This window comes from Panthera tigris, chromosome B2, assembly GCF_018350195.1.
Source record: "Panthera tigris isolate Pti1 chromosome B2, P.tigris_Pti1_mat1.1, whole genome shotgun sequence".
Lineage (NCBI taxonomy): Eukaryota > Metazoa > Chordata > Mammalia > Carnivora > Felidae > Panthera > Panthera tigris.
Window position 1 is genome coordinate 86,145,843 of NC_056664.1, and position 144,179 is coordinate 86,290,021.

Below are 144,179 nucleotides of genomic sequence, written 5' to 3' on the forward strand. Positions count from 1 at the left end.
GGCAAAAAATTCATATCTTTCAGTTTTTGTTCTAAATGTCAATGTCAATGGACTAAACCGTCCAATCAAAAGACATAGGGTAACAAAATGGATAAGAAAACAAGATCCATCTATATGCTGTTTGCAAGAAACCCATTTTAGACCTAAAGACAACTTCAGATTGAAAGTAAGGGGATGGAGAACCATCTATCATGCTAATGGTCAACAAAAGAAAGATGGAGTAGCCATACGTATATCAGACAATCTAGATTTTAAAGTAAAGACTGTAACAAGAGATGAAGAAGGGCATTATATCATAATTAAGGGGTATATCCACCAAGAAGATGTAACAATTGTAAACATTTATGCCCCCAACATGAAAGAACCTAAATATATAAATCAATTAATCACAAACATAAAGAATCTCACCTCCAGCAATGGACAGATAATCTAAACAGAATATCAACAAGGAAACAATGGCTTTAAATGACACACTGGACTGGAAGGACTTAACAGATACATTCAGGACATTGCATCCTAAAGCAGCAGACTGCACATTCTTCTCAAGTGTATGTGGAACATTCTCCAGAATAGATTACATACTGGGACACAAATCAGCCCTCAGCAAGTACAAAAAGATGGAGATCACACCATGCATATTTTCAGACCACAATGCTACGAAACTCAAAATCAACCACAAGAAAAATCTGGAAAGGCAACAAATACTTGGAGACTAAAGAACATCCTACTAAAGAATGGATAGGTTAACTAAGAAGTTAAAGAGGAAATTAAAAAGCACATGGACACCAATGAAAATGAGAAGATCACAGCCCCAAACCTCTGGGATGCAGTAAAGGTGGTCATAAGAGGGAAGTATATAGCAATCCAGGCCTTCCTATAGAAGGAAGAAAGGTCTCAGATATACAACCTAACATTACACCTTCAAGAACTGGTAAAAGAACAACAAATAAAACCCAAAACTAGCAGAAGACAGGAAATAATAAAGATTATAGTGGAAATCAATGCTACTGAAGGAAAAAAAATAGTAGAACAGATCAATGAAACCAAAAGCTGCTTCTTTGAAAGAATTAACAAAATCAATAAACCACTAGCCAGTTTGATCAAAAAGAAAAAGGAAAGGACCCAAATAAATAAAATCAAGAATGAAAGGGGAGAGATCACAACCAACACAGCAGAAATACAAACAATAATAAGGGAATATTATGAGCAATTGTATGCCAATAAATTGGGCAATCTGGAAGAAATGGACAAATTCCTAGAAACATATACACTATCAAAACTGAAACAGGAAGAAATAGAATATTTGAACAGATCCATAACAAGTAAAGAAATTGAATTAATAATAAAAAATCTCCCCAAAAAACAGGAGTCCAGGGCAGGATAGCTTTCCACAGGAATTCTATCAAACATCTAAAGAATAGTTAACACCTATTCTTTTGAAGCTATTTCAAAACATAGAAATGGAAGGAAAACTTCAAACTCATTCTATGAGGCCAGCGTTATCTTGATTCCAAAACCAAAGACCCCACTAAAAAGGAAAACTACAGACCAATTTCCCTTATAAACACGGATGCAAAAATCCTCAACAAGATATTAGCCAACCAGATCCAACAACACATTAAAAAAATTATTCACCATGACCAATTGGGATTTACACCTGGGATGTAGGGCTGGTTCAATATCCGCAAATCAATCAATGTGATACATCACATTAGTTAAAGGAAGGACAAGAACTATATGATCTTCTCAATGGATGCAGAGAAAGCATCCAACAAAATACAGCATCCTTTCTTGATAAAAACACTCAAGAAAGTAGGGATAGAAGGATCATACCTCAAGATCATAAAAGCCATATATGAGTAATCCACTGCTAATATCATCATCAATAGGGAAAATGAGTGCTTTCCCCCTAAGTTCAGGAACATGGCAGGGATATCTACTCTTGACACTAATATTCAAATGAATATTCACTGATATTCAATCCAATACTGATAGTATTGGAAGTCCTAGCCTTAGCACTCAGAAAACACAAAGTAATAAAAGGCATTCAAATCAGCAAGGAAGAAGTCAAACTTTCACTCTTTGTAGACAACATGATACTCTATATGGAAAACCCAAAATATTCCACCAAAATACTGCTAGAACTGATCCAGGAATTCAGCAAAGTCACAGCATATAAAATCAATGCACAGAAATCGGTTGCATTCCTATACACCAGTAATGAAGCAACAGAAAGAGAAATCAAGGAATCTATCCCATTTATAACTATATCAAAAACCATAAAATACCTAGGAATAAACCTAACCAAAGAGGTGAAAAATCTATACACTTAAAACTATAGAAAGCTTATGAAAGAAATTGAAGAAGACACCAAAAAATGGAAAAAGATTCCATGCTCATGGATTAGAAGAACAAACATTGTTAAAATGTCAATGCTACCCAAAGCAATCTACGTATTTAATTCAATCCCTATCAAGATAACACCAGCATTCTTCACAGAGCTAGAAGAAACTATCCTCTAACTTGTATGGAACCAGAAAATATCTCCAATAGTAAAAGCAATTCTGAAAAAGAAAACCAGGGGCGCCTGGGTGGCTCAGTTGGTTAAGTGTCCACCTTCAGCTCAGGTCATGATCTCACAGCTCAGCCTGGAGCCTGCTTTAGATTCTGTGTCTCCCTCTTTCTCTGCCCTTCCCCCACTCATGCTCTGTCTATCTCTGTCTCAAAAATAAATAAACATTAAAAAAATCTAAAAATAAATAAAGAAAAGCAAAGCTGAAGCCATGAAAATCCTGGGCTTCAAGATGTATTACAAAGCTGTAATCGTCACGACAGTATGGTACTGGCACAAGAACACACAGTCAGATCAATGTAACACCATAGAGAACACAGAAATGGACATACAAACGTATGGCCAACTAATCTTTGACAAAGCAAAAAAGAATATACAATGGGGGGGCACCTGGGTGGCTCAGTCAGTTAAGCATCCGACTTCGGCTCAGGTCATGATCTCACGGTCTGTGAGTTCGAGCCCCGCGTTGGGCTCTGTGCTGACAGCTCAGAGCCTGGAGACTGTTTCAGATTCTGCGTCTCCCTCTCTCTCTGACCCTCCCCTGTTCATGCTCTGTCTCTCTCTGTCTCAAAAATCAATAAACGTTAAAAAAATTTAAAAAAAAAAGAATATCCAATGGAATAAAAACAGTATCTTCAGCAAATGGTGTTGGGGAAACTGGACAGCGACATGCAGGAGAATGAACCTGGACCACTTTCTTACACCATACACAAAAATAAACTCAAAATGGATAGAGGGTGCCTGGGTGGCTCAGTAGGTTAAGCGCCCGACTTCAGCTTAGGTCATGATCTTATAGTCAATGAGTTCAAGCCCTGTGTCAGGTTCTGTACTGACAGCTCAGAGCCTGGAGCCTGCTTCAGATTCTCTGTCTCCCTCTCTCTCGTCCCCTCCCCCATTCACACTTCTGTCTCTGTCAAAAGTAAAAAACAAAAAAAATAAAATTAAAGTTAAAAAATGGATAAAAGACCTAAAATTAAGACAGGAAGCCATCAAAATCTGAGAGAAGAAAGTACACAAAAACCTCTTTGACCTCAGCCACAGCAACTTCTTACTCAATAGGTCTCCAGGGGCAAGGGAAACAAAAGCAAAAATTAACTATTGGGACATCAAGATAAAAAGCTTCTGCACAGTGAAGGAAACCATCAGCAAAACTAAAAGGCAACCAATGGAATGGGAGAAGATATTTTCAAGTGACATATCAGATAAAGGGTTAGTTTCCAAAATCTATAAAGAACTTATCAAACCCAAAACCCAAAAAGCAAATAATCCAGTGAAGAAATGGGCAAAAGCATGAATAGATGCTTTTGCAAAGAAGACATCCAGATGGCTAACAGACACATGAAAAAATGCTCAACATCACTCATCATCAGGGAAATACAAATCAAAACCACCATGAGATACCACCTCACACCAGTCAGAATGGCTAACATTAACAACTCAGGCATCAACAGATGTTGGCGAGGATGCAGAGAAAGGGGAACTCTTTTGCATTGCTGGTGGGAATGCAAACTGGTACAGCCACTCTGGAAAACAGTATGGAGGGTCCCCAAAAAATGAAAACTAGAATTACCCTAGGACCCAGCAATTGCACTACTAGGTATCTATCCAAAGGATACTGGTATGCTGTGACAAAGGGATACATTCACCCCAATGTTTATAGTAGCGATATCAACAATAGCCAAAGTATGGAAATAACCCAAATGTCCATTGACAGATAAATGGATAAAGAAGATGTGGTATGTATATATGTATGTGTATACACACATAAATACAATGGAGTATTACTTGGTAATCAAAAAGAATGAAATCTTGCCATTTGCAACAATGTGGATGAAACTAGAGGATATTATGCTAAGCGAAATAAGTCAGAGAAAGAAAAATATCATATGACTTCACTCATATGTGGAATTTAAGATACAAAACAGATGAACAGACACTTGTTGAAATGAGCACTGGGTGTTATACACAGGGATGAATCACTCAATTCTACTCCTGAAATTTTATTGCACTATATGCTAACTAACTTGGATGTAGATTTAAAAATAAAAATAAATAATAATGAAAAAAGAATCAAATGAAAATTCTAGATATGAAAAATGTAATGACTGAATATAAATAACTCAATATATGGGCTTATAGTAAATTAGTCACAGATAAAAAAAGAATAAGTCACCTGGAAAATATGTAGAAGAAAATGTACAGAATTAAGTAGAGAAACAAAAGGAAGGAAAATAAAGAAAATTACAAAGGAGATTCAAAGGGGATACAGCAAAAGTTTGAACAGATGTGTAACCGAAGTCTCAGAAAAAGAAGAGAGAAAAATGGGGCAGAAAAATAGTTGAAGAGAGTATGGCTATGGATTTTTAAAAACTTACAAAAGAGATCAAGCCATAGATTCAGGTAGCATTAGAAAACCCAAGTGATAAATGCAAAGAAAGCTACACATAAGCACATCATAGTAAAATCAATGAAAAACAAAGAAAAACAACAAAATCATAAAATTGGTTACAAGAAAGGCAAACAGACTAGGTTGATGGGATCCATAATAAAACTCATCATTGACTTCTCAATAAAAGCAATAGCAGCCAGAACACAATAAATTGTATTTTTTAAAGGGCCAAAAGAAACTAACTGTCATCCTAAAATTCTATAATGGAAATATTAAAAGAATGTAACCCTGATCAGGACAGGAGGCTTCTGGGTACTGACAAAACTTACTGACCTACGTGGTAGTTACAGGGTATGTTTGGTATGTTTATTTTGTAATGATTCATTGAGATTTAGCCTTACAATGTATGCACTTTACACAGATGAGTTAAACAGAAAGGATTCATCAAACTTGATATAGAATTAAGCAAACTACTCAGAGAACAGCATAAGGAAATAAAGAGATGGATACAATGAAGTTTAGAGACAGAGAGGATAGAACATCCAGTTGAAGTTACAAAGGAAAGAACTGAAAAATAAGGAGAAGCCAGAAGCCTCTTCAACATGCTGAAGGAAATAACGGTCAACCTACAATTATATACCATGATAATTTATCTATCAAAAAGAATGAAATAAAAAGATTTGCATTCATTCATTCACATATTTTTTTCCAACAATTGTTATTGGGCACTTACATTATCTAGACATGGCAACATAGTACTAATGAAAATAAGGTTCCTGCTCTCATACTTCAGAAGTCTGAAATGAAGTGCATGGGAAAAAATAAGGATGTCAGCAGGTCTAGTTCCTTCTGGAGTCTCAAGGGGAATTCTATGCCTTGCCCCTTTAGCTTTCAGAGGCTGCTGGCATTCATTGACTTATAACAGCATCACTCCACTCTTTGCTCTCTCTCTCCCTAAGTCCTCCTGCAACCCTTTTATAAGGACCCTTGCAATTACATCAGGCCTACTCAGGTAATCAAGGATAGTCTCTTCATCTCAATAGCCTTAACTTAATCACACCTACCTTTATCATACAAGGTAACACATGTTCTGAGGATTAAGATGTGGCCATCATTATGGGGGCACTATTCAGCTTATCACAATATATATTCATTTCTCCTGGATTTTACCTTGGAGTGAAATTGTTGGTGTATAAGCTATTAAGTATGATAAGGATTAGTAGATAAGCCAATCAGTTCCTCTAAATTGTTGTATCTACTTACACATCCACCAGCTGTGTTTCAATACTTGATACTGTCATTCTTCTTAGTTTTAGCTGTTCTGGGGGATGTATATTGTTATTTCATTATCTTAGCTTTCATTATATTTAGTTTTCATTTAATTTCCCTTCCAATTAATGAAGTTGCACATTTCAAATGTTTAATGGTAATTTAGATACTTTCTTTTGTGAGGCACCTATTAGGTCTTTTGCTCATTTTCCTGTTAGATTGTAGTATTTTTCTTACTCGTTTGTAGAAGTCCTTTATATTTCTTGCATATAAAGTCTGTGTCAGATATATATGTCAAAAAATATTTTCTACTACTCTGCATCTTTAATATCTATTGTGATCTTTTGGTGAAAGTTTTTAATTTTAATATATTTCATGTCACATTTTTCCTTTTTAGTTAGTATTTTTAGGGGTAATGTATAAAAAAATTTTGGCTACTCCAAAAATGCAAAACATTTCTTTATGTTTTCTCTTACAAACCAACATTTTCAAAATATTCCTCTAGCTGCTATGTGGGCAGTAGTCTTAAATTGTATCAATTAGGAGATTGCTAGTATAGACTCTATTCCTCAAAGATATCAGTACCAAAGTCTCAGTAATCCTCCTGGATTTACTTTAGACTCAGTGGCTGCTGAAATTCTTGCTACCACTTTCACATGACAGGCATTAAAATGCAGGAAGAGGCAATAGGAAATGAGTGTTCTTCCCAGATTTATCAGCTCCTTCAAAAGAGAGCTTTCCTCAAGGCTTTACCCAGAGACAATTCTGACATCCCCTCAACCATTTCATTTGCAAGAGAGGTGAGGAATTGTCATTTTTTAGCTCATTACTATGTCATTCTACTATAATAGGATACGATTTTTAACAAAAGAGAAGAGAATGGATCTTTGGGAGGTAATTAGCAATATTTACTGAGAGGACGAGCAGAAGCAGTGTGATCAGGTAGCAAGCTGTTCCCATCACCTGTTTGAAGAAGACTAGAATGATGGTGGTCGAAGTTGTAAAAGTGGTCAGATTCTGCAGCCATTTTGAAGATCTAATGGGATTTTCTGATGAACAAATAAAGACTATAACAGTTTTACTACCAATACCTATTTGCAGAAAGTATTACAAATGGATCTACTTCATAATGAAGGAATTTGAAACAAGAAAGAAGGAACATATGAAAGGTGAAACTCAGAAGAAAAAAAATGTTATACCTTTGACTAATGTGAAGAATAAAATAATGGAATAAAGTTTAAAAATTATATGTGGAAAAAAATTAAAGCTTTCTAAGGTACTTATATTATTCAAGAAGAGGGCAGATAAAGGATATTAGAGCAGAGAGGAAGGAGAAAATTACATTGCCAGGGATAAAGAGAGGAAAGGGTCTTTCAAAAAGACAAACTATTGGGTGCAAATATTCAGAGATCTGCAGTAATCCTGTGGGTTTTGAGAAGGACAACAATGTGGCATGTTGGTGGATCCCAGCCTTCATTAAGGGTGCTGAGGATATCAGGACACAGCTGGGACAGTAAGTTGGGACAGACTGTGTAGGGTTATTTCAGGAGATTTTTAGGAGTCTGTATGTACTTCATTACTTTGACGAAATCAGAGCCATTAAGTGTTTTTAAAAGCACGTGTGGCCTGAACTACACTTTTAATATAATTATGTTTTTAATATAAATATGTTGTAGAAATGTAAACTGAAATCAGCAAAACAGATAAGTGACTATTGTAATAATCAACATAGGACAATTTAGTATTTTACCTCAAGGCACCGTGCTATATACACATGTGGGTACAAAAATGAATGACATTGTCACTAAACCCAGGAAACTTATAAAACAGGTTGCTGTTGTTTGTAAAGAGAATTGAAACAGGTGAAGGATTAGAGTCAGAGATTAGAGGCGAAGAATCTTTAGAGTTCATTTATTTGTGGAATTTGAGAAACACAACAGATGAACATAGGGGAAGGGAAGGAAAAATAAGATAAAAACAGAGAGGGAGACAAACCATAAGAGACGCTTAAATACAGAGAGCAAATGGATGGTTGCTGGAGGGAAGGGGAGGTTTGGGTTAAATGGGTGATGGGCATTAAGAAGGGCACTTTTTGGGATGAGCACTGAGTGTCATATGTAAGAGATGAATTACCAGGTTCTACTCCTGAAGCCAAGACTGTACTCTATGTTAACTAACTTGAATTTAAATTTAAAAAAAGAAAGAAAGAAAACTTCAACTCAAAAAAAAATTTTGGGGGTTCAAGAAATGCTAGAAGATGCCCCCAGTGGTTGGGTTTTCTGCACCTTCTAGCCTCTCCCCAGCACGTGCGCACACACACACAGTGTCCCTTTCCATTGTTTCATTTGTGTGTTGTTGAACAAATGTCCTTAGGAAGAAAAAAACACTTGGGTTTAGAACATGACTTTATGCTGTATGCTTAGAGAATTTCATATTTGTTTAAGATAACATATCAAATTTCTGAAACAAGCTAAATAAATAATTAGTAATACTTTAAGGACTTCTAAACATGTTTCTTTTTCATGTTGTTTTCTCTACCAAATTACTCAAACAGAAGTAAAATGTGTGAAGCCTCCATATGGTTATTGTGGCTTTTCATGATACAGCTATAGGGTTGAATCTCAATTTTGCCTCTAATGTTGGAATCATGGTCTCAAATAGAACCACTTACTGAATCTTTTTGCTCATATCCTAATCTCTTCTGGCACGTATATTTGCTTGAAAGATGAATGTCTCATATTGCAAGGAGCACAGATGTGCCTCTCTTTCTCAGCCATAATGATAAAAAACTCCAGTAAGCAACTATTTTGTGAATGGGTTTTATGGGATGCCAACTCATAGGTGCAAAACTAATTCATCCTTCTGCTAACAACAAACATTCACCCAAATTTTCCCCCACCTGCCAGAATAAGTATGATAATACATACAAGATTTTAGATAATGTATTTACCAAGTTCTGAAGCAGTGTTCAATCATAGCAATTTTTATAGATTTTCATGAGGAAAATCCATTAGACTTTGCTATGTTGCAGTATATCACAATCTAGAACACTGTACTATTACAGAATTTCAAAGAAGCAATCTTGCTATGAATGTTGTTTTGACCTCAAGAAAAGCAATTGGAAATTTCTTACTTATGAAACATGCATATCTTGAGGAGGTGGGTATTTCATTACTGAACCTGTATTTACTGTCTGATTTTTTTAATCTATAAGTACTTCATGAAGCAAAATAAGCTTTACTGTTTGTTGGTAAAAGATTTTTAAAAATCTGAATGCTTTCTATTATATTTGGGGTTCAGTCTAAAGTCTGGGGTCTCTACCAAATAAAAACATCAGAAAATCTTGTGAGGCATTATTGCTTACAAAATGGACAGTCTTAGGACGCCTGCGTGGCTCAGTCGATTAAACATCTGACTCTTGATTTCAGCTTAGGTCATGATCCCTCAATTGGTGAGTTCAAGCTTCGTGTTGGGCTCTCGGCTGATGGTGCAGAGCCTGCTCAGGATTCTCCCTCTCTCCCTCTCTCTGCTCCTTCCCTGTTTGCATTCTCTCTCTCTCTCTCTCTCTCTCTCTCTCTCTCTCTCTCAAAATAAATAAATAAATAAACTTAAAAAATTTTTAAAAATGGATAGTCTTAATTACTTCACCACCTCCAAGATAATTAATGTATAAACATCCCTACTTTTATACTTCATGTCTAAAAGGAAGACATTTTCCTTAGCCCATCTTTATTAGTTTTCTCTCGCTGCTGTAAGAAATTACCACAAACTTGGTGGCTTAAAACATGAGAAATGTATTCTTTCCTCATCCAGCTTCTGGTGGCTAAGGCATTCTTCAGCTTGAGGTTATATCACATTACCTTCTCCCTTTCTGTGTATGTGTCTCAAAATTCTCTCTGCCTCTCTTATAAGGACACACATGATTATGGTTAGGACACACTCAGATAATTCAAGATAAACTGTTCCTCTCAAGAGACTTAACTTTAGAGGTGCCTGGGTGACTCAGTCAGTTAAGCATCTAACTCTTGATTTTGGCTCAATGATCCTAGGGTCATGGGAGCCCAGGGTCATGGGATCCCAGGGTCATGGTATCGAGCCCAGCATCGGGCTCCATACTCAATGAAGAGAATGTCCCTCTCCCCCCGATCTCTTTCTGTCCCTCCCCTGCCAATTAAAAAAGAAAAAGAGAGAGAGAGAGAGACTTCACTTTATCACATCTTTTGTCATATAAAGTAATATTCATAGTTTCCAGGAAATTGACATGGGTATCTTTGGTGCTATTTTTCAAATCACTACATACCATCTATCTGGATTTTACCACATAGTTTTCTGTCACTCTGGGGATTTTCTCCAGAAAATCCTTCTGCCTCCTTCTCCCTTACTCTCCTATCTTTAATTATGTCTCCTTCAATAGTTCTTCTCTTCATCATATACTCATACTGTTAGTTTTCTAGAGCTGCCATAACAAAGTACCACAGAATGGGTGGCTTCAACAACAGAAATTTACTTTCCCACAATTCCAGAAGCTAGAAATCTGAGATCAAAGTGTGGGCAGGCTTGGTTTCTATGGCTTCTCTCCTTGGCTTGTAGATGGTTGTCTTCTCTCTCTTCTCATATGATCTTCCCTCCATACATTTCTGTGTCCTAATTTTCTTCCTTATAAGGACTCCAGTCATATTGGATTAAGGCCCACCCTAATGACTTCACTGTACTGTAGTTACCTCTTTTAAAACTCTGTCTCCAAATACAGTCACATTCTGAGGTGCTGGGATTAGGACTTCCACATATAAATTGGTGGGGGGGTGGAATACAATTCACTCCATAACACAGGCCATTCTTTCCCATTCTAGAAAAAACAAAAACAAAAAACCTTCCATCTAAAGAAATACTCCCTCAGCTGTATAATACAGTTCCAGCTCTATCAGACATTTACTTCCCATCAAATAATCTGGGTTTCTCCACATTTCTTGGTCCCCTTGCTATAAGGTAGAACCTTGGGACTAATTTTTGGTAGGCAGCACTACAGGTCTAATGGACCAGTAGAGGCTGTACTATGAAAATATGGATCTAAAAAACAAAAGTAATTTTATTTTATTTTTTTAAAATTTTTTTTAACATTTATTTATTTTTGAGACAGAGAGAGACAGAACATGAGCAGGGGAGGGTCAAAGAGAGAGGGAGACACAGAATCCGAAACAGGCTCCAGGCTCTGAGCTGTCAGCCCAGAGCCCGATGCGGGGCTCAAAATCACAGACCGCGAGATAATGACCTGAGCCGAAGTAGGACGCCCAACCGACTGAGCCACCCAGGAGCCCCTAAAAGTAATTTCATTTTAGAGTCACCATCTTATAAGACTGACAACAAATGGATGATAATGCTTGTTTCAAAGAAAGCAGTTTCTGTGATACTCTGAGTTGCACGTTGTTCTCGTCCTCAGCTTTCGTCAATGGAGGCTATGAACAAACAGCTTTAAAAAGTCCATCGTGGCATTTACTGTAGGCAAACTATTTAGTACATCTCCAAAAATCTTTGCTTTCCCTGAGGGTCCCTCTTTACCTTTTGGTGATAATCCTGTAATTGACATATTTGTTTGTTTCATTTTTGGTTTTGTTTTGCTTAAAAGCCATATTTGGGGTGCAAGTTATACAACTAGACTATGAGCTCAGATGAAGGTAACAACTAGAGCTGTCTTAGCCATTTATGTATCCCCTCTGCCCAGAATAGGTGTTCAATAAATAAGCATTGAATAAATGAATGAGCCAACTTTACAGAGCTATGTAGCCTGAAAACCTCATTATTTTTCCCCAGATCTTAACTCTCTATTTTTGCTTGTATTTAGGGGTACACTTTCTCTAAATTATGAATGCAAATATTGTAAAAGTTGTGAAAATGTCTTTAATAAATATTTGGTTGAATGAATTATCTTGGCTGATTATAGTGTTTCCACAGGCCTGATTCTTTTAAATGATGCAATGCCAAGGACAGCCCTAGCAGGAGACTTGATACATTCATTCTACACCAAGTCAGCAGTCATCACAGAAAAGGTTGAAGCATCAGTTCTGAAAGTGTCAGTAAGGAACTTCCGGTGTCCCTAAAATCTTTCAGAGGTTATGATGTCAAACTATTGTCAAAGTGGTATTACATCATTATTTGTCTTTTTCACGCTTATTTTTTTTCATGGGCATACAGTGAAGTTTTCCAGCAATTACATGATGTGTGATATTGTAACAAACTGAAAAAGTTTCTATTGACCCTGTTAAAAAGAATCCAAAATGAAGGGCACAATCTGAATATACCCCTGGGACCAAACATTTATAGTCACATAACCAAAGTTTAAAACTGTCCTGATTTCCCTGAAATGCCAACTCTAACCTTAAATAAAACTTACATTTCCTTCAAATAAGCATGACTTTACAGCTTCCTAGCCAACCAAGTAAGAAGATATGCAAACAAATCAGCATATAGAGTGCTACTACCATAAAAAGAATGTAAGCTTCTAGTAACAAATCACAAAACAATGCACTTCCTCATTCATGCTTTATAAACTGAGCTGTAACTACTGAAAGCCATGCTTCCACCAGTTTTAGTTTTGAAGTCTCCCAGCTTATGAATAGTTTGTTTCTCTCTCAATAAAATATATCAAGTGAAATTCTCTGAAATTTCTTTTGACAAGCCAAATGTTAAAAAGACTTGGGAAAACCTAAAGCAAATCCACTCCTCTCACTAAATTTTTTGTTCTACAAGATTAATTTTACAAAAAACATATATTATTTACATTAACACTCATTTTACTGCAGTCATTGTTCATAACTATTTTAATTTATTTCCATTTTAACACAATAAATAGATATAACCCATATACATAAGCTCTTTGAGAGATCCTCAAAATGTTTAACACCACAAAAGTTTCCTGAAACCAAACAGTAAGAACCACTAGGGAAAGAATGAACTCCCACTTTTAAGAAGCTCCTTCCTGTATGTTGTGGAAAAACAAAACTAAAAACATATGTGTCCCCTTTCACTACCTCCTGGATCATTAGCTCCAGGAAACATGCATGACATCACAATTAAGCACCATTGTGCAATACAAAAAACTACTCAGTAGAATAAGGGGAATCTGAGTGGTAGCCACACAGATAGACAATTTAGAGATCTATAGATATACCCCCAAAGTATGTTTTCTCTTTTTGTTTCCATGCAACATTTACTCTAAGTCTAAAACAGAATTCTCTTCTGTCAATTCCTGGCTCCTGAGAAATTAGGATCTATATCTGATTCTCCTGGTACAATTCCTCATTCAGAGAAGTATCTGACATACTTCACTGGTGATCCTTATATTTCTGATGCTACTGCCCAGAGGTCTTTTTACATTAGGATATTTCTCAGAAGTATGGCCTTGCTCTGGAATGGGGAATATATTTCATAGTAAGTGCCAACTTTAATATATTGTTAGCAGTGGCTGGAACATTGTTTGAGAAGGATTCTGAGGCATTTCCAGGCTTAGCAAGACAAATGCTATAATTGATTAGTGGTCTACTCTAGGTCCTAAAAGGAAGAGTGTTAGCTTATGTGCTGTGTATTTGCTGACCAAATGAAATCAATTGGAATTGCTATGGTCAAACAGATATAAGGAAGACATTAAGTGTTTAATCCATGTAAAAATTACACAGGGATATAGTTACTATGATGATTAATAACAGATATCAGCAATAGTATTTGTCTTATAAACACAGTCAATCTGCTTAAAACATGAGCACAGATTTTAAGATTCAAAGAAACAAATCAATTTAAGAGAACACAAGAATTGCCGTAAAGATTTGTAATAACATACACTGTGCATCTATATATCTGAAGACATTTTTACCAACTACTCTTGATTGGAGTACCTTTAGGAGCTTGACCAGATCTTACTTTCTGAAACAATCTCAGAATGGAATTTAAAAGGGTGAATATTAGGTATACCAGCTGTGGCTCTTCACAACTTCCAGATGTTATCACTGCTGCTACTATAAAGTCTTCAATCTCTTTACAACATATATCTTGTTGGTGTAACTAATAATTAATACATGGAGGAAGAAGAGGAGGAGGAGAAAATTGAGAGAGGAGAAGGAGCAAGAGATAAAGAAGAAAGATATCAGACAGAGAAAGACACATCCTATGTTATTTCACATACATGTGGAATCTAAAATAAAACAAACTCATAGATATAGACAACACACTCGTCAGTTGCCAGAGGTTAGGTGTTAGACGTGGGTGAAGTAGGTGAAAGTGGTGAAAAGGTACCAAGAAGAAGAAGAAAGACACAAATCATTTCTGGAGATTTGAGCCAGTGTGACTTTTTGTTTGGAGGAAACACAGATACTATACATTTCTTTAGAATGTGTCCCTATGACTATTAACTCTACATACCATTCTACACACCAGTACCTTAGCAGTGATACAAACTGCCAATATAGTCCTTTACATCATATTTTGTTGATAAAATAGAAGAATTTTAGCTTCTTTGAGAACAATGTCCAAGCACTGACAAGAACACTAACTTGTTCCTTTCCGAATTGGACTTTTTGTCATTTTGCCTGGCAGTTATACTGTGGAGAAGTGTACTCAGCAAAGCAACTGATGCCTGGAGCTAATACGTCTGGCTCTAAATACAGCACTGTGAAGAAATGGCGGGACAGGGGGGGAACAAAACCAGAAAAGACTAATATAGAATTCGTTCCCTTGGAAACAAAAGACTACTTAGTGTTTTTGGGAATAAATATATATATTTGCAGAACAAGTTTCACAAAAATGTGGCTCTAAAATGAAATTCTGACAATATAGTCACAACACTAGTGAGGAGTAAGGGGAGCATAAATAGATAAGTAATTTTATAGTTTATAAAGTACATGCATTTGACTCCATAGGTCAGACTACAAAGGTTATGTACCAATGATAAAGTGATGTGAAGCAGAAGGGATGCCAGTTATTGCTTTACTGATAAAGATGAAGGGTCACAATGAACAAAAACTTGCTCCCCCATCCAACAAAACCTACAAATATCAAAAAAGAATTTTAAATCTCATTTTGGAAGGAGAATAAAAAGAAAAATATAGGAAAGCAAAAAAATATTCTAAAATAAGTTATTAAATAGCTTTGTAGGATTTTGATAAAGAAAATGGTGATTATTATGGAACAGCAAAAGTTCTTTAAGAGTAAGTCTTGAAAAGTTTTTTCCAAGACTGATAAATTTCAATTCTGGAATTCCATAAACAAGTTGGCATTCCACCATCTTCCCCTAAACAAAAGGGGAAATATGGTATGTAAGACAATCATATTCAAAGGTATGTGTTAACTCTATAAAACTAATGAATCAGACTTTCAGATGTCCCTAAAGTTCCCTCTAGCTCTAAAATTTTTTGAATCTAGAATCCTAACATACCAGTGTCACCAACTTATCACAGACTATATCCTTGTTTCTCTCTTAATCAATTTTGCTATTAACTAGAATAAAAAAACTTAATTATATTTTAAAAACTTATAGATGGCAGGTGATGGCAGAAATAACAATGTTGCAGGACATTTAATTTTGGAAATAATTTCAACTAGTTAGAACAGTTTGCTCTTCTTGGTACACCCATGGTAAAAGACTGGCATATAGTAGATCTCAAATACTATTTGTTGAAATAATAAATGAATGAATGGGTCAAAGCTAACAAGGTGAAATTTATCAAATTAAATTTAATTTTTTCAGATACAGAGTTGACTAAACCTAGTTTGATAGCAATTTAGATACAGTTCATTACCAGCTCAATTTAAGCCAAGAGTCCAATTAACAGAAGTATAATATCTAGGGAAATTAATCTGTCATCTGCTCTATTCAGACTGTGTGTAAAATACTAAATTCCTCTGGGCATCACTTTCAAAAGCTAATACTGGCGAACTAGAGTTCAATAAGAGAAGATGGCCAGGATATCTAGAGGTCTGGAAATTCTTTCAGGAGATCTAATGAAGGATCTTAGATGCTAAACTTAGAGAAAGAAAACAAGAGGGACATACTGAATATCTGGAGAGTGGTCATGGGAAAGATATATTAGAGTCATTCTGTTGACTCAAGGAAAGAATACGGAAGTTACAAAGAAATAGATCTTGCTTTAGTATAGGGAAGGAATTTCTGTTAAATCTGTCCCAAAATGAATTAACCTACTTTGCAAAGAAGGGAATACTTCATCACTTCAAGTGGTCACACAAAAAGTACATAATCTGCCAGGGCCTTGCAGAGAAATTATTACTGTGGGTGGATACTAGCATGAATGATCTGAAGAGGCTTTCCTGCCCTAATACGCTGTGATTCTATGGTCCCTGCGTAATTGCTGCCTACCTCTTGAACATTATTGTAATCTCTCTTTTCACTGACTTATCTTCTATTCATTTAATACTTGATCAGTTCTTTGTTCTTGCTCCTATTATTCACATTTGTTCCTGAGGTATCCTACAATCTAACTTCCGTTGCTATCATAGCAGGAAAAAAAAAATCCCCTCTTAAAAGTCATAACCTCTTTGCTCTAATAGTCAATGGGTTTGCATTTATTTTCATTCTCTTTGACCCCGTAGAGGTATTGTTAACTATTCCACCCTCTATACCTTCTTTGCTTCCCTTATTTCTAGTTCTTCAATTTCATCTTCTTTTTTCTGACCTTTTGGCTTTTCTTTCACCCATAAATCATAGTAGCTTCCAAGGGTATTGATGCTTTCTATGTATAAGATTGAACTGCCATCTTTGATGGTGGTATCAAGGTGCTTGTTAAATCCCTAACTACAATAAGGTAATATCAGTGACAATATTAACACAATATCTTTGTAATTTCTCTGCAATGACTTGGTTAAGAATACACATTTTGCAGTTGCTTGGGTTTATTTTCCTAGTTGAGTTGGAAAAAGTACTTCACATTTTATTGTTTTATTTTCTAGTAAACAAAGAAAAAGTCTTCAAATTTTATTAAAAGTATGGTTTACCTTGGAGGAATTTTACAGGATCACATCTCATATCATCAAAGAAACCATCAATCCACATTACAAATGTTAGAATATTTTATTAGCCTTTGAATTTAAAATGAATCTGAGGATGGTTTCTCAATCATGTACCTAGTGTAGCATCCGTACACAATCATGTACCTAGTGTAGTGAAGGACCATGAGTCCTTCCCACATAATATACGTGTCAAAAATTTGACGTTAAGTCTGTAGACACAAGCTGTTAGAAAGGTTTTTTTAGAGAAATGAAGCTTTATTTTCCAAGTCTACATACAGTTTGTTCTTAAGAGGAATCTCTCATCTCTTATTCAGTAGCCACTTGTACTGTTTACCATTATCCTTATTCATACATTAGATTACTTAAAGCTCCTCTACTCTTTATCATGATGTTAGCCAACATTGAAATAGTCCCCTTTCATTCTTATTCCCCACTCAAAATAACTGACACTGCAGTTAAGTTATAGTTGTTAGGTGCAGATAGTTGTTTTGAGTCTCATGATTTCAGAGTGAACAAATGTGTGCCTTTATCAAAGATTGAAACCAGGACTGTCCAATAGAGCTCTTGTTGAAGATGAAAATGGTTTTCTATACTGTTCCATAAGATAGCCATGAGCCACATATGGCTATTGCACATTTGAAAAGTGGCTATTGTGAATGAAGGACTAACTTTTATATTTTATTTAAAGTTTTAAACTGTTTTTTAAGGGCAGTTTTAGGTTCATAAGAAAATCATAAAGATGTCCCCTAGATTCTCTGCACCCACACATATGTAGCCTCTCCATTATCAAAATCCCCTCACCAAAGTGGAACATTTGTTATAAATGATGAACTTACATTAATACATCATAATAACTCAAAGTTAATTGTTTACATTAGGGCTCACTCTTGGTGTCCTACATCCTATTGGTGTGGACAAATGTATGATAACAACACACGTCCATCATTACAATATCATAGTGTTTTCCCTGCCCTAAAAATCCTCCAGGCTCTGCCTATTCATCCCTCCACCTTCCCCAACCCCTGACAATCAATGGTCTTTTTACTGTCTTTATAGTCTTGCCTTTTCATAATGTCATATAGTTGGAATCACACAGTATGTAGCCTTTTCAGATTGGCTTCTTTTATTTAGCAGTATGCACCTAAGGTTCCTCCATTTCTTTTCAGGACTTGATAGCCCATTTCATTTTAGTGCTGAATAATATTCCATTGCCTGGATGTATCATAGTTCATTTATCCATTCACCTACTGAAGGAAATCTTAGCTGCTTCCAAGTTTTGGCAATTATGAATAATGATGCCTTAAATACCTGTGTGTAGGTTTTTATGTGGACATAAGTTTTCAACTTCTTTGGATAAATACTAAGGAGTGCAAGTGTTCAATTGTAGAGTAAGAGTATTTTTATATTTCGTAAGAAAGCACCAAACTTTCAAAGTGGTTGTACCTTTTTGCATTCCCACTAGCAACAAATATGAGTTCCTATTGCTTCACATCCTCATCAGCATTTGGTATTGTCAATATTCCATATTTTGGTCATTCTGATAGTTGTGTAGTGATAACTTATTTCAATTTGTGTTTCTTTGATGACATGATACAGAGCATCCTTTTATAGGTGGCTCTGCCATCTATACATCTTCTTTGGTGAGATGCCTGTTAAGGTCTTTGGCCCATTTTTTAATTGGGCTCCTTGTTTTCTTACTTTTGAGTTTTAAGACTTCTTCGTATATTTTGATAGCAGTCCTTTATCAGAAATGTCTTTTGCAAAGATTTTCTCCCAGTTTATATCTTGTCTTCCATTCTCTTGACTTTGACTTTAGCAGAGCAGTTCTTAATTTTAATCAAGTCCAGCTTATCAGTTCTTGCTTTCATGCTTTGTGCCTTTGGTATTGTATCTGTAAAGTCAGTGATATATCCAAAGTCATCTAAATTTTCTCCTGTTATCTCTATGGGCTTTATAGTAGCATTTTACTTTTAGATCTATGATCCAAATGTAATTTTCTTTTTGAGAGAGAGAGTGCAAACACAAGCAGGGGAGAGGAGCAGAGGGAGAGAGATAGGATTTCAAGCAGGCTCTGTGCTCAGTGCAGAGCCTGACGCGGGGCTCAATCCCATGACCCTCAGATCATGACCTGAGCTGAAATCACAAGTTGGACAGTCAACCCACTGAGCCACGCAGGCACCCCACTCCAAATGTAATTTTTATGAAGGCTTTAAGTTTTGCATCTATAGTCATTTGTGTGTGTGTGTGTGTGTGTGTGTGACTATCCAATTATTCCAGTAACATTTGTCAAAAAGATTGTATTTTCTCCATTGTATTTCTTTTGTTCCTTTCTCAAAAATTAATTGACTATATTTATATTGGTCTATCTCTGGACTCTCTATTCTATTCCATTGATGTATTTGTCTATTCTTTGACAAATACCACATTATCTTGATTAGTGTAGTTTCATAGTAAGTCTTAAAGTCCAGTAGTGTCAGTCCTCCAAGTTTGTTCTTCCATATTGTGTTGGCTATTCTGGCTATTTTGCTTCTTTATATAAACTTCACAATAAGACTGTTAATATCCACCCAACAATTTGTTGGGAAATTGATTGGGATTGTATTGAATCATAGATCAAGTTAAAGAGAACTGACATCTTGAAAATATAAGATTTCCTGGAGTTTTCCTATCCATGAACATGGAATACCTTTCCATTTATTTAGTTCTTCTTTGATTTCACTCATCAAAGTTTGTCATTTTCTTCATATAGATCTTGTACATATTTTGCTAAATTTATGCCTAAGTATTTCATTTTTGGGGGTGCCAATGTAATTTTGGGCATGCTAGTTGTATTGTGTTTTCAATTTCAAATTCCACTTGTTCATTGTTGGTATAATTTTATTTAATTTTAATTAACTTTACTTTAAATAGCTTCATCTTGCTAGTGGCTACCATTTTAGTCTAGGATCTAAAAAATACAATCAGTAATTATTCCTTTTTTTAGGAATTATTGCTTTTTAGGAATAAATGTAAATGTTATTACTATACCAAAGTAAAATGCTGCACCAAAACAGTTACACTGACTTGTTCATTTAACCTATACGGAGTATACCAGGGTACTATGTACCCGATGTCATACTAATGCTAAGGAGCACCGAGGAGCTCAGACTTAGAGACGTAGTAAGTAAAAATTGCAATGTAGTTTTGCTTGCTATTAGAGACAATAATAGCATTTAGCTACTAGACACCATATATATAATTCCTACAATAATTGTAGGAATTTAAAAAAAGGCTTCATTGAAGAGTTTTATTTAATCTGGGACATCATGGAAAAATAAGTTACAAAATAAATGGGGGCATGGTGCAGTGAGGAATAGGACAGGCATTCCAGAAAACATACTGAAAGGGTTTGGTGTGTCTAGGCCACAATCCACATGTGGTGTGCAGCAGCTGATGCTGCCAAAAAGTAGACTCCAGGCTGACAGAGTCCTATATAGTAAGTAACAAGTTTGGATGCCAAGTGATCACATGGTATGCTATATTTTCCCTATTGTTCTACTTTTTATAGTTTATATTAAGTACTAAAAAAAATCTGCTTCATTAGATTTATAACTTGTTTATGGCAAGATCATATCTGCCTTACCAACCAATGTAATCCATGGTATCTGATAGAGAATGAGTACTTCAGAGTAAATTACTTCAGAGTAAATACCCACCTTTTACTGATTTCAATGCAGAGTAAAGCAAAATAAAGGTGCCCTTTGCTTCCTCCGTTTCATCGGTAGCTATATATGCATATTATCATATGTTCCTATTTCATTACTTGATAGAGCCAATATTCCCTATAGGAGAAACGGGAAAGAATGACATTCTAAATCTAGAATAACAGGAAAGCAATTCCCAATCTTTAACGGTACCCAAATTAGTCATCTTTGTGCAAAAAAATAGAGTACCTACCTTCAGTACTGTCTCCCATTTGTCACCCAAAAGGTACAATTGCTCTGTGTCCATATAAAAATTAACATAATTCACTACGGACTGCTCCTTAATAGCCAGCGAAGAAGACATACTAATCGCAGGCACAGGCACATCTCCTCCCCTTTCCTCCCCCAAAAACAAATGAAGGGCACAAGAAAAATAAAAGTAGTTAATTTGATCAACACTGCTCTTAAACACTATTGACAATACAAAAACCTAAAGTAACACTTTACTAACTTGAGCCCCCCTGCATCCCGCCTGCCATATTCCAGGAACCTAGCCACCTGGCTCCCAAACAAGGCCCTTCCGCCTCACAACAAGCAGGACGCTCCCCGCCACGTGAGGTGGGCGGGGCTGAGGCTGTTCCGGCCCGTCCCTGCCGGAGCGGGGCGCGCGCGTTCGGTATCTGCGTCGGGGGAGGAGTCTCTTGTCCCTCCGCGCGGCCCGTTCCGCCTCGGCTCCCGCTTCCTTTAGGCTGACGTGTCGGCAGTTCTTCGGAACCTCTGCGAGTAGGGCCGGGATGGCGGACGCCTGGGAGGAGATCAGGCGGTTGGCGGCTGACTTTCAGCGGGCGCAGTTCGCCGAGGCCACACAGAGGTGCCTGACCCTCCCTTTTCGTTGCAGAATCCAAAATAGCCCCTGGGTAGTCACGCCGAGATCTGAGGCCGCAGATCCCTGGCTCTGGACCCCGCACCTTCCCAGGCCGTGTCACCGATTTCGCCCTCACCTTCCTCCCCGAGCCTGGATTGCAGTTCCAAGTATAGTTCCCAGCTTTGAAACCCGAAAGCTACTACGCCCCGGACCATCCCCCGCCCCCAGCCATGCCCCAGCCAAGAGCTGCCGCGCCCCGCCCTCTTGATGGCTGAAGCTGTTGATTTCTCACTGTCTTAAGAGTGTCCCTCAGATCCTTATTTACCCAACCCCCTATGGCATCATTGATTATATGCACTTCCTGACTTAGAATAAGCTGGAAGGGAGAGGCAACAACAAAATGCAGTACTTTGTAAATGCCGTGTTGACCCTTTAAACATTTTGCCTTTTTTGTCCACCAGGAGAGTGTGCCAGGCCAGACCCATGGTCCCATCCGTCATTTTTAAGAACTCCCGGACACTGACATTTCTTGCAAACCCACCAACCTTGGCGGGATTGTGTCCTGGGCACCCTAACTCTGCTTTTTAATATTACAGAACACATAAACAATGTTGATAGAATCCTTTTTTATCCATTGACTATCTCTTACTTCGATGTTTTTGTTCCCAATGGGGCTTGAAGACCTTAATCCCTTAATACTGTATTTTGTAGTACTGAGGGCAAACTAGGGCACATACTTAAGAGCTTGGATAACAGTTGCAGTCATGGTTTTCCTAGGCCATATCCCCTGCCTACAGACCAATAGTAGTAGGCAATTATACACTTAAAGAAAATTCCGGTTTGTTTGGTTTTGGTTTTTTTACTGAACTTAAACTGGGAATTGAAGTAAAAGTAGGGCTACCTAATTTATATGTGCTACCTAAATTATATGTACTAACTTTTCTATTCAGATTTGAAGGGTACAAGCAGGCCTGTAGGAGAGAGCAGACTTGAAATTCTGTAATAGAATGGTTTGTACCAGTTAGGTACATGATTTAAGTTTATGTAAACCTGCTTACTCCCAAGAGGTGTGTGTGTGTGTGTGTGTGTGTGTGTGTGTGTGTGTGTGTGTGTGTGTTTTAACACATTGAATCAGTATGGTTATACTAATCAAAGGTACAGATTTTGTAATGTAAATCTTAGTGACTCTTTACCCAAACTTTTTTTAAAAGTTCATAAATTGTTAAGTTTGTTAAGCACCAAATGTATCAAGTGCATTTTAAAACTTCTTGTTTTCCTCAGGTTGTCAGAGCGGAACTGCATTGAGATTGTGAATAAATTGATTGCTCAGAAACAGCTAGATGTAGTTCACACACTTGATGGGAAGGAATATATTACTCCAGCCCAAATTAGTAAAGAAATGAGAGATGAGCTACATGTCCGAGGAGGTAAGTAATTCCTTAGTTTTTTTTCTTCTGGTTATTTGGAAGAGGGAAAAAACTTATAAAACATAACTAATAAATTATTTGAAGGATGTGGGACACTCTTCTCAATTGTTAATATGGAAATCAGCGTTAATGTTTTTAATAGCTTCAGGTAAAGATGATCATATAATTTAAATGAAGTCAAATATCGTCACTTTACAAAATAGCATCTTTTATTATTTTGAGTTATGTGTTCTGTGTGTGAATTAATCAACTGTTCCTATTCACAGTTCATGAATTTATTGCATGACGCAGGGGAGGGTACTTAGCTGTCTATTATCAGGTGGTAATTATGAAATGAGAACAGAGATTTTGAAGGATTATAAATTGTTGAAAATCAGAGCTATACTGCCATTTTTTTAAAAAACTTACCTTTAAGTATTTGCAGATTAGGAAACGATATGGTGCTATACCTGTATATCATGGGAAATGCAATTATAAGCATATAAAAAAGTTTTTTTTTCTTTTTTTTTAATTTGAACTACTGAGCAAATTTGAACACTTTGATTAAAATATAAGCAACTATGAAAACAGCTCTTCATTAGATGTTATCAGATATACCCTTGGTGTTGGTTCATCTTCCTCCATATTGCTAATAAAATATTAGCTATAATTTGGAATACTTGACAGACTTCGTTTGCCAATACATGGAAATCTACTCATTCCAAAAATTTTTTTAATGAGTTCATCTGAATTTAATTGTCAGTATCACTTTGGTACAATAGATAAATTCTGCCAGGGAAGTCCATCTTAAATCCATAGATCTGGCCAAATTGTGTATCAATCAATTGATGTTCGTTATTGGCCTAATGTGACAAATGGAACTTCAAAAATAAATTATTGCCTGTGCCTTCAGCCATGAGGATGTATTCAGCTAATGGTTTGCATTTGAAAACGGTAATTATTGTAGCTTTATGTGCTTTCAAGAAGGGGGCCTTCAACTGTCCAAGATGTAAATCTATTGAAATTTACAGTTTTTGTCTGGTGTATACTTACACATGAATTAAAGTCAATGAATGTCTTTTCTTTAAAGGTCGAGTAAACATTGTTGATCTACAACAGGTACATTTTTAATTTATAAATTTTTTTCCTTTCTCAATTTTTTGATACTATGACTTAAGAATTCACTAATACTGGTATCTTATTTTGTGTATCTGTGAAGAAATAGTTTTATATCCCACACTAATATATTTAATTAATTTAATAAGTTCTGACATATTGAATTGATTTAATAAGTTCTTCTTTCTTAGTTATTTGCTTATTCTTTACCGAGTAAACTCATAGTTATGATTTTTCATTGTAACAGGGTTTAAGTATTTAGGGAGAAAAATAATGTTCATATTTACTTTAGTATATGGAAGGAGTAAAGAAATATTTTAAAAAGAAGAAGATATTTTTATAAAATATAAGAGCACATGTCATCAACAAGTTACACTATATCCAAGAAGCTGGAAAATCTTGTGCAAATCCTGCCTATTGTATGACAGTACAGTTTCTTAATGCAAACTTTGCTAACAAGTGAAAATGTAGTTCAGAAATGAAAGTAAATAAGCAATAAACCTCTCATTTTTATTTGACTGAGACTTTTGACAGTATTTCAAATTAATTTGAAATTCATCTAAGAGAAAGTAAGTTTTTAAAAAGATAGGTTGGGGCACTTGGGTGGCTCTGTCGATTCTTGGTTTCAGCTCAGGTCATGACCTCACCAATCATGGGTTCGAGCCCCACGTCAGGCTCTGTGCAGACAGTGCAGAGCCTGCTTGGAATTCTCTCTCTCCCTCTCTTTGCCCCTATCCCCCTCACACTATCTCTTAAAATAAATAAACTAAAAAAATAAAAATAAAAGTCATAGAAAAAAATGTTCTAATATATAGTTTCAAACTTAAGAAACAATATGAACTTATCACTAATAGAATTTTATTTTTTTTCCAGGTAATTAATGTGGATCTGACTCATATTGAAAGTAGAATTGGTGACATTGTAAAATCAGAAAAGCATGTTCAGCTAGTTCTGGGACAACTGATAGATGAGTAAGTACAATATTTAGGAGCACTTTTTTGTGTTTCTTTTTTTTTTTTTTTTTTTCCATAGTGTTTAAATTTAGAACAATTGTGACCAGTTTGGCATTTTATTTAGAACTCAAGTGCTGATTTTCATTTTTAGGATCATTATATTTAAATTGTAAGTGCTTGGGGCACCAGGGTGGCTCAGTCGGTTAAGCGTCCCACTCTTCATTTTTGGCTCAGGTCACAATATCAAGGTCATGAATTTGAGCCTTGCCTCAGCTCCGTGCTGAGCATGGAACCTGCTTAAGATTCTCTCTCTGCCTCTCCCTCTATCCCTCTCCCACTCACTTTCTTTCTCTTTCTCAAAGAAAAAAAAGTAAGTGCTTAATTGTATGGAGTACTTGGGAATAATAAAAACTTTGATTTTTTTTCTATTAAAGCAGCATAAACATAATTCTTACAATCTTTACTCTATGATCTTAATTCCGAAAGCAGATTTGTTCCAAAAATATTAATGAAAAATGCAGAATTTACATAGTTAAAAAAATCCCAGCATTTATCATTTGGTTAACCTTACATTAATTACATTGATAAGAAAAATAATTTTCAGAATATGAATAATGACTTATGTTTACCTAAACATACCCTATTCATTATTTTGTGAGCATACCTTATTGCACATAAAAGAGGAAAATAATTGTAATTTTTTTTTCTTTAACTATTAGCAACTATTTGGATCGGTTAGCAGAAGAGGTAAATGATAAATTGCAAGAAAGTGGTCAGGTCACCATATCAGAACTATGTAAGACCTATGATCTTCCTGGAAACTTTCTGACACAGGTACTTTTTCTTAATAGCTTAGTGTCTTTTCAGGTAAATAAAGAATTTTAATTGGAAGAAAAAAACTAGACTTTTGTAGCATTAACTTTTTGCAAGTGTTTATTGATGTAGTTGTATATTTTGGGGATGCTTCCAATACATTGATGGCTCTGATGAGACAGACCATTTAGAAATGATTATTTCTTTGTTCTTAAAATAGTTTGCCATTTTAGAATTATAGACATTCATTTTGTATACTGGAAAGTGCATGTGCTTTGGAGTTAAACAGACTTTGATTTTATTCTGCTTATGCCACTGTTTAGTTATTCAATGTTAGGAAAATTATTTCACCTCTTTTGTACTTGAATTTCCATATCTTTAAAAGGGGAATAATTGTCTTTTTCATAGACTTCAATAAGGTTATATATATGGTGTATCAGTGAGATGTCTGGCACAATGGAGGTACTCAATAAATGATGGTTTTGTTTTGTATTTACTGGAATAAATAAGGGAAAAGCCAAATCTCTTTTTAGGTATATATCTCTTTAAGAAAATCCAACTTACAAAAATTTACCAAACCATAATTGCATGAGATTAATTTATAATACAAACAGATTTACTAACCTATTTTAAGAGAGTGACTTCCTATAATTGCATCTAAAATACAATTTGAATACAGATCTGTTTTACAGAGCATATCAGGAGCCTAAGTTCTCTTTTAAGTGAGCATATATATGTTGATCACAGAAAGTCAAAAAATAAATTTTTAGAACACTGTTTAAAGATATCAGAACAGCCCCAAATGATTTCATATAAAACTGTGCTGTTGACACATTTTGGAAATACATATGGTTTCTTAACATTTTTCAGTTCTAGTTTTTCTGAATATTACAGGCAGTATTCTAAAAAGTCATTAAGAAATGGTTTGAAATGCATTTTTTTATACCAGAAAACTATCAGCCAGGCTGCCTTGAGTAGTTTTAACTTATCTTGGGATGTGAAATATATCCAGACTTATTTCAGATGTACCTGACCCCAGTCATAATGTAGCTATGGAGAAATACTCTCTTGGGGTTACCAGGAAATCATGTCTGCTAGTATAGATCTCTGGGCACAAGTAACTTACTGATAATTGCGTCCAAGAAGGTAATTTTTTAGTTATTACGTTTCCCTAGGTTTCAGCATCTTGGAATAACATTTATTTTACTCAGTGTTTGAAGCTCCGGATACAGTCTTCAAGACCCATGTATATGTCTTACCTTCTATGTTTCAGGCTGCCTATATCTAGAAAAATTGGTTAATCATTCAATTTTATTTTACATTAGAAAAAGCCCTTCTTACCATGTAGCTAAGCCTTTTAACATATCTATTTGACTCATTCGGTTCTTTGCCCGGCTGTGAGATTTTGAAGTTTCCTAGATCCTAAATCTTCATTTTAGCTTATACATCCTATAAATTTGTGCTTGTTGAAATTTCTCAATCATGTGGTTAATACAACAACAGCATGCATTGTACCTTTAATAAGGCTATACAAATGTATATTTAGAATTTTGTTCTTTCAAATTAATAAAAATTCGCATTTTACCCTCAGGCACTAACACAGCGACTAGGTAAAATTATTAATGGACACATTGATCTTGATAACAGAGGAGTAATATTTACTGAAGCTTTTGTAGCTCGACATAAAGCACGCATCCGTGGACTGTTCAGTGCTATTACCCGGTAAGCCTGTTTTAAAATATGTGTATTTTGGGGCACCCGGGTGGCTTAGTTGGGTGGCTTAGTTGGTTTAAGCATCCAAGTTTTGACTTCAGCTCAGATCATGATCTCATGGTTCATGAGTTTGATCCCCACGGTGGGCTCTGTGCTGACAGCATGGAACCTGCTTCGGATTCTCTCTCTCTCTCTCTCTCTCTCTCTCTCTCTCTCTCTGCCCCTTCCCTGCTCGTGTTCTCTTTTTCAAAGTAAATAATAATAATAATAAATTATGTATATTTTTATATTTCATTGATCATGGTTTGCTTTTTCTGTTCTATCAGGTTTTTTTCTTTTCTTTTTTCTTTTCTTTTTTCTTTTTTTTTTTTTTTATTAAAATTTCATTCAGGACTCTAGGATTTTAGACATATAGAAGGGTAGGTAGCTTCTGGGAGTGAAGATTCCAGAGCCCCAGAATGTAGCCAAACTCTCTTCAACCCACATCTCCTCCCACTCCCTACCTTAATCATCCTCATGACCCCAGATGCAGGTCTGCAGAATACCCAAATCAGTATATAGAGTCATCCTGGGATAAGGAAAGAGCTTGCGGTTTAAAGTAAGAAGTCCTCATTCTATTGCATAATCATGTGAGCTGCAGCAGATAAGTCAGTCACATAAGTAAGTCCTTCGAGCCTCAGATGGGGCTAGATGATTTTAGAACCCTTTTTACTAAATATTTAACATTCTACAATTCAAATGAATAACAGTGTTAATTTCAAAATCACTTTAACTTTTCTAAAGTGAGAATTTCTGAAATGTTTGGAGCCTGAGTGACACTCTAATATAGAATTAAGAAAACCTACATTCTTAATTATCTCCTCTCTCCGGTGTCATTAACTTTACCTCAGTGGTTTTTGGATCCCATCAGTATTTAAGTATGTCCAGATTTCTCCCATTTTAAAACAGTCAAACCTCTCTCAACCCCATATTCTACTCCATCTACCATCTTGTTTTGTTTGTTTCCATAAAGTGAACCTTCTCAAGAGTTGATGTCTACATTTACTATCTCGATTTTCTTCTGTCACTTCTCAACTCGTCCATCTGGCTTCTACCAACTTACAAAGCAATAATGTCAATGTCATGAACTCTAGTGGATACTTTCTGCCCTTGTTTTACTTGACTTTGCAGCACCATTTAATTCCAGTTACCTCTTCCTTCTTGAAATGTTGTCATTCCTTTTGTTGTTGTTGTTTTAATACTGCACTTTACTGCTTTCTTCTTACTCCTTTGGTTGTGCCTTATATGGCACGTTTTTCTGTCTCTTTCTCCTTTCTCTACCCTTTAAAGTTTTGTTTCAGGCCATGTTTTCTTCTTAGTCCATTACTGTCTTCCTAGGTGACTTTACCTTTCTGTTTTTAAGTTATTTATTTTGAGAGAGAGAGAGAGAGAGAGAGAGAGAGAGAGTCTGTGTGTGGGAGGGGCAGAGAGAAAGGGAGAGACAGAATCCCAAGCAGGCTCTGCACTATCAGAGTAGCATTGGGCTTGAACTCACTAGCCATGAGATCATGACCTGAGTCAAAATCAAGAGTTGGATGCTTAACCTACTGAGCCACCCAGGTGCCCTACCTTTCTTTTAAATTTCAGACTTCTATTACCCACCCTACATCTGTATTGAAATATTTTAGAAGTCCCTCTAATTCAGCATATTTAAAATAACTCACTATCACTGAGCTACCCCACCCCACACCACCTGAATTTATTCTTCCACTTTTGTTTCCATTTTACTAGTAAATGTTATTATCAGTTGGTTTTCCCACAATCCTGGGAGTCCTCCTTTACATCATCCTTTTTTCATCGCCCCCTTTTTCAGAACACAAAGGTTTTTGAATTCTGTATTCTAAATATTTATATACTTTCCCTATTTATGACCATTCCCCCCACTTTAGTCCATTTTTTAACTGGACTATTTTAGTAGCTTTCTAATCAGTCTCCCTTCTTCTCTCATTACCTTCCAGCACATTTTTTTTTTACATGGCAGTCACAGTGATTTATTTTTGTCATTCAGCAAATCACAGCATTTTTTGAGTACTTAATACATTTAAGGCACTGGTATAAAAGACTAGGTTAGAGGACAGAGCTTGCAATTTAATGCAACCATTTTTTTTTTTTAAATCATCTCACAATTACAGAAAAGTTACAAGAGAACCTTTTTTTTCTGTCCTGTTTGACAGGAAGTTCCTGACAGAGTGTCCCAACACCACAAATACTCTAGTCTGTGTGTCCTAAAATAAGGGCATTGTCCTATACAATCGCATAACTGTAATACAAACATCAAAATATTGATATTGGTACATTACTACCATCCACTCCTTGGATCTCATTCATGTTTTACCAGTTTTCCAATAATAGCCTTTATAGTGAAGGATCCAGTTCAAAATCACACATTGCATTTGATTGTCATGTCTTCTTAGTCACCTTCAATCTGGAACACTTACTTGGTCTTTTTTTTTAACTTTGGTGACCTTGACAATTTGAAGACCACAGGCCACTTATTTTGTAAAATGTTCAGTTTTGTTTGCTATTTTTTCATTCTGATATTCAGGTTATGCATCTTTGACAGGAGTATAACTGAAGTAATTGTGTGTTCTTGTCATTGAATCCTATCAGGTGGTAAACAGTCTAGATTTTGTAGTTACTGATGATGTACATTATAACTTCTTAATAAGCAGATATCTGTTAGGCTTTTCATAAAAATACTTGTTTTTCCCTTATAATTAAGTATTTTTGGGGAGGGCAGTTTGAGATCATGTAAGTTATCCTCTTTTTTATCAAACTTTCAGTTTATTTCTATAAATCACTATGGACTCCTGGCTCCCTGTTTTATTCATTGGATTAAAATTTATAATTATCATTACTTAGATATTTTTTAATGGGCTCTGATTTAGCTATTGGCCCATGCTTCAGGCTGCACTCTGTGTCCTTTAATATGTCTCCATCATTCTTGGAGCATTTCTTTCTGGTACAACAAAAAGTTCTAGGCTCAGTTCATATTTTCCTTGTCCCATCCCTGGAATCAGCCATTTCCCCAAAGAACCCTAGGTCTTTTTAGTGTACTATTTACAGACCAAGATCTGGACACTAAATTGCTTATTGCTGTTTGTTTGTTACTACTCCCAAGCCCTCTCAGCAGACAAGTTAAGGGATGCACATGCACATGTGTATACACCCCTCTCTATATCTATATGTTTATCAAAAACCATGAGTTCACACTGATACTCCCAGTTCCCTTCCAAACCTCCATTAGTTTTGTTCTAGTTGTCTCCTTTTCCATATTTGCAACTCCCTTCTTTGACCATGAAAAATGTAGCTCCCATTATTCTTAATATACAGTCGATCCTTGAACAATGCAGACATTAGGGGCATCTACCCCCCACCCACATTGCAGTTGAAAATCTGCAAATAACTTTTGACCCCCCCCCAAAACTTAACTATTAACAGCCTACTGTTTACCAGAAACCGTACCAATGCAATGACAAATAGCTGAGTAATGCATCTTTTGTATGTTTTATGTATTATATACCATATTCTTATGGTGAAGTAAGCTAGAGAAAACAAAATATTAAGAAAATCATAAGAGAAAATACACTTATAGTACTGTCATATATATGTGTGTGTGTGTGTATATAAAATCACGTATAAGATGGACCCATGCAGATCAAATCCACATTGTTCAAGGGTCAGATATGTTTACTTATTTAATTAATTCCCCTTTATGTGATTGAGCTCCCACTGCTGCTACACCTCTCTTCCTTATGTGGATGCTCTCCTTTCTCCATACAGGCTATGACAGCTTGCACCAAATCACCCTCCTAACACAAGAAACTGGTAACAGTAGTTGTTTCTGGGAAAAGAACTGGGTAGCTGAGTGATAAAAATGGAGGGGGCTTCAGTTTTGTAACTTTTGTGCTCTTTATATATATTACTTGGTCAGAAAATTAAAAAATTAAAAATATAGGGACACCTGGGTAGCTCAGTTGGTTAAGTGTCTGACTCTTGATTTCAGCTCAGGGTCATGACCTTGTGATTTGTGAGATCAAGACCCACGCTGGGGGAGGGGGCTATGCTGACAACACAGAGCCTCCTTGGGATGCATTCTCTCTCTCTCTCTCCTCCTCCCTCTCTCCCTCTCTCCCTCTCTCCCTCTCTCCCCCCCTCTGCCCCTCCCCTGCTTGTGTGCATGTGCATGCTCTCTTTCTCTCTCAAATAAATAACTAAACATTTTTAAAAATACTAAAATTATATTTTCTTATTGACAAACATTTATCTTTTTTCTTTGGCTAAGTATTGTGGTGAGTGTAGTTATCATCAGGTTCAGCAAATAATATTTTTTCTGACTCGTACTAGCCCTGAGTTTCTCTGTGTAGAGGCATTATCAAACCATGAGAGAAAAATAAATTCTGAGCCTTAAAAGATGTTGCTAGGCTCTGTGGCTTCCAGATAGTTCCACTTAAGGTACCATATTGTCATATTTGTCTCCCAAATATAAGGAACTACCCCACTTTCCTGGTCTAACTTCAGAGAAAACATCTCCATCTCTGATTTAAAAAAGGTTTTTGTTGTTGTTATAGATAGCCAGAAAGAAGAGTAGGAAATAATTATAAGAGCGAGATATGTAGGTATACCAAACTACACTGTATTCCAAATTGAAATAGAAATTCAACAGCTAAGTTTTAGTGTACAAAAAAAAGCTAGCAATTATGTGAAATTTGATTAAACATTTACTGAACACCCACAATATGTTATGAGCCCAGAAATTTTAAGATAAAGTCCTTCCAGGAGCCCTCTACATTTTTGTAGGGATGTGTTCAGGTGGAAGGGAACAGAAGACACACAAAAAAACAAAACATGAGAAAGTTGTAATGATTATAAACAGAGGAGAGCAAACTTCACTGAGCACCTAAATGGACCTAATTGGTTTAGGGATTCTAGATAATTTAGCTGAAAAAGTAGGGTAAAGCAATTTAATGAAAAACAAATTAGCCTACATAAGAATTTGGTAAAAATAATGATTTAGTCAAAAATTCCCAAACATAGGGGTTTTAAATATCAATTCAATATTCAGACAAATGTTTTTGCTCTCCCAGTTTGTCATAGAGAAAATTTATAACATCTTGAATAATCAACAATAGATGATTGAGTTACTTGGAATAACTTAAAAGTCTCTTAATTATATGCATAAAAATAAAAACATAGACTAAACCCAAACCAGAACACAGGCATAATTGACTTAAACAGGGAAAATATATAAAGTCAGAAAAAGAAAGTCTAGGTCATTTTCTTTATATTTTCCCTTATTTAAAAGGTAATTACTATAAAAGAAAAGGACTCACAGGGACCTACCCAAAAGAAATGAACAGATATGTCCACACAAAGACATGAACACAAACGTTCATAGTGGCATTATTCATAATAGCCCCAAACTGGAAATAATCCAAATGTCCATCAACTGATGGATGGATAAACAAAATGTGGTATCTCCACACAGTGGAATGCTATTCATCATTAAAAAAGAATGAATACTGATTCATGCTCCATAATGTACAAACCTCAATACCATGCTCAGTGAAAGAAACCAGACATAAAAGACCACATATAGATTCCATCTATGTGAAATTTCTACAAAGGCAAATTTATAGAGGCCAAAAGCAGATCAGTTTCTCTAAGACTAGGGGTGAAAGCAGGAATTAACTACAGATATCTATAATGAAACTTTTTGGGTGATGGAAACATTTTAAGACTCGAGAACTATTAGTGATTGTTCCTCAATTTTATAAATTTCTTAAAATGATTTAATTGTGTAAAATTGATGGGATTTATGATACGTAAATTATACCTCATTAAATGTTTTTTTTTCTTTAAAAAGACATATGTAGTCATTATAGAAAATAGTGATAAGCAAAAAGGAACATTTTAAGTGGATCCCTCCTAGTCATCCACCTAATCTAGGAGTATTTCATTCCAAATTCCTTTCATTACATACAAGATTTCATTTTTCTTCAAAAGCAGAATCCTGTAACATTCACTTGACTATTCCCAGGTGGGGAAAGAGCCTCCCAGAGAGAAAGAATAGAATGAAGAAAACAAAGTAAAGGCAGATCAAGTATCACTAAATCAGAGGTGGAAAGTTGGTAAGAAAGTAAATTGATCCTGAATTATGGAGACAGATCAGTTCCCCCTGGAACTTCAGTAGTGTAATTCTGATTAAGGATGTAAAATGTGGTGTTATTTTTGTCTTTCACATTAATCGGTGTTTGGGGTGCCTGGGTGGCTCAGTTGGCTAAGCGTCTGACTTCAGCTTAGGTCATGATTTCATGGTTCATGAGTTCAAGCCCTGCGTCAGGCTCGGTGCTGACAGCTTGGAAACTGAAGCCTGCTTTGGATTCTGTGTCTCCCTCTCTCTCTGCCTCTCCCCTGCTCATCCTCTTGTCTCTCTCTCTCAAAAATAAATAAACATTAAAAAAAATTTATATTAATTGGTGTTATTCATAAACTCGTTATCCTAGTTATTTTTTTAATTCATAAATATGTGTAACTGTATAATGAGTAAGAAGTTCTTTTTCTTTCTTTTCTTAAAGGCCTACAGCAGTGAATTCTCTCATTTCAAAATATGGATTTCAAGAGCAGCTGCTTTACTGTGAGTTTACTTTAAATTATATGTCACTTAATTAGCTGCTTATTAGACTATTATTGTAAAACTTACTGATTTTTCATATTTTTACTTCCACTAATGTTAAAACTTACATAACTGAAATATTTCTAGTTGAAATATACCAATTTTCATGTACATATCTATCTGTTATATCCATCAAACATTTAGTGTTGGCTTACCTCCAGAGGAGTAGAATGAGAAAAAAAAAAGTGTGTGTGTGTGTAGAATACTGCTACACATATACATTCATAGAGATTTAAAATTGTAGGATTAAGAATAATTTTCACTTGTTTCTTACAGATTTTTACTATATTTTCTAACATGAAAGTAAATAATATTTGTCTAAAAAATTTTTATAGAGGTGCCAGGCTGCCTTAGTCATTAGAACATGTGACTCTTGATCTCAGGGTCATGAGTTCAAGCCCCACATTGGGCATAGAACTTACCAAAAAATGAATGAATGAATGAATTATTTTTAAAATAAAAAGTAAACAATTTTTACAAAGATAATAATACCAATAAAAATATATTTTTAGCATTCAGGCAGCATTGTAATATCTCCAAAATAGTCTTGGTTCATTACCTGTATTATTTGTGTGTTTGTGAAGCTCTTATCAGAAGGGGTGTTTTTAAACCTTTGCTGGAATAATTTTTAAAAACAATGACATAATCTTTCAGCTCAGATATCTGTGCAAATAGAAGAATTAAAATGAAGAATGGAAAAGAAATTCACGTATAAAACCAAAACACAATTTTCATTCACTATGTTTTTCAGCATATGGAGTTAAATATTTTAAGAGAAATTTAAAATGTAACATATATTGGAATCTACTAATTGGAGATTGGTGGGGTTTCATTATCATGTATAGTTCTTCAAATAATTGATAACTTGCTGACTTTGGTCTTTAACACACATTTGTGTTGTATAGTCACAGAATTTAAAATTATGTGTGCAGTCTGTTGAAAAATCTACTTTTCTAATGTACCCTAATTTACTCAGCATTGCAGTCCTGAACTTCATATGTAAACTAATTTTTATTTCTGGGAAAGGCTAATTTTCATAAACATTTCTTTGCCAGACATCTTTTGACTGTGCTTGCTGATTCACTTAGAAGTAACTCCTTATCTGCTTGTTTTTTTCAGGGGATTTTGATATTTTAACAACATGTTTAGTTAAATATTCTCGTTTAAATAAAAAGCATCTATTTTATGTTAATGGCAGTGCTATCCAGTTCTCAGACTGGCATCAGTCCTTTGATGATGATGATTTATGACAGTGGTGTTTGTGATGATACTTAGTTGACATTTACTGAGTAGTTATTATATGCCAGCTACTGTTCTAAACACTTAATTTGAATACAATAACTCCATGAGCCTGTTATTATATCCCTGTTTCATGGCTGAGAAAATTGAGGCATAACTAAATGACTTGCATGGTTTTTGTCAGTAAGTGACAGAGTTGAGGTTTAGACTTAGGGTGTTTAGATCCAGATTGATCCTCTTAACCATGGCATTATACTTGTACATGTGTTGCTTCAATTTAAACAGTCGAAATGTAATAATTTATAAAAATTGTCATGACTTTATTTCACACAGTTTATTCTAATGTGATCCATGTATCCTGAGTTTTCTAAATATGAGAAAATTAAAGTTAGTAACACCAGTGATTGCATATTAATTATTCTCAAAGCATTTAGTCATCCACTTTCAAACATATTATAAGATAAATAATAGCATGATTTTTCCCCAAAATTACTCTAACTAAAAAATTCAACGTTAGTATTAACTAGTTCAAGGTCAGCACCTTTAGCTAGCTGCCAGAATGTCCTGAATTTATGACCTCAGTATATTCTTGTAAATGGCAGGAAAGTTTTGTCTAAAATATAATGTCTTCATTTATGCAATTTAAACTTTAAGTTGCTTTTTTTTTAAGGTAAGAGTAACTAACTTGTGAAATAGTATTTTACTTTTTGACATTTATACCTGCTCTGATTTATTTCTATTTGTTTGGTTTTGTTAAGCTGTGCTTGAGGAACTTGTTAATAGTGGACGTTTACGAGGTACTGTGGTTGGTGGGAGACAGGATAAGGCGGTGTTTGTTCCTGACATTTACTCCAGAACACAGAGTACTTGGGTGGATTCCTTTTTCAGGCAGAATGGCTATCTAGGTAACTGTTTCTTTTTTCCTTTGAAACTAAAACTAATACTACACACATTCTTAGTATTGTATTAGTCCAGGGAGTACACACTTTACTGTTTCCAGCAAATTATAAAGTTTTTCTTTGAATATAAAAGTAGTCACACACAGGTTTTTGTTGATTTTGGAATTGAGTTTAATTTCATAGTTATTGAACAGTTATAACATAGAAAGGCCAAAAGCTTGTATTGATTGCTCCCAATGTTCCAGTGATATAATACTGTTACAACTTCAAATATATTTTATGAAGTTGCCCAGTTGTTTAATTACATAATCTTGGCTATCAGCTTGGCTTATTGGCTATCAACTTTACAGTGTTCATTTTTATTAGACATCCACTCCTTCAGAAAACCTGAAATTATTCTTAATTCTGTTTCTAGGGTTCTGTTATTTGGATAAAGTAGATTGAATTTAGTCATTAAAACAGTTAGCAAATATATATACACACACATATTACACTCATACACACACACACATACATAAATATGTAGCTCATTTATATATAGATAGATGTTGCTCAGTTTGATCAGTTTCATAGTCCAACTCAAATCATGTAAGAGTTCAGTTCCTTTCTCAGTGATAAACCTATAAGACATTAATGTTCAAGCGATTTAAATGTATGCTAGAATACTAGGCTGCACTTATGTTTTCTTGGCTTTCTGTAATATACTTTTGTTTCTTCAACCATGAACTTGGGTTAGAACTTCATTATAATTAATTTACTGAAATATGATTATTTGGGGATAAAGAGAACAGTAGCTATCTCCAATAACTTTAATGGCTATAAACTGAAGTCTTTTTTTTTTTTAACTTTTGTTTTATATGCTAAATCCCTTACTAGTTTAGAATAGAGAATTACTTTGTCCTAAATTGTCTGATGCCTTTAGTTACTGTAATAAGCAAAATAAATTGCTTTTTTGTTTCTTTACTTAAATTATTACATTTCTCTTAAGCCCCATTTCTACTTTATTGCTCTGTAGTTCTCATGTTTCCTTTTGACCCCTCAGTCGGAGAGGGAGTGACATAGCTGGGATGGAGGAAGTATTTGAACTAATTTTTCTACAGATATGTTTAGTAATAAAAATTTGGGAAGGTAGCCTAACCAGGGAATAGGCTGTGGTACATTTCTATGCTTTATTCTTTAAAAAAAGAAAAATAGAATATAGTGCATTCACAAAGAATAGGTGTTGGAAGAACTTAATTCGTTCTAAGATTTCTAAAAGGTGTGAATGACAGTTATATTCCAATGAATTCTTTTCTAATTCTATTTGTGATTTATATCTAGAATTTGATGCTTTGTCCAGACTTGGAATCCCAGATGCTGTGAGCTACATAAAGAAAAGATACAAGACTACACAACTCTTGTTTTTGAAAGCAGCTTGTGTTGGTCAAGGACTTGTAGATCAAGTGGAAGCATCAGTAGAGGAAGCCATCAGCTCTGGAACATGGGTTGATATTGCAGTACGTTTTATCATTTTCTTGTTAATTTTTCTTTAAACCAGGGACAACTGATATTCACTAGTATGTGGCCGTTTTAAGTATTAGGATACATAAAAGTAGTCTTGGCTTTATAGCCAAATTCTAGCAATCATTGTTATAGCAAAAACTACCTCAATCTTGCTTAAAGACTTTATAGCTTTTGAGGTAGAATGACCTTTTATATACGGATAGACAACATCCAGAATTCCATAAATCTCAAAACAAACAAGCAAACAATATGACACTCATATCAGTCTTGCCATACAGAAATTGTTGAGATTTCTCACAGTCTTATCTAAGCATTTACAGCTTTACTGGCACCAGGCATTAATGTAGCATTTGTTGTATCTTTTATCCATTCATTAACCTTTGCTCATGTATTAACATGAGCTGCTTTAGCCCTGATACTGTTTTACTTCAGTGTTTAGTATTGACCTGCCTTTATTATGCCGAAAAGATAAGAGTGGGTGAAGAGAAAGAAATGAGGCCAATCCATTATTTACTCGTCAGCGCCCAGATTCTCTTACAAAGCAGAAAATTCCTTGTTTTGAATATACAAGTTTCCAAAGATTCCAGATATAAGTGTTCGTTTATTCATTCAAAAGATTTTAGTAAGTACTATTTATGTACCAGAAACCATTTTACCTGCTGGGAATGTGGTGTCCAGAAAAGTTTCCTAGAGGGAGATAGTTAATGAAAATGATAATTTTAGACCATCAAAGAGCTAAGAAGAAACCTGTTTTGGAGGTAAAGGTATCAGGACTTGATGGTGAATTGTTTGTGGGTTTATGAGAGGAGCTGAGTGTGACATGAAAGTTTGGGGCCTGATCACCTGAGTGGAGAACAGTACCATTAATTGAGAGGGGGAGATGATGGAGAAAGGGGGATAGGAGCTGGGAGTCTAGGGGTGGCAGCTGCAATCAGTGTTGTTCTGGATATGTGACATTTGAGATGCCTATTAGACCTATGAGCGGAGAGGTTAGGGAAGTTGTAGGACATAGACCTCCAGAGCTCAGAGGGATGATGAAAGCAGAAATATAATTTGGGAGGTTATCAGCATAGAGATGGTTCTGAAGGCCACTGGACTTGAAGTCACCTAGGGAGAGCATATATGTAACAAATGGTTTATATGTATGATATTATATTTATATTTGTTTTCATTCTTTTTCTTACTCTAGCCTCTGTTACCCAGTTCTTTATCAGTTGAAGATGCTGCAATGTTGCTTCAACAGGTGATGAGAGCATTCAGCAAGCAGGCTTCAGCTGTAGTCTTTAGCGACACTGTTGTAGTCAGCGAAAAATTCATAAATAGCTGCGCAGAACTGTTCAGTGAACTGATGCACCAAAAAGCTGAAAAGGTATGCCAGATTTCCTTTCCCCTGCTAATCTTAATGGTACTTTCACATTAGACTCATCTGACATCTTCTGAAAAATGGGGTAAGCAGTATATACCAGGAATGAACACTGTTCATTTCCCTTTAATGTATTACTCCTTTGTATCTCTTCTCCTCGATTTGTTTTCCCCTTCTTCATTCCCATCAGGACATGTATGTTGGAACTTAGGGAGCTGATTTTATAAATTGAAATCATCTAAATCATACACTTCACAATTAAGTCACCTAAGGGTATTGATTCAACGTTACAATCCACAAAAATGTTATCTGTGGATTAAATGCGCAAGTATACAGTGTATCCATCAATCACTACACTATATATTTACTAAATCTAGCAGAGCTTTATTAATTTTACCTATTCAGGATGCACAAATGGGGTAACTTACTGAGGAAAGAAATTGTTGCTATCAAAATTGATTAGTTCTTCAGAGCAAGTGCTGTCAAGAAGCAGAGGTCCTGCCAAGTCTGCTTTAACGAATATTCAGGTCGTGTTTCTAGTTAGCAATACCATCAACTTATAAAGCCTGCTCACGGACAAGTAGAACAAGCCCATTTATCTTAGACTGTTAATAAATTCATGAGAGCTTATTAAATATATAAATAATTTGTATTCATCTGTATTCCTTTTAAGCTCTTTAATAGTTTTAATTTTTTTAAATATTTATTTATTTTTGCGAGAGAGAGAGAGAGAGAGAGAATGAGTGGGGGAGGGCAGAGAGAGAGGGAGACACAGAATCCAAAGCAGGCTGCAGGCTCTGCGCTGTCAGCACAGAGCCCAACGTGGGGCTCGAACTCACAAACCGTGAGATCATAACCTGAGCCGAAGTCAGACACTTAACCAACTGAGCCACCCAGGCACCCCAGTAGTTGTAAAAAACGATAATTTTCTATGACTTGCCCGCTACTAAAGCAGCATTGAAGAGTAAAAGTACATAGGATTGACAACAGTAAACCTGAATTCCAATCTCAACTTGTTTACTCTCTGTTTGACTTTGGACAAATAGACCTTCTGCTTCCATATCTTCAAAAAAAAGGATGATGGTGGTTCATTTCTTAAAGATAAATGTAAATAAAGGAGGGATGTATACAAAATTTCTGGTATATATTAGCTACCGGTTGCTAGATGGCTACATTATTATTTATGATCTTTTATTAAAATAAAAACAGGGTCATCAGTTTTTCTTTCTTCCTGCTCCTCCCTCCAACTACAAAAATAACTTCAGGAAAAGAAGGTGATTCTGTTGTTTGAACTGTAACATCCTAAACATTTTTCTTCAGGAAACCAAAAGGGAAATACCATTTTTCACATGAAAATAAATGTACTTTTGTCGCTACAAATTTAGAGCCCTGTCCCATAATGAAAAACAGTTTCTGAACTTGGAAATAAATAGTTCATTATTCTGAACATATTTTTTAAAAAAGCAGAGGTAAAGAATGAGTCCAGAGGAAAAAACAGTTTAAATGACTAAATGTGCAACTCATACATGGTCATTATGTTAGGGTTGGGAGTGTAGATTTTGTTAATCTTTGTAGTAAACTTAGGTATCCAAGTGGCATTGGAGTTGGGAAACTCAAAAAGAAAAAGAGCAAGGGCCACCTATGAAGCATTGGTTAAAAAAAATAAAAAAGCGGGGCGCCTGGGTAGCTCAGTCAGTTGAGTGTCTGACTTCGGCTCAGGTCATGATCTCACAGTTTGTGGGTTTGAGCCCCGCATCAGGCTCTGTGCTGATAGCCTGGACTGCTTCGGATTCTGTGTCTCCTTCTCTCTCTGCCCCTCCCCCACTCACGCTTTGTCTCACTCTGTTTCTCAAAAATAAATAAATGTAAAAAAAAAATTTTTTTAAATAAATAAAAATAAAAAAGCCAAATCGGCTGAACAAGCCAAATTGCATCTGATGTTACGAGATCAATTCTTCAGTGACCAGATAGGATTTCTCATTAGCTGATGACACATTCAAAGAGCCAGGAACTGCAAGGGAAGAGACTGATCTTTGGCAAGGAGGGACCACCTCAGAGTGTCAGCTGTTGGACAGAGCTCTATAGTTCTTAGCAATGAAATCAAACAAGAATAATCAGGATGAGTAATAATGATTGACTATATAAATAACTTTTATGTTTTTGGTAATACCATATATTTTTGCTTACCAAGAAAAGCATGTTTTATTTCAGGAAATGAAAAATAATCCTGTTCATTTAATCACTGAAGAAGATCTGAAACAAGTCTCCATTTTAGAAAGCATTAACACAAGTAAAAAGGATAAAAAAGATGAACGAAGGAGAAAAGCAACAGGTAATAAATTATTATTAATCAAGAAGATTCAAAGATGAGTTTTTTACAAGTTGGAGTGAACTCTGCATTTATTAGACCCTTTGAAAGCTCTTTCATTTGGTTGATTTACCTTTAACTGCTAAATTAACCAAATCTTTTGCTAATGAATTAAATTTTGATGATGAAAATGGAAATATTAGTGATTACTTACTCTTTCTTATTTTGTCAGAACTAAATGAATTTCATGACCTGGCCATCTTCCATTGTTCACTCCCTCACCCTTTATGTTCTACCCTGGTAGCCTTTTTTCTTGAATCTCAAAATTTGGCAAGTTTGTGGTTACCACTAGCTCTTCCTTCCACCTGAATGTTCTCTCCCTAATCAGGGAACTGATTTCTCATCATTCAGAACTCCACTTCAAATGTCAGTTCCTCAGAGAGGCCTCCCTAACCACCTGGAATAGTAGACATGGTCACTCTCCATCATATTATCTCCTGTTTTTTTTTCATCACTTTCATCACTGTAATGCGTTTTGTTGTTTGGAAGCCTTGTCCATCTCATATATTGTTATTTCCCTAGTCTTTAGAACACTTGTTGGTTTATTTTAGGTGCTCATAAAATATTGAATGAATAAATTTCCCAAGGAGATACTATTTCTTTCATTTTTTTAATTAAAAGCCAATGGAAATTATTCTAGGTGCACATGTATTTTCTATACTTTATATAGTAGGAATAATTTTACTAGCACTGTATCAAGGTTAATGAAATTAGATATTCAACATGTTTCATTAATAAATACCAACTATAATGAAGATGTGTTATAAAAACTTCAATTTTTATTTGTGAGAACTCACTTCTATTTCTTTGAGATTGTTTCTTTTCAAAAACCTTTTACTATAAAATCTTTCAATTTGATACTTTGAAATTTATCTGTATTCTTCTGGGGGAAATAGACAAGTAAATTACTCCAATAAATCATAGTAGTATCACAGCCATGCATATTTTATCATATTATTTGAAGATATACTTATAAATTTACCTTAATCAGTTAATTGTACTTATGTCAGAATAGCTAGTCTGTTTTATTTCCTTCTAAAAATTCAGAGTTATCTGATCTTCATCTCAGTGATAGTACTATCCTGTTGTAATAGTTTAGGTATAGTGCATGGAACAATGTCAAATATATAAGTCTTCCCTAATAAGAAATTTATTACCAAATGTAAAAATTACATTCACCTTAGACTTGTGTTTTGAAAATTATATTTTTCTATCCCAAAAGCAAGGGAAAATAATAGAACTTACAATTAGAGGACTTGATGAAATTTAAATGAATTCTACTTAGGATTTAGAAAAAGATCTGTAGTTTATATGTCATTTTACTTTATTGAAAAATCAATCTTTTATGAAGAAACATATTTTCAATATTTTTCAGTATTTCAATCCCATTATTAGAAAGTATTCTATTTTTTTGAATAAATACTTTAAATGTAAATATGTAATGGTAGAGAAATACCTCACTAAGATTACTTTTATTTACAGTGTTTTGGTTTGTCTCATAATTTGTATTTTTTAGTCTTTATTTGGCCAATGGGTGATGGATAACTCTGTTTTTCCACTTACCCAATTTAATATTCATGGTCAAAATTTATCAAGCACCTGTTAATGTGTCAAGCATTGCTTTAACCCCAAGGATACAAACATTAGTGAGACATGCTTCCTATCTGAAGGAGTTCATTGTCTCGTTCAGTGGTGGAAGACTCAGGATGTCTCCTATAAACATGAGTAATAATCTTTCGACCAAGAAGACAAAACCAAGGGTAATTAAATTTGTGAAATACTGTAATGGAGATATTAATGAGGCTGTGGTAACAGAAATGAGCAAATGAGGGCACATTTCTTTTGGGGAAGGTAGAAGACGAGGTAAAGGAATGGGTTTGGTCAAGAAAAAGCCAGACAAAGCTACAGAAAAGAGATGTCTTTGGAGAAGGAAGGAGAGACTGTATTTAGAGCAGGTAAGCTCTCTGAATTGCTCAAGTTCAACAGATTTCGTACTTTATTAATTTTTTATTGACTGAATTACAAAACTTCGTAATAAAGAAACTCTAACCTTAAGTAGCACCTAAAAGTTAATTACTTGGCTTTTCTTGTTCTGCTGTAAAGTTAAATATGACAATGTAGTGTCATCATTCTAAAAATGGTAATTCAGTTAGGGAAGACTAATGAGTATCCTCTTCCACCAGAGGGCAGTGGAAGTGTGAGAGGAGGTGGTGGTGGCAATGCCAGAGAGTACAAAATTAAAAAAATCAAGAAGAAAGGAAGAAAAGAAGAGGATAGTGATGATGAGTCATCTCATACTGGTATGTAGCTTTATTACTCTTCCTTTGTGCATGATTTTAAACATTTTCTTACAATGCGTACTGTTACGTGTATACGCTTATACAAGAAGTCCTCGCTTTGCATAGTTTCTGTGGACACAGATTTCAGTTACACAGTTTAGTTGATGACACCAGCCCCCCAACAACATGGTTCATGTTTTGAGTTACCAGCGTGTATCAGCTGTGAGTAATCGCATAAAGTACAAATTTGCTGCTGGCTCCTCAGTCCACAGATGAGCACATAAATAACCCAGGTACATCATGAGCTGTGATAGTCACATCACTGATTTCAGAGTTTGTCAGTGATGGATCCCTGTGCCTCTCTTCCTCACTTTATGCTCAGACAACACCCCACGTAGTTGTGTTGCTTCCTTGTCTCCCAGTGATGAATCCATACATTTTAAAAAATGGATAATCGGGCGCCTGGGTGGCTCAGTCGGTTGAGCGTCCGATTTCGGCTCAGGTCATGATCTCACAGCTCGTGAGTTCGAGCCCCACGTCGGGCTCTGTGCTGACAGCTCAGAGCCTGGAGCCTGCTTCTGCTTCTGTGTCTCCTTCTCTCTCTGCCCTAAGCCACTCACAGTCTGTCTCTGTCAAAAATAAATAAACATTAAAAAAAAATTTAAAAAAAAATGGATAATCAAAAGGGAACCGGCCAACACAGACAAAAATGCAGCAAAGAAATAAAAAGTGATAACATTGGAAATAAAATATGAATCAGGAATAAATGGAGTTAAGGAAGAAGTAGCTGACTGTGGGAACGTTGGTATTGCCCTGTTCAAGAGACCAAGTATGCAGCCTGAGGAGCTTGGTAGAAGCGCACTTAACTGACGTAAATGGGGAAAGTGATCATGACAGAAAGGATGAAAATGTTTTAGAGGGGGTGAGGTTGGCAGAAAACCTCCAATAAAGGAATTCTCACGAGATGTTTCACAACATTGAAAGGGCAAAGGATAAAATGCAGTAAGCTGATCTGGAGTTAAAAAAGGAGTATGACAACTTGCCAAGCCACAGAAAAATGCTTGCTCTGGAATATAAGTCACAGGATGAGAAGAAGCAAGCACCACTGAGATTATTTTTGATAAGTTTTTTACAAAGAAATCAAACACTTTCATGCTCAGGGTTTCTAATGAGCTAAATTATAGTATGCTAAATTATTAGTTTTCTTTTTCATTTCCCTTTATATTCATAACCAGCAGAACTTCTAATGTTTTCACAAACATTTTTTAAAGGGTCACAGAACAATCAAATTTTCCCATTGTTTATTAAGAACACCTTGCACAGTTGCAGCTTGCATAGTCGCTTTTATGGTTTCCCGCTGCCATGCAAAACAAATTATAATATTTTACAAAGGTGGATTTCTGCATATTCAAGTAGGAAACACTAATATTATGCATGTTTAAGTTTTATGGTAATACTTAAGTGATTGGTTGCTTCTATTTAAGGAAGAGAATTAGTATATGCATCTTCCTTTTCCAAGACTTGTTATTATTCAGTATTGTTAAGTTAGCAAGAGACATGTTAGTTTTTCTAAGTAAAGTTATGATTCTTCTATGTTTGTGTTGTAAATAAATTTACTTAATGCAACTGTGATACCTCCCTCTTCCTTTTCGCCAGTAAACACAGAAAAAACATTGAAATGATAATAATCTGAAATTTTTATTTTACTTCTTCCACAGAGCTCATTTTGTATGGGCTAGAGCCAGGAGGCGTAGAAATCAGTTGACATGGGCTTCAGTTATTAGTGTGCCACTACTAGTGATAATGTATTTGCCTAAGATCTGTCTTTAAAGTATTCTAAGATAGATAAAAATAGCTACTGTTCTCAGCATGCATAAAACAATATTAATTAAAACTGTCTTCATAAAGGAGCGCCTGGGTGGCTCGGTCGGTTAAGCATCCGACTTCAGCTCAGGTCATGATCTCATGGCTCGTGGGTTCGAGCCCTGCATCATGCTCTGTGCTCACAGCTCAGAGCCTGGAGCCTGCTTCAGATTCTGTCTCCGTCTCTCTCTCTGCCCTTGCCCAACTTGTGTTCGTTCTCTCTCTCTCTCTCTCTCTCTAACATTTAAAAAACTTTTTAAAAAACCTATCTTCATAGAAACTAGTAGCCCTGTTCCTATTTTAACTAGTATTAAGACTGACCTATGTGGGTTTTAATTTTTCATTAGTAAATGAATTTCTCTATTCCCCAGATGTACTAGGGGTGGGAGAGAAAGGATATTTATTTAATAAAATATTTTTCTATTATCTGTAGCCTTAAGTAATTATTAAATGAGGCATGTGTTACTTCTTTTGTGCACAGGTTATAGAGAGGGGCTATAAAGGTAGCAAAACCATTCTACCTAAAAAAATATAATTTCAGTGCTTTTGAAAAGGGGTTGTGTTATAATCTCGCAATGGGGGATGGAATCAGGTTCTCAGCTAAAATACAGCATCAACTCAGTGTGAAAGATTACTATATGGAAATATAATGTAATCACTTATAACATGCATGCAGAAAGCAAACAAAGCAGAAACTATTTGATGTGGAAGATCAGGAATGGATAGCAAATCACAAAAAGAAAGGATAGTCTATCTCTTCTAATGGGTGTATCTGTTCTAAAGCTATAATATCAACTACTTAGATCGTGATGCATAGTGAAGATTGATTTTTGAGCTATTATTTATTTTATTATTTTTTATTTTTATTTCTAAGGTTTTACAATAACCAAATTTAGCTGGAAATAATCACTTTTATATCTTTACAATTAATAACGGAAATATTGTTAGCTTTCTTTTGTCTGCAACCTGTACTTCTCCAAGTCGGTGAGTAGGCATGCACAGTTAACAATTATTTCCATTACACTAGCTGCATACAAGCTTTCCTTGGTATGGAATTATTTTTGTAAGAAGAAGAATAAATTATGAGTGTAAAATTACAAGGATTCTTTTCATCTGTGCCTTTCCCAAAGACAATTTTTAGCTTAATTCTACCAGAGTTGTAGTTCACATGATTATAAAGACTTTTCCTGAAGATCCTATGTAACTTACAAGGATGATTTGATTTTTAGTGCCTATTCATTTTTATAAAGACAGAAATTCTGCTCATTATATATTGTTCAACAGCGAAGTTATCTTTTCTTAAAAGATTTTTTTCCTTGATTTTCAACTATTTGTACCATCCAAGTTAGACTGGGGAGAAAACATCTTTATGATTTTCTAATTGACTCAGAAAACAGTCACAAAATGAAGTTAGGAAATTATTACTCAAAAGAGATGCCACTATCTCTTATTTTTAAAATTATTTTCATTGGTTATTGCTATTTGACATTGGCAATATCAGAGTCTTTGTGGTATGAAGTGAATGAATTACCATCTTATTAAATATGTTGAACCTTATTTGCTTTTAGGTTGCTTTATGGTTTTGTTGTTTTTCACATTGCTCATTTCTACTATAGGAAAGAAGAAGCCAGAGATCACTTTTATGTTCCAGGATGAGATTGAAGATTTTTTAAGAAAACACGTACAAGATGCCCCTGAGGAGTTTATTTCTGAACTTGCCGAGTACTTAATAAAGTAAGTATAAAAACATATTTTTTTCTGTTTTATGATAGAGATTCAGAGGTTTTAAATAAAAATTTTTACCAAGATCATAGAAAACATATACTCTAGGTCTTTTCTTTTCAAAGCTTAGAACTTAATCTAGCCACCAAATTGCAGATTTTGTTTGCCTGTAGAGGCTGTTCAATTCAACAAACATGTAAGTGCTCTGGGGAAGGCAATATAGGAAAGAAAAGGCGAGAGTGTGGAGGCATCCTCATTCACTGATGTTACAGTACTAGTTGGGAGAAAAACACCAACATAATAGCTGGCTGCTCTCTAACATAGCGTGAAAAGGAACATCTAAAAGAAAGAAAAGACCATTTTCTATCTGGACTTGACAGAGAGTAAACAGTGCACTTTTAAAAAAAGGGGAGAAATAAAGTAACGAACTGTCTTCAAAGAGAATAAATTTAGACAGCACTAGCTTGTAATTGAGCCAAGCTAAATTTATTTTACAGAAGTAAAAAACATTGTGTATAACTTGACCATTACTAACTAACGTGATTTTCCCTCAAGGTAGTTCCAGTGTGTAAGCTATAAATGCAGTCCAGGAGCCCAGTGCATCTAACATTGAATGTAGAATATAGCTTTTGTAGTGAGATTTTTTCATTTCACTGAATGTTTTTGTACATGAATATATTAAATAATCATATTTTTCATATGTAAACAGATGGAGTAGTTACTTCTAATCATTTGCCATTACTTTGTAAAAAATCTTTTCTGGGGGTGCCTGAGTGGCTCAGTCAGTTGAGCGTCCACCTTCGGCTCAGGTCATGATCTCGTGGTTCATGAGTTCAAGCTCCATGTCAGGCTCTGTGCTGACAGCTCAGAGCCTGGAACCTGCTTCAGATTCTGTGCCTTCCTCTCCTTCTCTCTGCCCCTCCCCTGCTCATATTCTGTCTCTCTCTCAAAAATAACCATTAAAATTTTTTTATAAAAATAAAATAATCTATTCTGAATTGTTGAGCATAAAGTTTTTAATGTGTTATCTTTTATAGTATTTAGAAATTGAGAATTTATTATTCCCAAGGATGGGAAACAGATTTATAGTCTATCTCCAAATTAACTTTTAAAAACTACCTTGAATTGAATTTGAATTTGAATTGAAACTTCTGTTACTGCTATTCTTACTGTCTTTAGTGCAATAATTTTGAGTACTGTAAGACGGAGAAAAGTAAATGTATTTAAGTGATAAGTCCTAGGCTTAGAGGACAAATTCTTGGGAACTAGTCTCCAAATTAATCTTGTTTGTTTAAAAAATATAGAGGTCTTCCCTTAAGGCCTATTTCCATAGAAGCAAAATTTCTTAGATGCATAAATCCAGTACTTTTTAATAAACTAAATATATTTATCTTGTGCACAGACCTCTTAATAAAACTTACCTCGAGGTGGTGCGTTCAGTGTTCATGTCTTCAACTTCTTCTGCCTCTGGAACTGGTCGAAAGCGCACTATCAAGGACTTGCAAGAAGAGGTTTCAAACCTGTATAATAACATTCGGCTTTTTGAAAAGGGGGTGAAGTTCTTCACAGGTATACTTGGTGCTGTTTTTTTCATTGATTCTCATAATTGTTCTTGGACATTCATTTTAATAAAACACCTTTATTTTCCAGATGATACGCAAGCTACTCTTACAAAGCATTTGCTGAAGACAGTGTGTACGGATATCACTAACCTCATTTTCAACTTCTTAGCTTCGGATTTAATGATGGCAGTAGACGATCCTGCAACCATCACAAATGAAGTATGATAGTGATTTGTTTGCCATTCTTGATGTGTTTAGTTTTGAAATAAAAGCATGCTTTATTTTCTCACACCAGGAATAGTCTAAAGGAGAGTAAAATATAAGAAAGGGTTTTTAGGGAAAACATCCGTCAGATTTTTAGTTCAGATTGGTAATATAACCGGTCTTTTGAAAGTAATGATGGTTAATTACTTTAGAATCAACACTTTTATTTTTTCCTAATTATTATGGTGTCACATCCCTTTCTCCTGCTGAGTTGCAAATCCCTTAACAGTGCTATGGCCTGATTGCATAACTCTGCAGTCATTTTCACTTACTGGCACCATCTCTGTTCAATATTTAAATAAATTGCAGTTTATTTGTTAAAATTCTAATCTCAAACTAAATTCAAAGTTAATTTCTTCCCTTCTTGAAATGTAAGGTATGGCAGTAGCTCCTAGTTGCCTAGAGAAGGAAAAGTGTGATCTGTCCCTAACTCTCCTCCTCTACTTCTTCTCTGTCCTTCTTCTCTGATCCACTTAATGTTTGAGATTTAGAAAAAATGAAAGAGGCAAAAAGTGCCTCATAAGAATGACTGCATATCACTGATTATGACCTAGGTCCAATGCTGTGGTCTCTCGTGATGTGGCCATTGCCACATAGATGGCATAGGTTGTTTGGGGGAAGTTTTTTAGCATGTGACACCCTCTCATGGCAAGGACCACCCCCTAAACTTCCAAACAGGTTATTTCTCCTGTCTACCCCAGCAAAGTACTGTCCCCCTTCCTCCTTTAGCTTGACAGTGAATCTCCAGATGCTTGGGCACTTCATGTATCCTGCCTCTGTGCCAACTTCTGCTGTGAGAAATACATGGGGTCCTGTCCTGTGCCCTTTGGGGGCTACAGAAGGATTTAGTGTGCCATGTGACGGGGAGTCAGTAGGTTGCCCTAGTCTTCCAAGACTCACTGTAACTTTCAGGGCCTACTGGCCAAGCCATTCCAGTAGGCCTCCACCAGAAATTTCATACTAGGTAGGGCCATCAGATGGGTCAAGAATGCCACCAAATTTCTTGAGACACATCTGTGTGGACGGGGTGCTGAAAAGACCACACACCAAATAGCATAACAACTGTCCATCCATAGAGCAAGTTCTCTAGTTTATAGGCATTCTTAAACTTTATTCAAAAGTGAGACCCCCCCTTCACTTGGCATTAGGAAGAACATTCTTCCCACCCCAATGAAAAAGGGAGTAGCCTCTTGCCCCAAATTCTCTTTTACCCACAAGGTAAATGGTTCTCTCTCCCTCGTCCCTCGGCCCACCCCCTGCCACTCCCCTGCCCCATCTTCCTCTTACATTGCTGGGCCAGAAGGGAGGAGTAGAGCTATATCTAGCTTCATTGGCTGACTGGTTGTTAGCTAGCTTTCAGATATTAGAATGCTTTTGGCATGTTTTTATCCCTAGTTTGAGAGCTAAAACTCAAAAACAAAGATAAATTCTATTCAGTATTCTATTATAGCAACAAATATACTTTGTTTTGTTTTGTTTGATCTTATATCCACCACATGTTAAAGTCACAATCCCAAAAGAATCTTTTTCCCCTTATAGGTAAGAAAAAAAATTTTAAGTAAATTATCAGAAGAAACCAAAGTAGCTCTCACCAAACTACATAGCTCTCTGAATGAAAAGGTAAGTTGGATTCTGTTTAGATAATGGGGCTAGAATTTATGACCTTTGAGTACATTTTTATAAGAATAATTGTAAACTAAATCTCTTTGGGAGGTGAAGGGGGAGAACAGGCTGGGGACATTTTATCCTCTTTAGTCCTAAATCACAATGTCAAGTTTAATAACAAAATGACCTTTTTAAAAATTGTATTTAGGGTGTAATACTATAGAACAGTATTAAATGACTGTATTTCTTTAGGAAACCTGTTAATAAAAGTAAATTATGGCATTAAATACCTTTTCAGAGCATAGAAGACTTTCTTTCTTGTCTGGATTCTGCAGCAGAGGCTTGTGATATTATGGTGAAAAGGGGAGACAAAAAAAGGGAAAGGTAACAACATTCAATTAATCTACAAACAGATTCTTCGATGTATGATATTTCATGTCTGAAGTTGATGACTGTGTGGATCTTGCACAGAGAACTCTTGTATCCAAATGGCTGCATACCTTTAAGCATATTCAATACATAGGTCTCCCTCTCTGTCCCATTTTGATAGGGTAGCAAGGTTCCCTAATCCCCTAGTAGATCAAGCCTGGGAACTTTATGTTGGCTTTGAGACCTGCTATAGAAAGCTTAAGTGCATTAGTGCACTTCTGTCTGATTCCCAACAACTTAAAATAAAAAGTATACCTTGAGTATCCCTGCTATCTAGTTTTCTGTATCATTCTCTAGCATATTAGTTTATCCATACCATTTAGGGTCAAGTGTATCTATACTTCCTATTTAAAATATCCCTTAAGATGTTTATGGAGCTAGATAACTAAACTGGAGAAGCTAAAAATGAATACAGAAGGGAAGAAGTGAAATTGGTGAGAGCTGGAGAAAATATGATAATGTGTTTTGTGATTTTATTTTTGTTTAGGCAGATATTGTTCCAGCATCGACAAGCACTGGCTGAACAGCTAAAAGTCACAGAAGACCCTGCTCTTATTCTGCACCTCACATCAGTCCTTCTGTTTCAGTTCTCAACCCACAGCATGCTCCATGCACCTGGAAGATGTGTCCCACAGATCATCGCCTTTCTCAGTAGTAAAATTCCAGAGGTATCATCTTGTCAGTGCACTCGAAACTTTTAAAGCTTTTAGATTCTGAAGATTTTGAATGGATAGGTTTGAATCATCGTAAACAGTAAGACACAAAACATGTTAATATGATTTCCCGTTGAAGAATGTGAACAGTGATAGAAGATTGATTTTAAAAACTCAGCATAGCTCAAGAATCTTTTGGGATCCTACAGGATCTATAGTAAAAAAAAATATTCTGAATTTGGAAATTTAAGCTTTCACAAAAGATGTAATAATGTCCAGTCTTCCAATTCAGCTTATAAATTTAACCTATTGTTCAAGGACCAGTTCAAAAAGTCTTACCCTGCACAGATTCTTCTGAGAAACTTCTCAGCTAAAAGTAATTGGGCTTCTTTGAACTTCCATGTAACTTTGACTAAATGTCTGGTGATAGAACCTAGCCAAGTCGGTTTACATTAAATTGATCTGTATTCATGTTTTATCACCCCTAACCTGTCAACTTGCCAACAAGGACCTTACTTGATTCAGTTTTCTACTTAAGATCATTATACTGATTTATAAAGATCGGTGTTGGTTGAACAAATCATGCTTGTTCCACAGAAAATTAATTTAATGTTTGTTAACTTTTCTTCTCCTTTCTCTTTTCACAGGATCAGCATACTCTTTTGGTAAAGTATCAAGGTTTAGTTGTAAAGCATTTAGTTAGTCAAAATAAGAAGACTGGCCAGGGAGATGATCCTTTGAGTGATGAATTAGACAAAGAACAAGAAGATATCACCAATACTACTCGTAAAGAGCTTCAAGAACTTTCTTCATCCATTAAAGACCTTGTTCTCAAATCCAGGAAGTCATCTATGACAGAAGAGTAATGATCTTAATTTACTTTTATCATATAGTATACATTTTTCCCAAAGTTTAATATGGTGAGTGGTTACCACAAAGTGTTCATTTCACAGTCCTCAGTTCCTCCCAGTAATGCCCCCATGCATACACCCACACACACGCAATTCAGTCTAAACAGTAGTGTTGTATTCAATGTAAACCTTATAAAAATGTGAATTTTATAAATTGGGTTCAACCATGGAAGATTTCTTTTTCACAATATAATTCTAAAAATTAACCATTTCAGTTTTATTTTCAGATGCTAAATGAAGAATAAATTTTCTGATATCTTTCATCTCTAGAAAAGGACTCATTCGTTGTGTTGTTAGATTTCAAGTGACATTATTATATTTATACCCATATTAGGTGGAAACTTAAAATGTGGCCATGTGTTTTTTAAAAAGGAAAAAAAAAAAACCCTTTGGTGTCAACAATAAAAATCGTGTATTTGAAAATTAATAGACAATGCTTCAAACCTAAAATACAGAAATTTGCAGAAGAACTTTTTATTACTAAGCCCCTGCTTTTATTTCTGGCAGATAGAGGGCCTCCCATTGCCCCCACAGGAGTGAACTTTTATGTGGTTGACAGTTTCGGGGATGCCTTTACAGCTGCAGAAAAACACCAGAGGGGCCCATTTATTGCTATGGTCTATTGTAAAACAAGACACTAACAAGAGTGAGAGAAAAAATAAAAATTACTTCTTAATAGATATAAATCACATTAGAAAAACTAAAAATGTAATACAAGTATTTTTTCTTTAACCCAATTTGCATTTCTAAATGTTATTTTTTATATCAGTAGTCACTCTGGCTCCTAATGCTTTGTTGTAGGAAGATCTATAAGTGCATTGAAGTCATTGAAACTTTTTTTTTTCCAAAAATGGAAATCCATGTAAGAAAATAGGTATTCTTGTTTTCTAAACACTACTAGTAGTTAAAAGTAACTAAAATAGTTCCTTGGTGTAATAATTTCAAGCAAGTGAGTCTTAAGCAACAATTTATTATTATCAAAAAGAAACTTATTTTGAATATAATAGTAAGTTAAATTTCAAATATTAAAATACTATTTTATATAATTCCTCATATGGCATTTAAAACTTCCTGTTTCAAAATGTTTGAATACAAATATCAGTCTACCTCTACTCTAATTCAGACAGAGTGTTAATATTGAGTGAAAGAAATTGATACAATTGCTAACTAAACATTATTATTAAAGTTGATAGGAATGTAACCTAAATTTAAAAATGTTTTTCCACTGGTAATTTTCTATTAATGTATTTTCATATGGGCAAAGGAAGAAAATGACAAATCCTCTGTGACCACAAACTCCACGTAGTTTTTTTTATTCAGCTTTCAAAATATTAAAAACCAAACCTAAGGTTTTATCCAGTCTTTAAGAACTTATCATTTATGTTTCAGCAGATACCAGAGTAATCCACATTTGATTCAAACTAGGTCATAAACAATGAAGCAAATAAAATCATTCTGGCCTTCCTAATTTGTAGGAATAAAAATAGGAGAGACGACCAAGCAAATAAAAAGAAAAGGATTGTCTTGGTTACATTAATTTTTTTTCATTTATCAAAATGGTTCATATTTTTCACAGTAAATAAGAACAATTTTTATTGTTTTTGAAAACAAAGTGGTATAGCTGATTTTGTATGTAAAAATCTAATCTCACTGATAAATAAAAATTCTTAAATGGTTATCTACTATGATCTTGATGGGAAGATTTAAGAGTGTTATTAAAAATAAAGTTGCCTATTTCTGTTAAATTTTGTGGTACTTTGGAGCTTCCATTATTTTAATTACTACTAGGATTAATTGATGCATATGTTACATGTAACGTATTCACATTTTAAAATTCTTTTCCTGAATATATTTAAAGATTTTATTATATTTTCTTGCACAAAAATAGTTCTATAGTCCTCAGTGTCTCATTCCATGAAAGTTTGCCAGTCATGAACCATTTTACCTGAGTAAATCATCTTCGGTTAGCTACATGTCAGCAAATGTACAGCTATACTCTTATCTGCCACTTCCTACTATTGCAGATACAATAGAGCTTTCTGAATAATGTGTTCGTGTGTTCCATTCTCCAGACCACATGTTTCTGAAGAGTCAAGGGAAACCCACTTCTAGCCATCAGAATGATTCAGTGAACCATGGCCTATCTTATCAAAATCAGTGAATTTTCAGAAAAGATACTGATATGAAATCAGAATAATAAATGTATAAGTTGCTTAATTTGAATATAGAACCATCTTGAACTTTTTAGGGAGTGTGTTTTAGTCAGACCATAAAGCACCAAAGATGAGGTCAGAGTGCAACAGTGATTGTTCGTGAAGAAGGAGCATGGGGCAAGCAGAGGGCAAAATGCAAGCTGGCACCACCCCCCCGTTTGAATATGAGTGATACTCCTTGGACACTTCTGGCTACCCAAGAACAAAGGAAAAGAGTTTAAGTGCTTGCCATGGTAATGTGGGAATCTAAGGCAAATGAAAAATTAAATTCCCTTACTGCCTACAGCCCATTGACAAGTCCTTGAAACAGGCAGAGTGACCTTCTAGGAGCTCAGCTGTCTCAAGGATGACTCTTTAGGGCAAAAGGAGAACCTTAGCTTAACATTATCCCAACCTCCAGGATCCTGTAAGTTTACTTCCTTTATCTTAACTGCCCCAAGATACATGCTGGCAATCATACTCCAAGCTTATGGCCCCTCAGTATACATCTAAAGGCTCTTATGACTAAGGTTTTATTAAATGGTAATAAATGTTTCCTTAGCAACAGCTAGCCCCTCAAGTTACTGGAAACCTTGCTTCCAAAATTCCTTAGAGACATACTATATCCTTGATCCTCTCGCAACCTGAAGGTATGTAAGGAGTTACCCATCATGACCCCATGCAGTTCTTCCTGCCTACGGGTCTTGCCCTGTACTTTAATAAATCACCTTTTGCACCAAAGATGTCTTCAAGAATTCTTTGGCCTTTGGCTCCGGACCACCCCACCATCACACCAAAACTTCATCCCTGCAGCGTATGAGAACAAAGAGTTCATTGCTTCCCCAGAAATGCTACTCATCCCAGGGCCAATGGGACATTTTTTTTCTGTCAAGAATTAACATGTTAGTTGGGTAGAGGTTGGAGACCATGGAAGGTTTGCTTTCTTTGACTAATACCAATGAAGCCTTTACCCCAGTATATATGGGAGATGAAGGAAAAACATAAACTCAGATGCACATTTTCCACAGAAATCTAGGACCACATTAAAGTGGCCATTAAAATGGCCTAGATTCACACAAGTTGCTCTACTTTGAAGACGACACTGAACAAAAAATTAAATAGAACCTGGGAAAAATTTGTTCCAAACCATCTAACAAAGAAACCTTGACTTTCAGGCTTTTAGAAACAGAATACACAGAAACACAAATAAAAAGTGTTTATTCAATTTACATCACCAAAAAAGAAGGAATAACTACTTTGAATATGTATTAAATTTTTATAAGTTCCCAGTGTTTTATTATTTGTTTTACCAGGTTTGCCTCTATTTGCACCTCTATTTCTCTTCAGTGATTAGTAATATGACTAATCCACATCGTGGATGTGTGTTTACAGAGCAGGAGGAAAGAGATTGTGTTGTGGTGCGATGAAGAAAGGGGAGACATGGTGAATTTCAATCCTGAGCTCAACAATCTCCTGGATCCCGTATGACTACGAAGAACTAGGAATACAAATGTAAATCTTAAAAATACACTCTGACTTAGCATAATACACTCTAGTTACATCCACGTTGTTGCAAATGGCAACATTTCCTTCTTCTTGATCACTGAGTAGTCAGAGAAAGACAAATAAATAGATGACTTCACTTACATGTGGAATTTAAGAAGACAACAGATGAACATGGTGCGGGGGGAGGAAAAATAAGATAAAAACAGAAGTAAACCATAAGAGACTCTTAAATACAGAGAACATACTGAGTGTTGCTAGATGGGGGAGGTAGGGGAGGTATGGGCTAAATGGGTGATGGGCATTAAGAAGGGCACTTGTTGGGCACTGGGTTCTATCCCGAAACCAATACTACACTGTATGTTAACCAACTTGAATTTAAATAAATAATTTAAAAATACATATGTTAGTTGAATAAGTAAAAGTATGAAAAATAAATACACCTTGTTTCAAGGAGATGGCAAGAATCAACGAGCAGAGGATGCTATGGGGGAAGAAATGAAAGTCCACTGTCTTGCACAGTGGGGAGGGGAACTGAACAGGCTGGAGATGACCTCCTGAACTGAGTCCTGACAGAAAAGTAGGACAAGCCCAGTGAAATCAGGCATTTCTGAGAGAGAGGAGGAGATCGGGAAGTACTAAGACATGAACTAATATGAAATAATGAGACATTTGGGAAACCCTAAGTATGAGAAATGTGAAAAATGATCTGGGGAAGCATTGTAAGCTGAAGCTGGAGAGACCAGAGGGAGATCATGAACTACCTTATATGTACACTAAGCGAAAAGTTTAGCCATCATCCTGAAAACGGGGAGTTTTACAAGGTTAACCAGGAAAATAAGGTAATTAGATTTGTCTTTTAGAAAGACTGCCCATTCTGAAAGGTAGTTTGAGAACATATCAAAATCCTTTAAAATTACTATTATTTATGAAATCAATGTCTCTCCTGTCTGAAAAGTAAAATGTGGACTTGATATGTACAAGTCTTTTTCCCCAGCTTCTAGTCGAAGAGGAGCATGGACAGCCTGCCTTGCCCAGAAAGGAGGCAGTCTCCTTGGCTCTGAAGTACTCTTTTTTATTCAGATGCTAGTCTGCCCCCCAAAAAACCTATATCTGACTAGTCAAGCTAAGACAAAGGTCCTATGGGGTTTCTCATATGTTTCTTGTCATTCAATGTGAAGAAGAAAAAGCACTTGATCAAATTGCTTTCCTACTGATCTTGTCTACTCACCTAAAATATACCTTTCACCTAACTCTACTATGCAGACTTACAGACTGGGTTAATTGCTTGAAGACATGACACATGGTAAGTATAGAAAATACAGTTGTTTAAATAGTATCTAATAAATGTAAATGAACTTAAAGTGAGTGTTTTATATTTTTCTCCTTCCCCCCTTTCTCACCAAAATCTAAGTCCTTGTGACTCATACATGATAAACGCTCAGGGTAAGTTTTGGTGTTGAAGAAAACAAATCAGAAAGCAAGAGAGACAGAGAGAAGAGAGACCACTAGTCCATAATATATTTCATGTGTTTCATTATATTGCAGCCTTTATTCACAACCACCTTAAAGATACTCGATTTGGAAAATTGTTCATGGTATATTAGGTTAAAAAAAAAGGGTGCAGAACACTATATAATGTGGTCTTGGTTTTCTAATTAAATATACCGTATAAACATTTGTATAAATGTCCTTGTATAGTTTTTTGTATGTACATACCTAATATTCTAAAGAGATTTGGGCTAAGATTTGACTTGTGGCTGTCTCTTCGATTGCAAGTCATTTTAAATTTTCTTTATTTTTTCAATTCTTATTCCACGTTTTCTGCAAGAAGCATGTATTTTCTTTTTTTTTTTTAACATTTATTTATTTTTTGAGAGACACAGCACAAGCAGGGAAGGGGCAGAGAGACAGAGACAGAGACACAGAATCTGAAGCAGGCTCCAGGCTCTGAGCTGTCAGCACAGAGCCCAACATGGGGCTTGAACCCACGAACTGTGAGATCATTACCTGAGCCGAAGTTGGGGGGTCAACCGACTAAGCCACCCAGGTGCTCCAGAAGCAGGTATTTTCTAATTTGATAAACTGGTATTTTAAAATACTGTTTTATAGTGATGTAGAGAAATGATAGAAGGGGACTGGACTGAGGCAGCTACTGGTCGTTCTACGACTGATCCAGTAATCCAAGTGAGAAAGGTGAGAACCAGAGTGCAGGGAGGATGACAAATTTGAGGGAGAGCTAACAAAGTAGAACCAGCAGAAGTTGGTGATGGGGATGACTGATGGGGATGGTGGAGAATAAGTGAGGACAGTCTAAGGTGACGGCTTGGATGATTGTGCCCATGCCCTTAGAGAGGATTTGAAGTGAGGAGAAGATGAGGAGCTTTATTAGGGACCGTTCAGTTTGAGATGCCTGGGGACCTGTAGAAAAAGATGGCCAACAGGCAACAGGTAACAGGTCTGGAGGCTCAGAGAGTGATAACAATTGAAAACACAGGTTTGGTAGTCGTATAATTGCTAATGGTTTCCATAGCTCTAGGGAAGGCTGAGATGAATAACCGGAGAGGAGGCTGATGGTGCTAAAAAAGGAGGAAATCGAGAGAATGTAACTTAGAAACCAAATTTAATGAAAGCAAATTTCAAAAAGAAACAGACATGGAAAGAGATGAGAAATCTCAAGTAAGGTTAAAGACGGTGCCCTTTGGAGGGCTAATTAAGACCTTTTATGAGTTTACTGAAGCTTTTTTGGTGGAGTGGTTCAAGTGGAAGACAGATTGCAACTGTGGGAGGATAAAGCAGTAGGGTCAGAAGCTGTATCAGAGAATGTAGACTACCCTCTCAGGAAGCATGGGTGTAAACAGAGACGGTGATGGCCCCATAATTAGAGGGGAACATATGCAATTTATATCTCCGAGACTCTACGTCCTCACCTATAAAAGGGTAAAAATAATGCCTGGCTAGCAGTAGGGTCATGCGGATTACAATCTATTACTAGTTGAATGTACTTGTGTCCTTTCACTGAATCGATTTGTTGCTGCTGCTCACCATGTTTTCATTTTCATATCTATCTTTTAAGTTTATTTATTTTGAGGCACATAGAGAGAGCATGAGCAGGGAAGGGGGCAGAGAGAGAGGGAGAGAAAAGTTCAAGCAGGCTCTGCTCTGTCAGTGCAGAACCTGACCCAGGCTCAGTCTCATGAACCTTGAGATCATGACGTGAGCCGAAATCAAGAGTCGGACACTAAACCAACTGAACCACCCAAGTGCCCCTCATTCTCATCTTAAATCATCAAATTCAGGTGAATAGCAATGCACACATTTCCCCAACTCAACTTTTTTTGGGTTTTTTTGTTTGTTGTGTGTGTGTGTGTGTGTGTGTGTACCTGAGTTCAATCTCAGAAAATATTAACATATAATTTCTTTAGCACTTAGAACAAGAACAGTTTTTGTCTGGGAACAAATGAAGTTCAGAGAGAACATTTCTTCTCTCGCCCCACTTTATAAAGTGAAGAAATGGCCTCAAGTAGAAATTCTAGGAGCAAATGTCCCCTAGTCCATCTGGTCCACGGAGAATTCCTGTTCTGGATTACGATATTCAAATACAGTTTTAGATCCAACTCTCAAAATCTCTATCCACTTTTCATTTTTGAATTGAAGATTTCAAAAGACCAGATGAGTCTATGTTTAAGTGAAGTCATATAGCCAGGACTGTGACATAACAATTGGTGCCAGCTCATAGGGCAACAGGCAGAAAGAAGCAGGGAGTGGTAAGTCCTCAGTGCGCGTGCAGGAAGCAGGTAGCTACCTGGAGTTATTCTAGTCAAATCCAAGGCTCAAAGTTCCCAAGTTTCCCAAGAAGGCAGTGATAGAAGCCACAACCCAGGGTTTATCTCTCAAGCTACCAAAAATTCTTCAGGTAAGAACATGGGGCTTCATCTCTTTCCAGATAATTCGACAGAAAAGCTCTGTAGTGCAGCCATCTCTAACCTAAGAGACAGGTTCAGATAGTCACCAGAAAGCAAGAAAACGAAACAAAATCAAACAAACAAAACAGATTAATCAAGGAAAAGGAAAATACATCATCCTTTTAGAGATTGTTAAAAATTTAAATATGCCCTTAATTTAGCCTAGGCAGTGGAAATTTCTTGAGTGTGCATGTGAGTTGTCTGTGTATACACATTGTACTTTAAAATTCTGGAGCTTATCCAGATATTTCAAATACTAATTTTGGCAGAATTTCCCTTTAAGGATATCCTGCAGACAATTTGTTACTCCCAATTTTAAGTAAAAATTGACAAGGAGTGCTTTTTCAGCCCAGTAGGAGTCAGCTACGTACACATCACAAGACTTGGAGGAAACCCACTCACCCTCCTATTTTCTTCTACAAAGTTGAAAAAGCTGCAATTGGGGGGACCCTCAGATAGCTCTGGTGGTTCATTCTATTCCTCTTGGAGTTGACATTTGGATGTGTTGGAGGAAAAAAAATCATCATATATTCTTCTTTCCTACTCTTTAAATCACAGGAAGAAGCAACTTAAGAAAAAGTAAGTTCTGTTTTCTTTTCCATGTTTCCTTTGTGGTTTTTATGTGGTATTTCGGCGTTCATTTCTTTTTAAGTATAAGTGATTCTTATAAAATTTCTAGTAACCTCTTATGAGAACACTTTTACTTGGCAAGTAAGTGTATATCTTGAAGTTTCTTAGAAACTTTAAAAAGCTATTTGAGCCAAAAGTTATCAAATGTTATAAGCTGAGCTTTTCAGATTTCTCACTTCAATAATATGTGTGCGGGGGCCACATAGTGGACAGATAACTCTTCAGAGTTGCCTCCTGAGTTGTGAAAATGGCTTTTATACACGTTATAGCTTCATTGCCATAAAACAGAACAGCAACAACAAAAAAAAAAAAGGTGGCAGGATTCTGGGGATTTATTTGGCTTCGTTTATTTGAATGACTAACTTTATCACTGCGGTTATTTTATGGCTGGGTTTATGTATCCGGAGCACAATTTGAAGTCATTTACAGATTTGAAGTGAGTTAGTGAGATTCCTGCTATTTTCAAGAAAAATCTGCCTGCTTGTTCCAGAAGCAGGCTTAGAGACCATTCCTTTAATTTTTTAAAAATTTTTTAACGTTTATTCATTTTTGAGAGACAGAGTGCAAGCGGGAGAGGGGCAGAGAGAGAGGGAGTCAGAGAATCTGAAGCAGGTTCCAGGCTCTGAGCTGCCAGCACAGGGCCCGATGTGGGGCTCGAACCCATGAACCACAAGATCATGACCTGAGCCAAAGTCGGATGCTTAACTGACTGAGCCACCCAGTCGCCCCAAGATCATTCCTAGTGTTAGGTTTTCTGAGATTGAATTGAAATGTCTGTATGTCTGGCCCACACAAATATATAATCTATTACAGGAATCTTAAGCATTGCTTCTTGAAACAAACAGCGTTTCTTAAGCAAAAGCATACATTCCATATGTGTTTACACTTTCTCCCTCACTAGTTTAGTCAGACCCTCTGTGGTATCTGTCAGCCATTTGAAAACTAAGCTGTTAGTTTGGGTTTCAAACATGTGGAAACTGAAAAGAATCATGAATAAAACGTGTAATCCTTATAAATAAAATGTAAGAAAGTCCTCACATCATTTTAACTGTCATTTCACATTCACAATATCATCATGTATAAATTCTAGCATTTTCATCAGCAAAGCCTATAGATTAATATTTAATGCAAATATTGCAAGCATGTATCATACAAGATATTTCTTAACATATTTGTTATGATACATGCCTGAAGCCATAATCCAAATTGTTTGATGGGGAAGGTAAACTCTGATGTCTGTTTTCTACACTTCCTTGATTTCCACATGTTACCATTAGTTGCCAATTCTAAGCAAGAGCAGCAGATTTGTGTTTTAATGTCATATCACCTCACTGACAAGTTTACCTCTGATTTTTATTATACTTGCCAACAACATTTTGAATAAAGGTAGATTCATTTGGGTTCCTTAGGCAAGCCGAGTAACTTTCAACTATAATATTGAAAATAAATGTTCATCTAGAACATGTTGGAAAAGCTTTGATTTGTTTTTAATGTTTTCAATCTAGGAAACATGATTTCTTTAGAATTGAAAACCAAATACTTGGGTTCACATGGGAAATTCTGAGTCAGATGACAGTTAAACAAACTTGTATTTCCATGTTCTTATAATTGTCTTTTTTCCTCTCTGATTGTCGTCATTAGTATTGGTTACTTTTTGGTACCCTGGAAATTATCAGCTTGAGCATTTATCTATCTCCACAGACTACAGATGCCCTTAAGACTCTGATACAGGGGCGCCTGGATGGCGCAGTCGGTTAAGCGTCCGACTTCAGCCAGGTCACGATCTCGCGGTCCGTGAGTTCGAGCCCCGCGTCAGGCTCTGGGCTGATGGCTCGGAGCCTGGAGCCTGTTTCCGATTCTGTGTCTCCCTCTCTCTCTGCCCCTCCCCCGTTCATGCTCTGTCTCTCTCTGTCCCAAAAATAAATAAAAAACGAAAAAAAAAAAAAAAAGACTCTGATAGAATCAATGGATCCTCTTCTCAAAAAAAAAAAAAAAAAAAAAAAAAAAGCCCATTGCAAATAGATTTTTCAATTACATATCTGGGGTTGATAGATACCTGAAATCTGCCCTTGAGTATTCTCTGGGGTCCTGATTACGAGCCACTGGTTTCTGTGAAACCAGAGACCTCAGCTTCAGACATATTTTGGTACCAGTGGGTTCACCAAATCTTTAAAGGGTTTTGGACAGAAGTATGCCTAAACTGTCTCTCTAAACTGTCCTCACCTGAAGACAGGTAAGGCTAAGGCAAGGATTTTAGTTTAAGGGTTAATTTTTTTTTTTTTTTTTAGAGAGAGAGCAAGAGCACACACAGGTTGGGGAGGAACAGAGGGGGAAAGAGTGAAAGAGAGAGGGAGGGAGAATCCCAAGCAGGCTCCACACTCAGCACAGAGCCCAATACAGGTCTTGATTGCACAACTCTGGGATCATAACCTGAGCAGAAATCAAGAATCAGATGTTCAACTTGACTGAGCCACCCAGGGGCCCCAAGTTTAAAGTTTAAATTTTAAAGCAGGTGCTTAGTTAATTCATGGCCATACTTGTCCTGAGCAGTGTGTAATGGAAATAAAAGTGGAGTTTTCAAGGAGCAGAACAGTTCCTTGTGTGGAGAGCAAGGCTTAGGATGGAATGCTGGTAGGATTAACTCACTAAAGACCCCAGAATGTGGAACAGATGACTCTTCCACTCCAGCAGAGGAGTCTTCCCATTTCTCTGACCATCCTCCCATATCTCCATACCTACCTACTGGTACACTGGAACATAAAAGGAAGAGCTATACAAGTGTCCATTACTCTTTCAAGCATCACAGTCTTTAATCTTCCCTTCTTTATGGGCTCCTTTTATCAGCACTCAAACATGCTCAAATTTCCCATCTTAAAACGTTTCTCCTTCATTACTGAGCTCCTCCAGTTCCCCTCTTCCTCAGTTTCATAGATCAATCTCTTGAAAAGTTGTCTACACTCTATTAATCTCCGCTTCCCGAGCCCCACTTCTCAGTCTATTGTAATCTGGCTTTAGTCCTCATCAGGTTTTCCCAGCTCTCATGGAGGTTGTCAATCACTAGTGTATTGCTAAATCCAGCAGACATTTCTCGTTATCTATTCAGTGTCTAGAATCAATTTTACCCTATTCTCCATTTCCCCCACTTTGAGACACGCTTTACCCAGGGCTTCCATGATATCAAACTCTTACTTCTCTCCCACAAAGACCACTCTTTTTGGTCTGCTTTGCAGATTTCTCTTCTTCTCCCCTGTATCCTGGACTCCTTTTCTCTTTCTGGGAAATCTCACTGCCTCAGTTATCATCTGTTCTATAGGCTTATGAATCCAAAATCTGTATCTCTAGCTTAAGTATCTTTTCTGAGCCATAGACCTGTATGTTTAATTGTCTGCTGAATACAAAACTGCTCGGAGTAGGCTTGGACCCCAATGAATTAAATGGTAGAGGAGGAAGGGATATCAGGGACAAACCAGGACTTGCACAAAGACCCCTTCCAACATACCCAAGTAATTTATATGGTTTCCCTGCCATTTATACGTGGTTTCCGGGGCTTTCTTTGGCCCTGGCTAAACAGCTATACTTGGCTGCCCCAAAGTCTTCCCAAATCTCATCATTTAATCTAAAAGCAAATTATCGTTTCCGACTCCCCACCCAATTTCTCTCAGGTATACTCTTACATAGTAAATGACACCATGGTGAAAGCAGTTGCTCAAGCCATAAACTTGGGGGAACTAACTCCTCCCCTCCCTCAATTCAAATACCCAAAGAATCTCTAAATTCTGGCAAGGTTGTCCTGTGCATTCGCCTACACCTCTCCTTTGTTACTGCCACCACCCAATTTCAGGCTGCCATCTTCTTGTACTTGGCGAACAGTAGGCCTTTCACTGGTCTCTCTGCCTACAGGATTGCCCTCTGCTACTGCAGGCTCCATACTGAAGCCAGAGCGATTGACCTAAAACAATTGGTGTAAAAACACATTTGACTTTGCCAACCTCTTACTTCAAACTTTTCCTTTTCCACTGGCCTTAAGGCAATGTCCAGATTCCTTCTCAAAGTTAAAGAGAAACAATAATAGATTATAAGGGATTACAACAGATCTCTTCAAACTTTGAAGTGCTCAGGTAGGACCTGGTCTTTGTTAAAATGCAGATTCTGGTTCTGTAGGTCTGGGTTGATTTTACATTTCCAACAAGTTTCCAGGTGAAGCTGATAATACTAGTCCAAGGACCATGCTTCTCATGCTAGATTGCCTGGAACTCAAGTTCCAGTTGTGTTGCTCCCTAGGTCTGGAAACCTGAAGTTGTCACTCAACTTCTGTGTGTCTCCTTTTCCTTGTATATAAAATGGAGATCATGATGGTGTACCTTTTTCTTGGGTTTTTTATGACAAATAAACATGTGACATTAAAATTACTTGCAAGAGTGCCTGGCCCAGAGTAAGTGTTAAATGGCCTTATTATTATCACCAGTCAATAGTTTGAATAACTTAGCCTCTACATTCTTCTACTGTGGCACTGGTGGGCACACATGCACACACACGCACACACACTACTGCTCAGACATGCCGAATGACCTTCAGCACATTAAGAACAGAGCAAATGCCTGCTTTCTGCCAAACTTCCAAAGGCACTTCTTGGCAGAGCCTCTGCCTACAAAGTTAACTCAACTCAGTCACCCTCATATTTTGGATCTCAGCTCAGGTTTGCATCCTCTGGGAAGTATTTACAGAATACCCTCCACCCAAGTCCACATTTCATACCACTTTGAGTATTCTCATATTACCAATGTGCCTTCTGGTCTCACATAATAATCTCATTTATTTATCTGTCTCGCCTATAAGACTATCTGCCCCTTTAGAGTGAAGGACTGTGGCAATACTAAATTTCTAATACCTCAAACACTCTTTTGCAGATTGCAGGTGATCAGTAAAGAGTGAATGCATTTTATAGACACATTTCCAAAGACCTGTAAAATGAGAAATGGAGACAGGGAACAGAAAGCTTTAAGATCTGGTTTGAGTAAAAGGAAATATTAGATGTAGTCCTCCAAATGCTGCTTCTGAGTTGGACTGTTAACACACTAGAAAGGGACAAAGATCTTCAAATTCATTAAATAAATAAACAAGGCTAAAAAGTCAATGCAATGGTGATAGTGTGACACAGAGAAGAGAATCAAGGCTTTGAAGTCTGGTCCATGTTGAGTCTTCTGCAACCTCAGGCAAATTAGTTTGCCTCCCTGTCTTAAAGATGGAATAAAAATACCCATTTTGTAGAATTTTGTATTAGCGTAATAGTAACATTTCTATTTTTATTTTTATTTCTTTTGTTTCAAATTTTTATTTAAATTCTAGTTGGTTAACATACACTACACTATTGGTTTCAGGAGTAGAATTTAGTGATTCATCACTTACCTATAACACGCAGTGCTCATCATAGCAAGTGCCGTCCTTAATACCCATCACTCATCTAGCCTATCACCCACCCACCTCCCTCCATCAGCCCTTAGTTTGTTCTCTATTGCTGAGTCTCTTATGGTTATTTTTATTTCTTCTCAAATTCTTCTGTTATAATACTGTTGCTGCTAACATAGATTTGAGATATTCTTTTGTTTGTTCATTTTGCCAGAGCAGTAACCACCAAATGGATTCTGAGTTTTACTTTTCAGTAGATCATTTTGATACATCAGATTCTCCCCTCACATTATTTAAGAATACACCTTTTTGTTTTATTCACAATTTAATCACAATTACAGCACTGAAGACAGTGGGGAATGGGCTTCTGGGCTCCTTGTATCCCAGCTTGATTTTATTCTCTTCAATGATTTCTCACAACTCTTCATAAGACAATTTAATTAATGTGGTCATGTTATCCCTAATATGTTTTAAGAGTATTAAGAGTTGTCCTGATCAAGATATCAAACTATGTATTTTTTCCAGAGCCAGAAAGTCATACAAGGTAATTTATTCATTTATATATTCATTCAAATGTTCACCAAGTAGATAAAGCCAGTATAGTAGCTACAGAAAAAAAATGGTCAAATTGTTTAATTTTCTTTACATCATGAATCTATGCATTATGTTGATGACCATTTCATGAGTCTCCTATGAACAAGGAATAATCTATCATAAATTTTGACCAAATGCCTCTCAGTATAGAACTAACAATGCTTCAGTTTTGTGGAAAATTGTTTCTTAACACAAAGATCAACATTTCTTTAGCAGATTCATGGGTATAAATTTGCATGCAGGAAAGAAAAGAAAAAGCATCTGATACCAAGCTGTCATGCTACCTAAATGAAGTAAAATTTAATTTTTCAAAATGATTTCTGGTCCTATAATTACATTCAGTCTATCAACTCATTCTCTTGAACATATTTATAGTTATACTACCACAGAAGATTCTAATCTTTAACTGAACAACTGTACTCTAATTTAGTTCAATATTTTGTTTTTCCTTATTGTCAAAGAGATACATTGTATAATATATGAAGTCCTGAATAGTAAACATGATTTTAAAAATCCATAACTTCAATCAAGAAGTCTATCATTTGAGCATATTTTCTTCTAAACTTGATTTCTACTCTTTAATAGTATTTATGTAGTTGAGATCACACTGATTGTTCACTTCAGACTCCTTTTTTCCCTTAAAGCAATATCAGAACCATTTTGCCATGCCCTTACATTCCAAATACCACATTAATGATTTCTAGCATTATTTTACAAGTCATTTAGTCAATAATTTTATATTCTTTTAAGCAGTGTGTAGAGGTCCCTTTCAAATCCTAAACGTAAGCATAATTAAACAAACACTCAACGTAATATAACTAAAAACCACAAAATATACTCTGAAACTTTAGATCAGGGATCAGTAAACATTTTTTGTAAAGGGTCAGATAGTAAATATTTTAGGCCTGGAAACTACTCAACTCTGCCATGATAGTTCAAAGGCAGCCACAAGGGCACCTAGCTGGCTCAGGCAGTGGAGCATGTGATTCTTGATCTCAGGGTTGTGAGTTTGAGTCCCATGTTGGATGTAGCGATCCAACTTAAAAATAAATTGTTAAAAAAAAAAAAAAAGCAGCCACAGACCATATGTAAATTAAAGAGTATGGCCATGTTCCAATAAAACTTTATTTAAGGACACTGAAATTTAAATTTTATATCATTTCACATGTTGAAATATTGTATTCTTCATTTGTGTGTGTGTGTGTGTGTGTGTGTGTGTGTGTGTGTTGATCATTTAAAAATGTAAAACCTATGTTTAGGTCTCAGGCCATTCAAACAGGCTGTGGCTAGGTTTTGGCCCTTGGGCTAGAGTTGGCAACCTCTAATCTAAAGCCTGGTTCCAAGAATCCTGGTTTCCTTAGTTTTGAGAAGTATCTGTGAACACATGCATATGTATATATTCTTAAGTGATAGTTTTCATTAGATGCTAAATAAATTCTTAAACTAAAATGTTTAAAAATCACTGTTTCAGATAATATACATGAAAGTACTTTGTAAACCATAAATCATTATTAAAACACATATTGGTACTTTACTTTTGATGTTAGTTAAACCGCAAATGATCTGAAACAAATTAATAGAAATGAACGTATGCCATTATGAAAATTGCACCTGGGAAACTAATATTTGAAATCCAAAAACCTTACATGCTATAACCTAAAGAGAAAACAGTTAAGTCAAATTCCAAAATTCTTTAAAATAAGAATTAACAGCTATTGTGATCAAGATAATTAGAATATTTATTGTTTTGCTTGTTTTCTAAGAGCTTACAAATAATGCTATTCACTCCTTCATTTTGTTTTTAATGTTAAACTACAAAGCTAGCATAATCAGAGAATCCTAATTTAACATCCTGGTTAATAAAAGCTGGTATGTATATTACTCACTCACCTCCTCTTTCCCCACATATCCATACACATAATACAACAAACAATACTTAAGAATAAACCACCTTTATTGTAACATATGTATGGATCAGAAAGTTCCACTTAATCACGTATCTCTACTTTCAGAGTTCTAAGAATTGCAAAGTAGATGCAGGTGTCATATGTGAATCAACTTATTTTCAATTTTATTATTACTGAAACGGAATTGGAAAACAAGGTTTTTCAAAAGACTGCCCCTTCCAGCCTGAATTGAGTTCACTCCCAGAAGAGAGAGAATGTGGGCCCTGCAGGTGACAGTGCTCCTTCCTGAGGCTAGGTGGCTGCAGTGAATTCCCTCGAGGGAGAGGAGCAGAGTTGCAGCCTGTGAGCACGCAATTTCCACCTGAGCGTTGAGGGAGAATGGGTTACACTAGAGAGGACCCTTTTGCCCAGTTACTTATCGGTTAAGTCATCCCACAAGTATAAGAGAATCAAAGAGCCAAGGGAGGAACGTTTTATCCCCCATAATTTCAAAAGAGAAATGACAAGTATAGAAACTTGGGGAAATGAGAGCTTCTCTTACATGATTTTTAATTCAAGAAACCATTCCTGGTTTCTTATAAATTTAAGTCATCGATGTAAATTGCAGAAATGTCAATTAAGATTTTTAGTTAACAGCGTATGTCAGCGTATGTCACACGTATGACCTGCTTTTGTAGTGTGGTCTTCCATTGACCAAGAAGCAAACAGTAGGCTAAATATATTTGCAGCAATGTATAGCTGGGTTTTTAAAGCTCTGACATGTAAAAATATTTAGTTTCATAAGTGACGTTTCTTTTGCTCAACTATGGATGAAATGCTGCCTTCCAGGTCTGGTCCTTCGAGCAGCTCTTATTGTGCTCACTGGCTTGTCGTCCACATACCTTGGCATGCTAGGTCACCACCTCCACAACCATGTGGACTCCCCACTGCTTAGGAACTTTCCCCTGCTTTTCCTACAGACTAGCTTTATTCAAACTTTAGGACACTGCTCTAGAAGAGGCTTCACTTGAAGCTTTCTAGAAACTTCCTGAAATCTCCAGAGGGCCCCACACATTTATCCCAAGTATCTCCGCATGTCCTCTCTCCTTTCTGCCCTCATTTCTTCCATCCACAATGGTTACTGAGTACTCAACATATGCTGGTGATACTGCTAGACATCAGAAGTCTGGTGGGAATGTAGCGTCTGTCCCACCACAAGCTTACTGTTGAGCAGTAAACATGACTAACTAGAGCCAAGATGAACTGTGTGTGGGGAAGTACCGAGAGCTGTGCATGAGAACTTAGAGCCAAAGTCCTCATCTGGTAGAAGAGTCATGGAGTAAAGAATTATTTGTGAGTCTCTCTCCCAGCATGGAAGCTTTTCAAAGGAGAAACCTGGTTTCACCTTCACTGCCAAGCACTGTGGATGGCCCGGAGTTGGCACTCCAGAGCTCTTTGTGAAACCCATAGAACTAAAAGTACACTGTTGGATAATGTTGGGTTGAAAGAGCCAGATCATGAAAGGTCTGAAATGCTATGCTAAAGAGCTTAGATTATGAAGGTCGCAGAAAGTGTGATTCAAACACAAGTCATCTAAAGACTCTGGGTTGGCTTCTATTTATAAAACGGGAGAAGAGTGTCTGTTTGGCTCTAAACCTTTAAGATTCTGTGGCCAAACATCTGACTTCTTTCTTCCTGCATTCATTTAACACATATTTGTGCCAAGTTCTGCTTTAGGTGCCAGGGACACAGCCCTGAGCAAGGCAAGGAGAGATCTCTGCTCCTGTGTGTGTGACACATCCGCATGACTTAAAAATTCACACACTGAGTGATGCTTCGGGTGAAAATGAAAACAACACTAGCTCGTAACCAGTATTTGTCAGCTAATACTGTGAACATTTGGTTTCCAAGGGAATGAACACAGATTTTGCCGTTTACTCTCAAAATTAGCATGAACAACCTGAGATCAACACATTGTGTTTCCAAAGGTGTAAACCACAACTGATGAGTGAGGCTGTGAGCACTTTGACCACAAGCATTTTCCTTCAACAGATGCTGAGAACCAACCTTGTCTACAACTCAAAGACCAAGAATAGATAAAAATTAAATTAAAGCTGGTTTTCAATATCACCATGCAGCCGTTCAAATGGTCACCCCCTCCATCACCAACAAATTTTAAACTGTCAAGGGAATTATTGAATTTATTGATTAATGCTATCACCAAAGCACAGGATACAGTCCTGCCTGGTATCTTTGTAAATCACATTCGGGTAGGAAGATTATTTTGCTTCAGGCAGAAATACTGGAAAAACTAGTTAACATCAACTTCCAGCACTCACCACACATCCCCAGCCCCAACACCCCCCACCCCCACCACCCCCCACACACACCACAGCACACATATTCACATGCACACAAACATACAAACCACATATACACACATGCATCACTTCCTCATATTTTTGGTGAGGATTCAGAAAATCAAACCGAATGTGATTTGGGTTTTTCTTCCCAACCAGTAACAACTATAATAAATGAAAACCAATAGAAATTGAATTGGCCTTGAATGTTGGAGGGGACATGTACTTGCTGTTGAAGATAATTGGTTTGTTTTGTATAGCTAGTGGTGGCTTGGCTTCAGCTCCAGGATGAACCTCTCTATGCATGTGAGGTTGTTACCTGGTCAGTAATTCAAACCTGGAGAGCCAGGTACAAATACGTTTTTTTCTCTTTTGGAAAAAAATCACAGCAGTAACCAAAGCTGTCACTCCATACAAGCTTTTTGCCCATCTATATATGAAAACAATGACAAATGGCTTCCATGAGAAGTTGGAGATCTGGACTCTGGTGGAAACCTTTGCACTAACCACTTTTTCAGCTTTAAAAAACAATTTGCCTTCCTGGCCTTCAGTTTTTCTCATTTGTTAGATGAGAGGCACAAACTAGAGAATTTCAAAAATCCCTCCCTGCTCCTAGATTTAGTGGTTCCGTAAAAATGGAATTGGATCAGAAGCATGCTTTTATAGGGAAGGAAAAACATCAAAATGACTGCAGCACTAAGAGGCTTTATCTCTAAATATCTTACTATTCCCAGAGGGGTTCCTCTTCCTGAGTTTCTGAAATTTCTCTTCTGGGCTCCCTCTCCTCCCTCCTTCCTCCTTCTCCTTATTTCTCTTCCTCCTCACCCTCCTAGATCTAATGGTAGACATTTTTTTTTTAAACTATTGCAGAAAACTATTGCAGAGAAGACTGGTTGTGCAGCTAATTTGTTGGAAAATGGAAGTTAATTCTTTCTTTCTCTTTGAGAAAACAAGGTCACACAGAGCAGAGCTGAGAAACAAATTGTGAAAAATTACCAAAATTGTGGTAATTAAGTGGGTCACTAACTTGGCATCCAGTTTTGGACAATCTTAAAGAAAATCATTCATGCTTGTTTAACAACCTGGTCACTCATTACAAAGTAGTAATCTAGTCTAAAAAGAAGCTTGTTAAAATTCATGCAAATGACAGATGTGGTAATAAAGCAAAGTAATGAGTGATATTTTAAAATTTCATGTTGATTAGCAATTTGGGTATTTTCTATTAAGTGCTTACACAGTTTTATTTGGAAGATATATTCCATTTTTCCTAATCTTTCTGGAAAGTAACTATGAATACTATCTTCAGAATTTAGTTTTCATATCTGTAAAATGAGTTGAAACTGATCTATCTCGTCTAGTTCTTACATTTTATGATCAGGAACAAGAGAGTCAAGTGAAATAAACTTAATCTTTTGATTTGTGTTAAGATTTTATTTAAGATAGTCCATGCATGCATTTGGAACAAAATTCAAAAAGTACAAAAGGCTACCCAGTGAAAAGTAAATCCCTCTACCTTCCCTGTCTATTCCATCACATTGTATCTTGTGGTTTCCTCAAGGGTTACTCTAAGTATTTTTAAGTGAAATGTCAGTTGATGAGATGCCAAGATTGGTTTTGATCAATATCAAGTATTACAACACTATTAGCATAACAAGTTGTAAATGTTCTTAAAATTTTGTCATTTTCCATCTATAATTACTCTAATTCCTACATACTTTCCTTCTCAGCAATGTTTATACTTGCATAACTCATAATTTTTAAGGTATTTTGATACATATTATCTCATTTGCTCTAAAGCACCACTTACGGATACCATTTACAATTTTCTACCTTGCAAGGAAGAATATAAATGCCATTTTTTTAAACCACATAAATATTTAGGTGTTGACAAAATGCCAAATAGGATACTGATAACTGAGTGGTTTTATAAATAATACTACTGTTACCTGTCCCAAAAAATCAACTGAAAGTTAAGAATTTGGTGATAGATTGTAAATGTCACGTATATGACAAGGGGTACATATGCCTTATGACCAGCCCTTAGTAGCAGGCTGCTGGGCTTCAACAAGTGCCTGGCATTGCATCCTCCCCATGTCTGTGAAGGGCCAGGAAGAGCTCCTCCCATCAAAGGTCCAGCCCTTCCCTCCCCACCCAGCCTTCAACAGGCTTAATAAGAGCCTAAAGCTGCAGGAACCACCAACTTTGAAAACAGAATAGAAAGATCCAAAGAGACAGCAAATACCTGCTCGATGCATACAATCATCTGGAAAACTGCTGGTAGACTTGCAAAGATATAGGACACTTTGTTATCCTCTGATTAGGCCTATTAGTTCAGAGGAAGAGAAAGAGTATCTGGAGCCTCCGCCCCAGAAATCAAGAAGAGAATGCTGCTTGAAGAGTGCTTCTAGTCACTAAGGAATCATATGATGCCCCAGCAGAAAATTCCAAGACTGGAGGAGCCACAGCTTATTTTCCTGGTCTTGAGCCATCATCACTTTTAATGAAATAGAAATCATTTTTAATTACCAACAGTTTTATCCAAGACATTTTTGAAGATCACCCACAAAATATGCGGCACTGCTCATCTTCCAGTAGAGCACAGAAATGAGTAAGACACGGTAGCTGCTCTCAGTGAGTCTACATGATGGTTATAAGAAATACAACAAAGCTCCAAATCATTTATAATACAGGGTAGAATATAAATAATATCTAAGAAAAACACAAAGGGCATTCATTAAACATATCACAATACATAATACATAATATCATAATACAATTTATAAATGTGCCTTCATAACCTTAAAATTCAGTAATGGCTGAAGCTTTAAGTCCAAGGTGAAGTAGAACTTGTTGACAGGCTCTCCTAATTTCAGAAGGTCCAAAACTGGACTCTTCTTCCATCATTGTGTTTTACGAATTTGAAGATCATAAACCAACAGAAGCTGTAATACACATTAATGCCAGGATATATGAAAGCCAATATATTGTATGGTTAGACTTGGCATATTCTCAGGAAGGAATTATGTGATCAATGGTGAAATCTTATTTATTGCTCTTAGTTGAATGGCTGAAAGTTCTTCCTAACTAATTTGTTTGACTGGAGTTGTCATTTAGGTAAGTCGGGGATTTAAAAAATTACCTTGTAGGATCTATTAGTTAAAGAATACATCTATCATTGTATATTGGCCACCTTCCAAATGAAGAGCAATTCATTTTCTTGGACAGTTTCTAATACTATTTTGTCAGAATAGAAATGGTTTATTTCTTATACTTAAAAACATATTTGTTTAAAAGAAAATCATAGAAAGTATTTTTTGCTTGATTCTCCTATATTATAAAGGAGCATGTACTTTTAGTTTTTCAAGATTGTATAGGGTTCAGATGAACCGACTGTCTTGTGATTGGACCACTTGGCATAGTGCCTGGATCCACAATTATTAACCTGACATGCTCTCAAGCCATTGTTTAAATTGAATATGTTTGTCGCCCTTTAAAGGTGAGTTAATTGAGCAAGGTTTGAGCTTTCTCATCACTAGTTATGGAAGGATATTAGAATTTATTTAAAAACATTCAGGAAAATAAAATAGCCATCTTGGCTTTACAGTGATCAGTTCACAATCTCTTTATAACACATGATATTGAACTCAAAAATGGAAAGATGAAAAAGGTACAAAAGATATTGTATTTCCTCTCTGGTTCAGTATATTCCCCAGATCATAGCAAATTTTTCATGCGATCTTGTGCAAATACCTGGCCCTGTGGGGGTGATGGAGCTGATTAGTGTGTGTTACACACATGGTCATGGTTACAGATTCAGTCTTTCCTCAGTGGACTTAGGTAGACTTCATTTTTACAACGACACGTCATGCTTATTGCCAAGTAAGTTTGTATTTGTCATGAGATGCAAGGGGAAGCAGGTAGAAAGTGTTAAATAGATGAATCAATGGAGCTCCCTCCTCAGTGCTCAGAAAACAGCTACTAGTGTTTACATACTGTTAGTAATTAATGAGTGTGATGAAGGCGATCTTGAAATAAAAGGAAGACCAACAAAACAAAACAAAACAAAACAAACTGATACAATTACTACCCTTAAGGAATTCCATAGAAGATTTGTTGAGTTTTCCAAAAAGCATAGAGAGGAAGCAGAAAAAATACTTTCTAATATTTACATTAGATCTGCAGTGTCCTCATAGATTCCATGTGTAGGAAATAAGGTTGATCCAGGGGAATTCATATACAAGAAACACTCACTCTGCCCCTCTACCACGTGTTGGCCCTATGCTAAATACTTTTAGATAAATCGTCTCTTTTAATTCAGTATTTACGTTTATTAAACCCTGCACTTAATCAGCACTTCAAAACAAGGCTTGCAAGAGAGACCCTAAGTCAACCCAGGAACCAGATCTGTTCTTCCAGAAGACTTTTTACAGAAATAGCAGCAATTTTGCAGGAAGGAGAAGAGAAAACTCAACTTATACATAATTTGAAATGCTTGTGGTTCCTTTGTGATCAAAATTGTAGAGGCAAACTTAATGACAAATTTAAAAGCAGAAAAGTGGGATCTGAATAGACAGAGATTTAGATAATACAGTTTCATCTTTTGGTCTTGAAAATTTCCCAGTGAGAAAAATCTCAAGGATGGTATTAAACCTACATATTTTATAAGGGTTCTACTTCTTTTATTTTTAAAGAATATAATGTTTGATAAAATATAGTTGTGTATTACCATGATATATTTTACCATTTCAATAATAGCTGCTATAATTACATGATTCTGTAAATCTCCAAGAAAATCATCACTTTTTTTTTCTTTGTTAGTATCCACAGAACAAATTAACCAGATGGAAAGCTCTAGTCAGCTGTTTTGTTTCATGGGAGAGTAGTTCATCAGCTCTCAGGAGAATTACTATTTGACCTCTCTACACAAGACATTCAGCTTCCAACAAACTGGACTTGCAAATATGTCCCTAGAGACTAATATCAAACATTCCACCACCATTCTATGATGCTTGTTTTAGGTTATTTTTGATTGATGGCCTGAAGTTATGGCTTTAGTTATTTTTAAATTGTTTGTTGAGTTTTTAAAAAGTAGTGCATGAGGGGGGAAGAAAATAGCCTCCTTCTTCAAAATGGGAGCTACAGTTATAACTGCACATTTTCCACCAAGACAAGTACACCTACAGATGACTTAGCCATGACTTTTCCACTCCTACATCCCACTCGATTCTTGAGTGGGATCATGGACAGCTATTACTGTTCTCATTTACAGCTAAGGAACGTAAGGGCCAGAAAGGTTAAATGGTTTCCACAACAGCGGATAAGTTATATGCTAGTGCTAAAGCAACAGGTGCCACAATCTCCAGCTTCTGATTTCTAACCTAATTCTTCTCAATATGCCTTGTCTTGGGTAACAAGCAAAAACAGATAAGGAAGTACACACAGGCCTGCTGAACTCAACCCTCAGAACCAAGAAAAGAAAAAAAAAACTAAAAGAACTTTTTTTTACTAGTTATCCTAACTCCTTCGTATTTTTAAATATGTGCATTTTAATTTCTTCTGCTGCAGAACATATATTTATCCCATCTGGCCTAGTTTACCCAGACTTTGGAAGATTTATTTTTTCATATAGCTCATTTAACTCCCCTAAACTTCGTCAAATTCAGTCACTTGATCAAACAACATTTCAGCTAACATCATAGATCTCAGAAGACAAAGATCTTATGAACTGGTTAAGGACATGGTTCATCTCAAAATGTTATGTGCACATATCCAAAAAGTCTGGTGTAACGTCCAACAGAGAATTGAAGAATCTGAGCCAACACCTCCAAAACTGTTAATAGAAGCATATCAGTCCCCCTAGTTGAGAGGGAAAAAAAAGCCTTTATTAATATCCACGGATAAACCACCTACTTCTGCTGCTTCTCTGACACATTCCTCAGTTGGTAATGAAGGAACCCACCAGGTGTCTTCCTCAGCTGCCCTCACAGGGAAAGTGAAAGAACTCTCCTTGCCACAGACAGGTCCTTAGGGCTTTACCTTCTGTTCCCTAACCTTCATTTTCAGTCCTTGGACATATTTGCCACAGATGTAATAGATACAATTAATTCACTAGTCAAGTGGATATACAAATTCTTAACTCTTTACTAATTGAAACTTTATCCCTTATTCTGTTGATAGAAGCCTCTTTGCATATATGTTTTCATCAATACTTGCCTTGGACTCCACGCCCTTAGAGAACAGGAAGTTTCCCAGTCATTTCTTTAGTCATAAACGATGTTCTGAGGTCCTGCTATACTCGGACTTGATATACACAAATGAAGTAAGCAACATTCTTCCTGAGGAGCTCACAAGTGAGACACACATGGACAGAAAAAACTGTTACAAAATGTGGCAAAAGAAAAATAGACATATGTATGAACTAATGAGAGCAGCTACTCTTTCCTGAGGGATATGAAGAAAGCTACCGAGAAAAGGAGTTTTAACTGGACCTTGATGGATGAGGAGAATCATCAGGCAGACAAGGTCAGTGAGACGAGAAAGAGGGTATTAGATTGAGAAGAAAAGCCACAGGTGAAGACTCAATGCCATTAAAGGATGTAGCATGTGTGAAGAATAGGCAGTCACTGGAAGTGGCTAAAAGCATACGTGGGAGATGTGTGTATGTTGGGCGGTGCTGAGTCTGGAAAGGGCTAGAGGAGGGGAAAGCAGACAGGATAGTAAAGGGTCTCTATGCTAATGCAGTTTAGACTTTCTTTCAGAGTCAAAAATAAGCTGTTGGAGATTTTTCCAGTGAAGGGAGATGATCAGATGAGTCTGAGAAAAGATTCTTCTTGAGCACATGGAGGATATTCTGGAACTTCCTGGGGGAAATTGAGCTTATGATTACAGAACAAAAGTCATGTAGTAGCAATGTGTTTGGTTCCACTCAATAGAGGAAGAAATCTTGAATAATATCCCCAGATAGATGTAAACCACTATGGCCCATCAGAGATAGGAAGAGGGCCTAAAATAAGATTTAAGGGATGCTTCTGAAATAGAATCAATGGGATATAGTACCCAATAAACATATGTAGGGAGTGCATGCAGGGAGGGAGGAGAGAATGATGGAAACAGTTGCCTCAAGAGACTAGGTGATTATACAACTATGCACTATAGATGGTTTCTATAACCATAGAGCACAGAGAAATATACTTTGTTCGGTGAGGTTTCCAAAATGCTCCTGCCTGGCCATCAGAGAAACAATTCAAAATAAAATCCTAAATGGAAAAAGGACCACAGGTAAATTAAGTTAAATATAGTGTGAATTAGGATTCTTCATCCAGTTTCTGTTTCCATTCAAGTCTGGTATATCAATCACACACTTCAAAGACTTAAACATTTTGCACTAACACTTCCCAAGAGGATTTTAATATTCATTACACCATTTAGATTTGAATTCTCCCCAAGTTCTTCCCTAAAAAAAAGCAGAAACAAATCTACTTTACTGAATCAATGAAAGCCTGAACGGGCAGTCGAAATAGTCCTGCAGTACTCTCATAAGAACACAGATATATTTACACAGGCTGAGTGAAGGTGCTTTGAATAACCAGATGGAAATTAGGCCAGGTATCCCAGCAAACTTTGAATTAAAGAACAGTGCACTTTGACTTATGTGCAAAAGTAGTGGGTATGGCATTATTTGCATCTATTTAGAAAAATTTACACATCATGTATTAGAGACAGAAGTAACCATATATACCATTTATTGTATGTCCTCTACTTTAGGAAACATAATGTGTTGATTTATATAGTATTACCTGTCTCTATGGGGAACAAAAAGCTGTAATCAAAACTATGTAAGTTATAATTGCTATTTAGAGTAAAATATTGACAGTAATTCAACTGCCTCAAGTAAGTAAAATTCCTCAAAAACACATCGGCAATAGAGACATTATTGGAAACCAGAAGGCTCAAATTGTATCCTTGTATATTTCAAGTCCACCATAAGAAGGAAAAGCCCTCTCAGTTTTCAAAAGTGTAATCCATGACAGGAAAGTAATAAGACATAGACAGGTTGTCCTTGATTTGCACAATGTTCATGCACAAAGCTCATGCATATTGCAACCATGTTCCCACTTTGCACACTTCCATGGTACTGTGAGAGAGACAGAGAGAGAGAGAGAGAGAGAGAGAGAGATTTATTGCTTCCCTCTCCTCTCTTGCATCTAAAATGGTCCTGCTCAGTTCCCTTTGATTCAGCCCACATGCATCCCAGATCTTCCCAGTTTGGACAACTTCCATGACCACCATAAGCAGTCAAACCCTTCTTAGATATTGCTACCCCCATCTAGATTATATCTAGATTATGAATCTAGATTATGTCTCTTTTGACAAACATAAGAAAAAATAATTTAATACATACCACTCTACTTATCATCTACTCATTTTTTGAAATCTTTAAAAAATAAAGCATTTCATATGTAGGAAAGAATATTTCTAATATATCTGCAAAGTAAAGAAATAGCAATTTAGTAAAGAAATCAAAACATTCCCTAAATACTTTTTTTGTAGTTTCAAGTTTTTATTTAAATTGCAGTTAGTTAATATACAATGTAATATTAATTTCATGAGTAGAATTCAGTGATTCATCACTTACACATAACACTCAGTGCTCATCACAAGTGCCCTCCTTAATACCCATCATCCACTTAACCCATCTCCCTGCCCACCTTCCCTCCAGCAACCCTCAGTTTTTTCTCTATAGTTGAGTCTGTTTCTTGGTTTGCCTCTCTCCTTTTCCTCCCCAAGTTCATTGTTTCATAAATTCTGCATATGAGTGAAATCATATGGTATTTGTCTTTCTCTGACTGGCTTATTTCACTTGTCATACACTCAAGTTCCATCCATGTCATTGCAAATGGTAAAATTTCATTCTTTTTAATGGCCGAGTAATATTCCATTGTATATATATACCACATCTTCTTTATCCATTCATCAGTTGATAGACATTTGGGCTCTTCCCAAAATTTGGCTATTGTTGATAATGCTGCTATAAACATCAGGGTGCATGTATCCCTTTGGATTAGTATTTTTGTATCATTTGGGTAAATACCTAGATCCTATATATTTGAAATCCTCTTTACAACTTCTCAATACCCCGTCTAATTCCAGAAGTTAGGTAACTTTAATTGCATCCTGATTTTTGTGTTTATAATCATCATGATTTTTAAAATAGCTTGACTAAAATTTATTGTGTTTAATAACATGTTAACTAACACACTAACATATTTTAACATGTTAATAACCTATCTATTATAATTCCTAATAATTCATTTTGAATGTTTTTGAACTTTATAAAAGTGTATTTACTTTTAGAGCCTAATTGCTTCATTCAATATTGTGAAGTTCATCTATACTGAGGATGAATTACCTGTAATTCATCTGTTTTTATTGCCATATGTTAGTATGTTGTATGACCACACACCTACTTATGTATCCATTTTTCCCTTCGAGAGATATTCAGTTTCCTATTATGGCTACTATAAACTATGCTGCTGTGAGCGTTCTTGCACATGATCTCTGCAAGATTTTCTGACTTACACACTTAACGGGTGCAATTGCTGAGTCATACAAAAGGTTCTTGTTCAACTTTACAATATTATGAAATATTGTTTTTCAGAGCAGTTTTATCCTTTGCATCTTTTACTTTTATTTTTAGTGAGTGAGTTTCCATTGGTCCTTATCCTCAACAATATTTGATATTGTCAGACTTGTTCATTTTTTCTGACTCTGTGAATGTAAATATATAGTTTATTATGGTTTGCTAAACAGATCAATTCAAATTCCATGGAGTAGATTGAGCTTTCTTTAAAATATCTGTCATTTAGAAAAGAAACATGTGTTTGTATCTTTTTCCCATTTTTCTGTTAATTTTTAATTCTTATTTACTCATGGGAGTGTTTTATATATTCTGTACTCTAATCCTTTGTCAGTTATATGTGTGGCAAATATCATCTGTTAACCTGTTATTCTGTGATTGTCTTTTCATTTAATAGTCTTTCAATGACCAATTTTTTTTGATTGCCAATCTGCTCATTTATGGTTTGTGTTTTGCATCTTTTCAAAAAACTTTTACTAACATGAAAGCATAGACATCTACTCCTATATTTCAAATTTTGCTTTTCATATTGATGATTGAATTATTTTGAGTATAGTATAAGGTAGGGATCCAACTTAGTTTTTTGCCATGTAAGTAACCAATTATTCCAGGACCATTTATTGAATAATTTCTTACTCTTTCTAAACTTAAATTTCATTCTTTATGTAACAGATCAATATTTATAAATGTAAATATATCAAAAATAGATATATAATTTCTGTCTGATATTATTTGGTTCTGATTTGATTCATACTTGATTTGGTGTTCTCCATGCTGTTCCACTGGTCTCTTAGTTTATCCAGTTCTAATACTATATTTCCTTAATGACTTTAAGTTTTGAGATTTCATATAACAAGGCTTCCCAATATCATAAGGTTTAGATATACTGTGTTACATTTAATACAAGTATTATTTTTATTGCTTTCAAACATGATAGTTTTTAACATTATATTTCTGTTGTATAGGAATTCTGTTGATGTTTGTATATTGATTTTGTATCAAGAAACTTGCTAACCTCTCTTTGACTGATAATGAGCTTGAGCACAATCTCATGTTTATTAGTATTTGGACATCCTCTTTTGTGTAATGTCTATTCAAGTCCTTTGCCCCTTTATTGTATTGTCCGTTTTTTTCTTATGGACTTTTAGAATTTCTTTATGTATTCTGGATATGATTCCTTTGTTGGTTCATGAGTTACAATATTTTCTTTGACTCTGTGGTTTTTATTTTCATGCTCTTATCTAGAATCTTTTTAAAATAGTGGCCTTAATTTTAATATAGTCCAATTTATCAAATTCTCCCTATATGGCTGCATTGCTTAAGAAATTTTTCCCTATTACAAGTTAATGAAGACATTTTCTTATATTCTAAAAGGATTAGAAGAGAAATAGCACCTTCAAAATAGTGAGTCTCCAAGTCTATGAACATGGTCTATCTTTCTACTTATGTATTTGTGTTTTCTTTATATTCTTTCAAAGTGTTCTGTGTAGGGGTTTCATACATGCTTATTATATTTATTACAAGGTATATGAGGGTTTGGTAATGGTATACAGCTTTTATTTCATTTTGTTTGCTGTTATGTAAGAATACAATAGATTTTTGTATATAAACATTTTATCTAGCAACTCTGTTAACTCACTTACAAATTCTAATTGTTTATTATAGAATCATTTAGATTCTCTTCACACAAAATCAGCCATCAGAAAATAATGACAGTTATTTGTTCTCTTTTAATTCTGATATTTTTCTTTTTCTCATCTTAGTGCACAGGCTATGACTTCTGGTATAGAACTGAATAAACGTGATCACGGGCATTCTTTTTCCGTTTCTGATCTCAGCGTAAAAGCTATCAGCATTCACCATTATATATGTTTGCTATATATTTTTAAATTACATTGAGGAAATTCCTTTTATTCTTAGTTTGCTAAGTTTTTGATTTTGAATTGAAGTCAAATTTCATCAAAAGTCTTTTCTGCATCTGCTGAGATAATTATATGGCTTTCTCTTTTATTTGATAAATGTGGTGAAATACAGTGATTCTCTTTTTAATTTTAAACCAAAATTGCATTCTTGGGATAAATGCAATTTATCATGACATGATTAACATTTTTATATATTACTAGAGATAATTGGTTATTATTTGAGTAAAGATTGTATGTACTGCAAAATGTATTATTTATTATAAGTGTAATTGGCCTATAAATTTTTTCTCTAATGTTTTCAGATTTTGGTATCAGCTTAATGGTTTCAAAACTAACATGTTTCCTGCTTATAATATTTGGCATAATTTATTAAGATTAGTATTATCTCTTGAGGCTTGGTAAGATTCACAAGTGAAGCCATTTTGGGCTTGCATTTTACTGTGTAAATAGGCTTTTAATAATAAATTTAGTTTCTCTGATAGTTACCAACTAGTTGAAATGTTATATTCTTGTACCAGTTTTAATATTTACTTATTTTAGAAGTTTCCTGTTTTATCCAATTTTTCTAATTCCTTAGCTAAAGTTATTCCATATAGTCAATATTTATTTAGATACACCTATTTATAGTTTTTGTTGTTTTTCACTACTTGCTTCCTCTCTGAGCTTCAATCTGAGATCAATGCTTTTTTCCCTGAAAAACAGTCTTTGGTATTTATTTTAATGAGTGTGCTATTGATATATTCAGTTTCTGATTGTCTGAAAAATATCTTTTTTCGCCTTCATTATTGAAAGCTATTTTATCTGAGTATAGATTTCTAGGTTGGCTTCTAATTTCTTTCAGCAATTTTACCTTGACTTTCTATTGTCCAGCTTCCATTTTTTTCTGTTGAGAAGTAGGTAACTTCTTAATTTGTTGTTACACCAAAAGTAATACTTTTACCCCATGTGTTAGATGTCATTTGTCTTTGGTTTTTAGTGGTTTTACCCCGAGATGACTCAGTGGGTGTGTTTTTAGGCTGGTTGAGGTTCTTGGTTTTTGCTTTCTTTTTTTAAATTTGTAGCATGATGTCATTTGTCAGTTTTGGAGGACTGGCCATTATTTTTTCAATAAGAATTCTCCTCATATTCCCCCATAAAACGTGTAAAACACACTTTTTTACATAGGAAGAAAAATAATATTTCTTGACCAAATGGCATATTGAAAAATGGAATCCAGGGGCACCTGGATGGCTCAGTCAGTTGGGTGTCCGACTTCAGCTCAGGTCATGATCTCACAGTCTGTGAGTTCGAGCCCCACTTCAGGCTCTCTGCTTACAGCTCAGAGCCTGGAGCCTGCTTCAGATTCTGTATCTCCCTCTCTTTCTCTGCCCCTCCCACACTCATGCTCTGTCTCTCTCTGTCTCAGAAATAAATAAACATTAAAAAATTTTAAAAAAAGAAAAATGGAATCCTAATTGATTTGCCTATTTGTGGTATGTCTATCATGCAATCCTTTCTATCGTTATTTTTAAATTAATTTTTATAAGTCTCAGCTCAAAACATTTCACGTACCTATTTCCAGTCATCAGTGGTCATTTCCTTTTCTATAGAAAAAAAATATATATGTTCAACTCCCGCTTGAAACTTAAACCACTGATGATCTCTCCCAGTCTACCTTTCTAATTTGCCCTCCAATATTTGCCTCCTTGTGCCCTGAAAGCCACTGAATAAATTACTTGCTGCTTCCCGTGCCTACCTCGCATATCCAAGTATGAATGTCTATCCTAATTCTGCTGCTCTATCTTAATGCCCTTCCCCACATCTCCAGGGAAAGAGAGGTCTGCACAGGCTAAGATCCTAGGCTTCAGTTTCTGACAAGTGTCGTTTTGAATCTAGCATTGATCTTGCATTTTTATGAGTCAGGTGATCTTGGCCTCACTAAGCTTTGGTTTCTTCTTTAAGGGGATAATATTATTCATGAGGATAATAACAGACTTCACCTAGAGGGCCATTGTGAGGACTAGAGGAAACAGTCCACATAAAGTGGTTAATACAGTACTTGACGCTCAGAAACAGGAATATGAGAGATCACTGGTAGTATTTTTCTTATAAAAGACCAAGGGATAGGAGAGACTGCTCTTTTCCCACCTCTACATCGATTCTGCTCTGTAATACAGAGCCTGCTGCAGCTGCCACAATGATATGATTACCACAATATCTCATAGACAAAAATCTAGTCACTGAACCCTGGACAACCTGAGCCCAGGCATTTCAAAATAGTAGAAAGCACCCACATAGGTCTGACACAGTCTGCCAGCAGCAGCAGCAGCAGCAGGAACATGTCTTCCGTTTCCCTTCCATCTTCCAGTTTATACACATGGTTTGTGTTAGCAGAGCCAAATCTGCATCCTGAACACTTCTGTAGAGGGGCCAGGAATTATTTTTAGCTTCCTGACCTCTCCAATTAGAAGGGTAAAGCCAAGGTTGAGAGAAGAAATCCATAACATCTTCTGCATGATTCATTTAAAGGCCACCTTCTCCAACTTGTTCCCAGATTTTTCCTAGCTAAAAGTAACTGTGTGTCCGCTTCCTATGAATTGGTAGTTTTCAAACCTCACTGGACATTAGAACCACCCAGGAAATGAAAAATACTTATTCTTATCCGTTATTTCCAGAAATTTCTGATTTAATTGGTTTGGGGTAGGGGTGCACTTTGGAAAATTTTAAACTCTAATGTGTACTCTGTGTTTAGGACTGCTCTAAATTCTTAAAACCTTTCATTTCTCCTCATCACTTCTTAACTTTTGTTTATTTATAAAATATCCTTACTTTTCCTACTATATTATAAATTCTCTGAGGATAGGATTTGAATCTACTATTTTATGTCTTTTACAACTTCTGGCAGATTACTTTGGAAGTAGAAAGATACTTTATGTTTATTGACTGCATGATTAAATGAATGATGTATTATGCCTTGCAAACAAAAGCATATTAGCGATACCAGGCATGGTATCAGGTCCCTGCCTTGCTCTTGTTTGACATTCTCTCAAGTACACTTCTTGTGAATCTATTAATTGTGCTCAGCATAGTAAAAATATAAGTGGATATATTGCGCACAGCATTAGCCATCTAATCAATAATTCACCATAACATATAACTTGACACAAAATTATTCCTGGTTTAAAAAATAACATCTAAGAGACATCATTCTCAGCTATGTAAATTATTGCCAATGAACACACATCCTTTTAGGTAGAAATCTAAAACAAAGGTGGGAACTGGAAAATGAAAGCCAAGTCCATTCAAGGCAGTGGATTTCTGAGGTATTTATTTTTATAGGTTCTTTGATATATCAGTGTATCTCTAAATCAATCTTCTAAAACCCCCAGTATGCAATGATAAAAATTCTTCACTTAAACTATTGTATAATTGCAGAATGACTTTGAAATAAGTTTGATCAGAATATATTTAATTGATATATACAACCTCTTTGAAAGAAGTTTGACAAGAATGTGTAATTGATATTGATACTAGCATTTCTGAGTTTGTATCTAAAAAAGTCAAATGCCATCTAATTGGGTTACATTGTTAGTATTAAAATTTCTTATGCTTCATAATTATAGATGAGCTTTGCTCAATGATTTTAAATATTTATTTGAAAGAAAAACTTTTCCCAATATCTCTGCCAAATTAATCCTCAGATGAGGGCTCCTGAAGTAAGAATCGCATGGTTCTCATCCTCTTTCCTACAGCTTTACCTATTCGGGAATGATTAAAAAAGCAAGTTGTTTGGTCTGCTCTCCTAGACACAGAGTTATTCCCCGAGTATTTAAAAATATTAATGTTAGGGATAAAGAAAAGGAAAAGGACAGAATGATGTTTAGAATGGAATAATGTTAGATAAAAGGTGATATGACTGGAGAATTTGTTTGCCTCTTTTGCCTGCCCCCACCCCATCTAGCACTGCTTCTATTAAAAGTTCAAATAGTTTTAGGGTCACCTGGGCGGCTCAGTCGGTTAAGCGTCTGACTTTGGCTCAGGTCATGATCTCGGGGTCTGTGAGTTCAGGACTCACATAAGGCTCTGTGCTGACAGCTTGGAGCCTGCTTTGGATTCTGTGTCTCCCTCCCTCTCTCTCTCTGCCCCTCCCCTGCTTGTGCTCTGCCTCTCTCTCTCTCTCCCTCTCTCTCTCTCCCTCTCTCTCTGTCTCTCAAAAATACATAAACATAAAACAATTTTTAAAAAATTCAAATAGCTTTAAAATGCTTTAGCTTCAAAGTCTTCTTTAATCCTGAATGTACCAAGGTGAAAATCTGTTCACAAGACTCACCATTTCCCAACATCAGAAGAGAACCCATACCATTCCCCCATTTGTCTTTCCCTCTTACTTTCCTGCCAAATTGAGATCAATCCTCCCTCCCTCCCTTCCTTCCCTCCTTCCTTCTTTTCTGTGTTCCAACAGCTTAACTTAAAGTCTTTCTGAGAAGGTTTCCTGATACTATAGCTCCTCACCCTCTTTCTATTAGTTCCCTAAGAACTCCGTGGTTCTAGTAGAATATGCATCATTTATATGGTTATAACACCTGTATTTAAGAAACTCTATTTGGATGTGTTCATACATCCATAGTTAAATGAGAGACTTCATGAAAATGAGGGCTGAATTTCTCAGTGTATCTTTCCCAACCAAGAATAAGAAAGTGAACATTTAGTTTGTTCTCTTACCTCAAATTATATTCACCATTACCAAGTAAGAGTTAAGCTAGAAGAATCCAGACTTCAGGAGGACAGGGAGTTCAAAAGTTACTGAGTATATATTCAATACATATTGACCTAGACTAAATCTCACTGTATAGTTCTATAAAATGCAAAATCACAAGGTTTTGAGGTGTTGAAATGACTGTTCTCACCCTACCCAACCCTCTGATGTCGCCATAAAGAAAAGATGAGATAAGAAGTAAGTTTTCTTCTTTAAAAAAAATTTTAAGTATGGTTCATTTTGTTAAGAATTCTCTATGGAGTAAGGCCTATTATGTGGTTAGGATGGGGATACTTATTTAGAGAAATATTTATATTTATTGATATACATGGTGGTATCAATATTTATATATTTATAAAATATATAAAATGATATTGTGATGAAAGTTAAAGGTATATAACTTATTTCACTATTAAGAGATAAACACATGATCATTGTAAATGTGATTAAAACTCGCATTTGAAAATCTTTCAAGGGAATCACATCTATTTTCCTCCTGTTTCCAAGTCCTCACTAACTCTCTGAGTGTGTTTGTACTCACTTGGAAGGGACAGTTCTGTGGAATTAATCAAATAGGGAATTCAATGTTCCTTGCAGATAATTTTGGCATGTTCCATTGGGAACTTTCTAGTAGGAGTTTTCAGCTTTCCTGGGAAAAACTCCACATGTTCCAAATCCTCAGTCTCTTCTCTGTTAGTGAGGAACAATATAACAAAACTGCTACATATAGAATTAATGACAATATATATTCAGCAAGACAGTCTGCTGGAAAAAACCATTAAAATAGAAGAAGGCAAAAACGTATGGGAATACAATTTAAATGTATTAAATAAAAACTAGCATTAAAAATGCTGTAAAAAGCATCACACTAACTAATTTTCTGATTTTGCTAAAATTAAAAAAACACATTTCTGAGGTGGAGAATTAGAAAATATTCATAGCTCCTAATATATTCTAGTAAATCCAGAGGTAACGAGTCTCATTTTCCAAGAAAATCAGTGGTACTACCTTGGGGGACAATGAAACATTCGTGTTCAATGCCCAGTTAAACTTTTTGAAATCCATATGTTTTGTTCTTTCATGCTTTCCTATTATAGAATAACTCAAGTTCTTATCCTTGCTTTGGCTTTATGTTTCACACCAGGTTTTTGTTCTGTAAGATGCTGCTATTATTAACCATTCTATATCCATATTAGTTTAGTCCTAAACCTTGAAGAAGCCTGGAGTTCTTTTCTACCACTGATGGTTTGGCTGCACTTTTACATCTGGGCAATGGCTCAACAACAGTCATAAAGACCTAGCACTTTGACCAAATCCTACCGGCTCAGAAATTTTATTTGTCAACTTAGTGTGGGCCATCTAAATGGAGATGCCCAGGAGGCAAGTGTAGCTTTAACTACAGATTTTGGAGTCAACATCATATTTGGGGAGGTTGAAGCCACAAGTAAGGAGGATGTCCCAACAGAAAGCATGTAGCACGGAATATCTTAGGACTAACGCGCAGAAACCTCAGTAGGTGCCCAATAAAGATTTGAGAAATAAAAGAATGGCCTAGAAAATGACAATGTACTTGATTATCAACTTCCATTGCAGTTAGAGTAAAAGAGCCTGTTGTGATTTCCAAGGAACTCTCCTCCAGAACTCTCCAGCAAGTTAGTAAGTGATGACAGTTAGTGAAAGCCCTATCAACAGTTCATATTTATATCCTTGGGGTGAAACCATCCTCTTTCAACACCTATCACATTCTTATTGAAGTTCACATTAGTGAATGATGAATAAAAGATGTTTTTCACAATCTGGCTGCAGGCTTAATGCATTTTGTTAACAAAACACACAGGAACTGCCAAAATAGGAGAGTAGCCTTTCCTAAATCACTCCCAAATGTCATCATGACTACAGCATATTTTCCTAATTGGTGGGGTTTTTTTGTTTGTTTGTTTGTTTGTTTGTTTTGTGTAAAACACAAATCCATTCAAGTGCTTGACTCCTATTGAGGCTTTATAATTTATCTTAGAAAAAAATTGTTTTTATGAACATGAATCATTTTCTTATTCACAGGACTGAACCAAAATGACAACTGGTCAATTCGATTGTCAATACTGCGCAGCATCACTTCTTGGGAAGAAGTACATACTGAAGAATGACAATCCATACTGTGTTTCCTGTTACGATCGTATTTTTTCTAACTATTGTGAGGAATGCAAAGAACCAATTGAATCAGATTCCAAGGTAGGTCTCACTTCAATTCCCAGAATTATTGCATGCAAACAAGGAGACAAATGCTTTGGAATGCCTTGTTTCCTTTAGTACTGACTATTAATACCACATTGCTCTATTGCTGGGTATAAGCATCTTCAAAGTTACCATCGGTCGCCAGATGCTATGCTCAGCACTATGAAATATGACATATACTTTAATCTTCACAGTGATCTTAGAAGATAGTTTAAGATGCTAAAGATTAAAGAGGTTCAGTTATTTGCCCAAAGCTACACAGCTAAAATGTTGATTTATTTCTGGAATGACAAGAGTATAAATGAATAAATACATAAATAATTGAAAATTTAAAGTTTCAAAAAACTATATCTTCTGACTTCAAATCAGCCTCATCTCCACTAAGTCCATTGTGCCCTGACACGGTCCATTCCTCTCACAATGCACATTATTGTATTTTTTTCCTTTTTCTTTTTTGTCTTTGTTGTGGTGTTGGCATTTTGTTTAATCTCAGACAATAATAGGATATCACAACGTAAAAATAAGAATCATTCCATGAAAAGCCCCTCTTATGGCTTATGAAAAGGAGTGAGAGGAAATTTGAAGAAATAGGAAAAGGTTCACTTATTTTCCATCTGTCTTTACTGACCAACTAAGAAAGCCCAGGCTCTAGCTCTTAATTGCCCCAGAGAGTCTCCTCTCTATGGGTAATACTATCAATGACAACTTTTCCTCAAGCTACCAGCACAAACTACGGGTACCAGAGTCCCAGGAGTGTTCAGTTTAGTCTTATAAAATGACCTGTTTTGTCACAAGCACATTTAATTAACTCGTATTTACTGTCTCGAAGGATCTTTGTTACAAAGGCCGACACTGGCATGAACGATGCTTCAGTTGCGCCAAATGCAATCACTCTCTGGTGGAAAAGCCTTTTGCTGCCAAGGATGAGCGACTGCTGTGCTCAGAATGTTATTCTAACGAGTGCTCCTCCAAGTGCTTCCACTGCAAGAAGACCATCATGCCTGGTGAGATCACAAGGGAGTTCAGGTCTCTAATGGAAGCTGTAACACTTTGAATTATGCCCAAGTATAGGAAGAGTATAGTCGCTAAGAAAACCCTACTTTTGAGAAAGACATCTATCTTGCTATCTCTTGATTTCACTTAGTGTATTTTAGAAATAAAAAGACCATTTCGTTCTGTTTTGAATGGGTAAAATACAGCATTCTATGTATTTTTGTAAAGCTAATTCATACAGGCAGTTTCAACCACAATCTGAGCCATAAAGATGAAATCTAAACCAATAACACTAACAGTGCATTAAGCACCGGTTCCTAGGCATAAACAATGGCATCAGGAAGCATAATCCATCATAGGAGAATGGGGCCAACCATCATTTTGTAGCAGGACAAAATATAGTTTGAGGGTCAGTCATCTTTATTCCTTCTAGGGAAGACAAGGATTCATGTACATGATTATACTTTCAGGCAAGCACTTTTGCTGTTTTGATTCTCTACTAAATCCCTCTGGACATCAGCATAACAACACAGTTCTCTCTCATTTTCTTATTATGAATTCAAAAGAGTTTCTAGAAGACCATAACTGCACAACATCCTTCTTGAGAGTTGGTGCCCCAGGCATTCCTAATATCCCAATACTGATAATTATGGCCCAATCTATCTAACCCACATGCAGCCTTTCAGAGTCTCCACTAGTTGTACTTTCAAATCTCAAAATTGTAGCTTACACAGCATAAGAGTTTTCAGTAAAAGAGCGATTCATCATCATCATGGCTGAACTCTACCTTTTCTTTTTCTTTTTCAGATAAATGTTTTAGAAACCAACAAAACACTATTTTTCTATAAAGACAATTAGCTTATCATCTTAACGTTAAAATATATATTCTAAATAACTTGACATATCTTTACTTAAAAAGATGATGTTTCATTTGTACTAACAGGTTCTTATTTGTGGGGTACAGGTTCCCGCAAAATGGAATTTAAGGGAAACTACTGGCATGAAACCTGCTTTGTGTGTGAGCATTGCCGACAGCCAATAGGAACTAAACCTTTGATTTCCAAAGAGAGTGGCAATTACTGTGTACCATGTTTTGAGAAGGAGTTTGCTCACTACTGCAGCTTTTGTAAGAAGGTAATTATCTACAGGGGATGAAGCTTGTGGATCCTTCCGGACCATTGCTTTTTAACTTCATTCTATATTTGGAATGAACTGATACTATCATGTTATGTCTGTCTTTACACATTCATGTTACTTTTAAATTCCAGCATGTCCAAGAGCACACTGCCTGCCACAGTGAAGATGGCCACCTATTTTTATCATCATAAAATTCTACCCAGAACATGACTTTAGTTCCAAAAGCTATAGATAGTCCAATTCCATTTGCTGCTGTTACATAAGATTTCATGTATTCTGGTAGAGGACACACATCTCTTGTTGAATACAAGATACTTCTTAGAAAATAATTTTTGATCCCTTTCCTTTCAGAGGAATATGAATTTGTCTCACAGAATCATTAAGGGAACCAATTTAAACAGAATGTTTAACTTCTCACATTATGTCCCAGCAACACAAATGTCTTCTTGGCTTGAAGCTTTTATATTTCTAATGAGTAGACAGGTAGACTCAAGAGAGTGACAAGACCACTAGAGAAATTCATTAGACATACAGACAGAAAAAGGAATAAGGGTAGCAAGTGGTTTCCTTTGCTTCCAGTTCCAGAGTGTCATTTACAGCCTTTTGACTTGGATACCCATTGAAAACATACCATCCAATAAGAAAAAAAGTCAAGCTTTTCAAGTAAACTTTCTCCAATTCTTTTTTTTATGTGAAAAAGTCACTCCTCTCTATCACTTTGATAAAACCTGTTTGTATTTCATAAAATAGATATTGATGTACTTGAAGAAATCCTTGACCCATGAGACATCATAAGTTTAAAATAACACTATAAATTGTGATGAGCATGCAGCGTTGTCTAAACATTTTTGATCTATGAGCTGCTTTGGCAGATCTCAAGACTATTTGTATAATTGCATCTGGACAGCTAGAAGTCTCATTACCTCTTTCTATGGGAACATATGCACACAGTAACTTTTTACATATGTTTAAAATATGAGTACCGCATTTGCAGAGGCATCAATAAACTCCTAAATTATAATCATCGGATTATAATCTTGATTATACTATGATGATGGCCGAAATTACAATTGATAGTAACATAATGTAAAACCATCTTAAACCCGGAGACTTCCATCACTCTACCAGAAACACTGACTTTAAAAATGGCTTTATAAGCAACCCTCAGATGCTATGAACCTGCGATATATGAAACTCAGAAGACTCACCAGAGTCAATGGCAAGCATTTTAGGAACAGATTCTTGTAATAAAATGGTAGGTTGATCTCACTGTTTTGAGGGACAATAAATTGGCCATGTTCAGGTTATTTTTCTTAAATACTTAAGCTGAAATATTAGTGCAACCTGTTGGAATTACCTCAAAACCATTTATTGGGAATGCAATATAAACTTTCTTTCAATTGTATAAAGATTCAGAGGGGAATTTCTCCAGTACATCAGTGCTAAGTACTATTAGAGAGTAAAGCACTGGCATTTCCCAGGTTATAGTAGCCTGTCCTATATTTAGGACATGATCTGAAGTCATGAAAACTTTGTGAAATATTTATATTGGGTAGTAGACAGACCACAACATGCCAGATTGTTTTCTATTTAATTTTTAAAACCACAAGCCATTCAAGGAAAGCTGGATATAAATGTTTCTGATCAAGATGACCCAAGCTGAAGAAAAACAATTTGTTTCAACTCAAACCAGAGACCAAATATAAAACAAACAAAATAGGCAAAAAATACTTAAAAATCAGGCCCTTAGAACTTTTTTCATAGATTTTATTTTGTGAAACTAAAACTTGTTTTCTACCAAAAACAAGTAACCTCAAACTACAAGTGTTTTAAATTCAAACTCCTCGAGCTTCCCAGAGTGTCCTGTGATTCATTGGCTCTTGTCTACTGAGCACAAAACTAATACTGCGTCCACTTTGCCAGAGAAGAAACTTGTTCCAAATCCTGGGATCAATCAGTGGTAAACACCAAACCTAGATGTTAGACTTCATCTTAGCCCGCATGCCTCTTCAAAAGGAACATAATCACAAGCAAACTATTTTTAATGTTCCAGAGTTTCTTCTTCCTAATTAAATAGTCTATATATCAAGTTTCATTTTGCTGTGAATACATTTTTCAAGTGTTGAGTCTTTTAAGCATTGCCTGCTAATAATTTGACTGAACAAATGAAAGGAATCTTCAATTCTGCTGTGCCTGCGGTAAGGCATTTGAAATCAGTAGGGGGTATTTTAAATTGCTTCAGTTCACACATGCCATTATGTTTCCCATTTACTTATTTAGAATAGTATACATTTTTTTCCTTTAGGAAAAATAACTTTTCTATTAAATATCTTTAATTTTTAAGAGATTTGTTGTAAGGCTTAAAATATCTTTAGCATAATCTTTTCTTTTTTTAAATATTTTTTAACCTTTATTTAATATTGAAAGATAAAGAGAGACAGAGTGTAAGCAGGGGAGGGGCAGAGAGAGAGGGAGACAGAATCTGAAGCAGGCTCCAGGCTCTGAGCTGTCAGCACAGAGCCCGACGCAGGGCCCGAACTCACAAACCGCGAGATCATCACCTGAGCCGAAGCTGGACGCTTAACCGACTGAGCCACCCAGGCGCCCCTAGAATAATCTTTTCAAAAGCTTGTGTCATAGACAACATTTTTAAATTTTTTCAGCAATGAGATGGCTTTGCATAGGTTCCACATTTTCTATATCTAGTGAATTTGGATACAACGATCACAGGAATCATTTCAGATACCACATGAGCACATTCCAGTTTCCACAGCTACTCCAGGAGCTCAATAGCCATGGATTCAAAAGATGCTAGGACTACAAAACTGCTATCCAAGAAGAGTTGTTCAATATTTACCCATCTGATTCTGAATAAAGATATCTCAGCCCTTTTAAAAAGTACTATTTGTGGATTAAAAAGACTTATATAAGCCAGTTTAATCCATGGGGATATATATACATACACACACACACACACACACACACACACACGCGCGCTCGTGTGTGTGTATGTATGTATGTATGTTATGGAGGAATAATAAGCTTCTCTGACACAACCCTAGCACATCACACATTAAGGTTCAACATACAAGCTGTGTTCATTACTTAGAATTCTAAAGCTGAAAACCCACGCAGTTGCCACAGCACCCCATTTGTACTAGAGATAATACTGGAACTGCTATCCAAATGTTTTTCCCTTTGGTGTTTATTCATTAATTCAGCAAGGACTAACCAACTGCCATTAGTGGAAAGTAACCTTGTCTCAATATTATATTACTGGTTAAGTATACAGGCTATGGAGTCAGCTTAGGTTTGCATGCTAGTTGTGTGTGACCTGGCAAGTGACCTGACCACTGTAACCCTCAATAGTTTCTCACCTTTTAAAGGAGGAAAAAATAAGAGTCTTGGTTATGTCGGGATGTTAGGAACATAAGAAAAGGCCATCCCTTTTCTTTCTTTTAAAATAAATAAATATTTTAAAAATAAATAAATAAACGTAATGGTAATGACTTTAAGTAATAGTTCAGGGAAAGAGGAGAACAGGATACGCTGAGAGGTCAGAGAAGAACTTCACAAGGAGGCCTGACATTTAAAGGCCTGACAGGACTAAGGACTGAAAACACACTTCAGAAATATTAGTCATTATTAGTGGATGATGGTGCTTATCAATAATAGTCAGGGTTGCTTCTGCTGGAAGAAAGGTTTCAGGGAAAAGTAGCTTTTTTCAATATCCTTTAAAGCTAGACATGGAAGTAAGAACACAGTATAGAAAACATCTTTGTTCTAATGGTAGACCTTTGAAGACCAACATGAAAGTTAAAGATGAGAAAAGGAATCAGGGCTCTACTTCTTTTTCATTTTCCTGAGTCTGTTATGGCCCTAATTCTTTTCTATTCCACAATAGGAGAAAAATTAGGATATATACATATATATATATATATATATATTTTTTTTTTTTTTTTTTGCCAGTTCTACTTAATCCTTATAGCCTTTTGATTCTCATATTGATTCAAAAAAAAAAAAAACCACAGGGAAAGGACATCCTGACACAAGGGGATGGAGTAACCCAAAGTACACTCATGGGCACAGAAGAGGATCATGACAGGTCTGAACTGTAACAGCTTCCATGGTCACTGCCTTTGTGGTCCTTTGGCAGGTGGTGACTTCAGGTGGGATAACATTTCGTGACCAGCCATGGCATAAAGAGTGTTTTCTGTGCAGTGGCTGTAGGAAAGAGCTCTGTGAAGAGGAGTTTATGTCCAGAGATGATTATCCATTCTGTGTGGACTGCTACAATCATCTTTATGCCAAAAGGTGTGAAGCCTGCACCAAACCCATTACTGGTGAGTTCTTCAGTTTAATATGGTCTGTTAATGGGACAGCTGTGGCTATCTAGATACTTTATAGTTAATTTAGAAAAGGCAAGTAAAAAATATATATAATCATATATATATATATATATATAATCTTTCATATATATATATATATATATATAATCTTTCCCTTATATATATTATCTTTAATATATATATATATATACACATACATATATATATGTGTATATATATATATATAATCTTTCCCTTATGTTTCTTTTTGATACACACACACATGGATATCCATATATAAATAGAAACATTACACAGACCCCTCAAGACAAATGTATAGCATAATTAGGGTAGCCATGTTCTATAGAGGGTAATTAATACTAAACCTTATGGAGGAGCGCCTGGGTGGCTCAGTCAGTTAAGCATCTGACTTTGGTTCAGATTATGATCTCAAAGTTAGTGCCTTCGAGCCCTGGTTAATGAGTTCAAGCATCAGGCTCTCTGCTGTCAGCACAGAGCCTGCTTGGACACTCTGTCTCCCTCTCTCTGCCTCTCCCCTACTCACTCCCTCTCTCTCTCTCTCTCTCTCTCTTTCTCAAAAATAAATAAATATTTTAAAAATAAATAAATAAACATAATGGTGATGACTTTAAGTAATAGTTCAGTGAAAGAGGAGAACAGGATACGCTGAGAGGTCAGAGAAGAACTTCACAAGGAGGCCTGACATTTAAAGATTTGAATGGGAGGAAGGGATGCTTATAAATACAAATCCTACTTAATTTCCAACAAGGGCAAAGGAACCCTAAAATAGAAAAGGTTTTAATTAAATGCAAGGATTGTACAAATCTGAAGCTGTAATAATTAGGGTAGCCAAGGTCAGGAATTAATTAAACTTCATTTTAAGATGCTTCTAACAAGTGTATCATTCTGTTTTCTCTCTATTCACTTGTGAGACATTTCAATTATGAATAGATGAAATAAAACAAGATAGCATTCTGATGAAAGAACAGAACACATGTGACATGATTTGAAAATATCACAAATGATAAATTGATCCAATTACATAGATTTTTCAAGGTAAAATAGTGCATTATATTTTCCTCAGAGATACTTCTGGAGAATGCTAATCCTATAGTAAAATTTGAAGTTGGCATAACCTGAGAAAACCAGCAGCTTTTCTTTTAGGCATTTATAGTCACCTAATAATGTGGCAGAACTGTACTTCTCTTCCCCATTCCTTGTATTCTTAGATCATATTTCATTTCTTTTAGTTCAGTTTGTGTAACACAGTATTAAAGATTATTTTATCCTTTTCCTCCTCCTCCATCTTCAAATATATCACAAAATAAAAGTTAACTCTTCAAAGAAAGAAAAAGTGTTTCACTGCAAACCCAGCGTGGCAGGTTTTCACTGACTTACAAGGGGAAGGAGAGAGTTACCCAGACAAACAGACAAGGTCCCGTTTGCCTGCACAGGGCACCATGTTTTCCAGAATCTCACACGGTTCATGGCTATATCTGGCTGGCAGGTGTGTTTTGTTTGGCCTGCACATGTTTGGAAACAACTCATGTAAAACTCCTCTCTGAGGTTAAAAGTAAATGAAGAGCCTGCCAGGGATGAGCAGACTACCCTCCCATTCCCCTGCCAGGTCTCTGTCATAGGCTCAGCGGCTGCCCCATTGCTCTGTTCCTCACACCTTGTCCCCATCACTCAGCCATGTCACCTTCCCAGTCCTTGCATTGGATTGCATTGGCAATCCCAGACTATCAGGCTCTAAAGCTTGAACTCTTAACCACTCTGCTCTCCTGCCTCTACACATCTGGCAATCCCTTAGTCAAAAGACTAAGCCACTATATCCACCAGTTTTGGTTAGAAAATGGGGCTTCCAGAAATGTATCAGTACTGAGAGCTCAAAAACCTCCTTAGTAGAATCTGCGATTACTGCCCAATGGATGCATTTGATTTATTCCATGACACTTTTCTTGAACTACCCAGAAAAAAGGGGGGACTTCCATGAGGAAATGAGAAAATTAAATAATTCAAAATGGGTTGAAATTTTCCTGGGTACTCAGTGGCTAATGCTGACCTGCAAAGAGCCTACCATGAGCCCTGAACTTGAGTTTCAATTCTGATCTATCACAGATTCATGTATCTAAGTGATTTTTTTTCTGTTGGATTGTTTCACATCAGTATCTGAGCCTAGCTCTTTCAGGCTCAGACCAAAAAAAAAACCACATTGCTCTGCATGTAACATAAGGATGATCAGGAACCACAGATTTGACCCAAAAGTAATCCAAATACAGGATTATGTATTTAATTTAGAATAATCAGTCTTATGATAATTATCTTAATCATAAGCTTTGCAATAAGTAGTGTTTCTTGAAAATTGAGCATTTGAATTAATGTACCATAGGGAGTTCTTATACGGCCATAAATTTATCTGTTGGAAGTTGCACATTCATGCAAACAATGTGCCAACCTAAGAAACTGTATTAGAATATTTCAAAATACATTTTTTTCAAAATACTTTTTTATATTAACTAAATCTATCTGTGAGTCTCCAGATGTGATTTTTTTTAAATCCCATCAGAATAAATTCAATTCATTTGAACAAACCCAAGGTATAACTACAAACCTTTCTTTTTTTTTCTCTCGCCCTCTAAGATAGGATTAACCTTTCAAAGTTTCTGGGTTAAGTGAAGCAGTTCGATGTAGTGGGAAGTGCTCTGGACTAGGGAGTAAAAGACTTGGTCCTGCCTCTGGCCCTGACTACTGTGTGGCCATGGGTAAGTGACTCACCACTGAGGTTCTCATTTGCCTTACTTGCAAATGAGGAGTTGAAGAGGATCACGTCTTACCCTTCTTCCATGTTTATTTTGAGTAAAAGGAGTTTCAAATGTTATTTCTTGAGAAAAGAATGCTAATGTTCCTGGTTATGGTCTTTACAATACATAAATTCAGACTTAATCTGGTGAAGTTAAGAGCATAGGCTCTGAAGCCAGATGGCCTAGGATTGAATCCCAGATCGGCCATATACCAGCTGGCTGATTTGGGCAAGTGCTTGAACCTTTCTGTTCATCAATTTTTCTCTGCCAAATAGGGTTGATGATAATATCTTTTCATAAAGGTAAGGTCAGAGTTGTGAAGCAATATAAGTAAAGGGCTTAGAATAGTGACTGACTCGTGGGGCACCTGGGTGGCTCAGTCGGTTGAGCTTCTGACTTCGGCTCAGGTCGTGATCTCACGGTCTGTGAGTTCAAGCCCTGCGTCAGGCTCTGTGCTGACAGCTCAGAGCATGGAGCCTGCTTCCAATTCTGTGTCTCCCTCTCTCTCTGCCCCTCCCCCACTCATGCTCTGTCTCTCTCTGTCTCAGAAATAAACATTAAAGAAAAAAAAACAATAGTGACTGACTCGTTTTCAAGTGTTCAACAAATGCTAGCTCTTATTCTACAAAATCTTCAGTAATAAATGAAGTCAAATAAAACAGGTGCCAGAGACTTATTTCCTGGGGGACTTCCTTACTGCAAATGGCCCTCATGACCTGAGGGAGTAAATGCATCCAAAGTTGAAACAGTTTGTAAACATCTTACATACTGAGTCAGGCCTTCCTTAAATTCCTACTACCAGACGCTTCTATTTCTCTCTTTGTAAAATTCTAGAAGAATTATTTTTACATTTACCACTTGTACAGGCTTACCTAATAAAATCAAGAAAAACTCATGAGCATCAAAATTCAAGATGTGTAATAATTAGTTTCATGAACAAAGATGATTCATGCATATATAGAACATGATTCTTGCAGTCAGCTTATTAATGTTTTGAATAATATTCAGGGAATTAACTGGTTCATTACTGATTTACTCTTATTAGCAAGTAATGATAGCATCATAAATAAGTGAGCAATAAATTTAATCAAGGAAAGTAGAGAAATTTGATGTACGTTTATTTATGAACTAGTAAATTATATGTAAAGACATCAAATAACACTTCTAGTATGAAAATAAAAGTTCGTTATCATATTTAAGGAGAGTTTATCTGAAATAGAATGCTTATTCACCTTTTTTGCTTCCCCAAATGTAATATTTGGAAACTGTATGTGCATCAACACATGAACTATTTTAGCCTCACTCTATGGGTAAGGAGCAAATCACAGGAAGTTCATAGCACCATGATCACTTGGAAAAACCTTGGCAAATAAAGAAAGGCCCAAGGCATCCCAACTCCTTCCCAATCCCTACACCTTTTCTCCTTTTCAACGCCTCAAAATCAATTCTTTAAATTGTAACCTGGATCCATATTAGGGGTATACAAAGAGATTCTCACTGAAGACTCAAATTCTTCTACCTCTCGTAGAAATGTTACAGCTAAAGTGAAGCCCAGATTGAAATGGTGGAGGCTGATAAAGTACTTCTTAGAGACTAACCATTGGATAGCATGGCCTCAGTGGCCAGAGTGATCAGATTCACAGATCTTTGTTGTAAGCCTGGGCTAAAGTTGTCTCTGGGCAAGGTAGTAAGGTTGTCATGTTAGGTTAACTCCGTGATAGTCTGGATGAAATTTTCTATTTGGGGCTTTTGGAAAATTGTGCCCCACCACAATATGACCATGGAACTTTATCTGAAGCAAAACTGAGCATAGGAATAGAGGTAACAGAACTAAAAGTCATTGAAATATCAGGCACTAGGCTAGAAAGTATACATTTATTTTATTTTATCTTCACTTTGCTTCTAAGAAAGCAGAAAGAAGATATTCATACTTTGGTATCTCTGACTTCGAAATCCATTCCCTCTTCCCATGGCATTCTACTGTGTTTCCTTATCTGTCTTAGGCAATCTTCATCTGTTTCCAAAAATACCTGGTTTGTATATTCAGATTCTACCTACTTGTGTAGATTACAGAAAAATTTGGGAATCAGGCTGGATCTCAAGGGGGACCTTGCCCACGGCGACATTCCCAGATGGACACAGGGTCATGGGAAGCAGCATTCTCTTCTAGGTTACTTGCCTCTACATAGACTTGCTCACTGCTGTTATCTCCAGTTCCTAGAAGAGTACCTGATGGAATGCTTAATCTCTTCATTGAAAGAATATTCTTTTCCGCAATTCCTTTACAGGTCTCAAAGGTGCCAAGTTTATCTGCTTTCAAGACCGGCAGTGGCACAGCGAATGCTTCAACTGTGGGAAGTGCTCAGTCTCCTTGGTGGGGGAAGGCTTCCTGACCCAGAACAAGGAAATCTTTTGCCGCAAGTGTGGTTCTGGAATGGACACTGACATCTAGAGGGAGACAGTCTGTCCTCACCTGAAATCCACCTTGCTTTTGTTCTCACTAAATCCAGAACTTGCTTGAAGTTGCATTTATGACTTATGTTTTACCAATATTAACATACAGTTTATAGCAGAAGGGGTTTTGCACACATTCTGATTGAACTGTGTCATAAAAGCTCAGAAAAAGCATAGTCTAACAGAAATGAATATATCTATCCTAACTCACAAAGGCATCTCTCCTTGCAAAATACTGCACTCTGCTGTTAAAAACATAAGAAAATATCTCTTTATTGTAGCCAACAATATGACCTATACCTAGAAGTCATGGATGTTATTACTGAAGACTGCTGTTTTTAAAACCGCAGGGGGAAAAAGGAAATTGAGATCAAAGTGAAAGGCATACATGAGGCTAATGTTTGCATTCTTAGATAGCTAGCTATAAATAATATGATAGCTTGGCTATTAATGGTGGAAGAACAAAACTGATCAGGGAAAACTGATTAACAATCATCCTACTTGAGAACTGTGTCATTTTATCATTCTTTTATTCACACACACTGACTTTGGAGTTGCAAAGCTGCAAATTTTCCCTCATCCACACTGCTTCCACAGCTGGTTGGTTTCATGCTTAACAAATGGAATTGAGAATTTGGACACTATGGCTCTCATACTCTGCATGGATATAAAGGGGTCCCCTCTCCCTAGGGATAGTCAAAGCATAGGTTTCAACACATTTTGTATCAATTGCATTTTCAAAGCTCCCAATGATTTTTCTAAATACTTACAGATTCCATGAAAGAGAAGTCTATTCTTTCAAATGAGCTAGCCAGGAAAATCATTGTCCCCCAAAGGCAAACCTTTAAAGTAAATAGATCATTAAGTCATCACTCGTGGAAATGAGTTTTAGGGAAGGGATTGAGCGTCGGAACATGACTTTCATCCAGATATCTAAAGGCATAATAGAATGCATAATTAGCTCTGAGCTTCATGCATTTTGCCTTCCAAAATTACACAGATGACTAATGGGAAGACATAAAAGTGGGCTTTAACAAAATCTAGTAATAATAAGAACTGAAAAAGATTAATTCACTGCTGATAATTCAGGACCTGCAAAGCAGTACAATAGAGTAATATGGGTTGTAGATGAGCCCTCCTCACCGTTCCTCCACACCCATGCCATCCACCTCACCCCATGCCAACCATGCCCCAGAGTTCCAATCTTCTGCATGGCCCAGAGGTACACTCCCAACCTTAGCGGCCATTCTACAAATAAGTCAGTGTTTATCGGTCACAAGAGAAGCAACAGCCTTAGTGAAAAGCCTGTCACTATATGTGTATCTTTCTACTAAACATCGACTGATCATGGCCCTACCTACCTGTTCCTGGGCAATATTTTCCACATTATGTGGGACAAATGGAAAGCAAACTTTTTTCTCCATGGTCAATTGCTATAGTGCCACATGGTTGGGGTAGGAGGGGGTCAGGAGAAGAAACCCACACAGACATAACATTTTTATAAGTGTCTACTCTCAGATTACTGTTAAAGGTCCTGATTAAAATCTAATTATATGATGTGGCTGATTACAATGATTAAAATAGTTTCACAGGAGATTCCATTAAAATTTTAATGGAAACACAATTTTTGAAATAGCTTAAAATGCAAGGACATTTGGAGATGCTAACAATTTAGAGCCACTAATAAAAGGTCAGGCTACAAAGGCTATTTGAAAGATATAATTGTCTTTGTTTTGTAGTAACAATGCCAAGATAACCGATTATAGATAAGCATGCAAAATGTACTGCTTTCTGAGTCAAACAATTAGTAATGTTTAAGCATTTTGCCTTGTGTGTGGGCTGAGCTTGCATATGATCAGGCTTGCATTGTATCTGTACAACTAAAATTCACAGAATCATTTCTGAGACAGAGATTCTGTTATCCTTTGATACGTATACTTAAGTATATATTTTTCACATATAAATAATTCCATATATAGAATAAAGCTTCGTTATCACATATGTATTAAACACATACTGTGCTCAGTTAAGAGTTTGAGCTGTTGTGGTTCTGGGGTGGTGGGCGGGTAGACCAGGGTATGGAAATGAAAAATTGCCAGATGTAGAGATCTTTCCCCAAAGCTGATAAACAGCGCCACTGTGGACATAATATACATATACAAAACAATTAAGAAAGAAGACCTCATTAGACTGCCATACACACAAAGATAAAAATGAAAACCTTATACTGTATACTGTAATTGATTTGGGGTCAGTAAAGAGAAAAGCTCTCTGACTGACCTATCCAAAGATGGAACGGACTGCCTCAGTTAGCAGTGGGCACCCAGTGATTCAAGGAGTGACATCTGCACAGGCAGGAAAGCAGTTAGAAGCAAATCCTGTGTGCTAATAACAACCAGATGGCTTGGAAGTAGCAGAGAGACTGTGCCAAAGAGCAAGAAGAAATGAGATAGCTCAAAGAGAAAAGGTCAGATGAAGACAGATATTAACTCTTAGCATAAAAGCTTTATATTTGATATAACAGGCAATAGAAAGTTACTAACTGCTCTTAAATAGAGGGAGAAAAGCATTATGACAGTGTTTGAGGAACATTATACTAATGATTCTGTGTGGCCTAGAACTGAAGAGGGCAAGGTTCCAAAGGCTAAGTCTCTTAATGCAGTAACACATTTGGTTCCTGGCTACAGAAAAGAGAGAAGAAGCAATAGCTAATGGAGGCAAAGAGCTATATTTGTTGATACAGCTGAAAATACAAGTCAACAAATCAAAATGTTTTATGTTGTCATGTTAGGATTAAACATGACAAAGAAAAAGGCAGAAAGGAATTTCTGTTTCTATAACAGATGGGGTGGCCAAGGTTTCAATTTTCACTTAACAAAATCATAAACATGTTATATTGGAACAATCTAGGTCCATTGGTTACCTAAAATATGATAGGGGTACCATGATAGATTCAAAACTTACAGTCACTATAACTTTAAAAGAAACATTAAGAAAAAAAAGAAACATTAAGTTGTACATTGGAGTGAAAGATTGGTCAACCATTGTGAAAATGTATAACATTGTCACAAATGGCCTTGGTTAAAAATCGTTGCAAAATATAGAACCACAAATGAAAAATTAACTCAAAAACATTTGCCTGATGTTAGTAATACCACTTTTGAATTTAATAAAAAAGTATTTTTAATCTGTTTGATGTATTGATAATTCATATTTTAAATAAAATGATTGTTACACTATGTTTTAGATCTAGTTATTGAGCACATAAATTATTATCATATACATTTATAGATAGATGTTTGTTATTGGGATAATACAGTTTTTACTTGTTTTACAAATTGTCATTTTCAGAAGTTTCTTATACTGAATAAATTTGCATAGTACAAATTTCTCAAATTGTTTTTAGAGACTTATTTTTTACATTAACTGTACCAATATGGAGTAGCTTTGTGGTGCTTCTACTTCTATTACATAAGGTAGCATGATGACTTTTACCTTCTTGTCCCAACCATTTTTACAACACTCAAATTAACTATATAGTGATATCATTTCAGGGCATTAATATAAAAATAGCATAACTGAATTCTGTCTGATCCAAACAGTAATGCCTCTCCTGTTAAACTAAGGGAAACACATCTGTGCTCTTTTTTACAGTGATAAAATTTTTAAATATTTAAACTAAGAGTTATTTTATTTCTAATTATCATTTCTGTGATTCTAAAAATATTCTATCAGAAAAAGTTCATTTTAATTTGATTTTCCTGTTTTGACTAAGATACTCTTTAGCTAATTTCTTATTATTTTTATATTGGAGGAAATGCTGGTATTCTTAGTAGTTTTAAAACTCCTAGGTACCCAAAGGATACAAAACTACTGGTCCCAAGGGAAACATGCACTCTGATGTTTGCAGCAGCATTATCTACAATAGTTAAATTATGGAAAGAGCCCAAGTGCCCATCAACTGATGAATGGATAGAGAGAAAGGGGTGTGTGTGTGTGTGTGTGTGTGTGTGTGTGTATACATATATATATACATATATATACATATACATATATGTACACATATACATATATACATATGTATATATATATATATATACACACACACACACACACACACACACACATTGGAATATTATTTGGCCATGAAAAAGAATGAAATCTTGTCAATTGCAATGACATGGATGGAGTTAAAGAGTATAATGCTAAGTGAAATAAGTCTGTCAGAGAAAGACAAATACCATATTATTTCACTCATATGTGGAATTTAAGAAACAAAACAAATTTGTGGAGGGAGAAAAAAGAGAGGCAAACCAAGAAACAGACTCTTAACTATAGTGAACAAACTGAAGGTTACTGGAAGGGAGGAGGTGGGGGAAGGAGTTAAATAGGTGATGGGTATTAAGTAGAGCACTTGTGATGAGCACTGGGTGTTGTATATAAGTGATGAATTACTAAATCTTATAGGTGAAACTAATATTACACTGTATGTTAACTAACTGGAACTTAAATAAAAATTTGGAGAAGAAAAATTAATAAAGTTCATGGGTACAAAGAACAGACTGCTTGTTGCCAGGGATGGGGGTGGGGGAGTGTAAAATTGGTGAAGGGGGTCAAAGGTACAAACTTCCAGTTACAAATAAGTCCTGGGATGTAATGTACAGAACGATGACTATAGTTAAATATATAGTATTGCATATTTGAAATATATAGTTAAATATGTAGTATTGCATATTTGAAAGTTGCTAAGAGCAGATCTTAAGTCTCATCCCATAACTATGCGTGATGACTTGTGGGTGATCATTTTGCAATACATACAAATACTGAATCGTTATGTTATACACCCAAAACTAATATAATATTATATGTCAATTAGACTTCAAAAAAAATCATAGTGGTTTCAAACTCTTATTTTATCTAAAACAAAGTTTGTGTCTATAACACAAGCCCTTAAGAAACTAGCTAATTCACACTATTAGCATTAGTTAGGTTCTCTTCAGAATTTTGTCAGATTATGAGTTCTTCTAATGTCAAAGTGTGTTCCACAAAGAAATATTTGGAAAAACATCTCTTACCAAACATTTTTTTTAAAATTCAAGTTAGTTAACATATAGTGTAGTATTGGTTTCAGGAGTAGAATGTAGTGATTCATCACTTAATGTAAAACACCCAGTGCTCATCCCAACAAGTGCCGTCCTTAATGCCCATTACCCATTTAGCCCATCCCCCTACCCTTCCAGGAACCCTCAGTTTGCTCTCTATATTTAAGAGTTTCTTATTCTTACCAAACATTTCTAATTCATTTTTGAAAATCACGTGGCCTTTAAATACAATGAACTTTGGATGGGTAAACAAAAGACAAACTGTATGCCTTAGAATAGTGTTTCTTCAACAAAAGAGTCAAAATATCACTAGAAATTATAATTGGTAGGATATTACTTTTATCCTGAACCTCTTTTCCCCAAAGCATCAAACCTTTAGATCTTCATTATTTGACCAGAAACATTTTAAGAGTTAGCTGGGATAACTGTAAAGAAATGATTGGGGAATGTGATGACCTCTTTTTAGAGAGAGGCAAAGAATATCTATCAAAACTTGGGAAAATATGTCATAATATAGTTTGACCTTCCAACTTCTCAGAAATTACTGTATCTGGATTTTTTCTTTATGCCAACATAACAAAGGGACACCAAGGAGCAAGGATACCAAAAGTCTTCCCTTAAACCACCCAACTCAAGAGGAATTAGAAATGAGTCCATTCACTGAGACATCTGCATATCTTCCTAGATGGTACTAAATATGAATCATCCAGAGAGAATCAGAGAAGTTCTTTTCAGAATTCTGACCATTCTGAATTTTCCCAAATGACCAGCTTTAGGACCAGCTACCTTGTTGAATATGAAGGTGGGGGAGATATTTCTCAAACTGGGAACCAGAAAGGAGTGAAAAATGAGATTTGTGCTCAAGATTGAGTCTATAAAAGAAATAACAGGATTTATGTGTATCTGGAATGACTGGATTGTATATCTCTGGGTTGGAAAGGAAACAGCTCACTGTGATAGAATTATGATCCATGTCACAGAGGAGCACAGAGTATTTGGGTCAAATATTTTCCCACAAATGGTAATAAACTTATGGAGTGGATGTCCATAAAGGGTTCTCTGAACAAGAAACAGTAATGAGCTCAACAGACATCCATTCAATGACTCAAACAGTGACATTAAATGCTATTCCCATACACACAAAAACAAAAATCAAGTTTGATATTTATGGTAGTCCACATACTGAATCCCAAGGGCTTATTCTTTCTTTATACAAATGACAGGCTCTCCCTGGTTTGTCTCTTCATGGATGAAGCTGTTGATCTGAGAATCCCAACCCAAGTCCTCAAAGAGGAAATTGATGGAATACGGATAAAGGAAAAAATGGAGAAAAAAGAGTGGTGATAAAAGTTGACAGTCCTGAAAAAATAGAAAATTAATTTGTATTTTTAAACTGTTTTCCCTATCATATAATAAAAAATTTCCAAAACTACAAGGCATTCATAGGAAACAAAATTAATGGACCAAAAATTGCAATAAAATTTTGTTCTTGAGAACTGCAATATGGTGTGTGTCTCCTCCCTGCAAGGGAAATTACTCTCTCAGATGCCACCAATGGTTATGTAGTCGCCAAAGTCAATAATCATTTTCTCTTCAGCTTTCTATGCTGTTGTGAGGTATTTGCTATTGCTGACCTTTCCTTGTTTTTCTCAAAATCTGATTATAGTCCTCACTTCACGATGTATATGTATAACAAATGATCATGGTGTATGTGTTAAATATATATAATTTTTATTTTTAAAAAATTAAATAATTTCAAAAACTTTAAAAAAACCCACAAATGCTCGGAGGCAGTCCCATCAGTAGATGCTCATAGCAGTCTTGGAAACAGATCTTCTAAAATTGTAATGATATTAAATATTCTCCTTACATTTATGAGATATTTTTTCACGTTCAATACATTTGTCTCATTACTTTCATACACTGCTGAGGAGAGAAAAACACTTTTGGAAAACAATTTGGCAATGCATCTAAAAAAGAGCCTTTAAAATGTTTTCAATAAGCTTTGACCAGGATATTCTGAAACCTAGGAACTTATGCTGGGGAAGTCACATAAGAGCCATAGAAATATTTCTACACTAGAATGTTTACTGCAGTGTTGTTAAAATAGCCTCCCCTCCCAAGAAAACAACATAAAAGTCCAAATAAAGGGGATTTTTAAATATGTACAATAAAAGGGAAAAATTAATTATGATACATAACTGCAATGAAATGCTTTTAAAACAGCGATTAAAAAATAACTTTAAGACTACTTAATGACATGGGAAAATGTTCATGACGTAGGGTTAGGTGGAAAAAGAATGCTATAACAGGTATGATATGATCCAATGTTATTTATTTATGTGTGAAGGAAAAGTCTGCAAAGAAGGAAAATAAAATGTTAATATTAGCAAAAAACACTTTTATTCCAATGGCATTTATGGCACCAGTTTTCCTATGTCTCCTAAAACTTTGCACACCATTCATCTCTTCCTTAAAAACAGATATTTCTACATATTCTCTCCTCAAGCTCCTTGAGCTCATTTTCTATGCTGATGAACTCCTCTGAACTCCTCATGATGAACTCCTCATGATTTCAACTGCCTTTTCTGTGCAGCTGAGTCCCAAGTCTATGTCTTTGGCCTTAAATTCTGAGTTCCACTCAAATTTTTCGCTGTCTTCTGGGATAGATGGAACTCAGTGTTGTGCCGATAGTTCACTGCAACTCTATTATCCTTCCTGCAAATTCCACCTAACCTTATATCATGAGACAGTGTGCCTCTCTCAATTGGCATTCATTTGGGTGTCTTGAGACACTTATTTTTCAGGTGCTCTGAAGAAGAACTGCATCTGAAGTTTTCCTTTATGGCATCTGAAGTAGATTCTGTATACACTGCACAGCTTTAGGTTAAGCCAGACCATCCCATGCCTGCCAACTTTGGAGTCAATCTGTCCCCCAAGTTTTGTATCATGTACTTACAGACAGAAATGTAATTGCACTTGCTTCGCTTAAACTGCAAAATGCATTCTCTGTGTCTCTCAAAAGTACAGAGGATTTTACTTTAACTGATTGCTGACTATGTGTAGCTTTGGGCATTTGAAATTCTCTTATCATGCCAGAACAGCATGCATGGGCTGCCTCAGTCCTATCAGGGTACAGCATTCCTCTTGTTTCTCCTTATTAAGCTTCCCCTTTTCTTGACAGATTCACTTCCCCTGTTTCAGTGTCCTCTTTCTCTTAATGTGCATTAATTCCCTCCAGACTTAGATTCCAACTATTCACAGAATTATTTTGGGTGGAAACCCAGAAAATAAGCACCTAGGCACTTTTGGGATCTGCATTGCCTGGTCTTTTTTTTTAACCTTCTTTTTAATGTTTATTTATTTTTGAGAGACAGAGCATGAGTGGGGGAGGGGCAGAGAGAGAGAGGGAGAGAGAAAGCAGCAGAGGGGCAGTGAGAGAGGGAGATACAGAATCCTAGCAGGCTCCAGGCTCTGAGCTGTCAGCACAGAGCCCAACGCGGGGCTTGAACTCACCAACTGCGAGATCATGACCTGAGCTGAAGTTGGCACCCAACTGACTGAGCCACCCAGGCACCCCTGTATTGCCTGATCTTTAACCAGCACCCACACTTCTGCTGCCTCATGCTTCTATATTAAGCTTTGTGTGTAGCTTCGAAGGATGGGATAATAGAGGTCTGCAGCCAACAAGTGTTCAGAGACAGGCCCTGAGGTTGGGGAGAAGAAAACATTCTGGGGATTGAAACTTTAGTCTCATTCTCACTCAGATTTTTCATGAAATATCTATTTGTCCCTCATGTTTACAGCTACTGAAATGAGCAGAATAATATCAAAACTCACAACTATTTTGATTCCCAAAGGCAAAATAAGATCCTTTGATTTGTGGTTCATTTTCTAATGTGGAGTAATTGTGAAAATTTTTCAGCTAATTATCTTCTTTGTGAATAACTGTAATATCAAGGTGAGAGCAAATACCCCTTCAAATACATCTGATGCCAATGCAAGCAGGTGTAGGTGGCTCTGTGTTACTTCTCTACTCCCCCAGTTCCAGACTCCAGGGTCAAGTGTTCACCGTATCCCCAGTAATGTGGAAGTAGTTGTCATTGTTTTCCACAACGATCTGATAAAATGATACTTTTAATTATTCCTACTGTACAGATGAGGACACTGAGGTTTAAATAGATAAAATAATTTCCTTGACTGATTGCAACATAGGCAGGTCTGCCTCCAGAGTCTACACTGCCAGATCTGCAAATGGTACACTGGATACATGGTTTAGGCTGCCTCCTCTCTGCAACAAACCTAGAATCGTCATTTCACGTCATTGAGCACATGCCCACTTCCCGCTGGTACCAATCTTCCACCTGCCGGATATCTTTGTAGTTTGTCCTTTTCACTTCCGTGGTGCACAGCTTCTTTAAATCTCACCTGGACTCTTCAAATTGCCTCCTATTGAGTTATCTTTCTGGGGCACCTGGGTGGCTCAGGAGATTAAGCATCTGACTTTGGCTCAGGTAATGATTTCACAGCTCGTGAGTTTTTGACCCACATAGGGTTCTCTGCTGTCATCTCAGATCCTGCTTGGGAACCTCTGTCACCCTCTCTTTCTGCCCTACCCCCACTCACGTGCACTCTCCCTCAAAAATAAATAAACATTTAAAAAAAAAGAAATATGTTTCCGTGCCTTGATGGCCTCATTCTTTTGTCTATCTTATACATTGCCTCCAACAGATAAATATTTCTTAAGTAATGCTTGATCATGGTTTCATCTTGCTTAGTAGCCTTTGTTGGCTCTTCATTAGATCCCCTCCAAAATCTAGCCCCCCCCACCTCTTCTCAGGTTTCTGTCCCAGTATATCTTCCACACTAGAATACACATGCTTGAGGATGGAGTCTTTTTCTATTCTATTCACAAACATATATGTACCATCTAGAACAGAGCCTGGCAGAGTAGGAGCTCAAATAAGAATGAAGAAATCTTGCGGTTTAGCCAGATCATATTACTCATTGCTCCCAAAATAAATAAATCCTAGATTTTTTCCAACTTGGTTCCTTTGCTTAAAATAGTCTCCTACCTAGGGAGTCTTCCCTACCATTCCTATTTACACAATTTAATTTCCATTACAATTTACCCATTACTTAAGTTATAGCTCATAAGTCAAGTTCTCCAGCTGGAAACATCCTCCCTCTCCCCCATACTTTGGTTATGATAACTCTGGTCTCACACTCACTGCATTTGCTTTGAATTATAGTTAAGTCTCCTCCATTAGCTTATGAAAACATTGACTCACGAACAGGGCAATGTCTTATTCAGCTTTGCATCCCCCATAATGTTGAATATAATATAAGCCTAAACAAATGTTTGTTGATTATTTAAATTGAATTGAGTCTCAGTACAAGCCAGTTCTGAACTTCTTCCTCATATTAGTAAATATGGGTACACATGCAAACAAATAACAATGGTAAAAACAGTAATGACATTGAACACTAAGCGCTTTGCATGGATTTAATCCCTCTAGCAGCCCTATGAGTCAGGTACTATCATTATCAGATAGGAAAGCTGGGGAACAAATAGATTAAGTTCTCCAAATTCCCATAGTTAGGCCAAGGGAGATCCTCAATTTTAAATCAGGAGGTTTGACTTTAGAGCACATGCTTTTAACCTTGGATATGACTGCCTCTTCCAATATTGGAGAAAGGAGAAATTTTAAGAGTCAAATATAGGTATTTTTTAAAAGAGCCAAATATGGAGCCACATTTATCTATGCCACAGGCCTGTAACTATTCAAACACTTAGAAATTCAGCATACAGTAGCCACCATCCCCCCTTATCTGCAGAGGACACATCCAAGACCCCCAGTGGAGGCCGCAGATAATACCAAACCCTGTATATACTATGTTTTTCTCCTTTACATAAATACCTGTGATAAAGTTTAATTTATAAATTAGTTGAACTAAGAGGTTAACAATGATATTAATAATATCATAGAATAATTGTGACAATATACTGCAATAATAGTTATGTGGATGTGGTGCATCTCTCAAAATATCTAACCGTACTGTATTCACCCTTACTCTTGTAAGGTATGATAAAATGGGATCATACCTTATGATCCACAATTATGTTTAGCAACAGTAAAAGAAGTAACAAGACATCATGCATTTTTTACATTAAAAAAAAGAAGTCAACAAATCAATAAAAATGCAAGAATAGATTTGAGGTACAATTTGTGGAGAACTGTTTTTGTTGACACGAAAATATTCCTTTCCAGCATCAGGAGGCTTGGAATTCATAGCTTTGTGATCTTAAAATAAAGACATACTTTATTCTTTGAACTATCCACTAGATGGCAGAAAACTGTCACTGTCTAAAGCAACTTTACTGGCTGAGTCCCAACTCCTTTCTTAGCTTCAGATTTATGCCAAATGCTTTTACCTCTACCCCTAGCAATGCTGGCCTTTTCACATATGGCATTTTAAAGCAAACAACTATTTTTAAGCTGGGAAAAATCAGAGGTTTTCACAGGAATAAATATTAGGCATGAGCATGCTAATTATATGTTTGTGTTGCTCTGCTTTAACATAGTACGAACAGATGCAGAGACTTGTGGAAGAAGGGCTGGTATCCCACATAAAATGTTCCATCCAGATGTTAGATATTAAAGTTGAGCAGAAAAGCCTCCAGTAGGATGGTTTTCTGTAACTTTCAAGCCCAAGTTCTCATCCCTGTTACATGGTAGACTCACCCTAGGGGCCCTATCCCAGACCCCAAATCTCTGATGATGGAGCCTGGGCATTGGTATTTTTTACAGCCTCCTCATATACAATAAGAGGATACAAGTAGACATTCCAGTCTTTTTTCCAGCATTAAATTCTAGAATCGATGCCTAACAACACACTCCATAAGTGCGAGAGCTACTTCTGCTCTAGATCCTTCACGATTATTAACTTGGTCGATTCACACAACTATGACAAAGCTGGGGAAGAGTGAGACAGAAAAGTTTCACAATGTGCCCAACACCACATGAGATATGACCAGGCAGCCTGGTTCTAGAGTCTGATCATATAATGTCATGTCATAATTCCCTCATAAATAGTTGATTAATGAATAAACTATATCCATCTCTATTTTTCTACCTATTGTACCTGCACTAACAATTATGGTTCCTACATTGTTATTTAAGCCATAACTGCCATAATATACCTGGGAACTGTGCATGGCAAAGGCCAACTGTAAAAAAAATCAGTATATTTGAAAGTGTTGTTTTTCTGGATTAAATTGTAACTGAACTCAGTAATCTCTGGCATTTTGCAAAAGATGAGCATTTGAAATGCACTTATTGAAATTTTCTAGAAAATTCTAGTTAAATTAATCATATAAACATTTATTGACAGGGGTTTCACTCCAGGACTCATAAGAGATTAATAAAACTAAATTCTGTCCACATTCTGTGCTCCTTTTTTAGAATCTCACTTTTTTGGAGCATTGAACATGTAAGTCTCTTGACCCAGCAGGGAGAACTTCCTTAGAAGCACAAGTGAATGTGGTATAGATTCTTCCCCACTTGACTTAACAAGGTGAATTCCCTGGAGCCTTGAAAAGAAAATACGTTTTGTCAACATTGCTTGCTAAATGAAGACCTAGGAGACAGAGGTAAGTAGTAAATATGATGTACAGTTGCTATGAACTTTTGGATGATCTTTGAGGAGAATAATGATGTTCACAAGAACTAAATGGTCCTAAGTGTGACCATCATGTGATATTATTTTTTTTTACTTTTTATAATGGAAAAAATATGAAAAAGTAGAATGAGTGATGTAATAAATACTCATGTACCCATCACCTAAATTCAACAATTATTAACACCCTGTCAATTCCTTATCTGTATCTCTATTCCCTTGCCCTCACACATGGGTTATTTTGAAGCCAACCCCAGACATGATATTATTTCATCTGTAAGAATTTTAGGATCACATTCCAAAAGAAAAGGGCTCTTCTTAAGAGACCATAATCATTACATGATACTTAAATTAATAATTACATTTTTAGGGGCGCCTGGGTGGCTCAGTCAAACATCCAACTTTGGCTCAGGTCATGATCTCGTGGTTTGTGGGTTCAAGCCCTATGTCAGGCTTGTGCTGACAGCTCAGAGCCTGGAGCCTGCTTCAGATTCTGTGTCTCCCTCTCTCTCTGCCCCTTCCCCACTCATGCCCTGCCTCTCCTTCAAAAATAAATAAACATTTTAAAAAATTTAAACAAAAAATAATAATTACATTTTTAGAACCCATTTATCTAGATCCCATTCATTATTGGAGGCCCTGGCCCTGAGGAATGTAGGTTAGCATTGATCTGATTTTTAATTTCAGAAAGTGTTTTATCTGATGAGTTTTAACCAGGAAGAATATAAACTTCCTCAGTACTGCACCAAAGTTTACCTTATTCTCTCCTACCACTTTGTTTAAACTTTAGACTATGTCTGATTCTTGCTAAGTAGTCGTAATCTCCGTAGTAACCATTTCGCTATAGAAAAAAATTTTAATTTTTTAATTTTATTTAAATCCAAGTTAGTTAACAGATAGTATTATAATGATTTCAGGAGTAGAATTTAATGATTCATCACTTACATGTAACACCCAGTGCTCATCCCAATGAGTGCCCTCCTTAATGTCCATTATCCATTTAGCCCATCCCCCCACCCAACACCCTTTTAGCAACCCTCAGTTTGTTATCTATATTTAAAAGTCTCTTATATTTTGCCTCCCTCTCTCTTTTTATCTTATTTTTCCTTCCCTTCCCTATGTTCATCTGTTCTGTTTCTTAAATTCCACATGAGCGAGGTCGTATATTTATTTTCCTCTAGCTGACTTATTTCGTTTAGCATAATACACTTTAGTTCCATCCACATTGTTGCAAATGGCAAGATTTCATTCTTTTTATGGCTGAGTAATATTCCATTACCACATCTTCTTTATCCATTTGTCAGTCAGTAGACATTTGGGCTCCTTCTATAATTTGGCTATTGTTGATAGTGCTGCTATAAACAATGGGGTGTATGTGACCCTCAAATTAGCATTTTTGTATCCTTTGGATAAACTGAGGAACCTCCACACTGTTTTCCAGAGTGGTAGCATAAGTTTGTATTCGCACCAGCCGTGCAAAGTGTTCCCCTGTCTCCACATCTTCACCAAAATCTGTGTTTTCTGAGTTAATTTTAGCTATTCTAACAGGTGTGAGGTGGTATCTCATTGTGGTTTTGATTTGTATTTCCCTGATGATGAGTGATGCTGAGCATCTTTTCATGTGTCTGTTAGCAATCTGGGTGTCATGTTTCTTCTGGGTTAAATATCAGTGGCATACATTGTGCTAGATACTGGAACACAGTGATTTAACATATCACAGAAGTCTACTATACATCCCCCAAACTGTAGATTGGGTGATAATTTTTAAGTCATGAAGAGACTTTCATTGCAATCAGACAGTGCAATGAGGGATGCTGACTTTGGAGGAAGGACTCTCAACAAGGAGATGACCTTGACAACAGCCTTTTGGGCTCAGAATTTCTCTCTTGAAGACATAGGATTAACATGGAGGCTGTCTCCCCAGGCAGAGCTCCCTTGTGTGCAGTTAGTTACTTGGTCCATTAAGTCCCGGAGGTGTGGAGCACAGCAAGGGGTATTTCTCCCTTGTTTTGTGCAAATTCCCCAAGGTCAACGGGAGGCTTTTTCTAAACCATTGTCCCAGTCAGGTCTGGCAGCCACCCAATATTTATCTGGGAAAGCCAGGCATTAATTCTGGCTTCATAAAGTGAAGAGGTGTGGAAAGGAAAGGAGACAATTTATAACTGAAGACTATCTTTGAGGTTCCCAAAAGGCCATGATGGCCAATTTTAGAGTTGGAATGGGACTTGGCACGGTGTTATGGCTCTGGTCCCTGAGTGCACTTTCAGTGGCAGAAACCCAAACATGAGAAGTGAGATACAGCAGGCTACATGAAAGTGATGTTTCTATCAGCCTAAAACTAACTGAAGATTATGCATGGATATAATTCAGCACAGTGAACCATCCTATCTTAAACAGTTATACAAAAACACATCTGATAGTTCCTTTCAAAGACCTATTTCAATTTTCTCAAGCTGTCATTGAACGGATTCATAGTCAACTCTCTCTTTCCTCCTCTGTTTCTCTAGGAGTCTGCTTTTCTTAATCTTCATTCTGGCACTGTTCTTTTCTTTCCAAGTATGCTATTTAAACAAGTTCAGCCATTCTAATCATCTTAATCACCTTCCACATATACTTTACATCACCAGCCTCTCCCTTTCTGTCATGTAGCCACTCCTCGTATCCTCCTCATTCTCTATCTGGACAAGATCCTAACACACCTAGCAGAACCAGGCAATAGAAGTATCTCTCTTTTTCCCTTCTCTCTCTCTCTCTCTCTCTCTCTCTCTCTCTCTCTCTCTCTCTCTCATTAACCAAGATACCTCTACTACAAATTACCCCTAGTAAGAGTCGCAACCATGTCTTTCACCCCAATGCAGAACCTCAAACCCTTTGTTCTTTTTTCTCACATTCAATTTTTTTTACATAATGGTTTTCATTATTTCTATCAAGAATGCATTTCCTTCATGATGACCCAAGCATTTATGATAACCCAGGCACTTCACATACAGACTACTCTAATCTGGTCAGTGTATTACCCATTTCTCACCTTTCTCCAGATGAAGTCTTCAGGAGATGTGTTACATGTCATTTGTCAAGGCATCACCTCTATTTTCCAAAAGTTCATGCAATAACCCCTCTGTTGGATAAGCAGAACAGCAAAGAGCATACACTTTGGTGTCAGAAACATTTGAATTTAAATCCTTGTTCCATCCCATATAGCTAGATGACATTGGGAAAGTTGTTTACCCCACTTAGCTTTATTTTCCTCATCCATAAAATGGGTATGACAATAAAAAACAACTTTCTTCATAGCACTGTTACAAGAATTAGGTTAACTAATGTTTAAAGTACTTACATGGTGACCAGCATGTAAGTGTTTAATATATGTGGGCTTTTGGGATGGAAAGTGAATTGAGAAATGACTAGAAACCCAAAAACTAAACTGTAGGATATGCCATTTCTCCTTATCCCTTACTCCCCTTTCACCTAACACACACACACACACACACACACACACACACACACACACACACCACACATAACAAGAGATAAAGTTGAATCAATGAAGTAGGCAGATGAAATCGACACTGATCAAGAGTTGGGAAGTTTTGTGACCCAACAGGCAGAGCCAACAAAAGAGAGTTTCTAGGATGTTAATATCAAATGAAGAAAAAGAGGATGGAAAAAATTAATTTAAATTAGATAAGAGTTCACAAGTATGTTTATTTCTCATATTTCTTACTACATTCTATGTTACCACTCAAATTCCAGCTTTATTTAATCCATTCTCCGTGTTCTGAATTTTGTTCAACTAGATTTGTCCTCTTGGCAAATCTTCTCACATTTATAAACCAGTTAGCAAGCATTAAACAAATTGTTACATAACTAGCTGCATGGAGACCTGTGCAGGTCTGTGTGAAAAGAATATCTATATAGATAGATGATAGATGATAGATAGATAGATAGATAGATAGCCTACCTGAGATTATCACCTAAAACAGAAACATACACAAATTGGAAAATTAAAAGAGTATAAATGAAGTCTCCTTTCTATTCTTGTCCCCATTTCCCCTCCCTCCCTTCCTCCATTGGTGACAAGATTTTTAAGTTTCTTAGTGGGTCTTTCTAGCATTCCATTATTCACTTAAAACAAAATGAGTACAGATTGTTCCTCCCAATTTTTACATATAACGTAGCATATCAGACAGATTATTCTGCATATTGACTTTTTTAAATTACACTTTTTAATTTGAGATAATTCACATGCAGTTGTAAGAAATAATGCAGAGCAAACCCTGCATCCTTTACCCATTTTCCCCAAATGGTAACATCCTTCAAAACTATAGTACAATATCACAATCCAGATACTGAGATTGATGCAGTCTAGACACAGAACAGTTCCGTCATCACAAAGATCCTTCCCCCGTCCTTTGGATAGCCACACCCACTTCCTACCACTAATCAGTTCTTCATTTCTATAATTTTTTCATTTCAAGAACATTATATAAATGAGGGGCACCAGGGTGGCTCAGTGGGTTAGGCGCATCCAACTCTTGGTTTCAGCTCAGGTCATGATCTCACCATTTCGTGGATTCGAGCCCTGCTTTGGGCTCTGCACTGACAGCATGGAGCCTACTTGGGATTCTCTCTCTCCCTCTCTTTGCCCCTCCCCTGCTCACACTGTCTCTGTGTCTCTCAAAAATAAATAAAATTTTAAAAAAGAACATTATATAAATGAAATTATGTAGTATGTAACCTCTAGGAATTTAATTTCTTCATGCAACACAATTCTGTAAAGATTCTTTCAGGTTGTTGCATATATCAATAGTTCATTCCTTTTTCTCACAGAGTAGTATTCCATGGTAAAGGTAAACCACAGTTTCTTTAAGTTTTCACTCATTGGGATATTTCTAACTTTTGTCTGTTATAAATAAAACCAATATAAGCATTCATGTACAGGTTTCTGTGTGAACATAAGTTTGCATTTCTTTAAAATTTTTTAATGTTTTATTTTTTATTTTTGAGAAAGAGACACAGCACAAGTAGGGGAGGGCCAGAGAGAGAGGGAGACACAGAATCTGAAGCAGGCCCCATGCTCTGAGCTGTCAGCACAGAGCCTGATGCAGGGTTCAAACTCAGGAACTGTGAGATTATGACCTGAGCCGAAGTCAGATGTTCAACCAGCTGAGTAACCCAGGTGCCCTGAATTTTAATTTCTTTAGAATAAATTCCCAGGAGTAAAACTTAGGGATGACAAAGTAATTGCATGTTTAGTTTTATGAGAGACTATCAAACTGTTTTCCAGAATGGCTGTACCATTTAACATTCCCTCCAGCAAAACATGAGTGATCCAGTTTCTCCAAATCCTCACCAGCATTTGGTATTGTCACTAGTTTTTATTTTGGTCATTTTGGAAGGTGGGTAGTAACATCTCATTATGGCTTTAATTTGCATTGCCCTGGTGGCTAATGATGTTGAACATATTTTTATGTGTTTATTTGCCATATGTATATCCTCGTCAGTAAAATGATTCACGTTGTTCCTGTTTTGTATTTGAAATTTTTTTTACTGTTGAGTTTTAAGAGTTCTTCATATATTTTACTTATTAGTCCTTTGTTGGATATGTGGTTTGCAAATATTTTCTCCCAATCTAGGCTTGTCTTTTCATCCTCCAATGGTGTCATTCAAAAACAAATTTAATTTTTTATTAAGTCAAATTTATCCCCAGCATAGATGAAAGTTCAGGCTCCCTGCTTGCTACACATTCTCTGACACCACCCTGACAAAAGGGGTGTGAAGAAAGTGGGATGGAAATCTTGTCTCCCTACTCAGCCTTTGCTTGTATGTCTGGGGGTGGGGCCATAGTTTTTTTTTCTGTGGGGTTTGACTGGAGTAGTTATTCTCTAAAAGTTTTCTGTTCTGCTAGCCTTCCCATTTCCTAATCTTTTGGCTAGGGAGAGTAAGCTTTTTTTGAGGCATTTTTGTCTTCTCCCATTAGCATTTCCAAGTTGCCACTTTTTCAGCAGCAAGTCTGGAATATATGAGGCAAAAAGAAAACCCAGGGCACTCACCACCATGGTTTTCTTGGGTTCTGAGATTCCTATCTCTTGTGCCTTCTCTCCATCTTTCAGAGCTTTCTTATGTTTTTGTTTCTTTGTTTACACATATAATGTCCAGAATTTTTATTTGTGCTTAGGGAAAGGAATAGGGAAGATTGCATCCACTCTATCTTCCTGGAAAGTGTAACTTGTCATTTCACTTCATTATCAAGAGTTATCTGTACCAGAACATAAAGACTGTCTCATTTTTATGGCTACACATATTTCATTGCATGGATAAGCCATACATAACTCACTTAGCCAGTCCCCTATTTTGGAACATTTGAACCATCATCTGAAATTATTAACAATTCTACAAGTAATGTGTTATACATATGTTATTTTTCATGAATGCAATTATACCTGTTGGACAAGTTCCCCCAAAATGAAATGATTGGTTCAAAAGTTATATGCACTCACAATTTTGTGAGTTAATGCCAAACTACCCTCCATAGGAATGGTACCAATCTATACTTCAACCAGTTAAGTATGAGAGTGTCTATTTTTCTGCACTGTGTGTTTGTTATCAATAATTTCCCCCAAACTTAAAGGTGAAAAAGAATATTTCATGTTATTTTCATTTGTTTTTCCTTTATTTTGAGGGGATTATAGCCTCAACATATATTTTCCAATTTGTATTTCCTTTTCTGTGAATTGATAGCTCATATACTTTGAAGAACATTCTATCAGTTAGTCTGGCTTTACATTAACGTCTAAAATCGCTTTATAAACTAGAAGCAAGGTATGATTTAAATACATTAAAATTCATCCACTTTCAATATGTAGTTTGATGTGTTTTGACAAATGTATTCACTCATGTAGCCACAAGCACAATCAACATGGGACATTTCCATCATCCAAAAAGTTCCCTTGGGCGCACTTGTAATCAATTACCCCTCCCCAAAACATTCTCAAATATCTTCTACTGAACCAACAGCTGACTTAATTAAGAATGTCTAGAGAAGGTATTGTTTCACTCACAGACTAATTGCTACTCTCCTTTGGAACTAATGGGTAAGTAAGGCAGAAGGGTGAATATATGACTATCTTATTATCTTAGATAATGAGCCGTTAGATGACAGGAAACATGGCTTTCATATGTTTTATGCTACATTTAGTACTGGCAAGCTTTTAATAAATATTATCATCAATCAACATTTGCTTCTAACTTGCAACTAGTCATCAGTTGGTCATAAAAATGAGGAAACAATCAACTCACAGTCTAAAATATAAAAACAGTCCCCCACTGAACTGGCTAAATGATGGTAAATACATCCTTGTAAGAAAAAAGGATAACAGCAATAGCATACAGGCAAAGGCCCTCTCATTAAAATGAGTGTGAGCAATACTCTGTTGAATTTGGGTGGATTCATCACCCTCATGTTGAAGCTCTCTGCTGCAGAGCTGATGTGCAATCACTGAGCCGCAGCCAGCTTTGCAAGGCTGAACCGGAAAGCCATTGTGCACCCACACAATAGAGTGGCAGCGTTCAGTTTCTGCAGCTGGACTTATTTTTTAGGTTGTTTGAATCAGTGTGGGAAGAATGGAAGCCATACCATCTGGAGATAGATAGAGGTCCTCTGAACTCATTTTCTATATACTACTGCAGGCAGCATAGAGATATTTAACTTTTTTATCATCTATTCCAGCAAATAAATGTAAACCTACTATAGAGCGCTGTGTTTCCAGCACCAACAACATTTCAGAGAGGTTGAGTTGAGGCCATTGTGAAACACATAGCATTTCCCTAAAATTAAATGCAAACAAACAGAAACTCTTTCTCCATGAAAGTATCTAAATATGATTAAGAGTAGGTGCCACTTAAGACCATATTTATGGTGAAGTTTTACATCAGTGTGGTTTTCACCTTGTAAAATAACAACTTGCAAACTCAAGTAAACCTCCCTCTAATGGAGAACGAAGGCTGTTTTCTAAAAATACCACAGAACATAATAAGGACTTAGAGTATCTTAGGGAAAATACTTCCCCAAGCAACAGAATGCCTTATTTGGGCTGGGCACAAAACTAGCACAAGCCCTAAATAACCTGCCGAATGGATAGTCAATCTTATTTCAATGCCTTTGCCCCAGTAGATTCCTTCCTTCACTCCTAATAACCCCACCTGTTTTCCTAAGTCCAAAAAGAGGCCTGTCAAAAAGGCACAATATGTATGTTTTCCTTACTTCTGACCTATATTTGAAATCTTTCCAAACTAATTTTCCTCCAAGAAATTTTCCCCTAGGAAGTTTCACAATTCATAGATTCCTTGTTCTTTAGCCTTTGAACTACCATACAGAGTTTTGTGGGTACAATATCAATGAAATATATCCATGCCTCCCTTGTTCAATGACAATATGAAAAGCAATGGTAATCAATAGGTTCACACTGAAGTTTATTCCCACAGTTTTACTTTGGGGTCCAAGACTATAGATTTATACCTAGGCAAATAAAGTCCAATTATGGAAACACTACTATGTAGGGTTTTCAAAGAGAAAGTGACCAGAAGGTATCCCAAACAAAACAGACCTATTAAAAGCCAGAATGAATAACACTTACTGAATTAAACCACACAGAAGAAATGAATCAATAATAATTAAATAATTAGGAGCAATTATTTATTATTAATATATTTCAATCCATTCCTGACCTTTGTTCTTTGAGGTGATGAGGGTGTACAAGCAAACAGGAAAAACTTACAGGAGGTTTGATTAATGTGACTGTACAAGCACCTAAAATCTAAAAGATAAAATCATGCCACTGATGGTGGTGAGCTTCATACCATATTTTTTTTAAAAAAAAGAAATAGTAGATTATTAAGGAAGTTGCAGGCTAATTAAAACAAAACTAGCACTCTTCAAAATCATTAATTATTGTATATATTAAGTAAAGTCAAATTCCATGGTCTGAGAATGTACTTTTCCAGCTTTAATGATGTATCATTGACAAATAAAATTGTAAGATATCTAAAGTGTATGTGGTGATTTCACACACATGTACATTGTGAAGGGGTTTCCCCCATGGAGTTCCTTAATACATCCATTACCTCACATAATGATAATAAAATATTGTACCCTTTGACTACAATAAAAATCCACAAATCCAAATTATGAAAATAAATACATAAATAAATACATAATGGGAGAGAAAAAGTTCTTTGATATAGAAGGAGTTAGAAAAATTACCATTTTGCAACATCATGGTAGTAAATGATTCAGATAAAAATCATCAATGAATGCCACCTTAAGCTATTTATTAATTACAAAGAAAAAAACGGTTACTTTACAGAGGAGAATCTCGGTAGAAGCACTTAAACTGACTGGTGAAAGTTAAGATCACTAGTAATGGGAGTAAGCTAATCTTTGTGCTACCTGCTATGAAGCACCAAGGAGGATACATCATCATTCCTTTGTATTCTCACGAAAGATACATGATCTAATGTCTAATCATGAGTTAATATCAAACACACCCAAACGGAGGGGCATTCTGTCAAATAACAAGCCTGTACATTTTTAAAATGTCAAGATCATGAATGACCAAAGAAAGACAGGAATAGTTCCAGAATAAAGAGACATGATAACTACATCAAAGCACACACTTGGGTTAAAACTTGGACTAGAAAAAAAAAATAACTATAAAAAACACCCTGAAAAATTGATAAAATTTGACTATGAACCATGGATTACATAATAGTAATATATCAATGTTAAGTTTGTTTTTTTTATGCTTGCAGTTATGCAGATTATGTAAGAGAATATCTTTTGTTCCTAGTAAATACACACTGAAGTCATCAAGACAAAGGGGAATGATGTCTAAGACTTACTCTCAAGTGTTTCAGAAAAAAAACACAAATAAATATTTAGCAAGAGTAAAGAAAATGATAGAGCAATGGGGTGAAATGTAAGCAAATGTTGTGTCTGGGTAAGGGTTGTACTTTGTACTATTCGTCTCACATCACTATACGTTTAAAATAACATAACAATAACAAGCAAGAAATAAAGGAGCACAAGGTAATACTTTCTTGGGAGACTACAGGAAACTTACAAAAATATTCTATAACAGATTTGTGACTATGGAAACATAGAAAGAATCATACACATCTATGCTAGATGACCCTTAGAGGGCATGATATTGTATGCCACTAGGCTATACATAATCCCAGGCCCAATCTGGTTCAGTCCTCTTGGTGGAGAGTGGCTCCATCTCTAGTGGCCACCATGTGCCATGCTACTCAATTTACAACAAGTCCATATCTTAGCTACATGATGTGAAGCATTCAGATCCCCATGTGTGCAGCTAGTTAGAAAGTGTCCTTATTTGGAAGATAATCATGTATATTGTTTAATAATATATAACTATTCTTTACCCAGTGTCCACAGCAGGACCCCTTTCAAACTGAGCTGTAGACATTTAGAAGAGAAAGAGAGAGAGAGAGAAAAGAAGAAGAAGAAGAAGAAGAAGAAGAAGAAGAAGAAGAAGAAAGAAAGAAAAGAAAAGAAAAGAAAAGAAAAGAAAAGAAAAGAAAAGAAAAGAAAAGAAAAGAAAAGAAAAGAAAAGAATGAGGGAAGAAAAGAATGAGGGAAGAAATAAAGGAAAAGAAAAGAGGGAGAGAGGGAGGGAGGGATGAAGGAAGGAAGGAAGGAAAAGGAAAGATAAAAGAAAAGAAAAGAAAAAGAAAGAAATAGGGAGAAAGGGAAGGAAGGAAGGAAAAGATAAAAGAAAAGAGAAAGAGGGAGAAAGAGAGGTAAGGAAGAGAAAGAAAGAAAGAAAGAAAGAAAGAAAGAAAGAAAGAAAGAAAGAAAGAAACTCATAATTTTTGAGGAGTACACCAATTCCATAAAATAAGGGACCCTGAAAAGTAGCAATAGATTTTAGTCATATAACATATATGAACACAGGACTGAATATACCAATCAGAAGAATAGGACTTTGCAGAGTTTTTCAGGTAAGCTGAAAATTTCTTAGGGCTCCAGGGTGACTCAGATAAGCATCAGACTTCAGCTCAGGTCATGATCTGAGTTCATGAGTTTAAGCCCCGCCTCAGGCTCTCTGCCATTAGCACAGAGCCCACTTTGGATCCTCTGTCCCCCTTCTCTCCACCCTTTCCCCACTTACGTGGCTGTCTCTCTCTCTCTATCTCTCTCTCTCTCTCTCTCAAAAATAAATAAACATTAAAAAGAAAAGGAAAACTTCTTAGACATAAAGACTCTCTTTTGATAAATGGCTGGTGCCCCTAAATAAGGATAATGTCTTCATATCTTAGTTGTATAGCCCCAAAAATACTACTGCTGGGAAGACTGGCCTCCCTGCTAATAGCTTTAAATCTCACACACCAAATCTCAAACTGTAGGAAAGTCTTTTGAGTCTCAAATTCATCTTCTGCTACATTAGGTACTACTGGTGTTTATGACCTAGGATTGTAATTAGTACAATTTTTAATTGCTTTTCAAGTATGTAGCACAGTGCCTGGCAAACAATCAGGCCTCACACGAGGAACACAAATCACGGTATTTTTGCCTAGAAGGACATGTGCGTGGCAATCATGAAGGCCATTTCTTATGGAACTTTCATCAGCTCTCTCAAAATGATACGTGTAAATAACCTTTCCCTTACAAGTCAAGCAGCATATGCATTGAAAGCCTAGTCAGAATAGCAAACATCCAGTTCTTCAACTTTAAGAGTAGTTCATTTCCTGGGTCAATCCAATGCTTGTGCAGAAGAGTTTACCTATTCCTGTTTATGGCGACTCTAAAACAGCTGCGGGAGCACAGAGCTCAGCACAGGAGCCACCCTCCAGAGGCTGCATGCATGTACTGCTTGTTACCGGAAATGCGTTTGTCACACCCTGAGATCAAATACATTTTATTCTGTTTGTCATTGTTTTCATTGAACGGTTTAAAAATATCTCTTTAATTATATTAAGAGTTCTATTTCAACTCCGAAGTCTCTTTTAAATACACACACACGGGGCGCCTGGGTGGCTCAGTCGGTTAAACGTCCGACTTCGGCTCAGGTCACGATCTCGCGGTCTGTGAGTTCGAGCCCCGCGTCGGGCTCTGTGCTGATGGCTCAGAGCCCGGAGCCTGTTTCGGATTCAGTGTCTCCCTCTCTCTCTGACCCTTCCCCGTTCATGCTCTGTCTCTCTCTGTCTCAAAAATAAATAAATGTTAAAAAAAAAAATTAAAAAAAAAAAAAAAATACACACACACACACACACACACACACACACACACACACCTGCTACCATTATAGACAGATCAGTCAGTTACCTTTTTGGAGAAGTTGAAAGAGAAAAGTTTAGGCACAGAGATAATCCCTAGACATGTGACGTCATTTAGGATTGATTCCCCTCTCAGTGTTCCTTTGCATATATTGTTATTTATTTTAAGAAAACATACAGAGAAAGGATATATAACAGGAAAAACACACTCTCCCATGAGGGCTTTAAAACAGCTCTTATGTAAGAAAGTTCCAAGAACAATAATTCATCTTTTTTGTATTTACAAATCTCACTTATCTAAGAAGGCAAAATAGAAAAATCAGAAGAGAACAGATCCTCAGGGACCCTACCACTCATGTGCAGTCTTTCTCCTGTTTTCTCTCTCCCTTGTTCTGAAGTCTTAACCTTCATGTGTAAACATCCTCAAATCTCTCCCGGTTCTCTATTTCCCAGACAGACTTCTAGAAATAACCGTCCTCAACCAGGGGCTCCATTTGGTTCTCTCATGTTTGCAGCACCTCTGCCCTCTGGCTCCTGTGCTCCATGGACCACCAAGTTTGGCATCAGTCCCTTAGGTGCTGAGCCAATGGACATGTCTAACAACCTCATCATGTTTAAAAACTCCAAGGCACTCTGAAATCATTTCCCATTGTTCCCCACTAGTCCTCCACCCATATCTCTGATTTCTCATTCTTCATTTCTTTGAAGTCTCCCTTTCCCTTCAGTGTTGGTGCTCCTGCTATCTTCCTCCCCTCCTCGCTCTTCGATGCAGAACTAATTTTTCCCAGAGCTGCAAATTCCACCCAGATACCCGTGACTCCTATGTAAGCCTAACTTCTCTCCTATAAATCCTCTTTACCGGATGAGTCGCTTGGATATCTAGTACCTCAAACCCCACATTCCAGAATAGAGTTTAAAGTCTTCCCACTCTGTGGTCTGAACCTTCTGCTGTACTTCTCTCCATGGATGTATCAACTATAGGAGTTAACATATACTATGTATGTTATATTACTATACAAAATATAACATATAACTCTAGCAGTTAACATATACTTAGTGCTCAGTCTGCACTAAGCAGTTTGCTAGGTTTCTCATCTGCACACTTGCATGTCATGTTCACCACAACCCTAAGAAGGATACCACTATTATACCCATTTTACAGATGAGGAAAGGGAAGCACAGCATCATTACAGAAGCTTGCCCAACCAAACAGGGAGTGACCGACTGAGACAGAAGGACTTCAGAGACAGGGGCTTCACTATTTGTACAACCCCTTCTCTTTCCCCACCTTCTTCTCATGGTTGATAATGTAGCTCTGTCAATTCTAGCTCTCTCTGATATTGCTTGACCTGGCCCCCTCTACAGTAGCCTTGGTTTAATCTGGATGATGTCACGCAGTTATATAAAAACTTCTTTCTTTATTGTTTAGTATAGCTACCGACTCTTGCCCCTTCAGCTCTATTCTCCGTATTACTTGCGGGAGTCATCAATCTGATGACTCCCAAAACACCAGTCCGATCACATCCAAACTGCAGACTGCTTACCATGATATACAAGATTAGACTCCTGTCTATTTTCCCAGACTCATCTTTCTGTTTCTGTGCTTACAAGTGTTTTTATTATACCAGCACATGCACCTGGCTTTCAAAAAAATCTATTGGATTGAACTGATTTTTAAAGTGGTATTCTGGGTTTTTTTAATAGCTGTAACATATTCTTGCTCATCTTAAAATAGGAGAGTCATAAAATTTTATTTGGGAGAAGTTAATTCTGACATTTGTATTGTTTCTGTTTCTTCTGGGTATTTTTTTCTGAATGTTTATTTTGTCTCTCTTTCCCTTGGGGCTTTTGCCTAGGCATAATCTCTTATACCTAGAGATATTTGGTTGATAATATATATTAAAGATAAAGGTTTAAAAAGCTAACTGGCAGCTTTCTGTGTATGGAAGAGTTGGGTCAACAACTAAGCCTGTTTCACTTTGGGGTGACTGAGTGGGAGCCATATTTGCACTGGAGAATTCTTTGACTTCCTGTTGGATCAGCTCAATATGTGCAGAACTTTTCTCTGGAGGCATTCTGTTCTCCAGAGAAGATTCTCCAATATTCTGTCTGCAGTGTAGCCTGGATGGGGACAAGGGAATAGAAATCGGTCATCCTCTGATGAAGCCTTTTACTTAACACTCCTGCATTTGCCTGAAATCCCAAGTATTTCTTTTTCAATTTCTACAGAGAAATAACCTACAATTCCTTGTCCGAGGGCCATACATCTTGGGATGGAAATAGTATTTGAGGTTTAAATTTCATATACAGACATCATCAGTGCTTCTGTTTGCACCGCTTTCAGTTCTGGACTTCTCTTCCGGTACTTTCACATTTACACTATCCTTAGGTTTTGACTATTTCTGCATTTGAGGGGGGCAAACAAGCCCTCCCCCACCTCTCCTGTATAACTTCTACTCTGCTAAGTACATAACCTTTACTCTATCCAGGGCTTCTACTCAGCTGGAATTCACCAGTTTAGCCATGCCAGCTTTTGAAAGAGAAATACTCTTGTACCTGTTGGCCATCAGCCTCCACCCCAAACCCCTATGCACCCTCCTGTCACATAGCATCTCCTGGGAACCCCCCACTCCACACATACACACACACACACACACACACACACACACCTCTTCACAGGAAACAGATAGTACCCCGAAATGGGATTGTTGAAGGGTTTAATGAAGATGTCATTGACAAAGATGTGGACAGAGTTAAGGGAAATCAACAAACAATGAGACAGGATCCAAGAATCATCAAGACTTTAAAGCTCTCAACTCCTCTAGGCCTGAAGGGACAAGGAAAGAGAAGAGTTGTCACAACTAAGCACAGCTATAGCTACAGAATGAGTGATCACCCTGCCGGAGCTGTGGTCCCAAGTGGAGCTTAACGGGAATCGCCAAACTTTGGCCCAGGAAGGAAGAAGCCTGTGGAATAAAGACCTTGACACCACCACTCCCATCCCCCCCTCACCCCCTTCCTGCCATGCCTGTATTAGCTGAAGAACAGGAAGCCAAGCCAAAGAGCAAAGGAGCCCTCTCAGCCCGAAGGGTCAGGTGGAGAGCAGACCATGACAGAGATCATGCAGCACACAAGTGTGTCAGCAGAGGGTCCCCAGAAAACTCCAGCATTTCATCTGACAGTTCTTATGTTGCTTGGACCCTGTGCCGTTATTATTTTCAAATATGTTAAAAATTATCTCTACTCTTATTAACTTGGTTAATTCACAACATGCAATAAATTTTATCCACTAATATCCCCTCTCTCATTCTCTTTTTCCCTGTGGATTTATACATATTGTTTGGGCTCAGGTGGGGTAACTAAAAGGAAGTCTAGATTTGACTTTAATGACTCTTTCTTTTGATTCAACCTCCCGAACCATTTGCAGATCTTCAAGCGTGCTATGCTGGCTCGTACCTCCATAGCAGGGTTCATCCGCCTGGAAAGATGTCCATTCATCTGGATGGCTCCACTTTTCTTCAAGCAGCTCAGAAACCCCCTCCTCTGGGAATCCCTGCCTGTCAGCCCCTCTGTCTGTGTTAAGTGTCCTCCTTCTTGCTTTTGTAGCAGCACTGTGTGCTTGTCCCTCTCAGCACCCTTCCCTCTTTGCTGTGATTGTTTATTTCTACCTCTCCAATGACACTATTAGCTACCTAAGGACAGAAATACTGCATTTCTGTTGGGTTGTTTTCAATCTTACCAGATCAAATCCTTCTATTTAGAAGCCTATTTGGTCCTTTCACTATCCTGAAATGAAATCCATCCAAAACCTGATGGCCTTGCAGCAGCCTGTGGTGTTTCCTGCTGCACAGGAGTGAAGCACTGACTTTTGGAGCCCGCCTGTTGGGACACAGAGCCAGAGCCAGAACCCAAGTGGCACCCATGTAGTCAGCTTCAGTACCCTAGAAGACTTAACACAGTCTCACTGTGGTCATATCAGCACCATCTGCATCCAGTGTGCAAGCTCCATTCAGCCTGAGAGAACAGTTTCCCTTGTTGGCAACCAAATGTGTGCCCTGAGAGGATATTCTGGAGGGTTTACTGTGGTATATCAAGGCATCCACACACACTTAAGAACCATCTCCCAAGGAAGTGAAAATCAGATGCCAGTGGATCCAGAAACCTTTCTGGGCAGTCTAAGATTCCCAACAGAAGAAGGGGACTGGGAACCAGCTTTTCAGTAGAGGTGTGGGGACAGAATGCAAAGTGATGAATTCAGATTATTCAACGAGACAACCAACTGCCATCAGTTACTGACACAAAGTCAACCCCATGACAAAAGAATCATCAAGTGTGCTTGAAATCTACAAAAATGTCCCTTTGACGTTGCTCGTGGCATCCCAGTTGTCGGTCCTACAGTGAACTTTACTAGGGAACAGGAGACATGGGTCCCCTAGGGGCCTTTCTGCATCACCTACATGATCCCACACATCACAGACCTGAACCCAAGTGACTGTGCACAAAGTTTGTGCACAGATTTGTGATTATTTAAATCACAACAAACCATTGATAATTAGACCTTTCCTCAAGCTCACAATCTTCAAAAAGTTGAGATAATTAAAAACTTCAAAGCTGAAGATTTTCAGATTAAAGGCTACAGTCTTCATCTGACTATAAAAATGGAAATGGCTGTCTGAAATGAGTTCTGTTTCAAGGATATTGTCAGTCTTTAGGAGGCAGTCTGAATGCTTAGGTGCAAGTTTTTGGTTTTGTTCTAAATGGGAAGAACTAGGCAAAAACCCATCAGTATCCTACCAGTTACTATGTATCATTAAGAACAGCTTCTCTAGGAGATAATTGTTTTAGTAAAAAAAAAAGCCAGTTCTTTTGGAAAAAAAAAATCCTTGAGCTTAGTTAACTCAAGAATGTGTGAAAATTCTAAGACTCTGAATAAGATCAGATTAGATGTTTGCATACCTTAGAAAAACATGTGCGTGCATTTCAAATACATCTGTATGAAGAATGTCAGTGAATTTCAAGTATTATACAAACACTATTGTGATATCAGTATATAAATACTATTGACCATATAATACACAATGTCATTCCAATCATTTGAAATGATATTTGTTTTCCATATTGGTATAAATATAATAAAGCATCATTCTATCTTCAAAAGAAGTCAACGAAATGCCCTCAACTATAGTGTTGCATCCACACGACTCCTGAAACAGAATGCTACGGGCACCAGTGACAGTCACAACAAAGTTTATTACAATGAGAGGCAAGGCCGACCGATCGGGACCAACACTCTTGATAAGAGTGCGGCCCCGAACAGCCGGGGTACAGAGTTTTTATAACCGATCACATCGTTTTATCATCACCTGGGAACAGAACAAAGAAACAGGTTCCAGATGAGTTAGAAACAGTTGCCTAATGAGGTGTTTACTTTAGACTTTCTGCCTCTAAGTTGCAACCAGTGGATCTCCTTGACCCTGCCTCTGATGCTCTTTTCTTTGAACTTTTGTTTCCTTAATTGGTGAAGCCTAATTTACAAGGGTATGAGGCGTAGTTTACCAGAGCAAAGCAAGGCTGTTATCTCTTCACGTTCAGTGTCAACACAAAGCTGTTATTTTTCAAGCTAAGCATTAGCCCTACACTACAATTTAACCCTTACAATAGTATGAGGGAGTAACAAAAGGAAATTATTTATACTTAAGGAGGCTGTATGTCAACATGTAAATCCTCAAAACAGAACAAAATTTTAATTAGTCTGATATCTTCAACTATATGAAGAATTACATAGTAGCTCATAATGCAGACAGTTATAGGTGTGAGGCTTGTACTGTAAGAGACTCAGACACCACAAATACCTTTTCCATCAGCATCTCAACTTTCCAAAATGATGAACAACTCAGTATGTTCTGGACAAAGTGAAGCAGAATCTTCTTGTGATTTACACAACATTTGCATTCTTGGGAAAGTCAACATACATAAATAAAATGGGGTTGGGCTCTGGATTCGGATAATTACAAAAGCAAAATTCTCCCCTATTGTCACTGAGTACACTATTCCCTCACATTTCCCCCCTCTCTCAAATTAGGAAATTCATCTTACAGTCGATAGCTACTTACAGTCTCTTTCTACTAGATGGCAGTCAAGATCAGCAAACTTTGTCAGCTGCTCAGTGTCACTTCCAGTTATCTGCTGTGAGTTTAATTACTATAGAAAATGCCATTTTAAAGGATTATGCTGTGACTGAGCATTGAAATAAATAGCTATTCACAAACATGGAAACAGAAATGGGACATGATTTTGAAATTTTAAAATATTCATCTTTGGAAGAATGACCATCTTTCAATATTTTTTTTTTCCAAAGGAACATTTAATTGCTTCCTCCTTTAGGAATAAAGAGCACATTTGTTCCTTAAGAAATGAAGGTACCAAAAGAAAAAAAAAAAAGAAAAGAAATGAAGGTACCATAAATACCTAGTGGCTTACATTTTTTCTTAATAAAACATACGCAAGGACTGTTTATCATATGTCATTCAGTGCAACAGATGGCAGGAGAATTTGTAGATCCCTCAGAGAAGGTAAAAGAAAGTTAACAAGACCTGTGGAGACTGATCTGATTGTCATGTGGAACTGTAGTAGAGGTACCATGTCACGGTTTAACCTGCAGTATTTCTTCCTTCTCAGTTACATAAAATAATGGTACATCTTAACCAATAGTTTAAGTCAAATGAAATATGATACACAAATGTCTTGTGAAATACTTTGAAATCCTGTGGAATCTGGATCAATTCTTCATTGTGAAGGACTGTCCTACAAATTGAAAGATACCTAGAATTATTGGTCCCTAATGGCTAAATATTATGATTGTGATAAGAAAAAATATCCCATGAACTGCAAAACACCACCAGGAAGGGAGGCGGGAGTTGCATGTTGCTCCTGTTGGGAATTGCCACCCTAAAGCTTTTTCCAGGAACCAGTACATAACAGGTGCTCCATACATGATTTTCAAAGAATGATTAATGAATGGCTAAACTTTAGAATTTCCCAGTAGGTTGAATATTACTGGCTCAGCCACTGATGCTTGGTCAAGGATGAATCATTTGATTTTTCCTACTCTGGGCTTTAGTTCACTTATATAAAAATTTTGCTCTCTATTTAGTGGCGCATGTTTTAGCAATGAGATCATAGCATTATTCATTTGTTTATTCTATAGACACACATTCAATAAATACTTATTAAACAATTTACCATGAGCCAGACATTGCATGAAGTACTGTGACAACAGGGTAAAACAATCTAATTAGATCTAATACAGATTGTTTTGCAATATAGGGTATGTAAATTATGCTCTTACTTAGCTTACACTGTCATAGGCAGGAAATTAAACAATAATAATAAAATGAAATAAGCACCTTGAAGAGGGTGAGGGGGTATAAATAAGATTTATTTGAGTTTAGTCGTACCAATTCATTTCGGCAGTGACAGATATCTTCTGATCCTGGATACAGATATCACTGTCACTTTGGTATCTCTGGAGGCGTCTATAAAACTTCCATTTCTGTGGGATTCTTGTGGCTTACTGCAGAAAATTATTAAGGAATATGAAGTGGGCATGGTATTTTTATTTTTCATTGGTAAGCATAAGAGATGCTTCAATGACAAATATTGAAATGAGAAGTCTCTACACCAAGCTTTTACTCCCCATTTATTTTTCCAGGTGCTGTACAATCTAAGTCTCCAAATGAAACCAGTAATGCCCAGTAGTATACCTCTACAGGCTGGCTGTCTAGCTGAAGAGGGACCTGATCACTCTTCACACTGAACATAGAAAGACAATTTACACATGTCATCCATTTTGTCAAACATAGTATGAAGTGGAAGACTGATTCCAACTCCTCATTTCCTCAATGTAATGAGTAATTTGATGATATAATCCCTAACCAACAGTTTTATTATTAGATACATTTGAGTGCACTTTTTACATTTTTTTAACGTTTGTTTATTTTTGAGACAGAGAGAGACAGAGCATGAACGGGGGAGGGTCAGAGAGAGGGAGACACAGAATCTGAAGCAGGCTCCAGGCTCTGAGCTGTCAGCACAGAGCCCTACGCGGGGCTCGAACTCACCAACTGCAAGATCATGACCTGAGCTGAAGTTGGACGCTTAACCGACGGAACCACCAGGCGCCCCTGAAGGCACTTTTTAAAAAGTACATTACTGAAGTTATTAAATTGCAAAAAAAGCTATTTTGCAGGTTATAATCAAATTTTAAATGAATTTTCTTTTTCCCCTTTCTTACACCAACACATACATCTACCCCAGATTCCATATTTTTAAAGAAAATAATGAAAGATGACTAGACATCAAAAATAAAAGTTAAATTATTAAGTGAAGTTGGTTTGCCTCAAGCCCTCTTGTTGGGTTATTGTTGTGGCTGAAAAGATTACCCTAAAGTTCACTGAAATCTAATTTTTATGTTATGATATATTCATCATTATATTAAGATGTTTCTCTTTTCACAAAAATGGTAGAAAATAACCTAATCAAAACTGAGGTACTAGGTCTAAAGGTATGATTACTGATCCTTCAGTGATCTCAGATTTATTTCTCCTTAAGAGTCAAATGCACCAATTTTTTTAATGTTTGTTTATTTTTGAGAAAGAGAGGGAGCACAAGCAAGGGAAGGGCAGAGAGAGGGAGGGGTCAGAGGATCTGAAGCAGGGTCTGTGCTGACAGCAGAGACCCTGATGTGGAACTCGAACTCACGAGCCTGAGATCATGAACCGAGTCGAAGTTTCTATGCTTACGCAAATGAGCCACCCAGGTGCCCCTCAAATGCAACATTTTAAAGCACTTAATCCTTGAGAAATACATCTCTAATATAGTTGAAAATATTCCTCTGATTGGAAATAACTAAATAATTTAATATAGCTCATTGAATGCTCTATGTCCCAATCACTAGAATATTTAATACAATTTTGTCTATATTTCACTTTCATTTCTGACCACTTTTCATGTTAAAATTTTTTTCATGTTAAGACTTGCATATTAATCTTTCCATGTTGATATTAGAGCATTATTAGAAGGCCTTTTCCCTCTTTTTTCTTTCTTTTTCTCACCCTACCATACCAAATCTTCTGTTCCACATTTCTGAGTCTGATACAAAAACATGGAATGAGAAGTTCACTGCTTGTCAAGGTGTTAACAAGATCATCTAAAATAAACCTAGTGGGTAGCATTTCCAGATAAGATATAGCATCATGAATATGGATGTGAAAACAGTCAAGTTTGAAACCTTAGAAATTCACAAGTGCTACAGTTAAATTTTAAACCCAAAAAAAGAAATTTAGTATTTTTCTACCTCTTTTAATGAGCTTGAATATTCTCCAATTCTTTATAGTCACATTTCTCATACATTTAAAAATGACAGTTGAAAACTCCCAACACATGATGACTTATTACCACAAAATCCATAAATACAAAGTGCCTGTATGTTCTCAGAATTAAAAGCTTATGACAGAAGTCATTTAAAAAATAATTTTTGAGGGGTGCCTAGGTGGCTCAGTCGATGAAGCATTTGACTCTTGGTTTTAGCTCAGGTCATGATCTCATGGTTCATGAGATTGAGCCCTGCAACGGGCTCTGTGCTGACAGTGTGGAGCCTGCTTGCGATTCTCTGTCTCCCTCTCTCTCTGCCCCTCCCCGATTCATGCTGTCTCTGTCTCTCTCCAAATAAATAAATAAACTTAAAAAAATTCATAATTTTTCTCCTCTTCTTTACCACTTGAGTGATAAAACAGGTAATTGGAAATGTGGTTCTGACTCTTGCTGTTCTAATAAGTACCTTCTGTAATCCCAGTGGAAAGTGAGGACATCCTGTGAGATTCTTTCATATGTGTGCAGTCCTAAAGATATTAGACCTCAAAAATATCATTTCACAGATAAAGGAACTAAAAGCAGACGTACCCGGGTGGTTCACTCGGCTAAGCTCCTGACTCTTGATTTCGGCTCAGGTCTTGATCCCGATACCATGGGACTAGGCCTGGCATCGAGGCCCACATCAGGCTTTGCACATGGAGTCTGCTTAAGATTCTCTCTGTCCCTCTCCCTCTGCCTCTCTGTCTCTCTCTGTCTCTCTCAAATAAAAAGAAAAAAAGTAAAGAAAGAGTCAAAGGAGTCAAAATACTTGCCCAATAAAAAATAGCAAGCTGGTGTCTAAAGATTACCAAAAACTGACTTGACTTAATTAGCCTCTCATTAGGTGCTTATTCCACTCCTATGTGAGCATAATATCTCAGAACAAAGAATTTTGGCTTGAATACAATGGGCTAATATTAATATTATGTAATCCAGACATGCCAGAGACAAGAAGATGTACTAGAAAACTCAAAGCTATCTTCCATCTCCAAAATTCTTCCCTAAAGCGGTGACCTACATGTATCATTATTTTAAGGGCACATTTTTATACATAAGAAAAATGATTACAAAATGGGTGGTTAAATCATGAATGTTTTAATCCTTTCTTCTGATAAGTTACAGAGAAATCTATACTTTTTTAGTTAGAAATGGATTTGCTTATTTCAATTTCAAGCTGCTTATTTGTGCCACATTTAGGTTTGCCTCCAGCCCTTAAATTATTGCCTCTTGGAGCCAAACCCACTGTCTTTTCCCTACTTTACGATCCCGGACCTGAACTATGCAAGCTACTTTTCTTCTTTGCCAGCTGACTTGATGTCAGCTCTGCCAATAGCAAGTGTTAGAGGGAGAAGATAAGAATGCAGGAGAGACCATTTTCCCAAGCAATATCTGCCCCCTAACTTTGAGAAACTAAAGATTCTGTAAGGAATGCTATGTAGTTCTCTGGTCCTCGGACTTGAATTGAGCTTGTCATTTTATTTATGTAAGGACTCGAGTGGACTCAGTAGAATCTACTGCAGATCATGGTCAGTGTTGTTTGTCACCATTGCTACTGTAATCTCAATGTAACTGGACGCTGACGTCGCTAAATCAATGTTTTAATAAACATTTTTATAATTCATTGTTCTGTATAAGTAAGAATCTGGTAAGTAGAGATCACACCGGTACTTTGAACTGGAAATTTTAGTATTTAATAATTCAATAAAATTAAATATAAAATTTAATATATGGGTTGCAGAATTATAAAAACAGTTGAATTTGAAACCTTGCCAAGTTTCTCATGTAAAATCTAGGGCACTATTTGGTAAGGAATAGGATCTTGAAGCTGAATGGGAATATCTGGTTCAACTTAGACAAAACTGAGAATCTTTAAACCTGAGTCATCATCAGTCTTTCTTATCAGGACAATGAGCTGGCTCTTCTTTGTAAGGAAAATAGCTTTCCTTGCTTGTAAACCCTATAATCACCTCACCTGAGAAAGATGCCTTAGTAGGCAATGCCCATTCTGCTCAAAATTTACCCCAACACCCCTTTGTTCCTAGAGCCATAACTAGGTTCAACTCTGAACTTGCTCCAGGGAGTCAAATATAAGTATGACCAAAGAGGAAGTAGTTATATACCAAAGAATTGTAATATTTTGCTAATGTATATTAAAGAATTCTGAGGTATATGTATGTAAATAGATTTTAAGTTTGTATACCAAGAAGGACAGATTACAATATATATCAGGCTGAATTATCTGATACGGGTTCCCTTACTAGAGATATTTGGTTTAATATTTAATATTAGCATTATTAGCCAGAATGTACTCTTACAGTTTAACTGCTTGACTAAAACTTGGACTCAGTAGTGGCCTATTCTTAATGAAGTTGAGATTCTAGTGTTTCCCAGGCACAATACAGAGAAAAGAATACAAAGACTTAGGAAGATAGGTAAGTTAGAGTGGATTTATTTTGCATAACCTACATACACACATACCAACTATGTCCTGTGAGAAGGCCCAAAAGATATTCATTCCCTACACTAAGGCATTGAGAAATATATTAGTGAGAATATCCTTGAAAATATCTGTTTGCTCACATTTCTAAGCCAGTAATGATCACTGGATACTGCCACTGAGATGAATTCCCTCACTACCCTGGAGACTCCAAAGAGCAGGGACCAAATATTAGCATTTACAGCCAAAAACAAAGTGGACATTTTAAATAAAAAGGACCCAAGCACCCAGTGGTGTTCAAAACATTTTGACCCATACAGATGTTTGGTGATGGCTGGTGGATCAGAGTGTCCCTGGGAATGAAATATACTGGCAACCTCCTAGGATATTGCTTGGATCTGTAAACAGATCTGGTTGTCATAGCCAAAAGCCTGCCACAGTGATCATTGTCTCTCTTCTAGTTTCAATGCAGCAAAGGACATGGATATAAAAAGGACTAAAAATTTGGGAACAATAATACCACATACTACAAGAATTTTAGCTGTATTAGGGAAGGGTGTCACATTTCCAACTCCTTCCTACACCTTGTGGCTAATTCCAGCAATCTATTGAATCCAAATTCATTAATAAACATTCTCTGGGCAGCCCAAGTGTCCCTGATCACTTACCACAATGATCTTCCATTTCTAAACTTTTGATCCATGAACTATGTACTTAAGAAAATATGTATTAATTATTATCATGTTGTTCAGGATTTATGTGTTCTATTGAGGGATACTCTTTACGATTGCAGTCCACTATATTCACAAATATAAACTTGTCACTTATCTTCTGACAGAATCCAGAATTCCTTCTGCATTTTTTCTCCTTACTAAACTAGATCCTTTAGTAGATCTTCTAAAACCTGTTAGGACCTGTTAGCTCTCTGAGTCTTTCTCTGAAAATATTCTTATTACAGCCTCACTCTTAAATTTAGTTTATCTTGGTATAGAATCGGTACTTAAAGATATCATTTTATTGTATTCAAGTGCCTATTTTTGAATAAGAAATTTGCTGTCTGATTGTCATTCTTGGTACATACAGTGTTTTTCCTGTCTGCTTGGTTTTAAAATATTTTCTCTGTCTTTGATGTTCTCTAATTTAATAATGGCGGAGAATTTTCTAAAATTAATGACAAATGAAAAACTACAGATCCAGAAATCTCAGAGAATACCAAGCAGAAAATACAAGAAGACCTATTCAAACTTCATAAAACCAATTAAAGACAAAGGGAAATTTTTGAAGGGACTCAGAGAAAAAGAAACAAAAAACTACCCAACCTACAGAGAACCGGAATTACAATTTCATCAGACTTCTGTTCAGAAACTATACATGCACAAAAATAGTGAAATGAACTATTTAAAAAATGTTTATGGAAAAAAAATCACCAATTCAGAATATCCTATCCAACAAAATTATCCTTTAAAAATGAAGAAGAGATAAAGACTTCTCAGGCAAGCAAAACTTGAGAGAATTTGTCAATAGAAGATCTGCTTTGTGAGAAATGTTAAAAGAAGTTCTTCACATTGTGTATTAGCTACATTCAAATAAAAACAATAAAATGATAAAATAAATAGAATAAAATAAGTTCTTCAGAGAGATGGAAAATGATGTAAGTCAGAAACCCAGATCTGCGTAAAGAAAGGAAGAGTATCAGGGAATAAAAGATGGTAAAATACCTTTTAATGTTTTTAGTCATTTGATCTAATAAAGAGGAGTTTGTTCAAAATAATGATAGCAACAATGTACTCAGCAGTTATAGCTTATGCATATGTAAAATAAATGACAGTTGTGTTATAAGGACTGCTGGGATGAATTGGGAATATTCTATTATAAGGTATAAGCACTACCCATAAAGTGCTGTCAGCATTATTTGAAACAGACTTAATATTAGTTATGAATATATATGCAGAATCTAGAACAATGACTAAAGAGAATTTTTTTAATTTTAAAATTTAAAGCATAATTTACATGCTAAGAGAGAAAATTGAATCATATGAAATGTTCGATTAAAACTAGAGAAGGCAGAAAAAGTGTAGTGGTCCCCCAAAAAGCTAAGAGCAACCAACTAATAGATGTTAGTAACAAATATGCTAGATACTAAACCAATATATCACCAATCACTTTAACTGTGAGTGATCTAAATATACCAGTTAAAAGACAAAGACTGGGGGCGCCTGGGTGGCTCAGTCGGTTGAGCGTCCGACTTCAGTCCAGGTCATGGTCTCGCGGTCCGTGGGTTCGAGCCCCGCGTCGGGCTCTGTGCTGACAGCTTGGAGCCCGGAGCCTGTTTCGGATTCTGTGTCTCCCTCTCTCTCTGACCCTCCCCTGTTCATGCTCTGTCTCTCTCTGTCTCAAAAATAAATAAACATTAAAAAAAAAAAAAAAAAGACAAAGACTGTAAGAGAGTCAAAACAAAACAAAAACCCTCAAGATCCAGTATATTTTTTCTAAAAGAAATCCAATTTAAATATAAAGACACAAAGTTAAGGATGGAGAAAAGTAAAGGATGAAAGAAATGATGGAGAAACTGGAGTTTAACACTTATGGGGAAAATGATGGAATATGAGGGTCCTAAGCTTATTGTCCCAAGGATACAATAGGTAAATACCAACATCAGTGTAAATAACCCAGAAAATGGCCCAAAGACAAGGCAGAACAGATTCTCTAAAGCTAAATGTAGAGAAGAGGCCACATCAAAGAGGGTAGGAAGGGCAGAGATGTGGTCCAGAACTAAAGGGACCCAAGGGAGTATCAGCAGAAGGGAGGGATGCCACTGATGAAAAGAGGGGAAAAAACATACCCTCACAGCAGGCACCTCAGGCAGGGACAACCCACATGGGGAAGAGGAATCCCAAATCCTCTTGGCTTTGAAAACCAGAGGGGTCTAATTTCATGAGTTCTTAGAGTTAGCAGAGCTTAACACCTGGAACTTTAAAAATCAGCAGGCTCACTCTGGGAGAGCAGGTAGGGTGAGGGGAACTGAGTTCTCCCCCTTAAAGAGACAGCACAACAAACAGCCTCATGGAGATACAATATAGAAGGAGCAGTTTGAAAAACACAAGGGGTATACAGGAGGGAGATTTGTTTACTAATCTCAGAGGGGCAGGGAAGACTTGGAAGACTTCTCCAATAAAAAAAGGTTGGCAGGCACCATTCCCTTCCCTACCCCTTAGGCTAGTCACACCTGCAGGAACCAGCAGGTGCCAATATTCACTACTTAATTTGCTGATAGTGCACCCCACTCCCATGTTCTCCTGGAGATGTGCACCCTCCAGCCAAGCCTGAGTTCTAGATATCCTCCCACAGTGGACCTGTGCAAACCTTGCACATACCAGGAGCCCTGCCTCCACATACTTCTACAGATCCACCCTTAGAACCATGGCAGCCTCAGTCCCTTGCAGCTGCAGGTCCTCTCTTACAACAGACCACATGGACCTGTGAGCACCACACTTCAGACATAATTCTGGTCAGAACCCATCAAAAACCAAAAGGCTGGCAATGTGCAGGTAGCCCAGACAGGAGCCAGCCCCTGGCCCCTCCAAAGTTATTCTCTCCCCCAAGGAGAGGGAAAGATAACTACACACACCAGTCTGACTCTGACCTCGGCAGTGCACTAGGGACAGACATCTGATTTGACTGCATTCCCTGCCCTCCACAAAAGCTTCTCAGGGAAATACAGCAAAAGCACCCTGCAGTTCAGTACTACTGCATCTCAGGCAAATGCCTAGTCTCACTCAATCTAAGACCAACAAAGCCCCACAATGGCCCATGAACAGCACAGGCACCAGACCTTGCCCACAACAAGCAAAGAGAGCCACTGCAGACAACCAGACTGAAGGCAAACACAACTCAGTCATAGCAGGAGGGTGCAAAAACACACAGGAGACATCCCTGAAGTGCCAGGTTCTGGTGAACAGGGAACATTGCACTTCACAGCACCACAGGGCCTCTTTTTCATAAGGCCACCTAATTTCAAGAACAGGAGACAGAGCTGACTTTCCTAACACATAAAAACAGACATAGAAAGGTGGAAACAATGAGGAGACACAGGAATATGTACCACAGAAAGAACAGAATAAAATCACAACATGAGGCCTAAATGAAATGGAGATAAGTAATATTCCTAATATTAAAGTAATAGTTATAAAGATACTCTCTGAACTTGAGAAAAGAATGGAGGACCTCAGCAAGATCCTCAACAAAGAGAAAGAAAACATAAAAAAGAACCAATGAGAGATGAAGAGCTCAATAACTGTATTTTAAATACACTAGAGGAATAAGTAGTAGACAAGAAGAAGCAGAAGAAGTGATCAGTGACCTAGAGGATAGAGTAATGGAAAGCAGTCAAGCTGAACAAAAGAGAGAAAAACAATAGTAAAACATGAAAACAGACCTAGTGAACTCAGTGACAGCATCAAGCATAATAACATCAGCATTATATGGATTCCAGAACAAGAAGAGAGAGAAAAGGGGACAGAAATTTTATTTGAAGAAATAATAGCTGAAAACTTCCTGAATCTGGGGAAGGAAATTGATCCAGAAACAGAAGGCACAGAGCACCCCCAAAAAATCAACCCAAGGACATCCACATCAAGACACATAGTAATTAAGAAGGCAAAAACTAGTGATCAATAGAGAATTTTAAAAGCAGCGAGGAAAAGAAAATAGTTACATATAAGGAAAACCCCATAGGGCATTCAGCTGATTTTTCAGCAGAAACTTTGCATGCCAGAAGGAAGTGGCATGATTTATCCAAAGTACTGAAAGAGAAAAAGAAAACCTACAGTCAAGAATACTCTTGGGGAGCCCAGATGGCTCAGTCGATTAAGCGGCCAACTTCGGCTCAGGTCATGATCTCACAGTCCGTGACTTGGAGCCCCATATCGGGCTCTGGGCTGACAGCTCAGAGCCTGGAGCCTGCTTTGGATTCTAAAGCTTCCTCTCTCTCTGCCCCTCCCCTGCTCATGCTCTGTCTCTCTCTCAAAAATAAATAAACATTTAAAAAATTTAAAAAAAAAGAATACTCTATCCAGAAAGGCTATAATTCAAAATAGAAGGAGAGGGGCACCTGGGTGGCTCAGTCGGTTGAGCATCCAACTTCGGCTCAGGTCATGATCTCGTGGTCTGTGAGTTCAAGCCCTGCATCAGGCTCTGTGCTGACAACTCAGAGCCTGGAGCCTGTTTCGGATTCTGTGTCTCCCTCTCTCTCTGCCCCTCCCCTGATCATGCTCTGTGTCTCTCTGTCTC

At 36.5% G+C, this 144,179-nt stretch overlaps 2 protein-coding genes and 1 long non-coding RNA gene across 5 annotated transcripts; 2 read left to right on the top strand and 1 right to left on the bottom strand.

Moving 5' to 3' along the window:
- Positions 1-18,894: 18,894 nt before the first annotated feature.
- Positions 18,895-21,471, bottom strand: LOC102954381. Its single transcript, XR_445416.2, has 3 exons — positions 21,177-21,471; positions 20,936-21,061; positions 18,895-19,131 (listed from the first exon to the last, which is right to left on the bottom strand). It is a non-coding gene; the product is annotated as an uncharacterized LOC102954381 (long non-coding RNA).
- A 181-nt stretch (positions 21,472-21,652) lies between these two features.
- Positions 21,653-54,909, top strand: UFL1 (UFM1 specific ligase 1). Its single transcript, XM_007084913.3, has 19 exons — positions 21,653-21,794; positions 23,070-23,215; positions 24,285-24,313; positions 25,184-25,281; positions 25,983-26,097; positions 27,668-27,798; positions 34,407-34,465; positions 36,502-36,648; positions 37,963-38,138; positions 39,335-39,514; positions 41,720-41,840; positions 44,060-44,176; positions 47,635-47,752; positions 49,143-49,309; positions 49,391-49,521; positions 51,106-51,186; positions 51,470-51,555; positions 52,088-52,268; positions 52,901-54,909. Exons 1-19 carry the CDS (start codon positions 21,718-21,720, stop codon positions 53,117-53,119), a joined length of 2,379 nt encoding a protein of 792 aa, XP_007084975.2. The 5' UTR covers positions 21,653-21,717; the 3' UTR covers positions 53,120-54,909.
- Positions 54,910-60,601: 5,692 nt separating this feature from the next.
- FHL5 (four and a half LIM domains 5) lies at positions 60,602-102,031 on the top strand. 3 transcript variants are annotated; one of them, XM_042986820.1, is made up of 7 exons: positions 60,602-60,775; positions 61,383-61,403; positions 90,053-90,223; positions 91,056-91,230; positions 92,184-92,353; positions 96,513-96,699; positions 101,798-102,031. In XM_042986820.1, the coding sequence occupies exons 3-7, from the start codon at positions 90,065-90,067 to the stop codon at positions 101,959-101,961; spliced, it is 855 nt and encodes a 284-aa protein (XP_042842754.1). In that variant the 5' UTR covers positions 60,602-60,775; positions 61,383-61,403; positions 90,053-90,064; the 3' UTR covers positions 101,962-102,031. The 3 variants fall into 3 exon arrangements, with proteins under 3 accessions (XP_042842754.1, XP_007084976.1, XP_007084978.1); XM_007084914.2 differs by lacking the exon at positions 61,383-61,403; XM_007084916.2 differs by lacking the exons at positions 60,602-60,775; positions 61,383-61,403 and adding an exon at positions 78,203-78,222.
- Positions 102,032-144,179: the final 42,148 nt, after the last annotated feature.

Excerpts from the sequence above, each read along its gene's own strand:
- UFL1 (XM_007084913.3), top strand. The coding sequence starts at position 21,718 with ATGGCGGACGCCTGGGAGGAGATCAGGCGGTTGGCGGCTGACTTTCAG. Across the intron at positions 23,216-24,284 it reads TGAGCTACATGTCCGAGGAG|GTCGAGTAAACATTGTTGAT; the intron begins GTAAGTAATTCC and ends TTTTCTTTAAAG. Across the intron at positions 36,649-37,962 it reads CAGGCAGAATGGCTATCTAG|AATTTGATGCTTTGTCCAGA; the intron begins GTAACTGTTTCT and ends ATTTATATCTAG.
- FHL5 (XM_042986820.1), top strand. The coding sequence starts at position 90,065 with ATGACAACTGGTCAATTCGATTGTCAATACTGCGCAGCATCACTTCTT. Across the intron at positions 91,231-92,183 it reads CAAGAAGACCATCATGCCTG|GTTCCCGCAAAATGGAATTT; the intron begins GTGAGATCACAA and ends TGTGGGGTACAG. Across the intron at positions 96,700-101,797 it reads CTGCACCAAACCCATTACTG|GTCTCAAAGGTGCCAAGTTT; the intron begins GTGAGTTCTTCA and ends ATTCCTTTACAG.